The sequence below is a fragment of the Stegostoma tigrinum genome, chromosome 4 (assembly GCF_030684315.1).
Source record: "Stegostoma tigrinum isolate sSteTig4 chromosome 4, sSteTig4.hap1, whole genome shotgun sequence".
In the NCBI taxonomy this organism is placed as follows: Eukaryota; Metazoa; Chordata; class Chondrichthyes; order Orectolobiformes; family Stegostomatidae; genus Stegostoma; species Stegostoma tigrinum.
Window position 1 is genome coordinate 126,163,172 of NC_081357.1, and position 121,896 is coordinate 126,285,067.

General features: G+C 41.3%; 1 protein-coding gene across 2 annotated transcripts; it reads left to right on the forward strand.

Moving 5' to 3' along the window:
* Positions 1-32,892: 32,892 nt before the first annotated feature.
* Positions 32,893-120,640, forward strand: LOC125452929 (protein LYRIC-like). Of its 2 annotated transcripts, none has more exons than XM_059645649.1 (12): positions 32,893-34,021; positions 61,768-61,866; positions 66,021-66,105; positions 72,011-72,184; positions 83,499-83,744; positions 86,321-86,395; positions 92,030-92,128; positions 96,389-96,501; positions 99,355-99,471; positions 102,645-102,758; positions 104,063-104,213; positions 117,234-120,640. In XM_059645649.1, exons 1-12 carry the CDS (start codon positions 33,686-33,688, stop codon positions 117,299-117,301), a joined length of 1,677 nt encoding a protein of 558 aa, XP_059501632.1. In that variant the 5' UTR covers positions 32,893-33,685; the 3' UTR covers positions 117,302-120,640. The 2 variants fall into 2 exon arrangements, with proteins under 2 accessions (XP_059501632.1, XP_059501631.1); XM_059645648.1 differs by having other exon boundaries at positions 32,897-34,021; positions 96,386-96,501.
* Positions 120,641-121,896: the final 1,256 nt, after the last annotated feature.

Here is a 121,896-nt window from a genome sequence, read left to right on the forward strand (position 1 = left end):
GGGCTGACCTGACACAATGATAGAGATGTCAGACACCCACAGTTTCTCTTGGCCTTACAGTGATGAGCTCAATATCTCCATAAAACCATTAAAAAAAACACAGGAATAGGACATTTGGTCCGTCAAATCTGTTCTGCCATTAAATAGGATCATGGCTGATCTTGAGAGGTGTTATGTTCAAGGGAATGCTGTGTGCCAGGACATATTGTCAGAAATTATCTCTTCACGTGAAAGAAAAACTATTGAGGACATACTGTTGCAACTGCATCAGGGACACATGGGTTTGGAGCAGACAAAATGACTGGTGATACTGTCAATTGGCAGGAGTAAGTAGTGACATTGAAAAGCGCTCCATCTGCTCCATCCCAGGATTCTAAAACATCATAAGCTGTTTACTATAAACGTGGAGCTCACTTCATCTCAGTCACCACCTGTGTTTCCAAATTTCCAATGATCAGACAGGGAAAGAACGTTGCAAGCGCATCTACATTGGACACATCAAGTACCGTATTCATTACGCCCAGTGCATCCGAAGGAAACATTTAACACAAGAGACTGTAGTACATGTGCAGACCTGTCAGGAATGTGTGTGTGTTATTGGCGCATGAACCATGTGACATGTTCATCATGTTACTCCAACTCAAACAGTTTGACTAAATGGTTTTAACTGTCAAATGAATTGTAGGAGTATAAAACAAGGCTTTGTGTTGTCATGTTACACATCAGGGCTACAGCTCTAAATATGGGGTTATAATCACTTGCAGAAGACAAGTGGGAACAACATTGTCAAGCCATCAACTATTCAAATTCTCTGAGATGCAGGACGCCCTTCTTAAGAACAAGGGAGGATGAAGATAGTGCATGGCCAGCTTGCCGGTGTGGAACTGCCTCAATCTAAAGGACCTTCAAAAGGTAAATGTCAGACACTTCACACTGAGGTAGACGAACAGGATGGTGGATGAACATAGTAGGGCTGCAGTCAGTTTACCATCTTCCACACTTCAGGACTGTTTCTATGGATGGCAGAGAAATGCAGAAGGATAACACCAGAGGCGTTGACTGCTCCTTTCCTCGAGCTGCTGCTTGGCGTGCTGTGTTCTTCCAGTCTCCTGTTTTTCTACCTTGGATTCCAGCATCTGCTGTATTTTTGTCTCTAGCCTCACAATGAGATTTGTAAAGTGCACAGTGAGCCCAGGTCTTATGGGGTCGCAACATGTAACAAAGTGACACTGAGAAGGAACAGAGTCCGTGCTGAAACAGCACAGGATAGAACACCAAAACAACAATCACAATTCGGACAACCCATTTGCAAACCAAGAACAACCAAGACTACATTCCAAACTTGCAGGAAGCTACATCATAACAAGATCTGAAAGAGGTGTCAAACCTTGAAAACAATGTATGGGTTCTTGGTAACTTTGCAATGCTTACACCTGTACAACTAAATTTGTGATTAACGCCAGTTTGTGTGTTTTCAGTTGTAATTTACAATGGAAAAAGTGGGATACTATATTAAGCTATTTCAAGTGATGTCCCATTAAAAAGGCAATTTGCCAAGTATCTGGACATGACCACAAATCTCACGCTGTGCTCTGTAACATTCTTTAAAACTTTGTAGTTGTACCCACGTCCACTATTTCCTCAGGATGTTTATTCCACATGTGAACCACCCTCTGTGCAAAAGCTTTGCCTCTCATGTAGTTTTTAAATCTGTCTCCTCAAAACGCACCCCCTCATCATGAACTCGCCCATTCGGGGAAAAAGACAACCACCATTAACTCTATCTATATCTCTCAGTATTCTATAAACTTCTATAAGGTCACCTCTCAATCTCCTACTCTCCAATGAAAAAGGTCCCAGCCTTTCTTTCTATCTCAAACCTTCTGTAGCCACCAACATTCTGGTAAATCTTTTCTGAACCCTCTCCATTTTCATAATATCCTTCCTATAACTGGGTGAGCAGAACTGGACACATTGTTTTATGCTCCTTCATAATTTCATTTCATAGCAGCCCTTTGTGTTATGATTTATTATTATTTCTGGGGGAATGCAGTGCGGAGGGTGTCAGGTAAAGCCCTGGGGGTATGTGTCTTGGGGAGAAGTAGTTAGGGGCATGTGAGATAAATAGGAGCTTCGGCACCAAGTCCTTTGGAACCCACCTGGAAACAGACTTCCCATCATAGGAACATCCTTCTACCATCACCTTCTATTTCCTGCCTCTCAGCCAATCTTGGATACAACAGACCACCTTGCCTTGGACCCCATGAGCTCTAACTTTCTTGACCAGTCTACTACGAGGGGCCTTATTGAAAGTTTTACTGAAGTCCATGTAGACCACATCAAATGTATTACCCTCATCAACACACCTGGTTACGTCTCAAAAATTTTGATTTGCCAAACATGATCTACTCTTAATAAAGGCTGACTGTTCCTGATTAATCTATATTTCTCCGAGCACCGATATATTCTGATCTTCATAATTCTTTCTTATAACTTCCCAACCACTGAGGTTAGTCTAAGATAATAAAGTGTGAAGCTGGATGAACACAGAGGCCAAGCAGCATCTCAGGAGCACAGATGCTGCTTGGCCTGCTGTGTTCATCAGCTTCACACTTTATTATCACTGAGGTTAGTCTGACTGGCATATAATTTCCTAGCCTATTCTTTCCTTTTTTTTATTAATGCAACAACATTAGGAGCCCTCTAGTCCTCTGGCACCTCACCAGTGATGGGTCTGAAAATTAATGCCAGAACAATGATAGTTCCTCCCTTTCTAATGCCATTAGAGACACAATCCCAGGATTCCTTGGCCTTCAATGGACGAAGAACACCCCATCCCCGCCCCTGTGCCCTGCCCCCAGACAAACGTGACCCACTCCTTGAATGGTTGTGCCAGAAACCCCTCAACGATGAGTGACCAGACCCCAGGCTGATATCTGGACAGTTCCCTCACTTTCTCTCTGTGGGTTCGCCATCTGATTACACCAGACCCACCAGCCTGACTGTGGGCCATTCCCTGGACTGTGGAGAGACAGACCTCCTGGCCTTGACCAACTCCCACCACCCCAACACTGCCCGCCCCAAGCCCTGGAGAGGTCCAAAGCCCCTGGACTGATATTGCAGTGTCTGCAGCTCGTATCACTCTGGACCCGACTTAGGGCTAGTCCCCTTCTGAAGTTTGAGATGTAGCTGCTTGCTTGAAGCTCATAACCTGTCTCTGGTACACCGTGCAAATGTAAAGCTGATTTAGCTCAGTGCGCACTCCCCTTTGATTGAGGCCTGCTGCTGATAACTATGACAAGCTGCCTGGCCATGTGACCACACTGGAAGGCAAGTCAGGACAGAAATACTGCGAGTCTTTAAGGTGCGGCTGAGAGTGGGAGTGGTGGCGAACTGCCATAAGGTGAAGCAAGATGAGACAGGGAGGGTGCTTGCGTCGAAGCAGGCCCATATTGAGTGAGAGCTAAGTGGGTGAGCAAGCAGCCCTGAGATGCAGGTGAGATCAAACCATGAGCTGGGTGCCTATCCCTACATATAAACTGCCCTTGCAGCAGCATTGCAAAGAGATTTTTGCCAATGTGCTCCAAAGCACAACATTCAAGAGAACAACTCCATTCTGCTGATGGCTTTGGAGGGGACCGGGCACAACTGAGACTCTCTGAAAAGGTACCGGCGTCAGGAAGGTACTGAGCAAAGGGATGTAAAGACAGAAACATAGAGAGAACCTTGAACGGGATACACCTTAGAAAAATAGGAAGTAAAATAGAAAGAAAAACAATGCTAAGTAAATACGGTGATTATCATATTGAGGAGCAGGCCGATACATTTATGAACTCGGACCAGAAGGAAACTAGTGAGAGCACATTTTATTCATCCAATCGATCGACTCCTCATTCTATTGACATCCATCGCTTCAATTAAGTATTTTTAAGGCAACAAATTACCTGGTGCACAAAGCCCCGGACAAACCGTCACTGCAGCATGCTGGCCTCGACGGCAGCTCGTCCCACACCTTGCTGTCAGCCCACTCGCGTGCTCGCAACCCCTGGTGTGTCTGACCGCTGTTTGCACGGCACATCCCAGAAGCTGCGGCAGTCACAGGCTGCTCTGGACTGTGATGGAGCTGAGAGTTTAAGAGCTGCAGGGAGCCCCCGGGCTGAGTGTTCCAGCTCTGAACTCTCAGCCCTGCCATCCAACAGCAATTATCACAGCTGCTAACGTCACTCCCTGAGTGGGCATAGGGGTATTGGGGATGTGCCATGGTGAGGTTGGTATGTGTCAGATGGCAAACCGTTTCAAGAATATATACTAAGTGGGCATTAACTCTTATCATGTCCTCACCCCCACAGTCAATACTCAGATGGTCTAGCTGGACATACATTTTTTAATTCATTTGTGGGATGTGGGTATCATTGGCTGGCCAGCATTTATGGACTGTCCCTAGTTGCTCTTGAAGAGACTTCATAGTGCTTGGTACAAATGAGTGCCTTGCTAGGCTATATCAAAGGGCCATTGAAAGTCAACCCCATTCCCATTGTGTGGGTCTGAAGTCGCATGTAGGCCAGACCAGGTAAGGATCGCAGATTTCCTTCGTTGAAAGACATTAGTGAACCAGATGGGTTTTCCCATCAATTAACAATGGTTTCACGGCCATAAGAAAATTCTTAATTCCAGGTATTTTTATTGAATTCAAATTTTACTGTGTGCTGTGGTGGGACTTAAACCCAGTTTGGTACATATTATCCGCTACATGTATATTATACATATTATCATTCCATTTTGAGCAACAAATCAAGATTCTCGCATTGCATTGCTCCATTTTCATTCAACATAAGCAAAGAAAGGATTATCAGAAGCTGTACAATTTCTACTTGGAAGCAAGTGAGAATTACTTTAGCCAGCAACCAATTGTCTAACCATTCTGAGAATCAATGCAATCTTATTCAAAGACTGAGGAGAATGAAAGATCTGTGATGAGCAAGCAGGTAGGAAGCCATCAAAGTTGAGCCTTGAGAAGACAATTTGAGTTAGAATCCTAAGTAAAATACTTTGGTCGTAATAAAGTTTTCTAAAATATGCAACCAACCCAGCTGATTCCAGCATAGCTCAAAAAATTCACTTTTTTAAAAAAAATGACTATTTCAGCATTTGATATAAGCTTTTGTGTTTTGTCATAAAATTGGTTGAGGACATGATGTCCTGTGTCATTGCTTAGAGGCAGAAATACCAAATTGGATAAAATTACTTAGTATTTTACAAACTACCAGCACCAAATGTGCAGAGTGAATTCCTCCAAGACTACTCCAGCTCCGAAGTATAAATTCCACATAAATTTAATGGAAACACTGCTTGCAGTAATGGACTTAGAGAGGTTTACAACATAGATCGAGGCTATTTGGGCCACTCTGTTCATACTGGCCACCAAAAATCTGACTGCCATTTTTCAGCTTTTGTTCCATAGCCCCGTAGACGAAAGTAACACAAATGAACATCTGTTTTCATATTTCAAGATTTTTAACCAAACCATCCTTTCAGACAGTAAATTCCTTACTCCTGTGGGCAAAAGATTTTTTTCCTCAGTTGTCCTGTTAGCGTTTTACTTGTGATCAGAGATAATGGGAGCTGCAGATGCTGGAAAATCCAAGATAACAAAGTGTGGAGCTGGATGAGCACAGCAGGCCAAGCAGCATTAGAGGAGCACAAAAGCTGACGTTTCGGGCCGAGACACTTCATCAGAAAAAGGTGATGAAGGGTCTAGGCCTGAGACATCAGCTTTTGTGCTCCTAAGATGCTGCTTGGCCTGCTGTGTTCATCCAGCTTCACACTTTGTTCGCCTTTTACTTGTGATGTTTACATACGTGTGTTTGATGCTGAAATCCGGAAGTTGTGTTTAATGATTCCCTAAACCAAAGGTTTTCCCGTTGAAATTCTCACAGACAGAAATCAGTTGGAAAAAGCTGAACTAAAGTCAATTTAAACTTTTTAAAGCTTTTATTGTTAATCCTTGAAAAACTTTACCTTGTTACATAAAGAATAACAAGCTTTTTGATTGAGAAATATGTTCATTATTAATGCCAAATAATTCCATTGAGCATGGAAAACTATTTCTATATTTATGAAATGTGAAATGTAGTCCATTGCAGGAAGTGCTAAGAGAGAGTGATAACAGGACACTTCAAAAATATTTACGATATTACACAAAGTCAACATGCATTTATGAAACGGAAATCATGGTGGCTCACAGCACCAGGGACCTGGTTTCAATATAATAAAATGTGAGGCTGGATGAACACAGCAGGCCAAGCAGCATCTCAGGAGCACAAAAGCTGACGTTTCGGGCCTAGACCCTTCATCAGAGAGGGGGATGGGGGGAGGGAACTGGAATAAATAGGGAGAGAGGGGGAGGCGGACCGAAGATGGAGAGTAAAGAAGATAGGTGGAGAGAGTGTAGGTGGGGAGGTAGGGAGGGGATAGGTCAGTCCAGGGAAGACGGACAGGTCAAGGAGGTGGGATGAGGTTAGTAGGTAGCGGGGGGTGCGGCTTGGGGTGGGAGGAAGGGATGGGTGAGAGGAAGAACCGGTTAGGGAGGCAGAGACCGGTTGGACTGGTTTTGGGATGCAGTGGGTGGGGGGGAAGAGCTGGGCTGGTTGTGTGGTGCAGTGGGGGGAGGGGATGAACTGGGCTGGTTGAGGGATGCAGTAGGGGAAGGGGAGATTTTGAAACTGGTGAAGTCCACATTGATACCATATGGCTGCAGGGTTCCCAGGCGGAATATGAGTTGCTGTTCCTGCAACCTTCGGGTGGCATCATTGTGGCAGTGCAGGAGGCCCATGATGGACATGTCATCAAGAGAATGGGAGGGGGAGTGGAAATGGTTTGCGACTGGGAGGTGCAGTTGTTTTTTGCGAACTGAGTGGAGGTGTTCTGCAAAGCGGTCCCCAAGCCTCCGCTTGGTTTCCCCAATGTAGAGGAAGCCGCACCGGGTACAGTGGATGCAGTATACCACATTGGTAGATGTGCAGGTGAACCTCTGCTTGATGTGGAATGTCATCTTGGGGCCTGGGATGGGGGTGAGGGAGGAGGTGTGGGGACAAGTGTAGCATTTCCTGCGGTTGCAGGGGAAGGTGCCGGGTGTGATGGGGTTGGAGGGCAGTGTGGAGCGAACAAGGGAGTTGCGGAGAGAGTGGTCTCTCCGGAAAGCAGACAGGGGAGGGGATGGAAAAATGTCTTGGGTGGTGGGGTCGGATTGTAAATGGCGGAAGTGTCGGAGGATAATGCGTTGTATCCGGAGGTTGGTAGGGTGGTGTGTGAGAACGAGGGGGATCCTCTTGGGGCGGTTGTGGCGGGGGCGGGGTGTGAGGGATGTGTCGCGGGAAATGCGGGAGACGCGGTCAAGGGCGTTCTTGATCACCGTGGGGGGAAAGTTGCGGTCCTTAAAGAACTTGGACATCTGGGATGTGCGGGAGTGGAATGTCTTGTCGTGGGAGCAGATGCGGCGGAGGCGGAGGAATTGGGAATAGGGGATGGAATTTTTGCAGGAGGGTGGGTGGGAGGAGGTGTATTCTAGGTAGCTGTGGGAGTCGGTGGGCTTGAAGTGGACATCAGTTACAAGCTGGTTGCCTGAGATGGAGACTGAGAGGTCCAGGAAGGTGAGGGATGTGCTGGAGATGGCCCAGGTGAACTGAAGGTTGGGGTGGAAGGTGTTGGTGAAGTGGATGAACTGTTCGAGCTCCTCTGGGGAGCAAGAGGCGGCGCCGATACAGTCATCAATGTACCGGAGGAAGAGGTGGGGTTTGGGGCCTGTGTAGGTGCGGAAGAGGGACTGTTCCACGTAACCTACAAAGAGGCAGGCATAGCTGGGGCCCATGCGGGTGCCCATGGTCACCCCCTTAGTCTGTAGGATGTGGGAGGAGTCAAAAGAGAAGTTGTTGAGTGTGAGGACGAGTTCAGCTAGGCGGATGAGAGTGTCGGTGGAGGGGGACTGGTCGGGCCTGCGGGACAGGAAGAAGCGGAGGGCCTTGAGGCCATCTCCATGCGGAATGCAGGTGTACAGGGACTGGACGTCCACGGTGAATATGAGGTGTTGGGGGCCAGGGAATTGGAAGTCCTGGAGGAGGTGGAGGGCGTGGGTGGTGTCACGGACGTAGGTGGGGAGTTCCTGGACCAAAGGGGAAAACCTGGTTTCAATTCCAGCTTCAGGCAACTGCCTGTGTGGTGTTTGTACATTCTCCCTGCATCTGCGTGGGCATCCTCTGGATGCTCTGGTTTCCTGCCACAGCCCAAAGATGTTCAGGCTAGGGCCATGGGAAATACAGGGTTACAGGGATAGCATAGGGAGGTGAGTCTACTTGGGATGCTCTTTGGAGAGCTGGTGTGGATATGTTGGACTGAATGGCCTGTTTCCACTCTGTAGGGCTTCTATGATTCTATGATAATCATGTTGAGGTAGAGGATCAACTAAGATCATGATGAATGGCAGAGCAGGCTTGATAGGCCACGTGGCTTAACTCTGCTCCTATTGACTTGCTTTCTATATTCTCTGCCCTAAAAAAATTCCATGGAATTTGAATCCTTTCCAAATAATGAACTTTCTTTCTGGTATTCAGCTTCTACCTTAATCCTAAGTCAATGTTACAATTTCTATTTGTCTTTCCGTAAAATTATTAAAATATGAATGATAAAACCAGTTTGTTTGTTGTTTATCAGAGTTCTTCAATATAATTAAATTCTGAGCCGGCTTGATAATGTTATTGTTGATTGTAACAAGAGATCTCATTTAGTTCATACCAGAATGAAATTAATGACATCAAAGTGGGAACACAAACCACAGAGACCCTAAGTCTTTGTAAACAGCTTCCTTTGAGGTCAGCAGTGACCGCCATGCCTTAACTGCTGATCTCAAACCCAAACCATCTTGTTACATGAGACACATACACAAATGTCTAATGTCCTATATAATACAGAACACGGCCAAGTTTAAACAATGTGGAAGAACACAAGAGATATCAAAACAATAATAGTATTTTATCATACTCTGTAGAAATGCTTCAAAGCATTTCATGAATGGCAGTGATTGTTGTGATGAAAATGTCAGCAATTATCTTATTATTCCTCAGTGCCAGGGATTATAAAAGCCCGTAGACTAGTAGAAAAAACAAGTATAACAAAAGCAACAACAGTTTGTATTTGTATAGGGCCTTTCATATCGTGTGGTCAAAAATAAAAGTACCATATATTTAAGGGGAATTTAGGACAGATGCCAAAAATAGAAATTGCTGGAAATGTTCAGCAGGTCTGACCGCATTTGTGGACAGAAATCAGAGTTAACATTTCAGATCGAGTGACCCGTCCTCACAAACTGCTTCAGTGAGTCACTGAGGCAGTTCTGAGGCAGGGTCACTCAGTCTGAAATGTTAACTCTGATTTCTGTCCACAAATGCGGTCAGACCTGCTGAACATTTCCAGCAATTTCCATCTTTGTCTCTGATTTACAGCATCTACAGTCCTTTCAGTTTTTATTTAGAGCAGAACACCCAAAGATTTAGTGAAAGAAGTAAGTTTTAAGTTGCCCATTAGGGGGAAAAAGATATGGAGATGTTTAGAGAGGGAAATCCTCTCAGTTTTCCAAGGTAATGGAAGTGAAAACACAACAAAGAAAATAAAGGGAAGTTTGTAGTAACTCAATTTCTTTAGAGGTTTTAAAAGCAAATTAGAATCATGATTGAACATATTCAAAATGACTAGGGTTTCCAATCATACTGTTTCACAGTTAGTTTAAGGAAGTTTCTTTGTTAGATTGACCTGGGTTCATATGCACATGCAACATGAACTCATTCTTAACAGTGCTCAAAGAGGAAATGCAAGTCAGTTTGTAACACACTTTCAATTATCATAAATATATACCACAAGTGAAATTGCGTGAGTGAACGAACTCAAGTGTGTTTGTACAAAACGAGTTGGTGGCCACCCAGTAAGGAACGGATTCAGATTGCCTAAATTTATTTCGCGCTGGACCCTAGCTTGCAGCTGAGATTGGAAACAGACTCATTCCATCCGTTTGAGTTGGTAAAAACCCACATCCCAGAGACGAAAGAGTTATGTGCTAACTCAGAGCAACACCCAAGCCCTCAGGTTTTAATTTTAATAACAGAATGAATAAGATGTAACATGTCTTCACAGGATATGTTGCGAAATACTGAATTCACATTCTTATTCAAATGGTACATTATCGCCTGATTTAACATGCGTTTCCTGGGTTAGGCATTGCTTGGGGACTGGGATTTTATTCACCAGATTAACTAACAAAGAGCCAAATTTATTAATTAAAATGTTTTGAGTACAATGTCTAGCTTCCAGCAAATCGAGGCAATCAAACCCTTCCCTGTAGTTTATTTTCAGTTGTCGATATATTTTTGATTAACCCATTACATAAACACTTCATGTTGAATGAAACTTAGTTCATTAAATCTGTCTAATTCCATCTCTAACTCTGAGAAATATCCAATTGTATTTAAAGTGACCTTATTTGAGTTTTCTGAAATGTAAATACATATCAGCAATAACTAATATTTATTGTTAATGATAACAATATTGATCAAACAGAACCATGCATTTCAGTTGAGTGATAATGGGAACTGCAGATGCTGGAGAATCCAAGACAATAAAATGTGAGGCTGGATGAACACAGCAGGCCCAGCAGCATCTCAGGAGTGTTTTCCCGGATGCTTTGAACTCTGTAACACTATACATTTCCACTGATCCACCAATGAAACATTCCCTGACTGATCCATAAACTCGAGGTCTGAATATGTCAATTCTCCTCCTGGTCAATGTCCACCTCCAGGCACATTGGGACAAGAGTGCCTTTCTCCTCCTTCAGGAGTGCAGGCCTAGCCGCAGACCTAGAGCGTCGGACTAGCGTGTGGGTCCGGGCTGGGGGAGTCAGCCAAGGACCTGCTCCTTGCTCACTGGGACACCCTGTGCTGAGTTGGAGCCATGTCCAGCTTATCTTCATGTTGCTGCTGTTACTGTTGGAGGCCTCCTCCTTCTCCCACCACTCTCCAGGCTTTAATAAAAAGAAATAAACAAATGAGAGAACAAGAGCAAAGGTAGAAAGAAGAGAAAAAACAGCAAAAGCTGACGAGTCGTAGACTCAGACCTCTACGCCACCACAATCTTGAATGATTAAATAATCCACTTAGCCTACATACCCCTGAACACTATGGGCAATTTAGCATGGCCAATCCACCTAGCCTGCACATCTTTGGACGGTGGGAGGAAACCAGAGCACCCAAAGGAAATCCACACAGACACAGGGAGAACATGTAAACTTCACACAGACAGTCCGAGGCTGGAATTAAACCCAAGCCCCTGGTGCTGTGAAGCAGCATGGCTAAATATAAGCCACAGTGCCAGCCTATCTCTGCTCCCATTTAAAACCTTTCTGAACACCCAACTTTCTGACTCAACTATCAGCCTTCTTTCCTGTATGATTTGTTCGGCATTTACTATGACAATGCCTTGGCATGCTTTTCTGCACTAAAAACACGATATCTTGTCATTGCTGATTGAGAGACAAGACAAAAAAAATTGTTTACAGAAGACTGTAATTTATAATGAAGGATTATGAGTCAAGATTCAGCTGCTTAGCATTGACTCCGTGTTACCCTCGTTTTAATTCAATCAAGAACTCAGGTATGGTTAAATAGCGCCATCTTCTGTTTGTTTGTAGAGTTATCATACTAGGGCTGCGAGCTCAGTCTTTCAGCATTTATGGAAGCAATTTTCAACAAAGCTCAGCTGTCACAAGAACCGAGCTGAAATATATCAAAGCGAAAATATAGCCTATTCGATTTCTCATCATCTCAAATGCTGTAATCACTGTGCCTCCCAGTCACTGTAAGTAAACCTGCTGTACTGTAGAAACAGTAATCACCCCCTGGATAATTTTCTCTCCCTCCTTTAGGCAGTCCACGGAAATTTGAACTTTTTATCCACTAGTGTAACTGATATATGGATGGTACAGCATAGCGTAGCAGAATGGATGAGCATTATCTGAAGATCGCACTCTTACTAATTCTCAAATGATGAGTATTTCATTGGCAGGGATTAAAACAAGAAGGAAGAGATAGATGGGGTCAATTAAGTTGATCCTCAGGGTTCTTGATTATCTCAAAGTTCAGTTAGTCAGTCAAACATCCTCTGGCCAAACCTGCACTTACATACGCAGTCCTATAAATAACACACCTTCTGTAGACATATACAACAGCCACCTAGTATTGAAGCCCTTGATAATTTTATATTGATGGAGTCAATGAGACTACTCAAAATCATACTCAGAAATACTTAGGTGACTGGGCCACTAAACTGTAGACCCAGCATGATTAAATTTAAAGTAATTTGCATAGGAGTGAGGAATCAAAAGAAAGTACAATGTGTCGACCAGGAAACTGACCTGGGAATAGGGCAGTCATTTAGTTTGAATATCTGGTTTGCAATGCAGTGTGTTACCAATATCATGGGTTCAATTCCTGCACCAGGTGAGGTTACCATGGAGAACTCATCTTCTCATCCTCACCCTTCAGCTCAGGCTAAACCACCACCATTTGTCAGTTCTCTCTTGAATGGGAATGTAGCCATCTCGGACTTTACCTTTACTTATGTCTGTTTAAATTTGTCTCTGCAGGTGTTAACACATTGTCTAATGTCAGAAAATAAGGAAACAGGATACTGACTTGAATTAGGAAAAGAACAGAATTTAAATCATAAGAAACTGTGGTACTGAATGCATTTCTTGTCAACTAATTATAGGAAAAATATTATTGCTCTCCAGAGAAGGACGTAATTAAATAATTCAATAAATAAGAATGGTTGTTTTGTTTTATTTAGATCAGTGGAATCTTTCAGCAGATTAATTGGGATTTTTCTAATAACCTATTTTCTTAAACAACATGTTCAGAGTTGTTATTTTACACTACAGGAGTAAGTGGGACTCGAACCCAGAGGCAGGGACACTAACATGCCAAAAGAGGACCCCTTTAATTGGGATCCTTAAGATGATGAAAGAAATTGAAGATTGAATTTCTATCGTGCTTCTCAAACCCATCCAGTGTAACTTCAGCGAAAATCTGTTGCCATCCAAGAAAATGTTGGCTGAGTATGAGTATGAGGAATTCTGCCAAAATTCCTATCATGTACCCCTACCAATATGATGTCAGGTGGGACTTTTCATAGTGTAAACAGAGTTATATAATGTGAGAATGTTGCTAGAACTCTTGCTGATTTTTCATTATTTTACTTTTATTCTTATATCAGTTTTGGTTTCAGATTGTGAACAACAAATGAGCTCAATATGGCCTTTGGGCTGTGAGTAGCAGCTTGTGTTTTTAAAAAGGAGACAAACAACGCTGTGTTTTTTTTGTGAGGCCAGACCTGAAAGTTAATTGCAGGTTGGTCCTTGATCAAAGTTCTCCACAGACCTTTCAAGACTTGAGAAAGCAATTTGACTAACCAGGTAGCAGATATTTGGCCATTAACAAGATCAGTACCAAGGAATTGGTAGCAAATCAAAGAGAGAACAAGATGGCCAAGCAGAGGGAGGTTGGAGAGTTTGAACAGTTGTGCATTGGACTGTGTTTCTGAGAGAAGGAGTTTGTCTGCTGATGCTACAACATGAAGATTTGAAAGCTCCCTGCCTAACCTCCCATTATTAGCCATTGGAAGTACAGAGAATAAAATCTAAGTTATAAGTATTACTGAAACTTCCAGAGTGGATTGAAAAGGTGGCCTGATCGATATCTTCGGTCAATTAACCATAAAACCATCATATATGCCCGTGGAACAACGCATTGTGAAAACTGCTTCAGAAATCTGGTCAGTTTTTTTTTATTGCTTATCCCTTAACAGTGTTTGTTAGGCTGTCTGACCTTTGTGTGAATGGCTCTGAAAACAGTGGTTATTGGGTTCAAATCATAGACATCAATCACATTCCTTTGTTGTTTAATTTTATTCTGCTAAAGTTACTATATTATTCATAAATATATTGTTTAAGCTATGAATCTGTTGTCCAGAATTGATTATTCACTGAGTCTGGGATTGGTTATTCAAGAAGCCTAGTTAGAAACGATTGGGGTCAATTTTGAGGGACTTTGAACTTTTACTGTGTTGTGAATATAGAGATAGGAAGGCTAATTTGATTCAGCTGACTGGCCCCATGTCGTAACAATTTTAATGCAGTATCAACTTTATAAACAATTTAAAGGTATGACAAACTGTGTTTTTAGAAAGAGAAATGATTGGCTAATATGGTGAGATGACCCGGCAATTGAAAAGAGGATTAGCTTTGGACTTACAGCTGTTCCTTATTCTGCAAATGTTTCATGTTCTTCTGACAGAAAGAACCAGATGATTTGTTGAAGCCAACAGATCAAAGAACCTGAGAAGTGGGACAGAGATGAAACATCAAAATAGATCACTGAGCTGGAACTGAATGGAGAAATTGAGGAGATTGTGTGTTGAACACAGCAGTTCAAGAAGGCAGCTCACCAAAAACCTTCTCAAGGGCAACTAGGGATAGGTAATAAATGCCAGCCCAGGCAGCAATGCCCAGATCCCAAGAATTTATCTTTTAAAACAATCTTTGTAGCTCATCAACCATAGAGTTGGGAAAAAAGATTATGAGCCGAGTTTGAATAAATGCTGTGATTTCATGGAGTTTGGTTTCCCTCCATGAGCTCTGGTGAGTTATCTTACGCCATTCTCCGCCTCTCACCTTATTATATATGGACCCCCATGTTTCTACAGCACAGTGCTCACAAAATCACGTGCTCACAAACAGTGGAAGAGTTTACACTGCCCCCAGGGACCATATTTAGAGCCCAGATATGTGTCATGTTAAATGTTGTCAGCCCACAGATGTAGTGGGAGAGAAATGAAAGGAAAAGATTCTGAGGGCAGATTGGTGGTGCATGAGATACTTCATTGGAAATAAAAATTCACATTTTGAAATGTATTGACATTGACTAACAGAGGCTGAGGGATGATCGTATAGAGACTTAGAAAATCATGAGGGCCATGGATAGGGTGAATAGCCAAGGTCTTTTTCCCAGGGTATGGGAATCCAAAACTAGAGGGCATAGGTTTAAGGTGAGAGGGGAAGGATTTAAAAGGGACCTAAGGGGCAACCTTTTCACACAGAGGGTGGTGTGTGTATGGAATGAGCTGCCAGAGGAAGTGGTGGAGGCTGGTACAAATACGACATTTCTGTGCTGGATATCTCTATGAGTCTATGTAGATCACAGGCTTCTGATCAACTGTCACTGTAACCGTTGCTTCAAAATGGCCTCAAAGCATCAAAAGTGAAGAAATAAGAAACAAAAAGCTGTATTTGTTTCTGGGACTAAACAGGGATGGCTTCCCCTTCAACCAACAAGTAATTTTGTTACCCAACTCAAATCTACTTGAAGCGAGTGACAGTTTTAGTCCTGTGTGGCCTGTTGGACCCAACTTTACATCACCCTAACATAGTGAAAGCAATGTTTCTCCTACTCAATGCCCTCATCTTCCTCTTCACTGTAGTCCTACCTCTTCGGCACTCATCATCCCCCCCCCCCTTTGCATTTTCGCTTGTGCAGAGGAAGGCAAGTCTTCCCCAGAATGATCCAGTCAACGGAATCTCTTCTTGAGGAGGCTTATCTTCTCCTCCATGATGACCCTGGTGGAAGAAGGGCCAGCATTGTTCCTTGCCCAAGCCCCAGTGAGTTGGCTGTGTTACAGAGTCATCGAGCACTGTTACAGAGAGTAGGCCTTGTTTTCCAGTGACCACCCTGTTCAGGCATTGGGTCCTTGAAATGAAGCAGAAACCTGAGTTATCAAGGAATAAGTCGGCTTGGCAGTTTCCAGGGTACCCCTAAGCCAGGGTACCAACAATGACAGGTAGCTTGCACATTAACTGAAGGGTACTTTTTACTATTGAACAAGGAACAGAAAACAGAAGTTGCTAGAAAAGCTCAGCAGGTCCGGCAGCATCCACGAAGAAAAACATCTATTTTCTGTTGATGATGTCAGCCACTCTATGATTTGGTGTTCGGAAAATAATGTGAGTCCAGTCAAATAAAGCCTACAACTGACTTCCCCAACTTGTCTGCCATAGAGGAAGGCTCATCGGACACGAAATGTTAACTTTGATTTCTCTTCACAGATGCTGCCAGACCTGCTGAACTTTTCCAGCAACTTGTGTCTTTGCCTGCCACAAAAGTGGCTGCAATAACATGCCTTGACCTTTAGTGAACAAACCTTCCCTGGACTGACCATGGTCTACCTCCTACTTGGAAGTATAGCACCATGTGACAAATGACCAGAGCCTTGACTGATCTGTGTGTATCTCCCTGACTGTTTTATTGCTGATCCCCAGACTGGTTCCACCAGACCTGTGGGATTGTGCATGGCTCTCTCCCTAGGCTAGAATTATATAGAACACCTGACCCTGTGTCCAAACCCTGAGCTGAGATCTGACAATGTCCTTGACTGAATACAGCAGTGTCTGTGGACTGACAACAGACCCCTTTGACTCTGAGACGTCACCATTAGGACAAAGTATATTCAGTGTATTTGCCAGGTAAGCTGCTCAAACATGGTGTGCCATTGATTTTGCACAGTGCCATGCAACAACATGTCCATCCCCTTTGACTGCTCACTGCTGACAAATGATGACAAGCTGTCTAGCCTGCGCTAGCGATAAATGGCAAGACAAGACAGAACGACTGACAGTTCTGAATAATGCATGAATTCACAAAAAGACAAGGTACTGATGATACGTGCTGCCAGGTAGGCACAAACTGAGTGAGCACAAAAAACGGAGAGCTGCCAGGTACCCTGCTCCAGTGCTTGAGATGTGTGCTTGCACCAACTTTGTAATGAAATGAGTGATAATGGGAACTGCAGATTCTGGAGAATCCAAGAAAATAAAATGTGAGGCTGGATGAACACAGCAGGCCCAGCAGCATCTCAGGAGCACAAAAGCTGACGTTTCGGGCCTAGACTCTTCATCAGAGAGGGGGATGGGGGGAGGGAACTGGAATAAATAGGGAGAGAGGGGGAGGCGGACCGAAGATGGAGAGAAAAGAAGATAGGTGGAGAGGAGAGTATAGGTGGGGAGGTAGGGAGGGGATAGGTCAGTCCAGGGAGGACGGACAGGTCAAGGAGGTGGGATGAGGTTGGTAGGTAGATGGGGGTGCGGCTTGGGGTGGGAGGAAGGGATGGGTGAGAGGAACAACAGGTTAGGGAGGCAGAGACAGGTTGGTCTGGTTTTGGGATGCAGTGGGTGGAGGGGAAGAGCTGAGCTGGTTGTGTGGTGCAGTGGGGGGAGGGGACGAACTGGGCTGGTTTTAGGATGCGGTTGGGGAAGGGGAGATTTTGAAGCTGGTGAAGTCCACATTGACACCATTGGGCTGCAGGGTTCATCAGCATTGACTAAGTCAATGCTGATGAACCCTGCAGCCCAATAGTATCAATGTGGACTTCACCAGCTTCAAAATCTCCCCTTCCCCAACCGCATCCCAAAACCAGCCCAGTTCGTTCCCTCCCCCCACTGCACCACACAACCAGCTCAGCTCTTCCCCTCCACCAACTGCATCCCAAAACCAGTCCAACCTGTCTCTGCCTCCCTAACCTGTTGTTCCTCTCACCCATCCCTTCCTCCCACCCCAAGCCGCACCCCCATCTACCTACCAACCTCATCCCACCTCCTTGACCTGTCCGTCCTCCCTGGACTGACCTATCCCCTCTCTACCTCCCCACCTATACTCTCCTCTCTACCTATCTTCTTTTCTCTCCATCTTCGGTCCGCCTCCCCCTCTCTCCCTATTTATTCCAGAACCCTCACCCCATCCCCCTCTCTGATGAAGGGTCTAGGCCCGAAACGTCAGCTTTTGTGCTCCTGAGATGCTGCAGGGCCTGCTGTGTTCATCCAGCCTCACATTTTATTATCTTGTAATGACAAGAGAACTCCAGTGTGCAATATTGAGTGATAAACTCTATCACAAGTGAGTCTGAGATGTGCCATGATGGTGAGGAGAGGCTGGTGTATATTCAATGCCAGCCTCTTCTGTTTTGACCCACTGGTGGTCCATTTTCTTCCATTGTACATAAACAGGCCCTTCACACAGTTTAGTTGAAGACAGATAGGTGGCAGTGAATTATATACCCCAGCACAAGCCCCGTACTGCTGGCAGTCATACATACCACAAGTAACAGAAGGAAAAATGCTACATAGGTGTAACAGGAAATGTTCTTTGGGCCTGGATTCAAGGAATATTGTTGGTGCATGTAGAGTTAGAAACCATGGTACATTTAAAGTTTAAAGTCTGACCTTGGACTGCTTAATGCTGGCAACACATTCCTGAAATGAAAAATGCTTTATTGTTCAGCTATAAGCACAAAATATTACACTATAAACATTGCAAGTATAGAAAGATATCAATGCTATCATGTACTTTCATGATGAAAAAAGCGAATAAAATCTCTGTACCAGGCATGTAGCACTCAACTGTCTAGTTGTAGCACCAGAATGATGTGGATTGTTTTATGAACGAAGACAGAAGTGGCAATAACAAAAGGGCTTCTGATTTTATGGAAAGTGGTTTTATCCGATGGAATCACTGAGCATCTGCAGCAGCCTGGCTGCAGTGACAGAGTGTTTGTCATGATCCTTATAAACTATACAGGAAGGCACAATTCATCTGCATCTCTACTGGCATCAAAGTTGCCATTTTTCTCCTTTATAGCGTTTGGAATGCTGAAATGGAATTACCAGTCTTATTACATCTTTGCGCATTTTCTAGGATCTTGTCAAGCACTTGCCTTGACTACATCCTGACAGTTGTTCAGATTTGCATAATACATGATTGCAAGGGCACCCTCCTCTTTAAATGCCTTATTGAACCTGCTCATTATTGGTCAGTATTTATTGGAGTATTTCTTCTCATTGGTCAACCTGACCACAATGGCAATTGTCCTGTGCACACACTAGGGTTGTTTTGATGGCTCAGTGGCAGAATTCTTGCCGACCACACGAGAGGGCTGTGTTCAATTCCTGGCCAATACATAGTAGCCCTTTCCTTCCACTTTTGCCACAGGCTGATTACACGTCTGAACCCAAATTCTGCAACATTATCATGTCTGTCAAATTTTATTTTTGTGGTGGAGTTGGATGCAATAGTTTTATTTAAGAGGCACCTTGGCCACTACAAGAATAGGCAGGGAATAGAGGGATACAGATTGCACAGAGACATAAGATTTTTAGGTTAGAAAGGCACCATGTGTTGACGCATTATTGGTGGTCAAAGGGTCTCTTCCTATGCTGAACTGTTCTTTGTCCTTTGTCCTTTGTCTACGGTGTCTGCAATTTGCTGAAGCCTTGTGTTTTTATCAAAATAACAAACTATTTTTGTACATAGCCAACAAGAAGATTACCAGCAAGGAGGAAGGAAAGCACCCACAATTGTCAAAAAGCACTTAGACAATCTGCTTTTCAACTTACCAGTTTACAACAAGTGTATGATAAGGTGAACATGTTCAAACACAGGAATAATGGCAGAGGTGGGGTACAGTTATCTCGGTTGGCTTGACTGCTAACATGTGGATTAGAAGAGTGGGAAAACTTTGCAGAGGCCTCTACATTCATGTCATGATCTCTTCTTGTGACTCCTCCGGGCATAGACATCATTTCCTCCCCTACACAGATCCGACAAAGCAAGAAGCTGACGAAAAGTCCCAGTGCACCTTACAGGTGCATTTTCCATTGGTTAGGCATACTCACCCCCTGGTGAGATCTTGTATATAGTCAAAAATGGTGGCACTGAGTGAAGATCATGGCACAACTGGGCAGCAGAAAAAGAGGAAATAACGAGTCCTACTGCACTGTGCGCAGAATCAGGGCCTCTAAAGCCAGAAGAAAGGAGTCTTGAGTTAATGGAAACTGCAGACGCTGGATAGTCCAAGATAACAAAGTGTGGAGCTGGATGAACACAGCAGGCCAAGCAGCATCTTAGGAACACAAAAGCTGTCATTTCGGGCCTTTTCTGATGAAGGGTCTAGGCCCGAAACGTCAGTTTTTGTGCTCCTAAGATGCTGCTTGGCCTGCTGTGTTCCTCCAGCTCCACACTTTGTTATCTAGAAAGGAGTCTTTGCCTGGAACAGCAGAAGGTGATGTGCCTTCACATGCCAGAGTTACCAAGGCAGTGGAGGCCTTGGGTGGAGGATGAAGGTGTTCAGCCAGTTTATATGTACCACCATGGCCTAGAGTTATAAGCACATGAGCTCCTCTGTTGGAGAGTGGCCCATCTGTTTGAAAACTATAGCAGTAGCATTCAGAACAAATTAAGGAAGTACACATTGATGCCAGCTTGAGATGCTGGTAGCACTGGTGGCACAGTGATCTTTGAAGCAGATGCTAGTTGTCCTGCAGCTGGTATTTTCTTCCTGGTTGGACTGCTTGTCACCGAGCAGGAATGCCACTCATGGATCACCCTCAGGCTCCTTGATTCCTCTTACTATAGGAGCCTCTGTGCTGCAGGCCCATGTGAAAGAGGATACCATAAGAATGATACAATGCAGCAGCATCAGGAGTCGACACAACAGGCATCTCCATGATGAGTATGACCAGCACATGCATGTTTGCCTCACATTGAGAGGGTTAGTGTGCTGCTATCTCCCCTTGGATATCAAAAAGTGTGCACAACATAGGCTTGGCTATGTGCAGAGGCCAGAGCACTCAGTGGGTCATTGTGGTATTTTCTCATTGTCTCTGGCAATTGTTTTCATTCATTTCACAATATCTATATGACGAGTAGAGAGTAGAGAACCTACCTCTGACGTCTCCCCTATATCCACCTCCACTCACTTTAAAACTATGCCTCCTCGTAAAAGCTACCTCCACCCTCAGAAAAAGTCTCTGTCTGTCTACTCTATCTATGCATCTGATCATTTTGTACACTTCTATCAAGTCAACTCTCATCCTTTTTCATTCTAAAGAGAAAAGCCCTAGCTCTCTCAATCTTTCCTCATAAGACCTTCCCTCCATTCCAGGCAACATCCTGGTAAATGTCCTCTGCACCTTTTCCAACACTTTCACATATTTCCTGTAATGAAGTGGCCAGAACTTGACACAATACTCCAGAGGTTTTGTATAGCTGGAGCTCGTGAATTCAATCCCTCTATTAATAAAAGCCAACACAGCATATGCCTTCTTAACAACCCTACTCACCTGGGTGGCAGCTTTCGGGGGGCTGTGAACGTGAACGACAAGATCCCTTGCTCCTCCACACTGCCAAGAATCTTTCCGTTAACCCTATATTCTGTTTTCAAGTTTTTCCTTCCAAAATGAAACACCTCACACTTTACAGGGTTAACCTCCATCTGCCACTTCTCAGCCCAGCTCTGCATCCAATCAATGTCCCTTTGTAACCTAGAACAGCCCTCCACACTGTCCAGAACTCAACTCACCATCATATTGTTCGCAAATTTACCAATCCCCACTTTCCACTCCTACATCCAAGTCATTTACAAAATTCAAAAATAGAAGAGGACACAGAACAGATCCTTGTGATCCACCACTCATGACTGAGCAGCTTGTTGAATATACTTATGGAGAACACAACATAGAGACCACCACAATGACCAAGATTCTTGTACAAGGGCATTGAATATTGCCAGCTGACTGGTCTGAGCACCAAAAGCAGGAGTTTCAAGAAGCCCAATGACTTGTTCAATGGTGGTCATAGTGAACAAATGTCATGGTTGTAGGTCCTCAGTACGTTTGTCTGGGATCTTGTTACGGGGTAAGTAGTCATGTCTTCAAAAGTCACCCCTCCTCATCTCGGACCCATCCATCATCTTTGGAGGTTGGAGGCTGAACCGTAAAAGGATAAAGGGGTCATGGCAGCTGTCAAGAAAGGGAGGACATACACACACGCACACACAAAGCTTTTGCTGATAGAGAGGAAGGCCTTATGCTTGGCTGGACTTTGAGTGACTTGGTGGATCTAAGGATATCATACTGACCTGCCGTATCCTGGAGAAATTCACTGCCCTCTGTTTTTGTGTGCCACCTCCATTGTGAGATAATATGCTGTCCAATTCTGACAGACATAGTGTTATTAAAATACAATGGTTGATGTAAGATGCTATTAGAATAGAATGGATGGCTGGCTATGTGACCATTGGATTTTAGAGGGCTGAGTGGTAGCTTAGTGTGTATAAGACTCTAAATAATCCTCACAATGTCAACATGGTAAGGATATTTTCTCTTGTGGGTCGATTCAGGCCTGGGAGCACTGTTCTGAAACTAAGGGTGCTCTTCTTAGATCAAGATCAGCAATTCCCAGCAACACTACCACTCAGAGAATCTACAATGCATTGACCCCTGATTCTGGAAGTCACTGCCAATCCTGGACCTTGGAGATCTGCACAGCACCAGGAAAAGTGAAAGGGAATGTAAAAGGTGAGGAGATTCTTTTTTCTCGCAAATGGTTGTGTGACTTTGGAGCTCTACCTCAGAAGGTGGGATGATTAAATATTTTTAAGAAGTGGGTAGATAAATTCTTGATAGGTAAGGGAATCAAATTTTATGAGGCGTAGATGCAAATATGGTATTTGACACACAAATAGATCAGAATTAGAATTAAAATTAGAATTAGACTTAGCTCCTATTGCCATGTTCTCACTCATATAAGCACAGTGAAAAGTTTACAAGCTGCCATTTATGGTGCCATTATTGGAACAAATGTACCCAGGCACAGAATCATAGTATAAAGCAGAAAAATAAAGAAAGCAAGTTAAGAAGGTAAACATTACAGTCCTTCTCACTAAAGTGCAGAAGATAAAGAAATACAGTTAAGTATTCAACATCAACACTTAACTGTATTTCTTTATCTTCTGCACTTTAGTGAGAAGGACTGTACTGTTTACCTTCTTAACTTGCTTTCTTTATTTTTCTGCTTTATACTATGATTCTGTGGTGCCTGGCCATGCTGGGCTTGCGTTGTTCACAAGGCTTTACCTCACCGCCATTGCCCTGGGGCTGCCTCTTCCCACTCTCACTGTCTCGAGGCTGCCTGTTCCCACAGTCACATACTCGGGGCTGCCTGTTCCCACACTCACTGCCTCGGGGCTGCCTGTTCCCACACTCACTGCCTCGGGGCTGCCTGTTCCCACACTCACTGCCTCGGGGCTGCCTGTTCCCGCTCTCACTGCCTCGGGGCTGCCTGTTCCCGCACTCACTGCCTCGGGGCTGCCTGTTCCCGCACTCACCGACTCGGGGCTGCCTGTTCCCATACTCACTGCCTCGGGGCTGCCTGTTCCCACACTCACCGCCTCGGGGCTGCCTGTTCCCGCTCTCACTGCCTCGGGGCTGCCTGTTCCCGCTCTCACTGCCTCGGGTCTGCCTGTTCCCGCTCCAACTGCCTCGGGGCTGCCTGTTCCCACACTCACTGCCTCGGGGCTGCCTGTTCCCACACTCACCGACTCGGGACTGCCTGTTCCCATACTCCTGCGTCAGGGCTGCCTGTTCCCTCACTCAACGCCTCAGGGATGCCTGTTCCCACTCTCACCACCTCAGGGATGCCTGTTCTCACTCTCACTGCCGCTGGGATTTTATTGAATGATGGAGCAGACTCAAGGGACTGAATAGTCTGCTCTCCTCTGATTTGTATGTCTGGAGCTATTCATTTGGAGGAAGCAAAAACTTTGAAACCCACAGTGACTTTGACATCTACAGGCAGGTAGTAGCAACCAGTATCGCAAGATCTGATTGATACATGTCTGTTACAATCTGTCTGGAAAGTTGCCCTGTCCTGTCTTGGACTCCTCCAGGTAGCTCTGTCTTCAGTGGTAAACCCAATGCAGAAAGTTTAGCCTCCATTACCTTCTGTTTCCTCTTCTGTGTTCTCCTACTGCTCAGGATTCCACCCTTCCCGTGGAGCGTACTGTTATACATTGCCACTGATCTCAAAATCCGAGGGTCATGTCCCCACTTGTTGCTGCATGGTCAGGCATGGACAGGTTGCCACCCTACTGCCCTTTGGCAGCCTTGCCTGCTGCTCTTCTACCCTTAATGCTGGCAAGTCCTGACTTCCTGCATTGTTCTGGCACTGATTACCCACTTTCCCTGACACCCATGCAGTGCCAAAGACAAAAATAAAACTGCTGGAGAAAGTGAGTAGGGTGGGCAGCAACTGAGGGGAGGAACAGAGGTCAGTGACCCTTCATCAGACCGGAATGACAATAACAGGGATGATGGTGAACAAGAAGAAAGAATTACAACAGAAATCCTTTTGGAGAGAGGTGAGCAAAACTTCTTCAAGGTGAGCACATCTGGAAGAGAAGTGGCAATAATTAACCATTAAGTAAAACAAAGAACTATGGATGCTGGAAAATTGAAACACAAACAGAAATTGCTGGAGAAAATCAGCAGGTCCGGCAGAACTGTGGAGTGAAAGCAGAATAAAGTTTTCAGCTTCAGCACGCCTTCTTCAGTGTTAAGGGTATGTGTTTCCCAAAGATTAAATCTCCATTGTACTGGTGATATTTTTAAAGGGCTGTGGTAATTCTGCTATGAATAGTTCCTTACTTTGTATCTATAAATGCTCTACCCTAACAGCATGTGCAAAGCATGCACCCTGCAAAATTTTCAATATCCGTCTTTATCAGCTTTTATTTAAATTAACCAGGTCAGACATGGTACTGTGCAACGCATCTCAGCGGCAAGTAGGATTTGAACTGGATCTCCTGGTTACCAGGGGCAGGGTTTATTGAGTTCGCAATGAGCTTTTTAACAAATGTAATTGCCCTTAATTGAGGAGCAGATGGCTTGCTGCCCTGGTAAACATTCTCTGCACCGGAACAGTGTCACAAAACTGAAATGCCAACTGATGCCAGTATATTTTGCCTTCATCTGCCTCCGTTTCCTCAACTCAGCATGGGATGAATATTCAGCGCCATTTCTCCCCAACATCACTACTGCTTACTTCAATCACCATAACACTGTTGGTCTTACACTCCTCCCTCAGCTACCTTATGTTACCTCTAGATTTAGGTTTTCAAACACTTTCCTGGCTGGGCTGGTATCTTGTAAAGCAGAAATCATTCAAAACTCTGCTGCCCATTCCCTAACTCACACTGTGTCCAATAAACCAATCATTCCCTGAATGACTTCACTGAGCAATACTCACACCCGGCCTGGCAACTTCACAATTTAAAAAAAAGAATCCTTTCTATTTTCAAATTTCTCTACATTTTTGATCATCGCGCCTGTAATCTTCTACTGCCTTACCAAACTCTCTGACTTATGCTCATGCAGACCTCCATTTTAATCGCTTCATAATTGGTAAGTATGTCTTCGACTCTTTAAATGCTGAGCTGTCAAATTCCACCCCCAAGTCTCCCTAACTCTCTGTCCTCCTTTCGGACAATCCTTAATATCTTTGTTCAAGGTTTAAGCCTTTCGGACAACCCTTAATATCTTTGTTCAAGGTTTAAGCCAGCTGTCATCATATCTTGTTATCCAATTCCAATATGTGTCTATGGAGAACATTTGGACATGTTACTAGATTAAAAGTACTATTAATTCAAATTGTTTTTGTCATTACCATGTTAGAACATCTTAAAATACCTCAAGAGGCCAATTTTATGATATCACGGCTGGCAAACCCCTGTTTTGTTAATGCGATTATGAGGCTGGTTAGCTTCAGCAGCGAGATATCTCTCAACCCCACCAATGAGAAAGCCTTTCAGACCACGTGCCAAGCAATATGACCCATTGTGTTTCTTGGTCAGTCAATCCTGGGGAGGGTGATTTCGCAGTTGAAGCTGCTGGTCAATCACAGGCAGGCAGTTACTGTGAGCCGCTGTGCAACTTCAGGTTTCCCCCAGTGACTGGCTGTATATAGCGCAGCGAAAGATATGGAGCAGCATGAAGCTAAATGGCATTTTTCGGGCAGGGGATCGTGAGTCGGTGGTCATGGTGGATGGGGTAGTGTTGGAGGAACCAGCTTTCAGCATCCACACTCCTAACCTTCCTCAATTCGACCCCAGTACCCCAAAATTTGGGCAAATCTATGCTGCCACCTTCAACGCAGCAGCACCTGCCACTGTTGTAGCAGTCAGAAAGGTTCACCATTTTCTCACCTGCTCATTAATGTGCTTGCTAATTGAACACTTAAGGACCTTAGTCCGCTGTAGGTAGGGAAGGTTGCCATTAGCCTTCCTGCCCAGTACTTAATTCCCCAAGTGGCAGAAAAGGGGCAGTTATCTCACAGGTGATTATTTGCCCAGAGATAACGGGAACCGCAGATGCTGGAGAATCCGAGATAACAAGGTGTGGAGCTGGATGAACACAGCAGGCCAAGCAGCATCTTAGGAGCAGGAAAGCTGACGTTTCGGGCCTAGACCCTTCATCAGAAAAGGGGGATGGGGAGAGGGTTCTGAAGTAAATAGGGAGAGAGGGGGAGGCGGGCCGAAGATGGATAGAGGTGAAGATAGGTGGAGAGGAGACAGTCAAGTTAAAGGGGCGGGGATGGAGCCTGTAGAGGTGAGTGTAGGTGGGGAGGTAGGGAATGGAGGTGCGGCTTAAGGTGGGAAGAGGAGATAGGCGAGAGGAAGAACAGGTTAGGGAGGCAGGGACGAGCTGGGCTGGTTTTGGGATGTAGTGGGGGGAGAGGAGATTTTAAAGCTTGTGAAATGCACATTGATACAATTGGGCTGTCGGGTTCCCAAGCGGAATATGAGTTGCTGTTCCTGCAACCTTCGGTTGGCATCATTATGTCACTGCAGGAGGTCCAGGATGGACATGTCATCTAAGGAATGGGAGGGGGAGTTGAAATGGTTTGCGACTGGGAGGTGCAGTTGTTTGTTGCGAACCGAGCGGAGGTGTTCTGCAAAGCGGTCCCCAAGCCTCCACTTAGTTTCCCCAATGTAGAGGAAGCCACACCAGGCACAGTGGTTACAGTATACCACATTGGCAGATGTGCAGGTGAACATCTGCTTGATGTGGAAAGTCACCTTGAGGGCTGAGATGGGGGTGAGGGAGGAGGTGTGGGGGAAAGTGTAGCACTTCCTGCAGTTGCAGGGGAAGGTGCCGGGTGTGGTGGGGTTAGAGGGGAGTGTGGAGCGGACAAGGGAGTCCCTGAGAGAGTGGTCTTTCCGGAAGGTAGACAAGGGTGGGGATGGAAAAATGTTTTTGGTGGTGGGGTCGGATTGTAGATGTCAGAAGTGTTGGAGGATGATGTGTTGTATCCGGAGGTTGGTGGGGTGGTTTGTGAGGACGAGGGGGATTCTTATTTGGCGGTTATTGCGGGGACGGGGTGTGAGGGATGAGTTACGGGAAACGCGGGAGACACGGTCAAGGGTGTTCTTGGCCACTGGGGTGGGGGGGGAGGGGGATGTTGCAGTCCTCGAATAACAAGGACATCTGGGATGTACGGGAATGGAATGCCTCATCCTGGAAGCAGATGCGGCGGAGGCAAAGGAATTGTGAATAGGGGATGAAATTTTTGCAGGAAGTTGGGTGGGAGGAGGTGTATTCTTGGTGGCTGTGGGAGTCAGTGGGCTTGAAATGGACATCGGTTTCTAGGTGGTTGCCTGAGATGGAGACTGAGAGGTCCAGGAAGGGGAGGAATGTGTTGGAAATGGTCCAGGTGAACTTGAGATTGGGGTGGAAGCTGTTGGTGAAGTGGATGAACTGTTCGAGCCCCTCTTGGGAGCATGAGGCAGTGCCGATACAGTCCTCGATGTAACGGAGGAAGAGGTGGGCTTCAGAGCCAGTGTAGGTGCAAAGGAGGGGCTGTTCCACGTAACCGACAAAGAGGCAGGCATAGCTTGGGCCCATCATGGCCACCCCCTTTGTCTGTAGAAAGTAGGAGGAATCGAAAGAGAAGTTGTTGAGGGTGAGGACGAGTTCAGCTAGGCCGATGAGGGTGTCGGTGGAGGGGGACTGGTCGGGCCTGCAGCGGAGGGCCTTTAGGCCATCTGCATGGGGAATGCAGGTGTATAGGGACTGGACGTCCATGGTGAAAATGTGTTGGGGACTGGGGAATTGGAAGTTTGGAGGAGGTGGAGGGCGTGGGTGGTGTCACAGATGTAGGTAGGGAGTTCCTGGGCCAAGGGGGAGAAAATGGAGTCCAGATAAGTGGAGATGAGTTCAGTGGGCAGGAGCAGGTCAAGATGGAGACAGTAGGTCGACCAGGGCAGGCTGGTTTGCGGATTTTGGGAAGGAGATAGAAGCAGGCAGTGTGGGAACGATGAGGTTGGAGGCTGTGTGTGGGAAGTCACCTGAGATGATGAGGTTGTGGATGGTTTGGGAGATGATGGTTTTGTGCTCGGAAGTGGGGTCGTGATCCAGGGGGCAGTAGAAGGAGGTGTCGGTGAGTTGGCGTCTGGTCTCAGCAATGTAAAGGTCAGTGCGCCATACTACAACTGTGCCCCCCCCTTGCCTGCGGGTTTGATGGTGAGGTTGGGATTGGAGCAGAGGGGTACACGTTCGGCCGGGGAGAGGTTGGAGTGGGTGAGGGGGTGGAGAGGTTGAGGCGGTTGATGCCTCGACAGCAGGAGGTCCCTGCCACCTACCCCATCTCTTCTAGACATCACTGGCAAGGTCACATTTGGTATAGCATCTATCAGGAATTAAGGCTTGTGATCTCAGTAGCTTCAGGTTCATAGTCCCTGGTCATTCTGCAATAAGAACATTGCCAGTGTGTCTCAGGGGAATAATGTTGACCAATCTACCATTTCTTCCATAATGCACTTGAACTCTTCAAGTCAAAATCTTTAGATGCAGCGTGAAGTGTATGAGCTGAGTTGAATTAACACATCCTAAACATTAGCTCTTTGTTGACCTTAAAATGAAAAACTCACTTAAAATTTTGTTCAATTAACAACTAATTTTCTGCTGCAATAGGCAATAAAATTGCTCCCGCCAATAGTTGAAGCAAAATATACACAATTGGACATTCTCATCAGGGTTTCTGAAGAACACTGATATTTCACTCCAAATGTTAACTCTGTTCCTCTCTCCACAGATACTACTGGACCAGCTGAGTTTTTCCAGTACTATTTCATTTTTTAAGAATTCTGGTTGCTTCTGTTTTAGGGAAATTCTAGTGATCAATAGAAGAATTTAACTTCACATATATATGCGCGTCATAATATGAAGGAAGTTTCAATGAGCCACCTTTTTTTTTGCCTAAAGTTAACAATTAAAAGATGTCACTACCATAGATTTGTCAACATTTCAGAAATTTCAAATTACAAGTTGGCAAATCCCAGGTACGTACTCAAGCACTCCCATTTCCCTATGGTTTTACTGGGCCACTATACATGCATTCATAAATCTTGAGATCCTATTTAGCTGGCAATATGTGCAATCTTCATCCAATAAAACTCAATTTGTCGAATAAGTCAAAATGAATAATGGCCAAAGTTTATTTTGCTTATATCTTTCCAGCTTCACGGCAAATAAAGTGATGAAACAAACTCAGTGACGAATATTCTGAAAACAGAAATTTGATCCCTACAGTGCAGGAATACATTCTGCAACCTCACTTTAGCAATACTATTTTTAGATACTAATGTAATCTGTTGATACCAATTTCAGCTTTTCCCTGTTTTGAACAGAAACAATGGAATAACAAAATACTTAATACAAAATGGATCCAACATTCTTAAAATACTTTTGAAGGAATAACTGCAAAGATAACTCATTCCTGCTTGGTAATTTCTGCCACCGTGATAGATAACATGAAAATAACGTGACACCTATTTAACTAGTTCCACAGTGTGTGAAGCCACCTGTGAGACGCATGACTCAGTCAGAAGATGTGTCTAGTCAACACAATGATATTTTCAGAAACAAGCTCAAAGTTTTAAAAAGTGATTGACAATAATTTTCATTTATATAATGCGTTTAACATAGGAAAACATTCTCCTACATTGGCAGAAACATAATCAGATAACGAGAATAAGGAGATATCAGGAGCCATGATTTATAGCTTAGTTAATTTCTTTTTGTAACTCACCCATGGGACACAGTGTCACTGGCAGGTCAATATTTATTGCCTGTCCCTAACTGTATTTGAACTGAGCAGCTTGCTAGGCTGCTTAGCAGGCAGTTAAGAGTCAATCACATTGCTGTGGGTCTAGAGTCACTTATAGGCCAGGCCAGGTTAATTATGTCAGTTTAATTCCTGAAAGGGCATTAATGAACCAGATGGGTTTTTCCCATTATCAGCCAAGGATTCATGGTCATCAATAAATTCTTTAAAAATGATTAAATTCAAATTCTAACATCTGCCTTGGCGGGATTATAACCCAGATCCACAGAACATTAGTTACAATGTCACTCGACTTTTACCTCCCCTCAGAATGAAAGGTTTTAAAGAGGGTGTTAAAGAACAGGAAGAAGTAGAGAGACAGAAAAAAAAATTGAGAGAGGGAAGCCTGAAGGATAATGTGTATGCAGACACCCACAACTCGGGATTGTCCAGATTGCTATCTCAATGTGTAGGCAACAGTGTTGACTTGAAACACACGATAAAGCACCCAGCTCAGGTAAATAGAACAGTGACTATTAACAGTTTAATCTAGTTTGAGATTTTTGCAGTTCTGAAGAAGAATCATTGGATTCAAAACATTAACTCAAGCTTCTCTCTCCAGATGCCGCCTGACCTCCAACATTTTCCGTCTTAACTCAGATCTCATTCATCCCCAGTAACACACAATTCCTGCAGAGTGGAAGCAGGCCATTTGGCCCATCAAGTCCACACCAAACCTCTGAAGAGCATCCCATCCAGTCCCACCCCATCCCTGTAACCTTGCATTTCCCATGGCTGATCCACCTAGCCTGCGACATCTCTGGGACACTATGGGCAATTTAGTATGTCCAATCCATTGAACCCGCACATCATTGGACTGTGGGAGGAAACCACAGGACCCAGCAGTTTCTACTCACGCCGACACGGGGAGAATATGCAAACTCCACACAGTCACCCAAGGCTGGAATCAAACCCAGGTGCCTGGCGCTGTGAGGCAGCAGTACTAACCATTGAGCCATCGTACTTGGCTTTTATTATTGTTTCCTGGCAGCTATGTGAAAATATTAAGCAAACAAAACGCAAAACGCTGGAGTGGCTAAAACAAGGTTAAATAGTGATGGTGCACCAATGTTGGAGCATCAATTTACCATGCCTTAAAGTGGAACACAAACTTCATTCCAGATGCAATCTCAGGTGTATATTGTGAACTGTTATATGTGAATTTTCCCATGGAGTGGGAGAGACTCATCTTACTCAATCCTTGCACACCTTCCAATACTACTTTTGCGTCAATGGTGCTTCTGATAACAGTTATGGATATGACTATCAATGGTTTTCTGTGGCGTTTCAGTACAGGGGCTATTAAATCCAATAGCAATCTAGTACCTACCGTCTAGCTAAACTACCAAGAATGTTTCAAATCTTCCTACTTCTGAAGATGAATTCCTTTAACTGTCTAGGAATAAAGATCATGTGACAGCAGTTATTTGGCACCAATCTAAACGTAAATTTGTGGAAATCCTTCTGTAGGCTGTAATGATCCAGTTTGAAGCAAATCTCAGGGAGTATGGCAGAAGACTGCCCTTGCTTCGAGACATATCTGCAATAAAGAACTAAACATCTCAAAATGGCCAAGACCCAGTCCGCCATTTTCAGTTCAGTAATATTAGTAACTGTGAAACCCACAACTTTGTAATTCACGCTCTTGACGATGACGTCTCGATGCATGTAGCTTGAATTGAAGAAAAGGAATTCTTAATGCATTAAAAAATGTATTTTTAAACTGAACAGCCGAAGAATAAAGAAATGGCATAGGTGTGTTAGGACTAAAGGTAATTATTGAAGTAACAATGATCTGGTGTAATGATATTGCATGTGTCATCATTTCCTTTGGCTGACAATTTAGAAAAATACCAAAATGTAGAAGGTGGTGTTTGTAATTTCACTAATAATGTAAAGTAAATTAAATTTCCGTATCTGGACCACAGATGGTGTGAACAACCTACACTATTGCCATGCTCTTTCCAAGTATTCCCGTTCTAGACTTTGTGCAGATGAATTGTTCTTATAGGTATTTTTGTCAGTGCCTCTGAACACACGATTCAAAGCTTAAAGCAATCTACAGCAAGTCGTTTTTCTAAATGTTCTATTTTGCAAATTAAAAAAGACCCTTCAGGAGCAAAGAGACGAAGCCTTCCCACAATGCGAATGAAGTCGTTTTTCTAAATGTTCTATTTTGCAAATTAAAAAAGACCCTTCAGGAGCAAAGAGACGAAGCCTTCCCACAATGCGAATGAAGTTGCAGATGCTTCGATACACCCGTGTATCTGCATGTTGTAACGGCATTTTGAAAACGTAACCTACGAGCCAAAAATAAATTATCCCTCGAAACATATTCAGATTGGCATTTTCGTTTGTTAATGCAAATTTGCGTCTGTTACTTGGGTATTTCCATTAGCATATGATTTATCTGCTTTGCTGGATGTTGCGTTTAATTCCCAAGGCCCCAATGTTCATCCCATATCTTACAGACGAGCAACCTGTACTCTCTGAATGCCATCGATTGCCGCGGTGGTGAAATAGATGAGTTCAGTCGAATGCAATTGTCCAATCGACATTACCATCATGTAAGCGGCTGATGGAAGCAGTTCCCCTCCTCCTCCCCAGACAGTTATTACATTTTATACAAATCGACAAACACAAATTGAAAACCCCTCCCTTCATCACAGTAAAAAAAATGAAATAGAAATTGCTGGAGAAACTTAGTAGGTCTGGTAGCACCTCTGTGGAGGAAACAGAAGTTCACGTTTCGAATCCAGCGATCCTCTTTTTGGAAGTGCATCCTTCTTTGTCTCAAATTTCATTTTTTTTCTCGCAAAAACAGAAATTGCAGGAGAAGCTCAGTCGATCCGGCAGCAACTGCGAAGAAAGAAGGCAGAATTAATTAATGACGCACCTTCATAACCGCATTCTCCTTTGTTTTCAGATTTTAGCTTTGCATAAATATAAACTGCCGGAGAAGTTCGGCATGATCCGGCAGCATCTGTGGCGAGAGAAAGCACAGTTCACGTTTCGAGTCCAGTGAGCCCTTCTTTTCGGAAGTGCATCCCTCTTCGTTTACATTTTATTTTTGCGAAAAGAAATTGTTGAGAAGCTTAGCAGATCCGGCAGCAACTGTGAAGAGAGAGAGAGCGAGCGAGAGACAGACAGAGAGGAAAGCAAGAGTTCACGTTTCCAGTCCCGTGAGACCGTCTTTCCAGAACTGCACTCTCTGCTTTTAATTTTTTTTGCAAAATGTGTTTTTGGACGGTTTGATCTTTCATGGCCACCGTCATGTGTGCAGCAGCACGCACAAGTTGAGGCATTGCAGGAAGAAAAGTTTGGGCAGAACCCGTTTGTTCTGCTTTCCTCTCTCCCGTATCCTTTCTCTTTCTCTCTCTCTCTGCCTGCGGGAAGTGGAGCTTTTTGCATTTGTGTGTGGTAGCTCGCGGGCAGCATCGCCCCGCGCGCGCCCGGCCTGAGGTTCCAATTTGGAACGTTAGGTCGTCCAACGGCCTCCCCGTTCCCCGGGGGAACGTCCCACTCGGCCCCATTGTTCCTTCGCCATGCTCGAGCCGCTCGCGCGCTGGCTGCAGGTGCTGCTGCTGCGGGGCAGCGAGTGGCTGCTCGGAGGCGGTCTCTCTGATCCCGGTCTCGGTGCTTCACCCGCGACCGCTCTGCGCCTGCTGCCGGGCGCCTCCGTCGTGCTGCTGCTGGCGGCTGCCGTCGTCGTCTTCGTTGTTGTTGCTGTTTTCCTCCTCCAGGGTCGAGGCCACGCCGCCGCCAGCCGGGCCCCGCCGGTGGAGGAGCGCTCGCTGCTCGGGGATGCCGCGACGCCTCCCTGGAAGAAGCCGAGGCAGCACGAAGAGGTGAGGAAGAAGAGGAGGAAGGAGAAAGCGAAGGTGAGAAGAAAGGGGGTGGGTTGGGGGCAGTCAAAATAAAAACAAAGAACTAAAGGGCACGGCGGGGTTTGGGTAGGAAACTAAACAACAGTGTGTAGCACGGTGGGAGCTGGTCATTTCCAAAGTAGCACGGTGTGAGTTTTGACCGAACAAGACACTGAACGTGTTGTGTAGTCGGCGCTCACCGTTCCTCTTAAACGTACAAAACATAGCAATTTGGGATCTGTAATAGCAGGGCTCTCTCCTTGTGGGCCTGTGGAATGGACATGGGAAATAAATATAATTCAGCTGTTAACAATAGTGTATCCTTAACAAGAAACCGAAATTGCTCGAAAGGCTCAGCAGGTCTGGCATCATCTGTGGATTTCCCTCCACAAATACTGCCAGACCTACTGAGCTTTTCCAGCAATTTCTGCCTTTATTTCTAGTTTACAGCATCTGCAGCACTTTCGTTTTTTATGAGATAACCTTATATTTATTTCCAAGAGGATGTCCCGTAATTGTCAAGTCCTGTGTATTGAAATATATGGTTTGCTCCTCTGTTTTACGTGCATGCAGGAATATCTTGACTGGTGTGTTGGGCAATTCATTTTGCATATAGCTGTAATAATGGTATAAAAGACATCCTGTCTTTCATGTTGCCAGTGGGGTTTATTCCACAAATAAAAGTTTCTGTTTACAAATGTAGGTATATGTGGGGAGCTGCACTCTTCAATTTTTTTTTAATCAGTACAGAATTAGTATTTACTATGAATAAATGAATGAATGAATGAAAAAAAACAGATGCAGAGGATGCAATTTTGATTTGATTTATTGTCACGTGTGTCTAAGTAGAGTGAAAAGCTTCATTTGCGAGCAGCACAGGCAGATCACAGTAAGCAAGGACGAATGGAATAAGAGTTAAAAGAAATGTTGGACAGTAAAGTATACAGGTTACACCAGACGGGATGAGCGCTAGGCAAGATCAGCATTGTTTAACATTAGACATTCCATTCATTCGTCTAATAATGACAAGGAAGAAACTTTTCTTGAACCTGCTGGATGTGTTCAGTATGCTGTATGTTCTGCCTGATGGAGAGGTTGTGCGAGAGCATGACCAGGGTAGGATGGGGCTGTGATGATGTTGGCAGCCTTTCTGCAGCAGTGAGCCATGTAAATTGAGTCCATGGACAAGAGGTTGGCTTCTGTAATGGTATAGGCTGTGCACGCCACCTTCTGTAGTTTCTTATGGTCCTGGGCAGAGCAGTTACCATATCAGGCTGTTGTGCACCCGGACAGTATGCTTTCTGTGGTACATCTATAAAAGTTGGTGAGGGTCCTTATGGATATGCCAAAGATCCTGGGGAAGAAGAGGCATTGTTGTGCTTCGTTGACCGTTTCATCTTTTTGGGAACTCCAGGACAGATTTTTGGTTATTGTCACTTCGAGAAACTTGATGCTGTCCACCCTGTTAATGTCCAGCCTGTTGATGTAGATAGGTGTGTGTTCTCCAACTTTCTTTCTGAAGTCAGTGATCAGTTCTTTATTTTTATTGATATTGAGAGAGAGTTTGTTATCATTGCAACATGTGACCAAGCCCTCTATCTCCTTTCTGTATTCTGCCTCACCTTTATTTGATATCTGTCCTACCATGGTGCTGTGGTCAGCGAACTTGAAGATGGTGTTTGTTCAGAATTTAACAACACAGTCATGGGTGCACAGGGTGTACAGTAGGGGGCTGAGGATGCATCCCTGGGACAACTCCAGTGTTGAGTGCTAGAACATAGAACAGTACAGGCCCTTCAGCCCATGATGATACAGTAATTGCTCTGCCCAAGGCCATATGAACCTACATAAGGTGGTGTGCAGAGTGTTATCATGGAAGAGGTGCAGTCGCCTGTCTTCGCTGATTGTGGTCTGTGGATCAGGAAGCTGAGGATCCAGTTACATAAAGTAGAGTCAAGACCTATGTCCCTGAATTTTGAGATCAGTCTGGAGGGGATAATGGCATTGACGTCAGAACTGTGGTTGATGAGCAGGAGTCTGATGTAGATGTTCTTGTTGTCGAGATGTTCCAGGGATGAGTGCAAGGCTAAGGAAATGGTGTCCGCTGTGAACCTGTTATGTCAGTAGGCAAATTGAACGGGACGGAGGCAGGCTGGGAGACTGGAGTCAATATGGGCCATGACCAACCTCTTGAAACACTTCATGATTATGGAGGTTGGAGCTACTAGGTGGTAGTCATTAAGGCACATTGCGCGGTGGCATCTTTAGAGAGAAGCAGAGTTAGCATATCGAGTCCAGTATGACTTCTTCAGAACTCCTGAAGATATTCTGAAAAAGAACCATACAGGCTTGAAACGTTAACTCCTGTTTTTGTATCCGAAGAAACAGCCAGACCTGCTGAGTTTATCCAGAATTTTCTGTTTTTCTTTCAGTACTTATCATGATCTTGCACCTCAGCAGCCTTTAGCCATGTTATATAAATATATGTAAATTCTTTTTTGTTTTGCCTTTTGTTTCCTAATCAGCCTGTTCAGAGATGTTATTACATGCTGCTGGAGCAAGTGGGCCTTGAACCCAGGCCTCATTGTCTTGACGTAGGGACACTACCACTAAGCCGCAATTGGGCTGACAACCGGTTTCCTTCCCTAAATGGGACATGGATGAACCCCAATGAGGTTTAAGCTGCAATCAACAATAATTTTTCATGGTCTCTATGACAAGCTTCTGATTAAAGATTCATTCATCAAATACAGATTCCACCAGAGATCCTGATGGGAATCTAACTCCAATGGTGGTGGGCGAGGGAGGCTCAGCATTACTAGTCTCTCTTTTTTTTTCATTCATTTGTGTGATGTGGGCATCTCTGGCTAGCCAGCATTTCTCGCCCATCGCTAGTTGACTTTAAGAAGGTGGTGGTGAACTGCCTTCTTGAACCGCTGCAATCTGACCCACAATACTATTAGGGAGGGAATTTCAGGATCTTGACCCAGCGACAGTGAAGGAACGCTGAAATATTTCCAAGTCAGGAAGGTGAGTGACTTGGAGGGCAACTTGGAGGTGGTGGTGTTCCCATATGTCTGCTGCCCAAATCCTTCTAGTTGGAAGTGGACTTGGGTTTGGAATGTGCTGTCTGAGCATCTTTTGGTGAATTTCTGCAGTGCATCTTGTAGATAGTACCAATTGCTGCTACTGAGTGCCGGTGGTGGAAGGAGTGGATGCTTGTGGATGTAGTGCCAATTAAGTGGGCTGCTTTGACGTGGATGGCATCAAGCTTCTTGAGTGTTGTTGGGGCTGCACTCATCCAGGCAAGTGGGGACTATTCCATCACACTCCTGACTTGTGCCTTGTGGATGGTGGACAGGCTTTGAGGAGTCAGGAGATGAGTTACTTACCACAGTATTTGTAGCTTCTGACCTGCTTTTGTCACCACTGTGTTTATGTGATGAGTCCAGTTGAGTCTGCGGTCAATGAAAACCCCTAGGATGTTAATAGTGGAGGATTCAGTGATGGTAACGCCATTGGGTGTCAACGACAGTGGTTAGATTGTCTCTCATTGGTGACAGCCATAGCCTGCCATTTATGTGGCACGAATGTCACTTGCCACTTGTTAGCCCAATCCTGGATATTGTCCAAATCTTGCTTTATTTGAATGTGGACTGCTTCAGTATTTGAGGAGTTGCGAATGGTGCTGATCATTGTGCAGCCATTGGTGAATGTCCCGACATCTGACCTTATGATGGAGGGGGAAGGTCACTGAAGATGATTGAGCCGAGGACACTACCATGAGGAACTCTTGCAGAGATGTGCTGCAGCTGAGATGATTGACTTCCGACAACCACAACCATCTTGTTACGTGTCAGGTACGACTCCCAGCTACCAGAGATTTTGTCCCCTGATATCTATTGATTCCAGTTTTGCTAGAGTTCCTTGATGCCACACTTGGTCAAATGCAGCCTTGATGTCAAGGGCTATCGCTATCATCTCACCTCTGGAATTCAGCTAATGACATCACCACTAGGCCACTGCCATAATAATACACTTACACGTGTGCAGAAGAGATTAGTCACATTTAGAATGACATTTTCACTTCTCTATTGATACTTTGACAGCCATTAATAATAGTTGACATATTTTAAAACGAGAGACCACATTTTCATTCTGGAACGTGCCTGTTGTGAAGTTAGGTAGAGTACTTGTGAATTGAAAGGCAGGGCATTAGAATTTGGTGTTTGTAAAATGCATTGAGAAAAGCACTGCGTGGTCGCTTTAAGTGTGTTTTTTCTATGTTTAGAGATTCAGAAAGGAGGTTTGTGGGTTTACAGGCGCACAGAGCACCTGAATTGAAACATTTCTATCAAAAAGCTATACTGATAGCAAGGAAAGCAGCGTTTTTACAACGATCTGTCAAGAGAACAGCTTTCAGCTCTAAAAGGAAGAATCACTGGCTCTCTCAGAACTCTCTAAGGCTTAGAGTAAAGCTCCATCTAAATTAAAGGTGCCAAAGGCACAAATAGTTAACACTCCTGACAAAAGAATTTCGACAGAGAAGGTGCTCCTGACAGAAGAATTTGCTGGAAAAGACACAGAACATTCAGGAAGATGTAACCTGGCTGTAATTTCAAGATACTAAATTCTATTTTTTTAAAATTTAGTTTATATGAGTATGACTTATATTTATTAGAACAACATAACATTAGAATCTTCTTTTGTTTAGGAATGATTAGTAATTAGAAGGGATTTATTCGGTTTGTTAATAGTTTCGTTCATTTGTTCACTATTAGATGAATAAGTTATTTGTTGACTATAAAGTGAGTGTCAGGTGTTTATTTCATTTAACCACTCCTTTATTATCAGAGTGGGGACTGTTTTAACACATTATAGAGTGAGGCACGCCTCTCTGGGTGTTTTGGTTTTAGGTATCAGAGGGGGTAGTTGACCTCCATTTTATAATGATGACACGGGTCCAGGATCTGGGCAGATCAGGGCCAGGATTTCAGTGGATATGGATGGATCTGGACAGATTTAAACAGACTTGGGGATTCGTGTCCTAGATCTTTAAATAAAACTTAGGTAAGAAGTGAAAAATCTGTTTAAGTTTAGTTACTTGTTGGTTAAATCAAAAGTGTGGGCATGGCTGTTTCAGTGACTAAGAGTTATCTGGGGGTGGAAGTAGTGACTTTGGGGGTGTTACGAAAGGTGAGCAAGGAAAAGCTGCTGGAATTAGCAGACAGGCTGGTGTTCGAGTTTCCTTTGTCTGAGAAAAGAATATTTAATAACAGTAATAGTTCAACACTTAAATTTGCTGGAAAGACCATCACAATCTTTGGAAATGGCCTGACTTCAATTGCAGGTGAAGCAGTTTGAACAGGCAAGGAACTGTTTGAATTACAGTTACAAGCAGAGGAAGAGAGCAAAAGAAGTTTCTGCGACAGAGATAAGGCAAAAATGGAGACCTTGGCATGTTAGTGCAGATGAGACATGGGTGGAAGTTCACCAGATTGTGTTGTCAATAGAATGCAGACAGGACATATTGCAGGTAGCACACGAATTACTTTTAGGAGATCATCCAGGAGTGAGGAAGGGTTAGGCTAAGGTACAAAAGCATTTCTATTGGCCTGTATTACATAAGGATATGGTTGAATTTTGCTGTACCTGTCATATGTGTCAGATGGTAGGAAAATCACAGTTAGTGACAAAACCAGTGCCTTTGATGGCAATTCCTGCATTTGAAGAACCTTTCACATGGGTTATGATTGATTGTGATAGGTCCCCTCCCTCGACCAAAAGTGGGAAACTGTATTTACTAACCGTAATCGATGTGTCTACCAGGTTTCTGGATGTAATTCCATTATGGATTGCCAAGGCAAAAAAGGTGGTGGTGGAATTGCTTGCTTTCTTCACCCATATTCGGTCAGACCAAGGATCCAATTTAACTGCCAATTTATTTAAGGAGGCCATGTATAATTTAGCCATTTAAACACTTTAAATCTGGTAGGTACCATCCTGAATCCCAGGAATCATCAGACCCTAAAGACAATGCTGAGGGTATTGAATGGGATAAAGGTATCCCATTTATGTTATTTGAGATGCTTCAAATGAATCAACTCAATTTCCTCCATCCGCATTGATATTTGGACACAAAGTAAGAGGGCCTTTAAAATTAACTAATGAACTGTTGATCGGTCTGAATTCCGAGATCTCACAGCTGGACCGTGTATCTGAAGTGAGAGAAAGCTTAAACAGAGAAGCTGAATTAGCTAGACAACATTTGAAAGTGGCACAGCACATACTGAAGCAAGAAGCAGATAAGAAATCTAAAATTTGTACAATTGCCCACGGGGATAAAGTACTGGTGCTATTACCATTGGTAAAAGATCCCTTCAAAGCAAGTTTTTGTGGTCCCTATCAGATTGAGAAGAAGTGAATTCAGGAGAATTATCTGGTAAAGATACCATATACGAAAAAAATATTATTGGGCTTGTCATGTGAATATGCTGAAACTTTATTATGACAGGGAAGGAGATCTGGAGAAATGGGTATTGATTACTGCCACTCAGAATGAGGAATCCAATCCAGATGATGTAGATTTTGATGTGCCTCAGAATAAATTGACTAATGAGGAAGTTGTTAATGAATAGGATAGGTTAGTGAGCTATCTGTCTTAGGAACAGAGAATTGTATTCAAAGACTGAAGACATAAGTAGAAATAGAATGGAGAGGATTAATGCAATGGTACGTGAGAATGACTTCAGGAATGCTGTTCTGATAAAGCAACACTTCTACAGGCTTAATCCTCTCAAAGCAGCACAGGTACAGAAGGAAGTGGAAACGATGTTGCAAGAAAACATTGTAGAGCTGAGTCAAAGCAAGTGATTTTCGCCAATTGTGTTGGCTCCCAAACCTGATGATACTCACTGATTCTGCATGGATTATTGAAAGGTCAATGCCATGGCCAAATCTGACTCCTACATTTCCAAGGCTGGAGGACTGTGTGGAAAAAGTAGGACAAGCCACCTACATCGCAAAGTCGGACTTACTTTGTGGTTACTGGCCAGTACCTTTTGTCGGAGAGAGCAAAAGAAGTTTCTGCTTTTGTAACTTCAAATGGGCTATATCAATTTGCAGTCATGCCCTTTGGAATGAAAAAAACACACCTGGCACTTTTCAAAGACTTATGAACAGAGCTGTGGCAGGAATAACTCTATGTGCCATCTATATGGATGACTTGCTGATCTTTACCCATTTGTCTCAATATCACGTGGAGCATTTGGCAGAACTCTTTGAGAGACTGTTGAAGGCAAAGTTGCTCATAAACTTATCAAAAACAGAATGTGAAGGCAGAAGTGACATTCTTAGAGCACAACATCGGACACGGAGGGATAACACTGAGGAACGTGAAGATGAAGGCAATTGAGGAATTTCCAAGACCATCCTCAAAGAAGAAAGTGCTACGACTTTTTGGATTGAGCGGATTCTAAAGGAAATGTGTGCCAAACATTAGTAGCGTGGTGGCACTGCTGACAGATTTTGTTTAAAAAAGAACTCAAAATTTCGGTTCATAGTACGATGCCAGGAGGCATTTGAAAATTTAAAAGCAGTATTAACCACTGCACCGGTTTCAGCCACACTAAATTCCTTGAAACTATTTAAAGTCACTATCAATGCAAGCCATGTAGGTGTTGGAGTTTTGTCATTCCGCTGGGGATGACTGTGGAATTGAAAGGTCAGTCAGTTTTTTTTCAAAAAGCTCAATATCCGCCAGAAAAATATTTAACTATTGAAAAAGAGTTAGAGTTTGGTACTGCCGAATAACATTTTAATGTCTACATTGCAAAGAATGTACCAGAGAGGGTAGTGTATAATGAACACAATCCTTTTGACGTTTCTGGGAAGATGTAAGGAGAAGAACACCAGATTATTTTATTGGAGTCTACATTACAAACATTTAATTTACATATTGCACACCATGAAAATGTTATTGTGGATGCTTTATTGCAGTTTAAAAGAAAAATGTTTAAAAAAGATAGAAGTGGTAGTGTTCAATGTTGTATATATGTAGAATTAGTATGAGATATATAATTGGATAATACTTGGATAAACTGCAGAGTTGGGCTGAAAGGTGGCAAATGGAGTTCAATGCGGATAAATGTGAGGTGATTCAATTTGAGAAGAATACTAGGAAGGCAGAATACTGGGTCAATGGAAAGATTCTTGGTAGTGTGGATGTGCAGCGGGATCTTGGTGTCCATGTACATAGATCCCTGAAAGTTGCCACCCAGGTTGATTAGTGCTACTAAGAAGGCTTACGGTGTGTTAGGTTTTATTGGTAGAGGGATTGAGCTCCGGAGCCATGATGTCATGCTGCGACTGTACAAAATGCTAGTGCAGCCTCATTTGGAATATTGCGTGCAGTTCTGGTCGCCCCATTACAGGAAGGATGTGGAAGCATTGGAAAAGGTGCAGAGGAGATTTACTGGGATGTTGCCTGGTCATAAGGCCTTCGTCCCAGAAGAAAGGCTGAGGGACTTGGGTCTGTTCTCATTGGAGAGAAGAAGGCTAAGGGGGATTTAATAGAGACGTACAAGATGATCAGAAGATTAGATAGGGTGGACAGTGAGAGAGTCTTTTTTCCTAGGATGATGACGTCAGCTTGTATGAGGGGGCATAGCTACAAATTGAGGGTTGATAGATTTAAGACAGATGTCAGAGGCAGGTTCTTTACTCAGAGTGGTAAGGGCGTGGAACGCCCTGCCTGCCAATGTATTTAACTCGGCCACATTAGGGGCATTTAAACAGTCCTTGGATAAGCAAATGGATGATGATGGGATAGTGTTGTGGGATGGGCTTAGATTAGTTCACAGGTTGGCGCAACATCGAGGGCCCAGGGGCCTGTTCTGTGCTGTATTGTTCTATGTTCTACATTCTAATTCTAGGTTAATGAGGTAGGGATCTAGTAATAATGGTTTTAAGGTTTAGAAAAGAAAAAAAGCCATATTTTCGTAATGATGATTCATTATTTTTCTTAGGCAGTGGGAAGTGTTGTGAAGTTGGGTAGAGAACTTGTGATTTAGAAGGCAGGACATTAGAATTTGGTGTTTGTAAACTGTTGGTGTATGTAAAATGCTAATGGAAGGCAGTGATGGTCCCTTTAATAGATGATGTGTTTTCTTTTGCTTATAGATTCATAGAGGATGTCGTTGAGTTTGTCGGTGCACAGAGCATCTGAATTGAAACCTTTATATCAAAAGGCTGTACCATTAGCAGGCAAAGCAGCATTTTTACCAAGACAGCAGGTTTTTGTATTTAGCCAATTAATTTAGATTGGGCCCTTAGATACCAAAAATCGATTAATTTATATCTGATGAACAGAATAACATAGGACCAATCCTATTTTGAGAAAATGATATATCATCAAGATTATAAAAGCTGAGGACATTTGGAACATTGGAGAGCCAACTGCCATCCGCCAAGAGAACAGCTTTCAGTTCTAAAAGGAAGAATCACTGGCTCTCTGAATTCTCTAAGGCTTAGAGCAAGCACCATATAAATTATAGGTACCTATGGCACTTGGGGTTTATATTCCTGTCAAAAGAATTTGACTGAGAGGGCGTTCTTAACAGAGGAATTTGTTGGAGAAGACACAGAACATTCAAGAAGACATAACCTGGCTGCAATTTCAAGATAACAAATTCTACTTTTTTTCTATTTTGGTTTATACAAGGAGGACCTGTATTTATTGGAATAGCATACCATTAGAATATTGTTTAGTTTGGAATAGTTAGTAGTTAGAAGGGAATTATTTGGTTTGTTAATAATTTAATTAATTTGTTCACTGTCAGAAATAACTTGTTACTTGTTGGTTGTAAAGTGAGTGCCAGGGTTTTTTATTTAACCATTCCTTTATAGCAGATTGGGGGCTGTTTTAACAGATTATAAGGCAAGGCATGCCTCTAGCTGTTTTGGTTTTAGCTGTTGGAAGAGGGAGTTGACTTCCACTTTATAACATGGCAAAGGAGATCAGGATCTGTAGGAATTGTTTACTCTAGAGACCTGGCTCAAGTTGCTGCTGAGGCTAAATGTCAGTGCTAATTTTACCGGGGGCTATATATCTACCTAGTAAATAATTGTGAATTCTCACTCCAAGTGCAACATTGCAGTGTGAGAGATTGTGGTAACTATTTATTTCATTGTACACAACCACAGATCCGGAAGGCTAAGATGCATTTCGTGATGTTGTGCTCCTCTTAAAGTCATGTGGTTAAGTGTGAGAAAAGTTCTCATGCATCTTAGTGTACAAAGGACCAGTTTGTAGAAAACCATCCTATAACTGTAAAGATGGAAGCCAATAACAACAGTAAATTAATCTATATAAATAGCAGTATAAAACTGCAAACTAATTATTTGCTTTTATTAAATTTGGTACTTACTTCTACACCATTAATTGCTACAGTGTCCATCAAAATGAACAGGAAGTTGATGCCTGACTTTATTTTGCTGTGATGAATCAGTACTTTGTACCATGCATGCTACTTGTTACTCGAACTGAAATTCAAACCTAAGCTCACCTGAATTTCAGGGATTGATTTAAATTTGAGCTAACTCTTTCTTTGCAGGGCTTGTTATGCTATTATAACATTTTCATTTTATTCTGCTTATGCAGCTCTGTTTTATATTTTGCTTTACGACCCTGTTGTAAAGTGCCTTGTGACATTGCATAAATGAAAAGCATATCATAAATTGTTGTTTGTGGAGAACAGAATAGTTTTGCTTAAGTGAAGCAGAATAGCAGAGATACAAATCAAAGGTATAAGCCTAGCTTGGTTTACATATCATTTGGAACTGGCTATTCATTAGTTTACGTTAAGGAGTTTTTCTTAACTCTCAACTATGATCATCTTGCAGATTCCTGCATCTAAGCATATGTGCATGTTAGGATTTATAATTACTGCTAGTGTACTACAAGATAGAAGGGTACTTGCTCATAAAACCATCTGAAGTCCTGTAAAAATCATCTGTTGGCAGTGTAAGTAATTGTTCCACAAAAGCACATGTCCACGCCCACAGATCTCATGTCATACTATCTTGGGCTATAAATACCAAGATGAAGCATGTTGAAACATCGAATGTTTTCAATACAGAAAAAGGCCTTTTGGCCTATGTTGTTTGTGCCAGCTGAGAAACAAGCTATTCGGTCTAATCCCACTGTCCAGCATTTGGTCTGTAGGGCTGTAGATCATGGCACTTGAGTATATATCCTAACACCATTTAAATGAGTTTACAGTTTCTGTCCCTAACTATTGTTTTAGGCGGTGAGTTCAAGACCTTTATTGTCTAAATGGTTGAAAAATGGTTTTCTCATCTCCCCTGTAGTGTTTCTACTAACTATGTTATATCCATTCTCCGCAGTTACTGCTCAGGCCCTTCCCTTTTTACTCAGGTCTCTTGCAATTTTGTGCACCTCAATCAAATCTCCCTTCAGCTTTCGTTGGTCAAAGGAGAATAACCCCAGTTTATCTAATGTTGACTCAGTGCCTCACAATGCCATGACCCGAGTTTGATTCCACCCTTGGCTGACTGTGTGTGGAATTTGCACACTCTCCCATGCCTCCATATGTTTTCTCTGGATGCTCTAGTTTCCTGCCACAGTCCAAAGATGTGCAGGTTTAGGTGGATTGGCTGTGCTAAATTGCCCATAGTGTGCAGGGACATGCTGGCTAGATGCATTATTCATGGGAAACGCAGAGTTTACAGGAATAGGGTAGGGGGACGAAGGGATGCTCTTCGAAGGGTCGGTGTGGACTTGATGGGCTGAATGGCCTGCTTTCTCACTGTTGCATTTTTCTGGTCCTGGCAATGTCCTTACAAATCTCCTTTGTACCCTGTCTAGTATAATTGCGTACCTTTTTGTAAAGGTGACCACAATTGCACTCAATACTCGAGTACTAACTAATGATATATATAGTTCCAACATAACTTCCTGCTTCCAGATTAAAAACGGGTAAGATTCCATATGCCTTCTTAACCACCTTATTGACCTGACCCGCTACCTTCAGGAATATCTCATGCATTCACTTGATAGATCCTCACTTCCCTTCCACATCTCTGTATCCTCCCAATTATTATGTTTTCCTTGTTTTACTTCCACAAATGCATCATCTGACCATTCTCTGGGTTGAATTCTATTTGTCACTTTTCTGCTCGCTTAACCAGCCCATTGATACCATCTGACAGTCCACCACTATCCATCTGTAGTGATTGGAATGAGGGCCAGGTGGATCTCGTTGACTGAGATCCTTGATTGGGATTGTTAACTTGGGCCAGACGGGGAGCTCTGACAGACAGATAAAATCAAGAGATTCAGAGCATTACCTCAGACTAGGGGCTGGCTCTGAGCTGACTGGTTGGAGCCCATATACTGTGCACATGTAAATAAAGGGTGACCTGGTGATGGAATACCAGCCTCTGTGCAGTTATTTCACTTTTTCACTATCAACCATATAGCCAGTTTTTTTGTGACATCTGCAAACTTTTTGATCATGTCACCTACATTTACATCTAAATTATTAACATTTATCACACAAAACAGGGGACCCACTACTGAACCCTGTAGAACCCCACAGGGGAAACACCTAGTTCCAAAATCATGAGTCGATAATTACCTTTTGTCTCCTGCTGCTGAGCAAATTTTGTGTTCAAGCCGCAACTCCCCTTGGTCTTGTGGGCCTCTAACTTTTTCAAACCAGCCTGCCATGTGGGACCTTCTCAAAAACCTGTGCTAAAGTCTATGACAACCACGTCAACTGTACAACCCTCATTATTCTGCTTGTTACTTTCTCAATAAGTTCAAACCAGTTATTCAAACTCTTAATGATTTTTCTCTTAATGATCCATGTTGATTTATCTGTGCTTTTCTAATTTTATGCTGTTGGTCAGAATTCGTTCAAATGACTTGTCCTCTAAATATTTTAATCAAATTGTTCAGAAGTATTAAGACACAACTGAAGCAGCTGGGGCTTAAACCTGGACCTTCTGGCTCCGAGGCAAGGGCTTTACCATTCAAGAGCCCTATATAATTTGCACTCTGCTGAGCTTGGATTACCTAGCCTGTAGTAATTTGGCCTGTCCCTTCCACCCTTTTCAAACAAAAGACGGTCTTGTGGCACAATGATTGTTTCTGCTGTTGGTCCAGAAGGTCAGGGTTCAAGCCCTGTCTGCTGCAGAGCTGTGTCGTGACATGTCTGAACAGGTTGATTTAAAACTAACTATAACGTTAGTAGTCCTTCAGTCGCTCATCACACACCTGTATCCAACGAGCATTGGAACATGACACTCAGGTCTTGCGCTGTTTCCTCCCTAATTTCTTTCTAATGTCTGTGGCACCTTTAAGCAAGCTCTGATGATATATCCACTTTCTAGGATGCTAATCGTATTAATACTATATTTCTCTCCTTGTTTATCACAGCCGGTACTTTACACATCATGTCCTTGACTACAGTATCTGTAGCATTCCCCTTTTTGGAGCAGGCAGCATTCGTTAAGACCCTTAATATGTAATTTAATTTTTTTAACAGCCAGAATTAATTGTATTATTGCACCAATTTCCCAGTGTCCGTTACATTCCACCCTACACAATGAATTTTCAAATCAAACTAAAGATAAATTCACTTTGAAACCACTTGTGATTAATTGGTTTCTACTGACTGAGAAAGAAGCCCATCAGCTACTCAGGAGGAGGCATAAATGACATTTGTAAAGGAAAGCCAGCATTCAAAAAGTTCTCTTAGGAAGCAGGTGTACTGTATTAATGAAAAGAACAAATGGTGTTTTAGATTCTCAAGGCAGTTTCTCAGTTTATTGCTCTTACCAATGCTTTGTTTTAGTGGCTTTTGTCCTAATGTGCCAGAAATTGTTTTTCTCAGCTCTTATTTTTACTGCTCTTGTTTCTCACTAAGGTTAGAAAGTGTGAATGCCAAATGATGAAGTGAATTATATCAAACAGGTTGCCTGGGATTTTATAATAGTGTCTCCTTTCTCTGAACAACCCATTTTTCTTTTAAACTTTCTGACATGTTTCATATTGAACTCTTGTAAGTTTTCAGGATGTGTAGACTTTTTTTTTTCTCATGAAGTTAGCAAAATGATTTTTGACAAGTACCAATGCACAGTATTGCACAGAACCATAAACCACTTCCTCATTTAGATGTGGTGGTTTGCCATAATTTGCTGCTATACTTTACTTAAAGTGTACCGTAGGTTCAAAAAGCTGAAGAAATTACATGTTTTAAAGATGAAACGGATTTTTATTTCCGGATTGGACACTCGTATGAAGGAGAAATCCAGGCTCTGCAAGGCAGCTATGAAGAAATAGTTGCACACGTTTCCCATTTTGATCCAGGGTTTGGCGGGACTCTGAATTGGGAGCCAAAGTGGAGGAGGCTGGGTGGAAAGATTGCCTGTCATCTCTGGCAATGTGGCTAAAGATTAAAATATAAAATATTCCTCTTGCTCTCACCCCCTCACTGTCCATGATCTCACTCGGTCCTGTATCCATCCATGTGGCTTCTTATACTCTCTGTGCCAGCCAACATCAATTTATCCATCTCCCTTGACCTTTCGTACCCTCATGTCCTGATAATTTCCATGGCCCTTTATAACTCCTATGCTAACCTTTGCCCTTCCCTTTTAGATAATCTGTGTCTGCTAATGACTTCAGTGTTTATGAAGAACCCACGGTTATTGATAAGAAGAAGTTCAATGCATTGAAGTTCTTTCAACTAACTCCTTATTCAAGCAAACATTTCACTCAGGTGTTTCATCCCTTAACTGCCTAGTCTCTTATATAAACAGACAAGTCCATTGTGCAAGCAGTTGGAGCTGTACATCAAAATGCTCACTTGATAGGCACCCCATTGTGAAAATAATAGTCCTCAGTTTCCACTGGCCACACAATAGTTATTCAAGTGCAGATGGAGTTGCACATGGGGACTGTGTGGAATCCCTATCTTAGCAGACCCCCAAGGAATTGCATGGGAAATTGAAGATTCCACTGCTCAGTTTTACCCTATGTTTGGAACTCTTTGAGAGTATCCATTTCAATCAATGAATTTCAAGAGTTAAGTAAACAATTATTGAGGAGAAGTTAAATTATTAAATGTGTGAAAGTCCTGAGTAAATATTCAACTGACCCAATACTTAACTTATGTACTCCCTCTGCGGCCCTCACAGACATCGTAACAGTCCCCAGACCCTGACACAACACCCCTGATACCCAACACTTACTCTTCTCTGGACCTGACAATCCCCATTTCTGGTACTAGACTTGTTGCCCCTATTCTCCCAGTCCCCTGTGGACCCCACATGCCACCAGACCTGACACACACTCCCCTACTGTGGGCCTGACCAACAGCACTCCTCTCCCTAGCTAGCCCTCCCTTACTCTGGGCCTGACCGACAGCACTCCTCTCCCTAGCTAGCCCTCCCTTACTCCGGGCCTGACCGACAGCACTCCTCTCCCTAGCTAGCCCTCCCTTACTCTGGGCCTGACCGACAGCACTCCTCTCCCTAGCTAGCCCTCCCCTTGCCCTGGACTGGATCAGTTTCCTTTCGAAACCCACCCTAAAACATGCATCACTTACCTGGCCACCTTGCCTCTGGCACCCTACCCCTTTTACCTTGTCCTTTATCCTTCTAGCATTCTACTCAACTGACCATCTGCTCCTACATATCTTACCCACCTGATGTCCTAATCGTTAGCATCATACCTACATGGCACCTACTCCCTGGCAGCCTACCTCTGGCCCCGGGAGTAACTTACCCACCAGGCACCTTACTTGCCTTGCACCCTATCTCACGAACCTGGCACTCTACCCCTACTCATCTGGCATTGTAACCTCACAACTTGTGTAGTTATCATTTCAAGGATTTCTCACTGTGATTGTCTGCGATTCTTGCCTTTACATTTCAGAATGTGGCAGCTGACTGCTGTGAAAAGGGAATGCAGTGTGCATTTCCCCGACGTTTCTGCGCCATGAGAGAACTGTCAAAATGGAACAATCGCTCCACTTTTTTTGAAGGAGCTCTGATTGAAATTACCTCTCAGAAATATGGCATTCTTCCATTTAAAAGAAAAGGGTGGAGTAGCAGCCTGTATGAGATGGTCACTCCTTGAAACATCTGGCTATTAACTTGGAAAATTAATTATGCAGCACAAACTTATGTCCCAGGAACCCTGTTTTTTTGCTAAACTCCACATATTTTTTAGTATGTTCCTTGACAGATTTGGCAGTCCCAATCATCATCCCAGTCAACAGAAAAACGATGAAAGAAATCATCAACTGCGCTATGTAAGGATACGAGTGATAGTGGGTCATGTTGTTATGAATACATATGAACGTCAACTAGCCACAAAACGACATGACCCACTATCACTCGTATCCTTACATACAGATAAGGAAGGACACCACTTTGATTGGGACAACACATCCATCCTAGGACAAGCCAAACAGAGACATGCACGAGAATTCCTAGAAGCATGGCATTCCAACCGGAATTCCATCAACAAACACATTGATTTGGAGCCAATCTACCATCCCCTGAGAAAAAGAACAGGAAATGACATCACCAACCCAAGGAAACCTAACCAGATAAATAGAAAGCGGGACATAACACCAGCGCTTCGTCGGAGGCTCACTGATGATGTTAGCTAGAATGGTGACGAAATGCCTGAAAACGAACCTTCCAGCTCAGCGAGCAAACTCACATTCAGAACCTCAACCTGAGCTACAAATCTTCTCAAAACTCGCATGTAACTCCCTTTCTGTCTTCTTCGATGGTGCCTGACCTACTGAGTTTTCCCAGCACTTTCTGCTTCTACTTTGCTGTTTTCCTAACTGAGAACCATTGCTCCAGTCATCTTCGTCTCTGTCCTCTCTCAAGGTCTTATTGACCCATTATAATGAGTTCAGGTGAAGATGTAAAACACCCGAAAAAAAAGTGGTGCGATCGCTTGGTGGCCTGGAAATTAAGCTTTTTTTAATCCACACTCTCAAATCAGGCCTGGTTAGTCCCATTATTGTTGCTGACTGGATCTTGCTCTGGGTCAAAGAATCAGTCAATTTATCTGCCTCCTAAAACTGTCTGATTCGAGGAGGGCATGTAGGACCCACCCATTGCCCTTTGAAATGTCTCTGTTTGTGGGTTTTTTTTTTGTGAAATGCTGTAACTTTACTCCTCAAGGTAGAGCAAGTGAGGTTTTTGCAGATGTTAGGGGAAAGACCTTGCAAGTCTAATCTGCTGCAGGTAAACTCTGGAGAATACAGAGGCTTACCTGAGGGATCTGGACTGGTTATGAGAGTGGGTAATGAGGTGAGAGGTTAGACGGTATTGCCCACTTTGCCTGTAAGAAGAGCAAAGCAGGAGTGCCCTTTCAGAAGCTTGACACTTTGTATGTTGTTGATGTGCTGTGGGACCTGGCTGTCGGGAACATGAAAGTTAGTACCACAGCCATTGCAGGTAAAGTTGGAAGTAACTGGCATCCTCTGGCATTGGGAGCCTGAGGATGCCAAAGCTGTCAAAGCCTCAATCAGATTGTACAGGGTTTAGGAAGACCACATCTTGATTGTTGGGTACAGTTATAGGCCCTGTTATAAAAAGGATGTTATGAAGCTGGAGAGGGTTTAGAGAAGATATATCAGGATGTTGTTGGGATTGGATGCTTTCAATTATAAGAGGCTGAATAGACAGGGACATTTTTCACTGGAGCATAGAAGGTTGAGGGACCCTTATAGAGGTTTATAAAGTGGCGAGGGGTATAGATAAGATGAATGGAAGCGTATTTTCCCTAGGGCAGAGGAGTTCAAAACTAGGGGGCGTGTTATTAAGGTAAGAGGAGAAAGACTTAAAAGGACATGATGGGCAACTTTTTTTACAGAGGGTGATTTGTGTCTGTAATGAAGAAGTTGTGGATGTGGCTGCAGTTACAGTGTTTAAAAGACATTTAGATAAGTATGGAATTAGAAATATTTGGAGGGATATGTACCAAAAGCAGGCAGTGGGACTAGTTTAATAAAATGTGAGGCTGGATGAACACAGCAGGCCAAGCAGCATCTCAGGAGCACAAAAGCTGACGTTTCGGGCCTAGACCCTTCATCAGAGAGGCTCTGATGCTCTATTGCTCCTGAGATGCTGCTTGGCCTGCTGTGTTCATCCAGCCTCACATTTTATTAACAGTGGGACTAGTTTAGTTTGGGATTATGATTGGACTGACAGGTCTGTTTCTGTGCTCTGACTCTACATCGAAGGTACACTCACAATGCTGTTAAGGTGGGAGTTCCAAGGCCTTGATCCAGTGACGGTGAAGGAAGAGAATTATAGCCCCAAATCTAGATGGTGTGTGGCTTGGACAAGAGCCTGCAGGCAGTGGTGTTTCCATGTCTCTGTATCTCTTGACCATCTAAATGATTGAGATTACACGTTTGAAAGATGCTGTCAAAAGTGAATTGATAAGGCTCCATTGTCAAGGCTACTGAAAGAACTTCCAATTTGTCGTGTTATTAAAGAACAATTATTATCTCTTTAATTCCTCATAAAACATCCAGAAACATGTAAGAGTTGAGTACTGTATTTGAACTTGCTCTTCTCTCATTCATATTCCTGGGCAGCTATTAGAAAAATCTTACCGTCAGTTAATACAAATGAAAAAAATTCTATTTTAATTCATGATTTATTTAAGTTTTTAGTTAAGGGCTTTTGTTTAATTTGCAAACCTTGTTTTGGTATTCAACCAATTATAATTAGTTGTGAGGAACATTTTTTAATTACAGTTGAGTGATATTGACACTAATTATAATTAATATCTCTATTTTTATTATAAAACATTAAGGCATAAATTACAGTAAACTTGCAAATCCGGAAAATAAAATGCTTGCGTCAAGTAGCCTTTTCTTTCTGATGTGCTTTGTTTGTCAAGTAGGCTTTAACGTAAGTTAGCTTGCCATTTCCCAATGTTTCTTCTGGTGTAGATTGGTCCATTATTGTATGGTCTCACACTTTAGGAAAGGAACTCGGGTGTTTTCTTCAGAAGAATGTTGTTCATCTCTACTTTGCTGGAGTTTAAACAAATGTATTTTGCAAGTTATGAGTTTATATATAGCTATTAAGCACTGAAAAATTAAGAAAATAAATTCTGAATTATTTTCTTCCATGTGGCATATCAAAGGCAGTGAGTATTTAGCTGATTTTTTTCGAGGCATATTTCAATGCTGCTACAAAGTTCTAGCTGATAGCAATTCCTATGCAGGATTAGCCAGGATCACTTATTTTAATTCTTGGATCCCTGACCTGATCTGCTGAGGAAAACCAGGTACAAAATCATTATAATAAAATGTGAGGCTGGATGAACACAGCAGGCCAAGCAGCATCTCAGGAGCACAAAAGCTGACGTTTCGGGCCTAGACCCTTCATCTGTGCTCCTGAGATGCTGCTTGGCCTGCTGTGTTCATCCAGCCTCACATTTTATTATCTTGGAATCTCCAGCATCTGCAGTTCCCATTATCTCTGATACAAAATCATTACCTGCCTTTTGTATGGTTTTTCTACTGTTGACAGTGACATAGACACAGATGAATTAAGAAAGAATCTCCTGAACAAAACTCCTCTAAAGATGACACTTTAAAGGTGCAGTTTTATATCTTAAAGAAATGCGAGATGGTGGTACAGGGTACTCACTGGAATCAGAAATGATAATAATGAAGTGTAGCTGGTATTTAGCTCAAGGTGTTAGTGACTTTTTTGGTCCCTGGATAGGATATTGGTTTTGACAACTTCATCAGGAGAAGCTAAAACTAGCAGAAGTTTGTATCTGCGTCACCATTGAGATGTAGTGGGGGTTTTTAACACCCTGGTCCCTTGGTTGATCTGTTGAGATGTTTAAATTTTTAAAAAATCAAACCCAAACCAAATTAAACCATCCTGGCTCGTTTTAATGTAAATGATTCAGACAAGCATAAAGGTCTGATGTGAGAGTGGGTGGATGGAGTCAACCAGTTTTCTCCCAGAAAGTCAGTCATCTGAATATCTTCGTGAGGCTTTGAGCTATAAAGCTGGTAGCTTGAGTTTCCCAATCTTCAACAAAACCCAGTAGCCAAAGGGATCTGAGACTGCTGTACAGATTTCTTGGTTTTTGAAATGGAATTACCCCTGAGCCTTCACCCACACTCTTGGTCCTTTCCCAAAGCTGGAAATCCTTCCCCTTCCATGGATTCCAACATGTTTCATGCTTATGACAACCGATAAATTAAAAGATTGTTCAATATGGGTATTAATATTTTACTGAATTGGATTATCATGTTACTTAAGGAACATGAGTTTTATGGAAGCAAATGAACATCACCTAATAATTTTTCTTTTCCCTTTGTATGTCAGTGGAGTTGGAGGTTAAATGCATGGTTTACATAAACTGACAACTCAGCTTCCGTACTACCAAACAATTCGTATAATAATATTATTCCTTAATTTACATGGGTCACATTTACTTAATGGAATGTTTTTTCATTCATGTTATTTTAAATATATCTTTACTATATATGATCCAGCACCTCATTCAATTCTATCATCCAAGGACATTATCCAATCCAAATTCAGAAGAGCCACTATAAATTAGAATTTTTTTGCACACTCTGAATTATTCAGCAAATGTCATATTTCACTGGCAACCAGTCTAGGATTGTCAGTCGGCTTGCAGTGAGCACATCTGTACATACTGGAAGCTATGAAAATTAGTACAGAAGGCATTGTTCTTTTCACATTGAAAGAGTGTGTACATGCACTGTGCCTGTTTCAACCCATCAAAATAGATGCCCCCCCCCCTTGTTGGTTCATTTTTCAGGACCATGCTGAGCAAATAGTGTTAACCTGCTTGGTTGAACATTTTAACAAAGCCTGGCAGTTAACTGTCAATCAGTGTTAATGGATGGAAACCTCTCAACTAATGAAAGTCGACATGCCAACTAATCAGTACTCTAATCTGCAGTATAAATGTTTCTTTTCCCCTTGAATTCTTGTGAATTGGCCTGATATGTGCAAGCTTTGACAAAATGTGTCTTGTTTTCCTCAATTTGTCTTTATTAATAAAAAATTGTTTTCAAACTAATTGGGTTCCCATGGCTTCTTATCTTACCGAAGAGTAATACTTTAAGCTGTAATTTCTAAACCCTAAACACTAACAACTTGCATTTATGTAGCTGCTATGTAGTGAAATGTCCCAAGATTGCTGTGCAGATGTGCTATGAAGCAACATTTGACACTGAACTATATGAGCAAAATATTGGTCACAGAGGAAGCCTTTAAGATGTAACTTAAAAGGAACAGAAAGAGAGACAGCAGTGTAGAGCTTTGGGGAGGGACTACCAGAGCTTGGTGCCTAGGCAACTGGAAACACTATTAATGAGTGATTCAAGTCATGAATTCTCAAGTGACTGATGACAGGAGAATCTTGAAAGGTTACAAAGCTGGAGGAGATCATGGATATAAAATTGTCTCTTTTTCCCCAACTACTTCAGATAGCCTGTCAGAACTAATGCTTAAGCAGAATTGTATGGAGGGCCCACTACGTGATACAGTGCTTCCTGTGTAGAACATTAACTACAAAAGTGCACGCTTTGGTCTGACAGCTGTTACTGTGAAGGCACATTATTAAGTGCCCTCACTGATAAGTTTGCTTGCAGCATTGTTTCTAACAGGATTATGCCCCATCTTGGATGATGGACCTGTGAGCAAGAGAATTAAATCTATGGCAGTGGTTGACAATATGAGAATGAAGTGGCATGAATATTTTAAGCATGATGCTAATTTTGCACACCCTATTTTCAAGAGGCCAGTTAAATACTGCGTGAATGTTCACTCTGTTTAATGAAACATGCAGGAAGAACATTCAACATTATTTTTTTTTAATTCAAATTCTCTCTTCCCGGACACGTTCACAAACAGTGGTCCCTAATATGCATTTCGACAGTTGATTTCTGAATTGAAGTGCTGTTTGCTCATTCCTGATGGGTCTTTTGAGGTGAAATATTGCATATTTATAAGAAAGGCCAACTGAGGAGTTCTATAGCTATTTCCAGAGTGCACTCTGGAAACAAATAAGGCGCAGACTAATTCTGTGTTGCATTTTTAGTAGAACCCCTGACAGCTACATGAACAACACTCATGCAAAAATTACAAACTATCACAGCCACAGTGTTATACAGAATGGAAATAGACCCTTTGGCTCAACTCAACCACGCCAACCAGATATCCTAAACTGATATAATCCTATTTGGCCCATATCCCTCTAAACCCCTCCTATTTGTGAACCCTCCAGATGCCTTTTAAATGATGTAATTGTATCCGTCTCCACTATGTCCTCTGACAGCTCGTTACATACACACTTCAACCTCTGTGTCAAAAAAAATTGCCCCTCCGGTCCCTTTTAAATCTTTACCACTCACCTTAAATGGCTATCTTAAAATTCATAAATAAATTTCCAAAATACATTGGAGTAAATGAAACAGGAGCAGAAGATCATCTAGCCCCTCGAACCCTCTCTACTGTTCCATAAGATCATGACTGAACCATTTGACTTTTTAAATTCCTCATTCCAACTGACCCTGATTAATGTATCTTAACAAGAATCTATCCACCTCTGTTAAAAGTATTCAATATCCCTGCCGCCGCCATCTTCTGAGACAGTGTTTCAAGGTTGTACAGCACTGTGAGAGAGGAAGAAAACTGCCCAACTCTGACCATAAAGGAGACCCCTGCGTTTAAACTGTGTCCCATAGCTTTGGACTGACCCACAAGTGGGAATATCCTTTCCATGCCCATCTTTTCGGGACCATCTGTGATCCTATATACTTCAATCAAGTCACACCGCCCCCACCCCCACTCTGTAAACTCCAGTGGAAAGAAGTCTGAAGTGTCTCTGATGAAGGGTCTAGGCCCGAAACGTCAGCTTCTGTGCTCCTGAGATGCTGCTTGGCCTGCTGTGTTCATCCGGTTTCACACTTTGTTATCTTGAAGTGTCCAACCTATCCTTTATAAGACAACCTGCTCTACCTACCACCTCATCCCGCCTCCTTGACCTGTCCGTCTTCCCTGGACTGACCTACCCCGTCCCTACCTCCTCACCTATATTCTCCTCTCTACCTATCTTCTTTTCTCTCCATCTTCGGTCCGCCTCCCCCTCTCTCCCTTTTTATTCCAGTTCCCTCGCCCCATCCCCCTCTCTGATGAAGGGTCTAGGCCCGAAACATCAGCTTTTGTGCTCCTGAGATGCTGCTTGGCCTGCTGTGTTCATCCAGCTCCACATTTTGTTATCTTGGATTCTCCAGCATCTGCAGTTCCCATTATTGCATCACATTCCAGGTATCAACATGGTAAGCCACATCTGAACCACCCTGATGCATTTACATCCTTGCTTATGTAAGGAAACCACAACTGCACACAGCATTTAAGATGTGGTCTCACCAACCACTGTATAACTGAAGAATAGTTGCCTTACTTTTGTGTCGACTTCCTCCCACAAGGACACTATCTAGTTAGTCTTCCTGACTATGTACTGTATCTGTATATAAATTTATGTGACTCAAGTGTGAGAATGACCAAATCCCTCTGCACATTAGAATTCTATTGTTCCTCTCCATTTAAGCAGTACTTCAAATTTTCATTCTTCCTGCAAAGTGAACAACTTTACATTTTCTCATATTGTATTCCATCTGTTAATTTTTGCTCACGCGCTCAACCTATCTATATCTGTCTGCAACTTCCTTCTGCCTTCCTCATGGCATACTTTCCTAGCTATCTTGGTGCTCTCTGCAAATCTAGCTACTGTATATTTGCTCTCTTCATCTAAGTCTTTGATGTAAAAAGTTGGTGCTCCAGCACAAACACTTACGGGACTCCAGTCGTCACAGCCTGCCAATGAAATAAAGACCCATTTACACAAAGTCTTTTCTGCACATCAACCAATCTCTATCCATGCACATATTTGCCTCCTACCTCCCCAGAAACATGAGCTTTTATTTTCTGCAATAATCTTTGATGCGGTGCCGTATCAAATGCCTTCTGGAATAACAAGTATGTTTTTTTCTGCAAGCTCCTCTTAGTGCATCAATAGTGCATGTTACTCCTTCAAAGGACTCCATTAAATTGGCTCAACATGGTTTCCTTTTGATTAAACATGCTCACTCTTCACAACTACCATGAGACTTTCTAAGAGCGCAGCTATAATCTCTTTAATAATCAATTTAGCCACCTTTCCTATGACAGATATTGAGGTGACCTGGCTTATAATTTTCCAGTTTTCTTCCTCCTTTCACAGAGTTTGTCCCGTGCATCTGTCTGCATGGCAAGAAGGGAAATGTAACTTCAGCTGTGGTTTCCTAATCTCCGCCTTCTGTGACAGAAGATTAGCTGACAACTCTTATAAACATTTTAAGTGACTGAAAAAATTCCATCTGGAAATTCTAAGCAAAGTTTTAGTCTGCAATGCTTACTTGTGGCGGTCAAGAAAATGACTGCTCTCAGTTTAAAAACCAGATTTTGGACCCAGCTGGAGATATTATAGGGATATGTGAAAGTCCCTAAGGACCATAGTCTGCTGTCTCGTTAGAGGGAGGTGGCTGGTTGTAAATTTACCATGAGCGTCGCCACATCTCATATGAGAGCTGTGATTGGGAAGCCAGAGCCATCATGCTGATCTTCCAGTAATGGAATTGAACCCATGCTATTGGTATAACTCTAAATTTCAAACCAGCTGTCCAACTAACTGAGCTAAACTACCCCAAGCACCATATTTGGTACATGGAACTCAGCTATCAAATGTGCTGTTGATCCAGTTGTATAATCAACTTATATCACACTGTAAAATACAAATTTGTGCGCTTTACGCTTAGAAAGAATAATAGATAAGCAGATTGGAAAGCAGTGTGCTACTTAATTATCGCTGACAAACAAAACAGCTTTTCACATTTTGTATGGTACATTTCTTTGAACTTTTGTGGTGCTTTTGTTTCTCAGGCCTGTTTTTTCTCATTTTCAAGAGTTTGCATGTAAACGTCTTTTCTAAGGCTGTAGTACCTCTAGATTGTGCTGTACTCGTGTGACAGATGCATCAATTAATTTATGTTTCTTTGCTTATCTACATTTATGGCAGGATTAATGTTAACCAAGAAATTATTTGATGTAAATTGTGATTCTGTTTGCTGGGAAGTAGTCCAGTCTGAGAGTAGAGGTGGGGAGAACTAAATTGATCAAGGCCCTACTTGCTTTGTGTTCTCCATAATAAGTGTGTGACTGCGTGCAATTGCCAACTCCTATCTTGGAAATCTCTACTCTGAGAAGACTTTGTAGACAGCCCTCCCAAGGCAGTGAATCTTCTGCTGGATTTTTACCAGCTTTCCCTCTGGTCTTTGAAATCAGCTTGGTGGAAAGCAGGCAAAGCATTCTTTCTACAGTTGGTCTTGATACAACAATGTTATACATGTCATCTGTGTTGATGAGTCAGAGATCGCAAATTTGAATCCAGTGAGAGTTTGAGTTATTTATATCCTGTGGTGCCAAATCATACATTGGAAAAAGAAATTTCAGTGATATTATTTAGAATGCAAATTCTGTATAGCAGTGAATATTTGTTATTTTCTAAATGGCATTGCCCACTCAATTTTTTTAAAAAGTGTCACCTGATTTTATGGAAAATTCTGTGCTTTTCTCACAGATAAGAATTTGTACTAGAAGGCAGGTTGAGATTTTACTCTGATAAAACAAAGAAAACTGTAGATGCTGGAAAGCTGAAGAAATCAGAAATTGCTGGAGAAACTCAGCAGATCTGGTAGCATTTGTGGGGAGAAAGCAGTGTCAACATATTGAATCAGTTCACTGCTTTCTCCCTGTGGATGCTGCCAGACCTGAGTTTCACCAGCAATTTCTGTTTGTTCTTTGAGGTTTCACTATGTGTGGGAGTGAGCAATTTACGTATTCCGCAATCGTGCTGTGTTGGCACTATTCAGTAATAGCAATAACATATCCACAGCCTGTGCAGGCTAGCACAGCCGATTTCTCAATTTTTTGACACTTCTTTTCCGTTCGTGATTTACGTTTACCTTTTAAGCCAAATCATTAAACGTCTTCTTATAAAGTGCTCTGTTCTGTTGTTTGAACAAACTTGTCATCTGCGGAGAGTAGGAAAAGCTTTGCCATCGTTACATGCTAATAACCTCAAAAGAACGAGGAATAAGACTAGGCCACTCTGCAGTTCGAACCACCTCTGCCATTCCATAAGATTATGGCTGATTTAAACTTCTACTCTACATTCCTACATGCCCCCAATAAAATATTATTAAACACAAATTTACTATATTCAATAATAAAACATGATTTCCTTGAAGTAATTTTTCAAATGTGCACTATTTAAGGTATCTCACTTGGGAAAATGTTAGTTGTGGATGAATTAAATAGAAAATACTTCAAACAAAAAAATTTAGTTCTCTGTTAATAAGTCTGATTTTTTGCAAATTGGCATAGAAACATTTTATTAATGTATTGGCTGAAAGAACAGCTACTTATATAGGTATGGAAAAACAACCTCATTGACCCTAAGCGTACAATTACATCATGATTTACAGCAGCTTCAAGATTAACCATGCAGGTCTACTGTGTTTTGATTCAATTTTGTTCATATTCTAATATAAATTATGCTTGAACTTAAGCAGTTTTCTGAGCTTTTCTAAAATAGAAAGCCATGCTAATTTCAAATGGATCAGTTCAAATGGACTGCATCTAAAATAGCTGCTTCAATTTAACTTCGGCTTTTGAAAAATGTAGATTTTCAACATTTATCATGTTTTAACTTTGTACTGTGAAGTACTCTAATTAATTAGTTAAAAACTATTGGATCAGTAATAAAAGCTCAGTAAAACTAAGTTTTTCAGTGGACAGAATGTGAAAGCCTGTACTTGTGGGAAAGAGCAAAATTACAGGCCATCAATGTATGACGGTTATCAATAAATTCTATCGGGGATTTGATAGAAACTTACTTAGGCCAAAAAGTGGGAGAATATGAAATCATTACAGCATCTAATTGAGATGAAAAGATTAAATATATTTAAAGGGAAGGTAGATAAGTGTGTGAAGCAGAAGAGAGTAGAGGACTACACTGGTAGAATTAGATGAGAAAGACTGGAAGGTGTGTGAGTGGAGCTCATGGATTGCATGGGCAAAGTGGCTTGTTTACCTACTGTATGACCCTTGCAATTATGTAAGATTTTGGACCTAATGGGGAATTTACTCTGATATTGCAAGAGTTGGCCAGTTTTTCTTTGGCCAGTAATTCATTTACCAGTAAGCAGTATTTCTAATCATGATTTCAAACAGCAACATTGTTTGTGATTAATTTTTACTTTTAAAATATGTAACTTTTTTTTAAGTGTAAAAGACATTTGAAAAGGTATGTGAATAGGAGAAGTTCAGTGGGATATGGGTCAAATGCTGGCAAATGGGACTATATTTATTTAGCATACGTGTTCGGCAGGGACGAGTTGGACCGAAGGATCTGTTTCTGTGCTGTATGTCTCTAAGACTATATGAGTCTTTCCACTGTGAGATTCTGCTTTTAACAATTAAAGTAAGAGAACTTATTATATTATCTCCAAAGGCAAACTTTTAGTTTGCTGTGTATTTCAGGTTTTGTTCGAATCAATTTGCTAATCCACTTCTGCATTTCTTTCAAGGTGCCACTGAACGGACATCCTCCCCTTTCAAATGACATACAACTAATTGTTGCAGAAGAAACAAAAGAGTCACAAGCTACAGAGAAGAAAGGTCTTAAGGTATGTTGAAGACATCGTCATTCAATTTATCTTTGGGTTGTGCTTTTCCACTATTCATTGAGTATGCTGTAGGACATTGTACCCAAGTAAGAACAGGAGAAGGTGCCAATTCCTATGTTATGAGAAAGGTTTCAGTAGAATGAAAAAGAAAGAGAATATGTAATTGTTAGTCAGTGACAAAAGAGTTATAAATTTTAAAATATCAGTTAAGATGTAATAAATTTCTTTACGCAGTGTGCTGTTATTGCATACGATACTTTGAAATAGAGTATAATTGAGACAGCAACCACTACTGAATTGTCATTGAGGAGAGATTAAGTCCAGTAGGCTTACATTCCTTACAGTTTTAAAGAATGAGAAATGATTTCATTGATATATAAAATCCTTAAGGGTTTCACAAGAGAGATGCTAGGAAGTTGTTTGCCCCTGCTGGAGAGTGTAGATATTCGGAGTTTACATTCTAATTTTGAGGGTTGGCTGGTTAGAACTGAGATGAGGAGGAATTTCTCACTCATTGAATTTTTGGCATTCCCCAACTTCACAGAGCTATACATGCTTAGCTGTTGTGTTTGTTCACGACAGAGATCACGTAATTTTAGGATGCTAATGAAATTAAGGAGCATGAGGATAATATGGGAACATAGAGTTGAAGTAGAAGATCACGTACAATCTGACTGAATGGTGGAGCAAACCCCAGAGATCGAATGGCCCTGCTCTTGCTCCTGTTTCTTATGTATCTTTTAAGGGAAGAATAGATAGCTATCTGAGGTAGCTTCATACCTAGGAGTGTGCAGAAAGAGCAGGTTCACTGTTTTGGATTTAGTTTTAGATTGCTGCGCCAACCAGCACGGTGGGCGTGCATGGTGGCACAGTGGTTAGCACTGCTGCCTCACAGCACCAGGGACCCGGGTTCAATTCCAGCCTCGGGCGACTGTCTGTGTGGAGTTTGCACATTCTCCCCATGTCTGCGTGGGTTTCATCCGGGTGCTCCGGTTTCTTCCCACAGTCCAAAGATGTGCAGGTTAAGTGGATTGGCTATGCTGAATTGTCCATAGTGTTCGGGAGGTGTAGATTAGGTGGGTCATAAGGGATGAGTCTGGGTGGGATGCTCCGAGACTTTGTGTGGACTTGTTGTGCTGAAGGGCCTGTTCCCACACCGTAGGGAGTCTATTCTATAACCACAAAATGATGGTGTAAAGGCACAATGAGACTGTTTGTTTGTTTCTTTTTCCCTCTTTTGTCTGAAGAAACTTTGATTAAATCACATGGTATTTCCTTTCTTCTCGTGTAAGATTGGCTCTGCCAACATCAAAATGTGTTCAAGTAGTACATCACCTGTTTGGGTGAACGTACATTATGTGCGTTTGCAAAGCATTAGCAGAACAGCTGCAAGAATGTTTTACAATTCTTTTAGGTTGTTCAGTTTTTTTAGGGTGTTTGTATTTCACGCTCTATCTCGGAACTGCATCTTGCAGTGATGTAGTAAATAATTTGTGGAGTTGATGATTTAAACTTAACAATTCAGTTGTTTACACCCAGATCAGTTATCCCCTGGCCTAATAAGGCAGACAAGATTAAAAAACATAACAAACTCAGTGAGACTATCTGTGCCACAGTAACTGTCAATAAGATAATGGGCCTTACCTGTAAATCTGTCTCAGATTTGCTTCCCGTACCATGGTTCTTTTGTTGAGCCTTGGTGATTTGAAGCAGGTTTATTGTGCTCAAGATGTTCTCTGTGGCATCATTTGTAAACCACTCCTTCAGTTAAGGCACCTCCCAAAACAACTCCACAAAAGTGCCAATATTAGCACTTATTTTCTTATTATTAAAGTTGTTTCTTATAAATCACGTAAATAATCAACAACACCTTTCGATAACCTGGGTGTACGCTTTTGCTGATAGCTTCCAGTGCTAGTCGAGGCTAAACTTTTCAGGTAGATATATACTGGGACATCCCACCAGCCTCATTAAAAATCTATTACATTTGCTTTGGCAAGTGCACTCGTGGCAAGTTAGTTATGAAACAAATTGTTGCCTGAGAAAGAGGAATATCAAGAAGCACAGGGAACAGTCAAAGGAGTAGGATCAGAAGACAGAACTCATGTCAGGAAAAGCTCCTGAACGGACCAAATGATCCGTTTCTTGTGCTCAAACTTTCAGAGGTACAATGAAAAAATATGTATATCTTGACAGTAGACCAGACAAGGAGAGAATGAGCCGATTTTAATTTTATTTAATTGACATTCTGAATGTGGGACAGGTGGGGGCTGAGGGGGCAGGTCAGTAACCTTGATAGTGGGAGCCAGCTATTGGAGAATCTATAAATTCTCCCGGAATTTAAAATTTTATTTGGTTTGGAAAACATAGTCAAAGCATTGTCAATTTTCCTAGTTCTTCTGTCTTTTCATTGTTTATTTTCCTCTTGAAGAGCATCTTTAAAAATTCTGATATACAAACCCATAATCATGTGGAACGCCCAGGTTGAAAACATGCAATAAGCATTTGATTGATTTTTGCGTAGTTGTTGCTGACTAGCTCTTTCACTACTGGCTCTTTTAAGCTGTCAGATATCATAGCCAGCTGCTCAGTCACAAGTGTAGGATTTCAGAACATTGAATAAATTTGCTTGACAAGTTTGTTTTTATCAGTCAATGAACTGAAGAATTTTTACTGTGCTTGCCTCAAGGTCAAGGGGAATATTCAGACCTAGACTGTCTGAGTCAGTGGCACAGCAAGCCCATCCTTCTGACAGGCGATACCTAATCCGTTCCTTCATACCAATACATTCTTCTGAGGATTGGTTCTGTAAATATCTTAAGGCTGTCTGGCAAAATGACAGAATGCCTACTCAATCTTACATTTATTTTTGACCAGATGCAAACCATCTCTCAGCTATTGCATGGCAAACACTGATCTCCATCCATTCTTAACTCCTAAAGCAGCAGGTAGTCTTGCAGCTGTTGTTTGAATGAGTTATTCAACATGTTAGCTGCTTCAGCTGAGAATCTATTCCACTTCTTTGCCAAGCTTTCAATTGCTGTCTTTAAGTTCAATATTTTAATCATTTTAAATACGTATTATTAGATATGCAGCAGAGTCAAAAGTGGGTGTAAATTGAAGGGTGGAATGTACAGTTAGATATTTCATTGTGAAAACTTGCAGACTAGCTCCAGGAAGACAGCCATGATAATTTACAGCATCTGCATTTTGAAAGCTTGACAATGGGAAATTAGCATTGATCTACTTTTAACTTTGATATTTGGGGGTCTGTACTTAAGCCAAATTCCGCACACACAGAGTGCAGAGATAATCTCCTAGAAATATGTCACAGTAATTTGCACCCCATCTGCCCTCATATTAGTATTTCATTTTCATATGAAAATAACAAGAAGACATATGACGCAAGTTTAATTAAGCAGCCATTTTGTTTAAATGTGCGCAATGCACATGTTTATATTTGAAAATTCTAGCTGGAATTTTGTTTGAGTTCTTGTTGTCCAATACCAAAAATGGCTCCAGAGCTTGTGGAGGTGGATGACGAGATTCTGTGGGGATTTTACTGACAAGACCAATTTAAGAGGCTGTCTCCAGGCCCACTGCCCAGCCTGCCTGTCAAAATTGCTGGCTCTGTCAGAGGATTAGTAACTCAGCAGACCTGGCGGTAACATTGATAGAGGTGATTACAGCTGAGATTGCAAAGAGAAGACAATGTTGTCTCCATTTTAAGGTACCCTCAATGGGGCAAGTTAGTGTTTTTTTTAAATGTACTGCAACCTGGCAGGCAGTCCCCACTTCCTGATTGATGGGCTGAATCTCCAGTAGAGTGTTGCTATGGGGTCCATTCACAAGCACCAAAGTGATCATACCAGGAGTCTGTTTGAATGTCATCTCAATACATTTGGCAGCCCCTCCACACAAATAGGAGGGTTCATCTCAGTACTGAAGAAATACTGGCGTAGACAGGAAGTGGCTCTTAATCAGCTGATTAATTGTTGGCAACTGACCAGCCTTGTAAGTTTTTCCTCCCAGAGCCCAAGCTGTGGTTCTGCCAGTGTTCCTCCCTCCCAGCCTGTCTCCAAAGGGCTGATGAAATCTTTCTTCCCCTCTCTCTCGCTCGCTGTCTGCTGAAAGCTGTTTCTATTCTTTGACAGGTCAAGAAGAAAAGACAGCGCTTAGATGAGAAATCAACAGAGCAAAGTACTTCAGGAAGCAAAGAAAAAAATGAGGAAGATGCTGGTGAGTTTGAACACCACAAGGAAGAGTGATCTTGAAATTGTAAAGTTTCAGTTAAAGGAGGAACATCTTTGGTGGCATGGATTAGTTTCTTTTTCCTTTGCTTTTTGAGGCAATTGATGCAAGAAGTGTTTTGTGCTAAGTTTTGAACAAAGTAGTCATAAGGAAGAGACCACAGGGCACTGCTTAAGTTTGAGGGGGATGTCTTGACAATTTCCAAAGCGCATGATGCCCAACACAAGCTGTGTAGAGATTATTTAAAATTAGCCAAGATTCTTAAATGAGAAAGCAAAATAAGAAGATTATGGGATTAGCCTCTGTTATCAGAGACCTGGAAGAACCTCATGGTAAAAACCGCAGACTTAGGAGTATTTGCAGCACCCTTGATCACTTTACCTGTCAGTGTCTTTGGAAATCACTCTAAGAACGAGTTTGATCATGGAACGAAACAGGAAGGAGGCCTGCTCCAAGTTTTTGTAGGCTTTAGAGCAGGAGATGGAGAGGACAGGAGAGGTATTCCTTCCACCTGAGACTCAGAGACTCACCAGTCAGACACTGCAAAGGCAGGGAGAAGTGAGAACCATGGTAGCCAGAGGTCAGAGTTCTGATGTCTTGTTGTGAATGAAATACATCACTTTTGGACTACATGTGACTCCAGAAGCGCAGAAATGTGCTTGTCTCTTAACTGTCCTCCGTAGTACCCCTGGCAAGCTACTTAGTTGAAGAGCCATTTCAGGGTGGGCAATAAATGCTGGCCCAGCCAGTCATGCCTGCGTCCCATGAACGACTTAAAAAAATCATCCAGAATACTTAGACTCATTGGAACAACTCACTCTGACAGCCAATGGCAACCAGCAGCAGCCCAAAATTGCCAGGGTACAGGCAAGGCTACATATCCTCACTTCAGTGGAGGAGATCATGCAGGCCATTGCAGTGTCCGTGACAAGTTCATGGGTTGACTGAGTCCATGGCTAAAAGAATGGAAGGTGATGATATGCTAATGTCTCATCTTCCATCAAACATTCAACTTTCTACTGATGCCACAGACTATTTTTTGCACCCAATCAAATCATGCACCTCTCTGTTTTCCCACCTTCCTTTCCTCTCGCTATGAGGTTGTACCTTTCCATTTTTGGGCACCCAGGGACTGCCATGTGCATAGTGCTGAAGAAGCAGGATGTGGAAAAGAAAGAAAGCAATAATAATGAAGAATCATAGAATCCTTGTGGTGCAGAAAGGGGCCATTTAGTTCATCATGTCTGCACCGAACCTTTAAAGAGCATCCCACGCAGCCCCACATTCCAGACCTATCCCTGAAACCCCAAATGGGGTTTTCGCCATGGCTAACTCTCCTTACCTACTCATCTCTGGCCATTGTGGAGCAATATTTAGCATGGCCAATCTACCTAACCTGTACATCTTTGAACTGAGACTACCTGGAAGAAATCCATGCAGACAGCCGCCTGAGGCCGGAATCAAACCTGGGTCCCTGCTGCTGTGAGGCCATTGAGCCCCTGCATGGCCCCGGGAGTGACCGTACCGTGCAGTCCATATCACTTTCACATTTGCAGCTGTCACACCAGTCATTACATGTACTTTAGCCTACCTTAGTTTAGTGGAATCTGCACATCACGGCATACATGACACAAGCAAGCTATATCCATGGCAGAGGGAAAGGGCAGCACAGGTGCCAGTTCATTGGAGTGCACAGTTGCATACCATATCTGCTGTAAAGAGTTTAAAAGAGAATGTTGGAGGAATAGCATTCAAATACGTACTGATGGGTTTGCACACAGAAATGTTGTGCACTGGCAAGTGTGCCAGTAAACTTGATGGCACACTCAAACAATGTGGATGAGTTTGGTGCTAGGCTTTGCCCGAGTTTAGAAGCCATTTTTCCAGCTTTGTAATTGTGGCCAGATCATTTTCACACTTAGACACAACTGTGAGGCAGGCTGATGCTTCAGTTTCTATTGCAATTATTGAGAGACTTTGTCTGTTACCATTGGGCTTTATAATAGAAACATCCACATGCTGTTCAGTTGGTTGCATTAATTGAATCCAATCGATTGAGGCAACGGTTTCAAGGTACCTAAAGGTGCTGGATGGAATTTTACTAAGACAGCCAGGGTTCATATTAAGAAGAGAGATTATTTTGTTGGAGGCAGTTCAGAGAAGGTTCACTACAATGGTCTTTGGTATAGAGGGATTGTCTTAGGAGCATAAGTTAAACAAGTTGTGACTATACTCCGGAATTTAGAAGAATGAGAAGTGATCTCATTGAAATGTATAGGATTTGTCAGGGGCTTGACAGGGTACATTCTGAAAAGACATTTCCCCGCATGAGAGTCTCAAAACAGAGGCATATTCTCAGAATAAAGGGTCATTAATTTAAGACTGAGATGAAGAGGAATTTCTTCTCTGAGATGTGAGTCTTTACACCTCCTTACCAGAGAGAGCTTTAGGCAGAGGCCTTGGGTATATTTTAGGCTGAGTTAAATAGATTCTTGAGCAGTAGTGGAACCAAGGGCTGTGGGGAAAGGACAGGAAAGTGGATGTGAGGATTGTTGGATCAGCCATGGAGCTATTGAATGGTGGAGCAGGCTCAAGGGGCAAAACAACCTACCCCGTTCTTATTTTGTATGTTATTATGTTCCTGCCACCGAGGTTGCAAGTGGGAGTGACTTTCCTTTATTGAGCACTGAAACCAATGACCACATTCTGCTGGGCTTGCCTACCCCAAAGACCACTAATTGCTGGAGCTACACCTTCAAGTTGAGGGCTAATTGATGGCCATGTGCCCTCAAGGCAGATAAGTGAAATTTAGGGTCTGGGCTGAGTTGGGATTGGGAATTGAGTGTCACCAAGGATATGCTACATCATTGTCACATGTAGACATTAGTGCCAGAATGGGGGAATCCTCCATGGCAAAAGAATTTTGCAAAAGGTGGGCACCATATGGTTCTAGTTTTGAGTTCATTGAGGTTTAACTGGGGTCTCTATATAATGCAAAAGTTTCCGCAACCACCAGTCAGAGGCAAGCAGAGGTGAAAATAGGACGTTAGTTGGTCATTTACATGGCTAAGTCAGGAGCCAGATAGGTGGACTGTCTGCCTCCATTCATGCCACTGGTGAAATGGAAGGACAGTAGTCATGCCATTCTGTGCCTTCCTTAGCTATTGTACCACATTGCATTCTCCTGTCTGTGTTACAAAAGGGCTGGTAAAAATCAGTTGTTTTTGAGTTAAAATCAAATGATTGGTTTGACCCCAAACTTTGAAGATTCCAAACTCAATGAAACTTCTACAGTGGTAAAAAGTTAAAGAAAGGACCAATGTTTGTAACAAAATGTATTAAAGCGGTAGCCTTCAAGTTCTGAGATTAATATTCCTGTTGAAGCCCAAGTATATATAAATTCAATTGAAATTTATTTGCTGCTTACCTTTTTTTTTGATAATTTCTGCAGTAATGGATGTGAGTTTACTCGCTGAGCTGGAAGGTTCATTTTCAGACGTTTCGTCACCATACTAGGTAACATCATCAGTGAGCCTCCGACGAAGCACTGGTGTTATGTCCCGCTTTCTATTTATCTGGTTAGGTTTCCTTGGGTTGGTGATGTCATTTCCTGTTCTTTTTCTTAGGGGATGGTAGATTGATTTGGAGCCAATGTGTTTGTTGATGGAGTTCCGGTTGGAATGCCATGCTTCTAGGAATTCTCGTGCACGTCTCTGTTTGGCTTGTCCTAGGATGGATGTGTTGTCCCAATCAAAGTGGTGTCCTTCCTTATCTGTATGTAAGGATACGAGTGATAGTGGGTCATGTCGTTATGAATACATATGAACATCAACTAGCCACAAAACGACATGACCCACTATCACTCGTATCCTTACATACAGATAAGGAAGGACACCACTTTGATTGGGACAACACATCCATCCTAGGACAAGCCAAACAGAGACGTGCACGAGAATTCCTAGAAGCATGGCATTCCAACCGGAACTCCATCAACAAACACATTGATTTGGAGCCAATCTACCATCCCCTGAGAAAAAGAACAGGAAATGACATCACCAACGCAGGAAATGACATCACCAACCCAAGGAAACCTAACCAGATAAATAGAAAGCGGGACATGACACCAGGGCTTTGTTGGAGGCTCACTCATGATGTTACCTAGTATGGTGACGAAATGTCTGAAAACGAACCTTCCAGCTCAGCGAGCAAACTCCCATCCAGAACCTCAACCTGAGCTACAAATCTTCTCAAAATTCTGCAGTTTTGTTTTTTGTAGAAGGGAAAACGATCCTCTGAAGGCATAAGATAGTTATATAGAACATTTACTGCACAGTCCAGGCCCTTCGGCCCTTGATGTTGTGCCGACCTGTCATACCGATCTCAAGCCCATCTAACGTACACTATTCCATGTACGTCCATGTGTTTGTCCAATGATGACTTAAATGTACCTAAAGTTGGCGAATCTACTACCATTGCAGGCAAAGCGTTCCATTCCCTTACTACTCTCTGAGTAAAGAAACTACCTCTGACATCTGTCCTATATCTTTCACCCCTCAATTTAAAGCTATGCCCCCTCGTGCTCGCCGTCACCATCCTAGGAAAAAGGCTCTCCCTATCCACCCTATCTAACCCTCTGATTATTTTATACGTCTCAATTAAGTCACCTCTCAACCTTCTCTCTAATGAAAACAGCCTCCAGTCCCTCAGCCTTTCCTCGTATGACCTTCCCTCCATACCAGGCAACATCCTGGTAAATCTCCTCTGCACCCTTTCCAAAGCTTCCACATCCTTCTTATAATGCAGTGACCAGAACTGTACATAATACTCCAAGTGCGGCCACACCAGAGTTTTGTACAGCTTCACTGTAACCTCTTGGTTCCGGAACTCGATCCCTCTATTAATAAAAGCTAAAACACTGTATGCCTTCTTAACAGCCCTGTCAACCTGGGTGGCAACTTTCAAGGATGTGTGTACGTGGACACCGAGATCTCTCTGCTCATCTACACTGCTAAGAATCTTACCATTAGCCCTGTACTTTGCCTTCCAGTTACTCCTACCAAAGTGCATCACCTCACACTTGTCTGCATTAAACTCCATTTGCCACCTCTCAGCCCAGCTCTGCAACTTATCTATGTCTCTCTGCAACCTACAGCATCCTTTGTCACTATCCACAACTCCACCGACCTTAGTGTCGTCTGCAAATTTACTAACCCATCCTTCTACGCCCTCATCCAGGTCATTTATAAAAATGACAAACAGCAGTGGACCCAACACCGACCCTTGCGGTACACCACTAGTAACTGGTCTCCAGGACCAGTCTAAAGTGATTTGCATTTTTTTCAAGTAGACACTGTTTAAAACCAAATTATCATTGTTAGTCAATATGGTCTGAACATTACAAATAAATATGTCTGACCACAATGATAACGTAAAATGCAGAAACTGAGAAAGCTAAAATAAAAAGAAAAGCCAGCAAAAACAAAAGGCACTGAATACGTACTGTAACAGTGACCAAATTTTAGTTGGTTTGGATTTTCTGTCTTTTTTAATCACCGGGAGTGATTGCAACAACAGCTTAAATTTAGTATGTTCACTTTGATCTACTGTTAGCAAGAGTTGTTGAAAATAGTGTCAACTGTTGAGCAGAATTATTACCAGAGGTAGCTACTTGGATCAGATTCCTATTCACCTGTTGGATCAGATTCCTATTCACACTGTTATGGCGATCTTACAGGCAACAAATCTGTCATATTCAAATGGTGTTTATATCTGTAATGCAAGGTTTTTTTGCCTACATGACACGATTCACTCCATGCCAATATTCACTAAATGAATTATTGAGCTGTTCAACATTATAAAGTGTTGTATGAGTCAAATTTTTATTATACTCTAGGCGACTGGGTTATGAAAATCAGTAATCGGGAGAAACGACAGTTGAGAAAAGAGCGCCAAAAGAAAAAATGTGACACAACAAGTTTCTTGGATCCTAATTTTCCTCTTTATTCCGATGGAAGCAAGGCTGCTTCAAGATCAGCTAAGGACAGTCGGGGCTCAGATGATCAAGAAGGTATCACAAAATATTGCCACTGGTCTTTTGTTGGCTATTCAGGTTAAATTTTAAAATTGTATGGTAAACAACTGTAGCATTTCTTCAAAGATATCATGAGATTTCTCTTGCAGTTACTGTTCAGTTATAGCCTGTAAATTGCTCATTTAAATATTTTTGGCTGCTAGGCCTGGGAGCTGGTGCTGGTTTGCATTTCAACCCAATTCGCATTCACAAAAGCATTGTTAATTGTGGTTGTGCAGGAGCTTAATGTCCTGACAATATTCTGAAAATTCCCAAAGATTTTCTTCAAACCATTTCAACTCCTATTTCTTTTTTAAATCTGCAAATTTGACTAATATAAGATCAGTAATCTTTTCAAATACGTTAGGTATTTAGTTCAGAACAAATTATTTATGGCAACGTTGATTTTGTAAGGCTGATGATTGTTAATCTAATTATTGAGTACGTTTGGTGTTTTCCTACTCATCCTTCAGCAGGATATTGGTTATGCTGTATCATCAGGTCTTCAGCGGATATTTTGCTGAATTTACAGTGAGTAATGAGGAAAACTGTACTGAAATTCAGTCCTTTGATAGTATTTAACCTGGTCCTGTAACCTTTCCTTTGAACATTACTTTTACTACTTCTGCTTCTAAATCCATTGCAATGCTGCAAATTCGGCTCACTCCCTTCCTCGCACATGTTTTAATAAGATATAAATTTGCAAGGTGCATATTGAGAAGCTTCATTTCACTCCAACTAAATAGTGGAAAGATGAAAGGGATTGTCTTCACTCGCAACCTCAGACTTGGTACCTTTTTAAGACCTTGTGAATACTCCATCATTAAGTATTTTTAAGGCTGAAATACTTACAGTTTTGATCTCTCAGGAAATTAAATATCATGGGGAGTGCATGAGAAAGTAGAGTTAAGGCAAAAAGTCAGCGATGGACATATTGAATGGCAGAGTAAGGTCAAGGGGCTATGTGGTCTACTTTTCTGATTCACTGTCAGGATGTGGACATCGTTGACTGGCCCAGTATTTATTGCCCATCTACAATTGCCTTTGAGAAGGTGGTGGTGAGCTGCTTTCTTGAACTGCAGCAGTTCGTTTGATGTAGGTACATACACAATGCTGTGAAGGATGGAGTTCCAGGATTTTGACCCAGATACTGATGGAATGAAAATATATTTCCAAGTCAGGATGGTGTGTTAGGCTGTTAGTACTGGTACAATTGCCAATAATGCTTCATCTTTCCTAAAATCACAATGTCAGGCTGAATATATTTGAAAACAATCCGAGCTTCCAATCCCCACATACTCATTATCACAAGCTGTCAACTTCAGCTTCTAACATTATGACCTTCACCCTGAGATCAATCGTGCTTGCTCATGTTGACTTTGAATCCCATTGATGTGAGTCCTCCATCACTTTAAGTATTAAATTTATACATACATGTTTTCAAATTCCTTCATTGTTTTTCCCTCACTATGTCTGCAACTTCCTCCAGGACAAATCCCCTGTCAATCAATGAATTCTATTCCCCTCAATCAGTGCAATTATGGAATCCCTTTCCTTCAACCATCTGTGTGCCAGTTCACCTTTCCTAAGCGCACATTCTCCACCTCTGAATGCCTTTTTAAGGCCTTTCCTAAAACACTCCTCATTGTCCATTTCTTTTAACTCTTAATTTTTATCTTCTTTGCTGGGAAGTGGGTGTTCCTGACAAAGCCACATTTGTTTCCCATCTGTAATTGCCTACCATCTGAGTGTTTTATTAGTCTATTGCAGAGCAAGGTTAAGGATCAACCACAATGTTTGGCAAGGAGCAGACTGAGTACAGAAGGCAAATTTCTTTCCGTAAAGGGCATTGGTGAACTAAATATGATTTTGCAGTTGTTTCATGAATTAGCTTTCATTTCCAGATTTTCCATAGAATCTCTACAATGTGGAAACAGCCCATTCAGCCCAACAAGCCCACACCAACTCTCCAAACAGCATCCCACCCAGACTCACATCTCTACACTATGCCTGTAACTCTGTATATCACATGGCTAATTCACCTAACCTTCACATTTTTGGACTGTGGGAGGAAACCAGCGCACCTGGAGAAAACTGACACGGGGAGAATGTGCAAACTCCACACAGATAGTCACCCAAGGTTAGAATTAAACCTGCATCTCTGGTACTGTAACACAGTAGTGCTAACCACTGAACCACCCTTCCACCCTTAATTTAAATTTCAAGTTTCTGGGACCCAGGTGCATTACTCTTGTCTTCTAGATTATTAGCCCAGAGATATTACGACTACGTCCACATCTCCCTCTGACTCTGTGGAGTACTCTGGGATACTCTTCTGCAGTAAAGTTATTATATAAATACAAATTTGGCAAGTACAGGACACGAATTTCACAAGAAAATACATTTCTGATGGCAAAACGGGAGTATTGGGAGAACCAGAGTTCAACCTTGGAGTTTTGGTAACGTCTATTTGCTGAAATAACCTTGTAGGCCACAGATGCTATAACTAGTACAGCACCAACCAGAAGTAAGATGTAACATTTTTTCTCATAACTAACTCTATTTTTCCTGTTACTAAAACATAACTTCTCAGCAAAAAACACATTGGACTGAACTAAATGCCTTTTGAATGAAAACCAGTAGTTAGAAAGTAATGGTTAGGAATTCGATTGCAAGGGCCTGCATAAAATTTAACGTGAGAATCAGTTAAGCCACTAAATTGGTAGAAATAATGAAAATATATAGGTTTGAAATTAAAAACTAAGGCATGCCTAAGAAATACGTTGTTCTGGATATTTTGCAGAATTATTCAGCTATTTTACAGCTGATGTATTTGACTGTACTTGAAATCTTAAAACTGTGACTGTGTGGACTGATGATACTGTAATAGATAGCTACAGTTGTCATGTCTTGTATTCTGATCTGGATTGAAACTGATTGATTGGAATAGAATCCTCTAGCCTAATACATGCAGTGTTTGCACAGTTCTACAGACAGTTACATTTAGAGGTCAACAGTTTGATATCAATAATAGTGTTGAGCTGGATGTTAGCATGTTTTTGTCAAGCTCTAGAACAGTATAAATTAGCCATAAAAGAATGCATTAATAGATAGTAAAAAGTTATCTTTAAGACAGGGCAAAACCTTTAAGATATACAAATTGATAGTAGGAATCTGAATCAAAGGGAATAAGGGAGGCCCAGCGTTCAGTCAGTACCTGAAAGAGAAAGACAAGCCAGCCTTTCAGTTGAGATTTTTCTTCATCTACAATTAATACTTACCATTTCAACCCATGCAACATGGAATTTTACCCAAAACATTAGTCTGTCTTCTACTTTCAGGAGCTGTCCACCTGCAGAATTTTATATTATGTTTCTCTATTGTAAGCACTTGCAGATAATGCCCTCAAACACCACTGAAGGGTGAATACTTCTGGGAATAAGATTGGTCTGTCCTCTCTGATATGTTTTGGAATAAAACTTGTCCTTACTAGAATTTCCTCTGAGTGGCCCCAGAGTTATATCAACTTTTTGCACTGACTGTACATAACCCAGTTTATTAAAATGATAAAACTAAACCAGAACAAGTTTCAAATCTCATCGTTGGCTTGTGATCCACCTTAATGAATGGAATTGTGAATGAGGTCACTGGTAACCAATAACATTTTGGCTGCATTATGTTAATGGAACATGCCTATCATCGTAAAGGCTTTTTATCAAGATGTTTGATTGAAAGTCTTCACAGAAGAACCTTTCACCGCAGATAAGGTTTAAAATAAAGTAGATGATTTTGGCAGTGCCAATTCCTGTGCTGAAATATAAACAGAAAATATTGGAGAAATTCAGCAGGTCTGCTAGCATCTGTAGAGAGAGTAACAGATGTAGCATTTCAAATCTGATAAGACTTTTCTGAACAGTGCTTCCAAACCTGCTGAATTTCTTCAGCAATTTCTGTTTTTGTTTCAGATTTCCAGCATCTGCAGCACTTTGATTTTACTGTGCTGAAAAATACATACAGCCTCACTGTCATGATGAGGATCTATATTTTGGCTGAGGAAATGGGATTCTGGAGACAGGGTCATTTTTGTGACGCGATCTTGTCCTCAACAGAAAGCGGGCAAAGCTTCTGATTCTGGTGCCGGCAAGATTTTGATTGTTGGGGTTTGGAAATGAAGCCTGTTTAGTGGCATAGTGAAGCAGGAATAGAGGCAGAATTCCACGGAATCAGAGAATGTATTGTAACTTCATGCTCCATTTTAGCTACAGTTTTGGAGATAATTGTCATGTGAAGTACAATGTAAATTATGGATTTATAGTGACGTTATGCTCTGTGTACAGTATCTTTATTTGTGGTTATATTTATTTTAATTTAAAATGCTTTCTGCATTGTAAATAGCATTATTTATTTGTGACACAAAGCACTGGCCAGTGTTGAATCATGTTGTGTTTATATGCCATCGTATTAACGAAATCCTGTCACCAGCAGTTGAACAGTGTCATTGCACAAGCTTATCCTTGCATTGGTAAGCCATGCAAACTATGATAAACTCAATAGTTTTTAAAAAAAAAGGTTCCTTGCACTTGCGGTCTCTCCCCTATAATGCAGCATTCATTATCTGCTGGTATAAACATCCTTGAAACCTCTACAAATATTGCTGGATGTGAATTTTTTGCTTTTTGTGCCTGTTCTTAACCTTGCACAGTTGAACATGTATTCAGCAGCAGGAGGGTCTGGATGTCTACCCCCCCAACCAACCCAGTCAAAGATACCTGTAAGTTAGTTATTGTTTAATTTTTGTTTTGTCCTTTGCTTTGTGTAATGGTGCTTTCTATAGTTGTTTTAAGTTGCAAAAAGCTGTAATGCACATGGTGAAGGAAGTTGACCTCTTGACTTCTGTGTAAACCAGTTGCTCCCAAATATCTTCCACAAATGACAGTGAATACTGAATCAGTTGTTAATTTTAAATCTGAGATTGGTAAGTATTTTGTTAAGCAAAGATATTGAGAGATATGAGTCAAAGGCAAGTAAATGGAGTTAGGCCACAGATCAGCCATGATGTCATTGCAATGTTGGAGCAGGCTTGACAGATTGAATGGCCTGCTAACGTATATTCCGATGTACAGGTGGGCATGCTGTCACTTTTAATACTGAGCTGGAATTCTGTTAGATAATGATGTTAGGCGATATGGGATATAAGTGAGTTGTAAGAAGGTTATGTGAAGTTAGATCAATCATGGTCTCATGTTCCATACCCACCTGCCGATTCTTGGTGCATAACCTTGCCAGTTTTGATAGTATGAGTGCATTTCCAAATATTTTGGGAGTTTCTATCTCCGCAGATCTGAATGGTAGTGAGTTTCAGACTCCCGCCAGTTGCTCAGTGAAAAAGAATTCTCATCAATTTCTCACTAATCCACGTACCAATTGCTTTAAACGTATATCCCATGGCACTGATCTGTCTTGTAAAGGAAGTAGATGCTTTCTGTCCAGTCTATTGAGTTATATCTTTATATACCTCAATTACATCTTTGCTAAGCCTCATTGTTCCTCAGTAAACCATCCAAGCCTATCAAATCTTCCCTCGTTGCTAAAGTTCCCCATTCCTAGCAACATCTTTACAAGTTTCTTTTTGTACCTTCTCTGGTGTAATCATATTTTTCCTGTCATACAATAAGCAGAACTGTCTGTAGTACTCTAGCTGCAGCCTAACTAGCATCTTCTACGCCAGTGCTGCTAAATTTGCTGAGCTTGTCCAGCATGTCCAGTTTTTATTTTCAATCTCAGATCAACATTCCAGCAATAAAACTGAAGATGTGTGTTCCAGAACCTGCTGCTCCCACAATCACATTGTTCCAGTACAGCTATAACACTGGCATTTACCCGACAATGTGGAAATGGCCAAGATTTGTCCTGTCTCATGATGCATGACAAATCCTATTTAGCCAATTATCTCTCCATCAGTCTACTGTTTGTCATTAGTAAAGTGATGGAAGGTGACATCAATGACGTGATCAAGCACTATCATCAAATAGCAATTCAGATGCTAGGAATACTGCAGTGAGTAACTCACCACTTGATTTCCCAAAACTTGTTCACCATCTCCAAGGCACAAGTCAAGAATGCAATGGAAGACTCCACATGTCTTCTTCCTATTTCAGTTTGTCTTTGAATTCTGTTCAGTGATTATCTACTGAAATGCCTTGTAACATGAGCTGTTGTTGCAGCCAGCACTACCTACAGAAATAACCACACCAGGCCAACAGAAGAAATACTGGGTAATTCTAGTGGGGCATGTCACAGTGATGGTCAAACAACAATCTCAACTTTACTTTCTCCCTTAACTTTAATCCCAAATAAATTTCCTTAAGTACTTTTCTTATCCAACGAAAACAAATCCAACTTCCTTAAGCGTTGTTAACATTTTAATAGTTTGATTGCCTCTTTTCCTCTCAAGAAGAATTTTATCTGGCTAGGTGAAGTGAACCACACCCAGTATCACTGCTCTTTTTGATGTAGACTCTGTTCATTTCCTTTCAAATTAGATCTAGTTTCCCTTTACTTTGACATTTGCCAATTGTCTGTAAAATGGTAAGATTAAAAATAGAAAGTAAAAATACTAAATATGTAAGAATCTAAAATATAATTTGAAATACGGAGCAAGTTTGACAGAATGTCTGAAGAGAGTTAATAAGAGATAGTGTTCCAGGGCAGTGACCTTTTTGAGTATTATTGGGTTGCTATGAGTACTTTACTACCTCAGTTACTGAATAATGGTAGATGATTGTATAAAAGTACACACATGCACTGCATTTGTAAATTGTATGATGTATTTATGACAATTTCTACTCTGACCAGTACATATATAGTAAAATTGGGTGTCACTATTAGCCACGCCTCGTGCTTGTCAGCAATTTCTTTTATAAGGTAATGTTGTCAAGGAGCTAGAGAATAAACTCCTTCCCTAAAGGCTAACTAGAAAAGAACTAAGAATCGTATAAAAATTTAATGCAATGCCATGTATGTGAAGGGTTAATGTGCAAGAAGAATGCTACTGTTTGACATAACATCTGGAAATTGAGATTAATACAGACTGACTACATTGTTGAATTGATATATAATATTTTGGATCTTTTTCTCAAGACCTTTAATTCTCCTGGGAGGATGAGCTGGCCAGTTATCATCACTTCACATATCTTTAATTGAAAATGCATTTTTAGATGTTATCATGCTTGAAGGCCTAGTAACTCACTTCTGGTGGAAGGGGAAATGAGGTTTTGTTCCACAGCAAATTTTGACAGCAGTGATGAGTTTGAAGGCTGAGCAGAGATAAGAATAGCTGCATGAGAAAATCATGGTTTACTGTGTTTACATGATTGATAATAGCAGCCAGAGACATCATCCTCTTTGAACTGATATCTAACTTTGTTTCACAGGAAGTTTTAACAGGTACTTATCTTTTGCAGTCAATTTTTAATATTCAAATTTGTTGCTGCTGGCACATCCTAACGGGAGGCATTACGAATGGCAGTGTTGACCATAAATTGTTCTGATTGACCTTGATTCTCTGGATTACCGAGCAATTGTAGATATGGCATAAGATAACCTATGTGCTTTCATTCTGTCTCAGTTGCTGGATGTCAAGAAAAAGGAGCGGAAGAAATATAATCCATGAAATGCTGTTGTATACCTCAGTTAACAGGAAGTGAGGTTACATACTACAGCTATTAACTAAATACGACCAAGTATTGACTGCTGTTATTATGTAAAATCAGTCATGCAGTTGCATGCAGATTTCCATTCACATAAATACAAAATCAGGAGAAAGCCATTCAATCGCTTGAGCCTTTTACTGCCATTTCAATCTCCTGAGGATCTCCAAAAAAATTGGTAAATTGGTGAAATGGACAGATAGTTATATTAATTTTGTAACTCTTCACAGACACTTGGAATATTGCGTGCAGTTCTGGTCGCCCCATTGCAGGAAGGATGTGGAAGCATTGGAAAAGGTGCAGAGGAGATTTACCAGGATGTTGCCTGGTCTGGAGCGAAAGACTTATGAAGAAAGGCTGAGGGACTTGGGTCTGTTCTCATTGGAGAGAAGAAGGCCAAGAGGGGATTTAATAGAGACATTCAAGATGACCAGAGGATTAGATAGGGTGGACAGTGAGAGTCTTGTTCCAAGGATGATGACGTCAGCTTTACGAGGGGGCATAGCTGCAAATTGAGGGGTGACAGATTTAAAACAGATGTCAGAGGCAGGTTCTTCACTCGGAGAGTGGTAAGGGCGTGGAACGCCCCACCTGCCAATGTAGTTAACACAGCCACATTAGGGGGATTTAAACAGTCCTTGGATAAGCATATGGATGATGATGATGATGGGATAGTGTAATGGGATGGGCTTAGATTAGTTCACAGGTTGGCACAACACCGAGGGCCGAAGGGCCTGTTCTGCGCTGTATTGTTCTATGTTCTGTGCTCTATGTTCTATACTGACAAACCTGCTGAGCATTTCCAGTTTTATTTCTGGCCTCTTAACATCTGTAATATTGTGCTTTCTTAATTTTTATTCAACAATATTACAGACATTCGGTAGGTTTCAAAGCCAAAGCAGATGATGCTTGATACAGGAAAGTGTGACGTGATGCACTTTGATAGGAAGAGCATTTTAAATAGGAGTAAAATTCAAAAGAGGATGTAGGAACAGAGAAAACTGGGTCACAGATAATTAAAGGTGACAGGACGGGTGGAGAGAAGTTAATAATGCATACAGTGTCCTTGGTTTTTAATAACAGGGGCACTGAATACAAGAGCGCATAAGGCAATGTTGAACTTGTATGACACACTCGTTAGACCTCGGCTGGCATATTGTGTACAGTTGTAGGCGCCACATTATAGGAAAGATGTGAATACGTTGGAGACATTGCAGAAGCGATTTACAAGAATGGTTCCAGGATGAAAAGAGTTGATTTATCAGGATAGATTGAAGATGTTGGGACTAATCACCTTGGAGTGAAGAAGGCTAAGAGGAAATTTCATGGAATTTTCAAACAAACAGCTGGATAGATTGGGTAGGGAGAGAGATAATGAGAACTGCAGATGAGGGGCCTAGGCCCAAAATGTCAGCTATGTGCTCCTAAGATGTTCTTTGGCCTGCTGTGTTCATCCAGCTCTACACTTTGTTATCTTAGAGTAGGTAGGGGGAAGCTTTTTCCACACATAAAAGGAACAGCAGCAAAAGAGCATAGATTTAAACTGATGTGCAAGCAGTGTAACAATGATGTGAAAATAAAACTTTTTACTCAGTGAGTAGCTAGGATATGGATGTGCACTGTCTGGAAATGTGGTGGAGGCAGTTGAGGCATTCAGGATTGGATAATTGTATTGGATGAATATTAGGATAAAAATAGTGTGCCAGAGGATAAGGGAAGAAACAGGAAATTGTCACTAGGTAATCCATACCTCCAGTCCATTTATCTGCATTTGATCCATGCCCCTTCGACTTTTATTGTAGAGAAATGCTATCAGTTTCAATCTGGAACATCTCAATGGGTCTTTTGGGATAAGAATCATACATTTCCCTGAATTGTGTGAGAAGCATGTAGTGATTGCACTTTGTAATTTTCAACAAAGCGTTTTGGACCTCCGAATTTAATGCTGTCTGAAAACTTGGATCTATAACTATCAATGACTCGTTAAAGGAATAATCATGGCTTGAGACATACAGGAGTGTTTACATATGTATAAAGCTGAGGCCCCGTGTGTATGTTGGGAAACAACACTTCTCACATTCTGCAAATCACCATACATTCCCTTTATCCCTATTCTCTATATCCTACAACTACTTATCACACCATGTTACATTCAGTTTTAATATTAACTAGGGTATCAGATGCTTTCCATATCTGCAAATAAACACCACTCTTGTTTCTTTTCATGTGATGTGAGTATTGCGAGCTTGATGAGGCTAGGGTAATTGTTGCACATTCCTAGTTGCCCTCAGGAAGGACATTCCCTTGTCCTCGATCTGATATCCTCAAAAACGTCAGCTGGGTTAGTCAACCCCTACCCAAACACACGTACGTTCATCAGAACGTTTTTTTAGAACCTGGTGAAAATTGTGTAAGTTGGCTTGAAAAATTAAGTACTCATAACTACACTGCCCTGGTTTTTCTGCTTTTGATAGTAAAAATTCACAATTTTTTGTGCTCCATAACCTGATATGATAAAACGCATTAATCCAAGATGCTTTTATTTAATGGCCAGGAAGCAGAAAATAAGCAGTTGTACAGCACAGAAACACACCCTTTGGTCCAAACAGTCCATGCCAACCATAATCCCAAACTAAACTAGTCCCACTTGCCCAAACTCAACCCATGTAGTTCCAAAAATTTCTTATTCATGTATTTATCTAAATGCCTTTTAAATATTGTAACTGTACCTGCATCCACCACTTACTCTGGAGGTTCATTCCACACACGAACCACTCTGCGTGTTTAAAAAAATTGCTCCTTTTCTCTTTTTTAAATCTTTCTCTCCTCACCTTAAAAATATGCCCCATTATCTTGAAATCCCCCCACGTTAGGAAAAAGATGCCTGCAATTCACCTTATCTATGCTCCTCATGATTTTATAAACCTCTATCACTCACTCTTCTATGCTGCTGTCAAAAAGCCTATCCAGGCTGTCCTTATAACTGAGACCCTCCATTCCTGGCAAGTTCCTGGTAAAGCTTTCTTTTCTGAACCCTCTCCAGCTTCATAATATCCTTCCTACAACAGGGCAACCAGAACTGGACACAGTATTCCTGAAGAGACCTCATCATGTCTTGTGCAACCTCAACATCCCATTCTAGCTCCTATATTCAGAATTGTGAGCAATGAAGGCAAGTGCGCTAAACAACATTGGGCAAATGTGTGTTGTGAGATTTGCACTCGCCGGGAAGATTAGGAGCAAAGGCACAAGCCTGTAACAGATTTGCAGTTTTCTAAGACGCTTAGGCATTTTTCTAAGAATACTTATATTACCCTGCAAAAAGGATTTTCAGGAAATTTTCCTAAAAAGAATTGGTCAAAATAGTGCCCAGAATGATGAAAAATTTGTGGCTGTGTCGTTTCAGGTTAGTCTAGAATGTTTGAACATTGGCCTCAAATTGACTGATTCACATTTTTGATATCCACTGCATAAACAGGATATCTTTCATAATTATACATCTGCCCTTTAAACTAGACAATTTGTTTTATAATTAATTGAAATTGTTTCTAAAATATTGCAAATGATATTTAGCCAACTGTTATTTTATCACTGTTTTCTAGAGACCACTGCATGGAAGGCTTCATCTGATTCATTAGCTGATACAGTTTCCAGCTGGAATGAGGCCACTGACAAAGCCGTCACGTGGCAATTCACGGGGGGAGGAGATGCAAGCTCTGTGGCATGGGGACCCTCAGACAGACCAATGACTACCTCAGGTTGGGGAGTGACAACCAAGGACTTGAGTAGTAGTGGAATTGACTGGGACACTGCAGATTCTGCTGAGCAGGACATCTTCGCTAATATAGGTCAGTATTCTTAGAATTATTTACAAATGCAGTAAAAGCCAAGGAATGAATGAAGCAGTGGATTAAAACAATAACTCAAACACATGGGCTAAACTGATGTGGAAAAAATCCTCCTTGTACTGAGGATTAGGAGCTCAAGTGATTAAGGATGAGTAGTCTCCAAATTGCCCCAAGTTTGACTACAGGCAGAAAAAAACTATCCACAGTGAAACACATGGAAGTGTTGAGAGCGAAAGTCTTTGCCTTCCTCTCTGCCACCCTGTTCACCAACACCTCCAAGTCCCTTTCTGTGAATTGTGTGATTTCCTTCTTAGCCATATAGGAGTATAGAAGCTCAAATACCATTGTGTAAGAGGTAGTCCCTGGCATGTAGCATTTGAGCATTGTGCAGCCGGACTTTAAATATGTTGCCAGATGTGTGAAAATCCACAAAGGTCCAGGCTTTGGCATGTGGCTCAGTGTCTCTGGCTGCAAGAAGCCTGAGAGTCCAATTGCATAATAAATGTGGAGAAGAATGGCAAATTGCCAGAGAAGAGTCACATTGCATAGCAGACTGGACACCATGAATGCCCCGCAACAAAACACTTTAGCTACAAATAGGAAAATTTCATTCACTGATGAGAAACTTACCTAACCCATGTTAAGTGTTTGTGGGATTGCACCTGCCAAAATTGATAAGTCATGACAGGGAAGAACAAGAGATGCCACAGTTATGATCTGGTACCGTCAGACATTCCTGTAACTGACTTAATATTAGATTTGATCTTTGGTACTCAGAACTGGAGGGTGCTTTCTACAGTGTGTATGTTTTATTACAGTTATACAACACAAAAAGCAAAAGGATGAAAATACAAAGTTTAAACTTACATCATTTTAAAATAAGAGAAATGCACCTCTTAACATCCCTACGCCTTTGAGGAGGTCAATGTCTTTTGATAGTGTAAGCTTACCTTGTCTCACTTTATAAGATTTTTCACCTTTTATGTACTTTATATCTGCCTTATGTAATGAAGTCACCCATAAAATAGGACTTTTGTGCCTGTGTGTCAAGCAGCCTGCTAACCACTCATACATTCCGTGACACACTCACTCCCAATTCAACATAGGCTGTCCACTATCTACAACGTACGAGCCTGTAATGTAATGGATTACTGCCCACTTGCCTGGTTGAGTGCGGTTTTGACAACACACAAGAAACTCGACATCATGCAGCCAAAGTACCCTATCCATTCACTTTTCCATCACTGCACACATTGGTACTTGTCGTGCCTCTTTTGACAGCATCTTCCAAACCCGCAACTGCTACCGCTTAACAAAAGAACGGAAACACCATCCTGATCTTTAATTTATTGCTGCTGTTTCACTGTCAACGAGTCACAAAACTGGAAATCCCTTTTCACACCACATGGACTGAATTTTGTGCAGGAGCTGGGAATAAAAGTGAGAGAGGAAGAGATGGAAGAGAAATACTAAGAGAAGCTGGTGACTTGCATTGTTAGATTAATAGCTTATAGTAAGTATTATCAGTAAGATACGTAATCTTTTTATTTGAGATTACGACAGAAAATCTGAAAGAACATAGACAGATTTGGCCAATATTTATAGAATTTGACTTTGCATTTCCACTTAATATATTGAGTTTTCAGGATGTAGGTGTCTTACAAGTGAACATGTTGGGTGATTTCATGTGTACTCTTCCTTATTAATATTACAATATTAAGAGCTTTGTAAACTATTTGTAAAATAAATAAAAGTCACCATCATCTCAGAGAGGAATACAGAGATGCACTGTCGTGTAACCTGGGGGTCACCGCAACTCAGGTGAGGGGAGAGATTGAGAAGGAGAGTCCTTCATGGTAACCTCAGTCAGTCTGAAAATTAAATCCACGTTATTGGCATCCGTCTGCTTCACAAACCAGTTGTTCAACTAACTGATCTAACCAACCTCTGATAATTGTATTTAGAAGATTTTATGTCAAAAAAAACTCATCAGAAAGCTTAAAACAAAACACAGAACCACAGATGCTGAAGATCTGAAACAGAAGAAAAATTTCCGGAGAAACTCATCAGGTCAGGCATTATGTGTGGAAACAGAAATAGAGTTAACATTTTGAATCTGGTGACCTTTCTTCAGAACTGTATACAAAATGCTAACTCTGTTTTCTCTTCACAAATGCTGCCAGACCTGCTGATTTTCTCCAGCAACTTCTATTTTAATCTGCACGCTTGTTTACAAATAAGAATTTGATTGTACCTCTAAATTGCTTAGGTCTATGGTACATTGAAATGCAGAATCATTAAATGTTACAGGTTTTCAAGGGCTGTTTTCCCTGATAAGACATCCTTAACAACAAGTGACACTCGTGATGAGAGCTGGTTGGAAAATGGGAATGTGCCACAGCCTTGATTTAATAAAGAGTTATTTCTGCAAGCAGACAATGCTTGATTGGAGAATGAGCCCTTTTATAAGCACTTCTATTCCAATCACAGTGCAATGAAAAATTCCAAACCTGGTCATTTGAGGATCAGCTGTTTTGTTGTTTTGTCTTGAATTGATCTTGCTGATTTGTGTTTAGGTACATGGGAAAACAAGACAGGTGTTAGAAGCCCTCCTGTGACCTTTGGAGCATTTACTGATCCTCCCGAAGCAAGTAAGTGACCAAGAACACTCCTGTCAATATGCTATATTCATTTCATTGCCTGTAGTGAGCTATATTGAACTGGTTTATAAATAGAGATTGCTGAATTTTCGTCAGTATATTATAGAACACTAATGCAGTTGAGTTTAGATTATGCCATTAATTGAGAAGATAATGAAATTTTGATAACTTTCATAAATAGCATCAACAACAGCTTCCTTATCATGAGTTTCTCGTGCCATGTGATGCTCGACTCCATAGAGGACTTTATTGATCTATCACCACACAGCATATCAGTTGTTTTTAATACAGCAACTCATTGCATTTGAATCTACCGCATTAGACGGTAAACCCCAACTTCCAGTGACAAAAACAGAGTTGCTGCAAAAGATCAGCATGTCTGGCAGCATCTATGCAGGAAAAAACAGAGTTAATATTTTGAGTCTGGTGACTCTTCCTCAATTTCCAAGGCTCCACTTGTGACCTCAAGCCTTTCTGGGGGTAAGCTTGGGTTCAAAAATGGACCCCAATTTTGTGTGCTAAATATTCCAGTATGCAGTTTTGGAAGGAGCAAAGCATCAGTGCTGTTAAAGAAAGCAGTTTAAGTAAACAACTTAAGTTGGGTCCCTCATTAAATTTCATGATTCTGGGCCATGCTGTGGCCTAGAATGTGCAGTCACTCATTTCAAATTGGCTAGAGCTAATTAGACTGGGCATGGGCTTTCGGACATCACTGAAAAAAACTGTCCAGAAGCTGGTATTCCATCACCGAGTTACCTTTTACTTGCATGTGGAGAGTCCTTGACACTGATCCAGCTCCCTTAGAGCTAGCTTTCAGAGTGCACAGGATGTTGGAGGGTCAGGGATGTAGTGATTGTAACATGATCAGCCAAATGGACCTCTCAGAATGGGTTCCCCGATTGGACCAGAATAACAGCCCCAGTCAGGTATCCCTGGTGAACCTCTTCTGAACCGTATCCAGCTTAATAATATCCTTCTTATACAGGGTGACCAGAACTAGACACAGTAGTCCAGAAGAGACCTCACCAGCAGCCTGCGCGACCTTAACATCGCATCCCAACTCCTATACTCAAAGTTCTGAGTAATGAAGGCAATCATGCTAAATACCTTCTTAACCATCCTATCTAAATGAGATGCAAACTTCAATGAATTATGTACTTGAACCCTTGGATCTCTGTTCTACAACACTACCCAAAGCTCTACTTCTAATTCCATAGGTCCTGTCCTTGTTTGTCCTACGATAATGCAGTGTTTTGCATTTATGTAAACTCCATCTGCCACTGTTCAGCTCATTGATCCAATTGATCAAGATCTCTTTGTAATCTTAGATAACCTTCTTGTACCTGTCAGTATGTAATTCATCAAATTAAAGCTCTAATCCCATTATTATTTCCCCCTTACACAATACCTGCATGAATAGGCATAGACCAGGAAAAACACTGATTATGGATGGAGGGGAATAAACTGGGAAATGGTTCAGTGGTTTCTGTGCACAAGGGTTGCTGTTGAGATGATTATTATGGTTCTTGTGCTGATCAAAACAACAGTTTCAGTCATCCTTCTCTAAATGCTTCCATTGGTTTACAAGACATACAGAGTGCTGGTTCACTTGCAAAAATGTCTCTCATTTGCCGAATAAAAGCCACAGATTTCAGCAGCTGCTTTTGGAGATCTTATAGCTTTTCTGCATCTTGCTTGCAGCCCTTAGCTTTGCAGTTAACTGAGAACCAATCATGTGGTTATTAGCTGGCTGAAGGCCTCTGTTATTTGTAGTTGGTCCCTCATCCACAACTCTTTTTGACAATGAAATTTCCATCTGTGCATGACCCCTCAGCTCTGCAAACACTGCTGTAACCCATAGCTATACAAAGCATGTCCACAATGTGTATCAAATTACTTGCTTTCAAATCAGACAATTTGGTTTTTAAAGCAGTTTTTCATTCACGTTTCAGTCCGCAATTGAAAAATGAATAAAAACAAAAATACACAGTCTTTATAAAGAATTGTGAGGTAATTCACTTTGGACTCGGATATAAATGTACATAGTTGAAGATGGCAGAACAAGTGGAGAGTGCAGTTAGTAAAGCATTGTATCCTGGGCCTTATTAATTGTGATATAGAATGTAGAACAAAGAATTCATGCTGTTCAGAAAGAGGCTCATCAAGTCTGCACCAACTCTCTGAAGAGCATCCCACCCTTTGCTCTGTAAACCAACACTAACCCTGGCTAACTCAACTAGCATGCAAGTCCCTGGGCACTACAGACGATTTAGCATGATCAATACACTTAACCTGCGCATCTTTGGACTGTGGGAGGAAACCAGAACACCTGGAAGAAACTCATGCAGACACAGGGAGAACATGCAAACTCCACACAGACGGTCACCTAGCGCTGGAATTAAATCTCGGTCCCTGGCATGCTGAGGCTGCAGTGCTAACCATTGTGCTACTCTGCCATCCCGATTGATGCCTACTTGTGTGAACACTTAGCGTCATTGAGTAATGCAGCATGAAAACAGGCCCTTTGGCCCTAATTGGACCATGCTGACAATGTTGCCCACTTGGCTAGTTCCAATTGTCTGCATTTGGTCCATAATCCCTCTGAACTCTTCCTATTCATGTACCTGACCAAATGTTTTTTAAATATTTCTATTGTACCAGTCTCAACCATGTTCTCTGGCAGTCCATTCCGTACACGGACCACTCTCTGCATGAAGAAATTACCCTTCAGGCCCTTCTTAAATCTTTTCCCTCTCACTTTAAACCTACGCCGTCTAGTTTTCAATTCCCCATCCCTAGGAAAAAGACTATATGCATTCACCTTATCTATGCCCCATTTGTTAGATGCCACCAACGTATTGTTTTGGGGTTGTCACAATACAGAAAGGATGTGAACGTATTGGAGACTGTAGAAGAAGTTCACAAGAATGATTCCAGGATGAGAAACTTCGTTAATAAAATTGGCAAGGTTGAAACTGTTTTCTTTGGAAAGAAGCGGCTAAGATGAAAGCTAATAGAAGTTTCAAAATCATGAAGAAGCTGGATGGGTGGGAGGGAAGAAACTGTTCCTGCTTGTAAAAGGATCGAGAATGAGAGGACTCAGATGTAAAGTGCTTTGCAAAAGAATCAAATGCAAGGTGAGAAAAAACTTTTGCACATAATGCATGGTTCGAGTGTGAAATGCACTGCTTGTTAGTGTGGTGGAGGCACGTTCAATTGAGGGATTCAACAGGGCAATAAAATGTGAGGCTGGATGAACACAGCAGGCCCAACTGTGTTCATCCAGCCTCACATTTTATTATCTTGGATTCTCCAGCATCTGCAGTTCCCATTATCACTGATTCAACAGGGCATTGTTTTTATTTAAATAATTATCCCATATGTAAGGGTATGGCAAAATGTCAGGATAATGGCACCAAGTTCATGATGCTTATTTGGAGAACCTGTGCAGACATGGTGGGCCAAATGCCGCCTTCTGTGCCATGGAATTTCTGTGAAGAATACGTAGCTAACCAGGATGATACCAGGAATGAAAAGTTGTAATTATGAGGAAAAACATAAAATACTGGTACTTTTCCCGTTCGAATAGGGGAAAAAAAATTACTTCCTCTTGTTTGAATAATCAACAATGTGGGGAAGAATGATTTAATCTGTCTGTAAGAAAATAAATAGATTATTCTGGAGATATGGCTTTACACAGAGGTTTATCACAGTGTTGAATGTGTTGTTGCAGAAAGTGGTTGAAGCAAGGAGCAATTCATCCTTTAAAGAAGAAATGAAAACAGAAAATAACAGACTATTTTTCACAGTTAGTTGGAGAGTGTGGGTTAGTTCTCAATTGTTTTAGCAAGGAATTGCACAAGCATAACAGGCCAAGTAACTTTTCATGCTGTAAGCTGATAGGCTGTATGTTCCTTGCCAGGAAAATAAGTCTGCCTAGTGTTTGAGTATCAGATAATCCAAGATTGCTGTGTTTTATTGGATAAAGTCCAGAGATTTTTGTTTTTTGCAATTTTTTCTATACAGGCATTGAACCTGTAACTTGTTTCTGCAGTTTTAATTCTTTGCTGAAGGTTTCAGTTGGATAAGGTATATTTCTGTGGAGAAATGCAACTGTACAAGATTGTACTGTTTCATCTTACAGAGGAATCTGGAAGTCAGAAACTGAGAGCTACGGTTTAAAAATCAGGGGTCGCCCTGATTTCTCGTAGGGTCATGAATGTTTGAAGCACACTCTTCCTGAAAAATTAGTTGAAGCAGAGTCCTTGAATAATATTACAATAGAGATAGTTAGATTCTTATCATGCCAGGGTTTGAAAGGTTATCAGCAGTAGACAGGAATGCAAATTTGAGAATCCAGTCAGATCAGCCATGATCTTTTTGAATAGTGAAAGAGTCTGAGAGACTACCTCTGTTCCTGGATCATATGTTTGTATATTGTTGATTAAGCACACGTGAATTGGATTGCGAGAAGCATTTCATGAGCATACATCTGCAAACTGACAAATGCTCAAGAAATGTGTATCCTTTCATTACTACCCAAGTGGATAGGCATACAGACCCAACTTGATGAGCCTCAGGCACTCTCTTTCTACATGCTTTAGTTTGACTGGACAGTTAAATGACAAAAACTTTTCAGCTGCTCCCAGCAGATATGTAGATAATATTAAGGACTGGGATGGTTCCTTCTTAACTGTGATGACCACTGTGGTGACATCTGTCAGATAAGCCAGTTTACTGTTCTTTCCTATATAAAGCAGATTTCTGACATTCGGTTTGATAAGCTAAGTACCTTTATTACGTTCCCACTGGAAAGGATATATGTATGACTCTTATTGTGATACTGCAAAATTTCACCATATCTGTGCTGACAAATAGTCCAGGCCATTATAGACCAAATCCATTAGACCATTAAGACTCCAAATGTCCCACCCAGAGGCATTCTCTAGGTTATGATTTACACATTCCCTTGCTTCAAATCCCTGCATTCTCCGGGTGCTGGTGTTTTATTTATTGCCATGGATGGTTAAAATGTTAAACACAACATTCTGCAAGTTACTTGGTGCAACCTGGTCTGACGGCCGTTCTTCAGGAGGAACATAAATGAAAAGGAAATGGAAAGATTTGCAATGCACCTTTCTGATAGTGACTTTCAAATGTGTAAGACGTTTGACTGCTTCATGCAGCGGTTTTGTAAAGTAGCCCCTGCTGTGAGTCGTTAGAAAGGAAACCAGTGCCATTTCATGTACCTGTATCAATCAGGCAGTGTTAAACTAGTAGGCGTAGTTCAGCCCCTCAGCTGACACTATGCTTTAATGTCAGTCTTCTGATTCCAACAGTTCCTACCCGTTGATATCATATTTCACGATTGCAAATGATATACTCTGATTGTAAGTAACTGAAATGATAAAATGACAACAAAATTAAAATGTTGATTTTCAGTGGAGATTGTATGGACAAAATTAGGATTACAGTGAAATGCAAGCCCTCAAATTGTTTACTCTTAGTAAATTAATAAACTCATATTACCTTCATGAAATGTATGTAGTAATTAGTTTATAAGTTAACACTTGCGTTTTAAGGATGCTGTGAACTGGTTTGACAAAAATTTTCTTTTTACTTAAGTTATCCAAGACACAACTTCATCTCAAGATAGTCCATCAAGGTGTTATTTGAGTGCCTCATTACCTTCTCATACAATTGATGAAGCATGGCTTGGACTAGGTAACGAAGTCTCATTATTTAAGCATTTCTCTTAGCACTAGTTAATTTTATGATTAATATAGTTCATAAAAGAGATAACAACTTTTCTGTTGACACCGTTATGAGGCAACACAATAAAGTTCCCAGCCGATGCTATGAAGAAAGTTAGAAGAAAATATTTTTATTGATCTGAGAATAATGTTCAAGCTGGCAAATGTAGTGTTGCCAGGTCCACATGTTAATATTCAGACAAGTTAAATACTTTGCTTAGATTGTTGAAGTTTGCCTTTTAAATGGCTGTTCTTGACAAACCTTAAAACAGGGTTATTTACTTATAAAGGGGTGAAGTGATTGAGACGTGTGTCTCACAATCATGGACTATCTACATCTCTCTTGAAGTCTTATTTTCACTTTATTACGGCTTGAGGTCCTGACAAGTCAAAAATATTCAATCACTTTTGCCACCCCTTCCCACTGCACCTTTATTTTATTGCATTTGACGTCAATTATACAAATTCCCTCTTAACTCAATCTTTCCCAAGGACCTCATAATTGAAACCCTTGCCCTCTTTCACTTTTCCCTTTCTAGAAGCCTCAAAGTCTCAACACCCAAGTTCTCACACACAGTATTTTCTGATGTGATCTTTTTAAATTAAAGTGATGCTGAACTCTAGGGTAACTGCAAGGAAAACATCAAGATCTGGCTTATCCCAGTTCCAAGCCTAATATTTGATCCCTCCACCAGACCTTTACTGGAGTAATGGTGAGAAGATAAGACATAGCATGTCATGGGTGACTAATCATTCCGGTTAGCTTTGAGTTGTATCCAAATTGACAATTACTTCCATATCTTTCCACCCCAGGCTTAAACCCGACTGTGATATTTCTGTCTTTAGTGGTAGTAAAATTGGTTTTGGTCAGCTGACATTGAGTTTTTAAATAATATAAATTCACAGCATAGAGGAGCTCACAACTTGGCACAAGCTGCTAGTCACTTTCAAAGGATTCAGCAGGGTGAGTTTCTAGTGAAAAACTTTCTGAAAGGATACTGAACTATTGCATGTGATTAAAATATATTGTTGGCAGGACAGAAGCTTATTTGTTCATATGACTGTGCTAATTTGAATTCTATTTGATGCATACATCCTGTAGCCCTTCCTCTCAGCTAAAGCTGAAAGAACCTCAAATCTGTTGAACGATCACAAAGGATAGGTCTCCTACATTCCTGCCCTCTGGGTCCTCTTACCTGCCTCAGCTGTAGTTACTTTCCCCTGACCACTAATCAAATCAGAGGACCTTATCCTAACGAGTACAACCACCTCACAGTACAAAATATCTAAGCAATTTTTCCAAACCTTGATGTATTGTGCTGTCTGCAACCTCAAATTCAGTTATTCTGAGCCAAAGCTCCTAGAGTTGCAAACACTTCACTGCAGGTATGTTGCCCTAGGTTGTACTGGCATCCAAGAGCTCCCACCAAATGCAACCACAACTCATCACCTATCCTATTATCCTCAATGTATTTTTAATTAACTAATTATTTTATTTGATTATCTGTTTTTCTTTTTATATTTTGTTTCAACCTTACCACAGCTCCTGCAGTATTTGAAATCTTCAGAATAGAATACATCCTAACCATTTGTAAGATTCAAGCCAAAGGAGTAGAGTAAGAACCAAATCCTGCAGGATAAAAGTGTTTTTAAAAAAGCAAAGGAACAATTCTTCTTCACTAACTCCCTTACGCACTTGACTGCCAGCACTTTGGGCAAAGCCCCACTGGGATTCCTGTGTTCATATGCTCTGGGTTGGCTTAGCCCCAGGAACAGAAAAGCCTGATTAAGCTAGTTTCCTTAATTAATTACCTTCAACTGCTCTCCAGTGGAGATCATGCATATCCCTGCTTGTATAACCCTGCCCACAGCTGGACAAGCCACCAGAGGTGTACAATCAGGGGGAGTTTACCTTGGGAGGTCTCCTGGCATCAAACAAGGGCAGGGAATCCTCCTGCTGAATACCAACTACTGCCCTCTGTCAGTTAATGGATCAGTATGGCATTATGATGTAAACCACTTCAGAAGAGCAACTGAGCGAAACCTGGCTCAGAATGTACTCTGGTTGGTGAAATCCAATGTCCATCACCATGAGTGGTTCAATCACACTGTTACTAATTGAGCTAAGTGCTTATGCACATAGATGCTTTAGCAGATTCTGAGAGAAATATAAGATGGAAAATAAGCTAATGTAATATCACTCATACTAATCTGATGGCTACAGATGCCAGGGTTCTTATGAAGACAAAGTCCTGTCTTCATGCTGAGCATACTGTAATAATGCTATGGTTTTAAGAGGTGTATTTTGTCCTGGCTTCTTCTAAGAGAGGGATCGAACGAGAAATATCGAGCAGTCTGTGCTAACATTAATAGCTTGTGAGGCCTTGGGTTTCTTTTAAAATTGGAACAGTAGAAGCAGCCTCGATGGGTGTGGCTAGGCCTATCAGACTAGGGTTTCTATGCTTTTTTTTAAAGACTTTTAGATTCAGCACAAATTGCTGGAGTCTTGAAGTAGAAGTTATTTGCCACGTTTCAAGCTAGAAGCTGAGGTTTCTCTTCATATTGCAGGTATTTGAGAAAATCTGTTTTCTGAATTTGCCTTTTTGCCAAGGTGTGTGTTCATGGGATGCTACTATATTGGAAAAGTTCATTAGTAACAATTATTGAATCTATTGTTCTGTTTAGTTTTCTGATACAGTTATTTCAAGTTCTTCTTGCATTCATTGTATTTTAACTATATTTGAATAAATTGTGTTTTTCTTAACATCGAGTAGTTTGACCAATCAAATTGCACCAGACATTTACCTTTAAAATAGAAAATGTTAGGATCTCGGCTACCTTCTTAATATGTTTTGAGGGTGCCTGGTCTGGCCCATGACAGTACCATCCATTGTGTTGTATGGCTAAATGAAAGATTCAGAACAAATGGCAGCTCAAAACTAGGCATCCACGCAGCGATGTGGCCATCAGTATCAGTGGGATTTTATTCAACCGCAACTGATAAACTTATGACCTAGTGTGTCCTTCATTCTTCCATTATTCTCAAGCCAGCTGATCAACTTTGGTCCAGTTGGAAAGTAAAGATTATGCCAAGAGTCACACTTGAATTCATAAAGCTAAAGTGTCAACCTGTTGAAAATACAGCACAGATTTATATCTATGTAAACCACGAGAAACAGCATGTGAAGAACAGAACTAAGCAATCCCATGGTCAGTGGATGACGTGAAAGCTCTGCTGCTTAGTGTATTCAGTCATGAATGGTAGTGGGCTAACGAGGACAGGACACTCCACCAATACTTCTATCCTCAATGACTGGGGAGGTCAGCTTATAAATCCAAACGACAAAGCTGAAGTATTTGCCACTATCTTCAGTCAGAAATGGATTGATCCGTCTTGGCCTTTTTCTGAAGTAACCAAAATCACAGTTGCCTGTCTGACACTTTAAAGATCAGTGCACCTGAACTCCCAAGTCCTTTTGCAAATGCACTGTATTTACCTTCATTTTATTTGGAAAGTACCCTAATCAGTCCAAACTGGATAACCTCACACTTACATTCATTTCCAACTGTTACAGTTTTCCCCATTCACTTAAAACTGTCAATATCCCTTTGCAATTTTATGCTTTCATCTACACTGTCCACAATGCTGTCTGACTTGTCTGAAATAACTAGTTGTATGGACCCTTTTCTTACACAATCAAAGCAAACTATAAAATTGACATTGAAAAGAGAATAACATGAGGGAACTAATATTATAATGAAGTGCAGTTAGAAAAGTCCAGCTGATGCTTCATTTTGTACGACGCATGTGTTGCTATCAGTATATGACTTTTACTTTGGTAAAGTCACTGAATGTAAATCTAGATTTGGCAGGCTTGTTCACAGTGCTACTCCTTCATTGATAGGTTAATGATTGTGAGGACGCAGTTCACGGAACAAGCTGAACAAATCTAAACACTGAAACATTGAACACTTACTGAGAATAAAAGATACTGTAACAAGTCAGAATAAAGCTTTGGTCATGGAGGCATAGCTGACCTTGGCCGTTCTGACTTGGTCAAACAGCAAACAGGAAATGCCTCAGACCTTTGGAAGTAATATAAAACTGAGTGCTTAATTTTAACATTGGTGGAGCAGTTGCTGCCTGAATTTGTTACTTATGGAGGGTGCCCAATTTATAGGAAAAATTATAATGACTATATTAATACAATCGTCCTTTGCTTTACAGAAGATCCCTTTGCCATTGACCTTAACTCTGATTGGAGCCCACCTACAGAAGAATGGGGCAACTGGACAGGGGAGGAAACTTTAACAGCCCAGGAACTAGGAAAAGAGAAACTAAAGGTAATAATGAAAAAAGGACTAACAAATCATCACTCCAGTGAAATCATTTAGAACTCCGTAATGTCCTAAAATTAAAGTGATGAAGTACCCTATTTGTGTTCCAGCTGTCTATTAATGCTGCAACAGTTGTGAATACTGCACATAAAGCAGTGAACAGCATGTGTCTGAAGTATGCACAGAAAAATACGAATTGGTGTTTCAAAACTATTTCACTTGTGTCATTTCCTTTAAGCATTGTGAATAAGTTTATTTTTAAAACCAAATTTAATATTGGCTGTTGTGAAGGTGTGATTTTTGAAATGTGCAGTGAAAACATCAGTACAGAACTCCCAATAGCTCTCCAAAACCAACCAGATATCTCTGAAGTGTCATTCCTATTGAAATATTGTGGAATATGGCAGCAATTTATGCACAGCAAGATTCCAAAAACACACGCAAGATGAATGACAAGGCAATGTGAGTTGAACATTACGTTGCAAGGATGGGTAGGTCGGGTGAAGTGTTAACTGTCAAAAATCTCAAATCCAACTAGGGCAGGTTGGCTAATTAAACATTCTAATGAAGCTGAAAATCTTTGATTTAAGTATGCTTGTAGGTTCAGTTTTGGCTGCCAGAAATTCTTGAACCTCTGGGAAATGCATCACCTAAAGGAAGGCAAGGATAGGTATGGAGAGAAATGAAGTGATTGCCTCTGGCCCCCAAGCTGCAACTTATACTGTCAGACCCATGCGACACTCCTGTCTCCTGATTTCAGGTCATAATACCAACCCCCCACCACTTAATTGCACTTTTGACCTGTTCCAGAGTGTCCCTGGTATGACTGGATACCAAGTCTATAAATTAAATCAAAACTATGGATTGAAGATTTCAGAACACCTGAGAATCCTGGACTTCCAGTATTTCCATCTCCAGCCATGCAGCCCACTCAGAATACAGCCCTCCATTTTTTTTTTTAAAATGTGGGTTAAGGCATAGACTTTGGTCAGGACAAAGCCAGACAACCTTTACTCTCATCCAAAATATTGCCATGATAATAAAATGTGAGGCTGGATGAACACAGCAGGCCCAGCAGCATCTCAGGAGAACAAAAGCTGATGTTTCAGGCCTAGACCCATGGCGTCTTTTGCAACTACCTGGAAGTGCAGACAGGGCCATGTTTTAACATTTTGTCTGAAAGGTGGCACCTCTAGCAGTGCAATTCTCCCTCAGGGCTGTGCTGAAATGCCAGCCTAGTTCCTGTCACTTCACCTTTTAAAATGAAACAAGGATCCAAATACTGTATTGTGAGATTCTGTAAGTATGGACTTTTCTTCCTGAGATATGTAGCTTGAGTTGTGAAATTCTTTAGCTTGCCAGACCTGACACCACTGAAAGTGCCTTGCCTGGTGGAAATTTCACATAGCAGGAGAGAGGGAATAAATGTTGGATGGAGACAGGTTCGCTACTCCCAGGTATTAAAGGAGGCTGTTCAAAATGTCTGCCTTGGTTCTCTGCAGCTTTGACTGAGTTAATTTTGTAAACATCATACTCTGTAGTCTTCGCCCCCTTTTCAAAAAGTCCTCATTCATTCCTCCTTTCCATACATGCCAGTTCATCGAAACCAAGCCACCTACCCACCTTCATGTCCCTTGTACCCCTGTCAATATACTGCCGCCTTGTGACCCCCTAACCATCACCATGGCCTCTTCAAGTCCTCTGGCAACTTAGAGTCAACTTATTCCAACTCACATGTTCAAGGCTCCTTTGCTCTCATGCCCTCCAGACCAATTTACTCAGGACAACTATAGATTTAAATCAAGTGCCAGGCTGAGGTGAAATAAAATAAAATCCTAAGTACTTGTTATAGAGTTTACTGTATAAAAGAAGCTCCCACTCATGAGTAGCACGACAGTTCAGTGGTTAGCTCAGCTGCCTCTGAGTGCCGGAGACCAAGTTTACTTCCATCCATGGACAACTGTCCTTGTGGAGTTTGTACACTCTCCACGTAACTGCTTGAGTTTTTGCCAGGTGCTCCAGTTTCCTCCCACAGGCAATGCTAAATTGCCCCATAGTGTCTGGGGATGTGTAGGTTGGTTGGGTTAACCATGGTTAATGTAGGGTTACAGGGGTAGGGTGGGGTACCTAGTGGGATATTCTTCAAAGGGTCAGTGCACACTCAATTGGCTGAATGGCCTCTATCTGCACTGTAAGAATTCTGTAAAAAGCTGCTTAATATATCTAAATCCTCTCAAGTACATCCCTTGTAAAAATAAATGTTTGTATTCGTAGCCTCAGATCAGTTTATAGCCTCTTGGAGCTATCAACCAAACTAAGAACTTCCAAAAACCACTGTTTTGGAAAGCAACCAAGCATTTTAAATATAATTATGCTAGCATTTAGGGGTGTGTCAACAGGCAGTTGTTAAAATTGTACAGAGCTGTCAGTTTTTTTTAAACAAAGGGATAGTTATTTCAATATCTTGCGAGCTCGACCATTCTACAAATCCTATCTGACTTTCAAGAGCATTTAATGCCAATAAATATTCGTGAGATGTGCACTGCAGTATTAGGCTCTTCATGCAGAATTGGAGTCTGGTTAAGCTGAACACTGATTACAAATGGCCAAGCTGAGTTCAGGATTCAAACATTTGGAATCATGCCCTGTTCTAAATCCCTCTTCCTACACCGGCGAACATTGAATCTGCCAAAAGTCAGAGATTGTGGATTTGGATCCCACTTGCCATGTTTAAGACACCCCAGAGTGCCCATAATTCACTGACGATCCAGTTTCATTATCTCTAATGCGGCTCAGAGAGCAGTGATTTAAAAAGGAAATTCTGCAACTCATTGTGTTGCCGTTTTGTTTTTTATCTAGGTGTCCAATGGGGAGGAAGAAAAATCTCAGGTTAACCCTGCTGGCGTTGGGAAGTCAAAACGAAAGAAGAAAAAGAAGAAGGTCAAGCAAACAGAGGATTCTGTTGGAAGTGAAGAGGTAAATATAGTTCATAAAACCCTAAAAGAATTATAGCTTTAAATTGATCCACCTTGAAATAACTCGGGAATGAAACAGTATTTTGAGAATTTGAGAACCATCTTGTTCTGTATTATGTTAATTACGAAGAATGGCACTTATTTAGCATATTTAACAGAGCAAACTTTTTCAAGGCACCATGAAGGGAAGGAGGGGGAGGATGCACAGGAGTGGAGTTTTTATCTGTTTTAACACTTCTGGACAAACTTGCAACAAACTCAATTAAGGGAAAGTGCTGACCGGTGTTGTAATTTTCCCCCTTTTAATCTGAGTCAGTATCTTCTGTTTGACAGTGGGGAACTAATAGAATGATTTGCAAAACCAGCTATATAAATAATTTCTTTTGCAACCATGTTAAGGTCCTTTTAATTGGTACCGTGTCACGTAGATTAAATTATAAGAATAAACTACATAGCTGTTAGTTTTCAAATGGGTAAAAACTGATGGAATCTTAATTGATCTATAGTGACTAAACTTTAAAGATATATTTACCAGTAAGACGTTATTGCAAGCAAATAATACATCTAAATACTTATAATTAAAAGAGCTGCTCCAATCCAAGGTGGCCGCTATCACAGTCTATCAAATATTTATATCATGCATTAAACCCCATTTCTTGGGTCACCGGATTTGTTGTATCCCTGCTATCATGTGCTGTCTCTTTGGCTCAAGTATTTTCACATTATTAAAAAAACTCTAAATGGAAGACCCACCATTTGTAGTTTGCGAAAGAAGTTAGGGCAAGCATCAAACTTAAGGACAAAGCATATAACAGAAGTTAGTGGCAGATCAGATGAATACAGACAGTCAAAGAATGACTATAAGGTCAATCAGGAAGAAGAAATTATTGGTATAAGAGGAGCTAGCTCGAAACATAAGAGGATAGCAAGATCTTCTGTGAGTATTTAAAAAGGAAAGTGTAAATGACATAATGCTAGGTAGATTGGCCATGTTAAATTGCCCTTCATGTTCAGAGATGTGCAAGCAAGTGGTTTAGCCATGGGAAATGCAGGGTACAGGGATAGGGTAGAGGGATGGATCTGAATGGGATGCTGTTCAGAGGGTCAGTGAGGACGCTTTGGGCTGAATGGCCTGTTTCCACATGGTCGGGATTCTGTGACTGCTGAGCCTCTCAGAAATGAGAATGGAGAGTTATTAATGGATAATAAGGAAATATTGGGTACATGAACAAATCTATTGCTTTGCCTTCACTGTAGACGAAAACTGTAGAAAGGACACTTTCCAGGAATGGGTGTAAAACAGGAGGTGGAAGAAAGAGAGGAACTTAAGCACAATTGCAATCACTAGGGAAGTGGTACTAATCAAACTGATACTGACACTTTTAGATCCTGATAGACGTCTCCCTATGGTTTTAAGAGGTGACTTTTGTATTAGACTGATGTCAATTTTCCAAAATTCGATATTCAGGAATTATTTCAACTGACTAAAAACTAACAAATGTAACCCCTACATTGAATAAGGGACAGCACCAGAAAGCAGGAAACGTTAGATCTGTTAACTTGGTGTCTGTTGTAGGGAAGGTATTGGGATCAATCATTAAGAATATTATTGTTGCAGACTTAGAAGAACTCAAAGTAATCAGCAAAAGTCACCATGGTTTCATCAGAGGAACCGTTTGACCAAATTATAAGACTTCTTTGAAGAGGAGTTTGCACATTCTACCCTTGTCTGCGTGGGTTTCCTCCAGGTGCTCCGGTTTCCTCCCACAGTCCAAAGATATGCAGACTAGGTGAATTGTCTGTGCTAAATTGCCCGTAGTGTTCAGGGGTGTGTAGATTAAGTGATTGGGATGCTCCAAGGGTTCGTGTGGACTTGTTGGGCTGAAGGGCCTGTTTCCACACTTATAGGGATTCTATGATAAGTGATGTGTTGTTAATAAAGGGGAGCCAGTAGACATACGGTACTTGGATTTCCAGAAGTCGTAAGATGCCACAGCAAAAGTCATTGCAGAAACTAAAAGGTGCAGGGGGTATCATATTAGCATGGATAGAAGTTTTACTGCCTAACAGAAAATAGAGTGGAGCCCCAAGGGGATCTGTAATGAAGACTCTGCTTCTTACAGTTTGCATCAGTTACTGAGATGAGAGGAGCAAGTACAAGTATCTAAGTTCGCTAATAGCTCAAAGATAGGTAGGAAAGTATGTTGTGAAGAAAATGTATATAATTTACAGATGGATACAGATAGATTAAGTGAGTGGCTGAAAATCTGACAGGAAAATATGTGTTTGTTCATTTCAGCAGGAAGAATGTAAATAGCAAAGTGTCACTAAGAGAACAACTTCAGAAATTCAATGTGCTGAGGAATTTGGTGTTCTGGTACAAGTCACAAAAAATTAGTATGTAGATACAGCAGTTAATCAAGAATGCAAATGGGATGCTATCCTTTATGACAAGAGAAGTTGAAAGTTAAAGTAAGGATTTTATGTTTTAATTATACAGGATATTGGTGAAACCATATCTCAAATATTGTGCAGTTTTGTCCTCCTTATTTAACGATGATGTAGATGCCTTGGAGGGAGTTCAGTTCAATTTTACTATATTGATGCCTGGAATAAGTGAGTTATTATATGGGGAAAGGTTGGACAGGTTGGGCTATTTGCAGTGGAGTGTAGAAGAGTGAGGGGTGAACCGATAGATGTGCATGTGATCCTGAATAGTTTTAACAAGATGGAACTGTAAAGAAGATTTGCTGTTCACTGTTTTAAGATTAGGAGCTGACCTATTAAGACTGAGATGATTATTTTTCTCTCTCTCTCTGAGGTTTTTGAGACTTTGGACCTTTCTGCCTCAGAAGGTGGTGGAAGAAGGTTCGTGAATGTTTTTCAGGCAGACATGGATAGATTCTTTTTAGGCAAGGGAATGGAAAGTTTTTGGAGGAGGGAGGGTTGTAGACGGTAAAATGGATTTTGAAACATGAATAGATAAGGCACAATCTTGTTGAATAGCAGAGCATGCTCGAGGGGCCGAGTATCCTGGTGCTGCTCCTAATTCCTGTATTTGATTAAATGTTTTAATGCATGATTGAAAAGTATTAAAGAGTATCTGTAGTTATCTTTAATGGATGACATAAAATGTAAAAAACTACAAAAATGATGTTGACTTTTTAATTCTAGGTAACATTGGAAAAACCCAGCACTAAATCACAAACTGAAATTGGAAAAATCCATCCAATTATTACTAACTCTTCTGAAGTCCATTTTATTTTAACGGGTTCTGAAATAAATAAGGTATGGTAAACTTTTATGATTGGGAATCTTTCACATCATGGCCGAAGAACCTAAAAATAGATCCACCCTGACTGTTCTAGTGTAATTTGCTGTTTGTCGGCAGAGTTTTCACAATCTGTTAAAGACGCTGTTTTTCGCTTGTTGTTCTGCCGGATTGATATCCAGTATTGGATGAGAAGAAATCACCTTTACTAAGATATTGGAAAGCCTGAAGCTTCTGTTAAACTCTCCACTACAAAAGACCTTCCTGAGTCACCTATTCTATCCCTGTTCCTAGTCATTGCCTAAAAGATTAATCAAATTGCAAACAATTCTGATGTACTCTAGGGCTGGACGGCAGCATAGTTGTAACATCACTGGTCTAGTCCAGCAACCTGGTTAATACTTTGAGAATGTTGGTTCAAGTACCACCATGGCAGCAGGTGAAATTTATATTTAAAAAGTCTAGATTGTAAAGCTATGTTTGGTAATAGTAGTCAAGAAATAATCATCAATCGTTGTAAAAGCCCATCTAGTTCATGATGCCCTTTAGGGAAGGAAATCTGACATCCTTAGCTAGCCTGCCCGACATGTGACTCTTTACTTGTCTAAGACGACTTAGTAAGCCACTCAGTTCAAGGGTAAAATTTGATCTTCAGTGGTCTAGTCAGTGATTCCCAAATCTTCTGAAAGAATAAAGAAAAAGAAATTGACCCTGAGTTGAGCCTCAAACCCCATATTTTCTTTGCTACTATTTCCATCCAGCCTCAGTTCATCAGGTCCTACGGCCAGCCTTTTAACCTTCCGCTTTCCATGCACTTCAATCCATCCAAAATGCTTCTGCCCGTAGTCTAACTCTCACCAAGTTACACTCAATCATCAGCTTAGTATTTGCTCAGCTGCATTGGCTTCCAGTCCCACAAGTCCATCAATATAAAAAAATCATTCTTCTGTTCAAATCTCAGCATTGACTTGCCTCTCCCTAACTCTGCTTCCTGCAAACCATATAATACATCATACTGTACCCCTCTGAACAAAGATCTGTCTCCGCTACAATTTTTTGCTCTTTTACAATACAGTTTTCACCACCTCAACTTTGGCAGGGTTGCTTTTAGTTGTTTAGTTCCTAATTTCTGGCATTTTTCCCCTCATCCTTTCCATTTCAGGTACTCACTGAAGCATGCCTGTTTGAATAATAACTGTCTTAATATATTGCTTTTATGTGACATTTTGCTGGATAACAGTCCTGTGAAGTGCCTTGGCACCTCTTACTGCACAAGTTGTTGATGGAGAATGTATCATGTTGTTTTCTTTTTACATGGAAGCTCAAAGATGATTCTGAAAAGAAGATTCTGAAGGATGAGGATTCAAAGGGAATGGTAACAGAAAGATCGGAAATTGGAATAGAACAGCGTTTAACAGAAATTGCTTTTTCTGATCCGTGGAATACAGGGGGCAATACACCATCCAGTAAAAGTAAGCTGTGTCAACAGCCTTTCTTCTAGGATCTCTTTGAAACTTACAAGGTTCTGAAAGGGCTTGACAGCATAGATACTGAGAGATTATTTCTGCTGGCTCAGGAATCTAGTACACATTGGATACAGTCTCAAGATAAGGGGTTAATCATTTAGGATTGAAATGAGAAATTTCTTGCCTCAGAGAGTTTGGTAAAACGGCTCCATTCTTTTGCAGCAGTGCCACATATTGGTATCACATCAGCCAGTGCCACTGCCTTTACACAATGTGTATTCAATGTACTTTCACATTCATAGGGAATAAGTCCGATATTGCTCACTATGCCAATGCCACTTATATGCAGGAGAATTTAGGTATAAGGAGGAAGAAAAAGAAAAAATATGCCAGAGTGGAAATCACCTGGGAAGATCTACCCTTCATGATTTTTTAAAGCTCTATAAGGTCACCCCTCAGCCTCCTGTACTCCAATGAAAAACTTCCCAACATAGACTATTTCCCAAGGCAGAAATGGCTAGCACGAGGGGTCATAGTTTTAAGCTGGTTGGTGTAAAGTATAGAGGGGATGTCAGAGGCAGGTTCTTTACGCAGAGAGTTGTGAGAGCATGGAATGCGTTGCCAGCAGCAGTTGTGGAAGCAAGGTCATTGGGGTCATTTAAGAGACTGCTGGACATGTATATGGTCACAGAAATTTGAGGGTGCATACATGAGGATCAATGGTCGGCACAACATTGTGGGCTGAAGGGCCTGTTCTGTGCTGTACTGTTCTATGTTCTATGTTCTATCACTTGAACCTGTTGGAGACCATAATAAAGCAATATTGACAGGGATCTAGAGCAGGCCATCTACTGATGGTGCTGAATTTTCCCATTTTGAGTAAAAGTGTTCTTGTTGAGTAAGATTCATAATGTCCTGTTAGCTATGGCTCACAGTGAATTTTCTCACATAATAGTCCACAGTTCACTCCATTATTTATATATTTGATCTCTATGGCACACAGTACCTGGAATCATGTGACAGAGAAGTTTGTGACTTGACTGAAACACACAAGACCCTGAGGGATCTTGACAGGGTGAATCTACAAAGAATGTTTCCTGTTTTGGGAGAATTAGACCTAGGGCTCACTGTTTAAAAATCAGGATCACTCATTTAAAATGGAGATTATGCATCTTTTCTCCCCTGCTATGAAGATCACGAGTCTTTGGAACTCTTATACTGAAAAGGTGATGGAAGCAGAGTCCTTGAATATTTTTAAGGCAAATGTAGATAGACTTTTGTTGAGCAAGGCAGTATAAGGTTATCCGTGATAAATGGGAATGTGGATTTGATGTTACAGTTTATTCAATGGTGCTCTTACAATGGCAGAGCAGGCCCAAGGGGCTGATTGGCCTACTCCTGCTCCTTGTTCTTACGTTACTGAGAGCGTATAGGTGGCATGGGTGACACTTAGTAAATAAACATGTAAATAATCTTGCAGTTTTGTAACGACATATTTGCTTGCACTTCTAAAAATTGACTGCACTGTTGCTGTCAAATACGGTGAATTCATACCCATGAGAGAGATGAACATCTCCACAGACATCGTAAGGATTGAATAAATTGCAATGGCCCTGCATTGCTCATCTGTCAGAAGCTACTAACTCTTTGACTGTAGAGAGTTTAGCTGTTGCACTTTAATGATTACAGCACTAAGATATTAACACAATATTCAGGGATTGTGCTAGAGCTCTGCCTGCACACAACCTTGTGAGTTCCACAAGCATCTCTGAGGGAATGGTTCGTTCTGTGTCACCTTTTCAAGGGAACGCATTATCATTCAGGGCTGGTTGATGTGCAGTCATTAATTCACATGTCAAGTACCCCTGTTTGCGTATTGGCATCTTGAGAAAGGTGGCCTCACGCATGTTCGTTGCTTCTACTGATGACAAGCTTTGAGTGCTAAACAGCACAGCATGTAATATAGTCTTTGTATCTCTAGCTGAGGTGCTCAAAAGCAAGGTAATGCAATGCTGGAATGCCATTAGCATCCAGGAAGACTCGGCGTGATTGAGTGCTAAGGGAGCAAGCAAACAGACTGGAGATGAGTGCGTGAGCTGGGTGTATGGTCTTGATGCACCATTACAATGATAGTTGCCCATGCAGCCTGACATACAGAAGCATCCTGTAAGTGGACTAGAGATGTAGCATAATAGTTCTTAAAAGGTGGCAATTTTTAATGTCATTGTTCATGGACAAGGGATGCTTGTAGTTGGTGCTTATGGAGTTTGCTCTGAAGCCCAGTCTGACAGAGGTTGTTTGAAGTTATTCACGAGCTGAATCCACAAAGTGCTCACTCAAGTTTCCATGTCAAGTTTTCTTGATACCTAGCTTGTTTGGTAAAATAAGATACTGGATATTGATGAAGCACACTTGTCTGTTAACAAGGCTTTTGGCATGCTGCTACCTCTTGAGAAACTCAATGTATTGCTAGTCAAAAGCATGAAAGGAGGAGCATGATGCTCCTGGCTTTAAAATTGGCCTGTCTGGAGTTTGCATCCAATTCTGCCACAAATCCTGTCATAACTCATGTCACTCAGACACTGTATGATTTTGTCGAGGGTGACCGAGGTTCTAGAATACATTATCAGTAAAGAAAAACGCCTAAAATGCATTTAAGGGTAATTTGAATAGTCCATTTATTGTTCTAAATTGGTTGGCATGCATTCTAAATGCTGACAGAGTAGCCTGATACAACAGGGCTGACCGTGCACATCAGCTGATTTTCAACATACCTATCCTGTCATTTTAGATGCTTTGGGAGCTATTTCATGACTCGAAAACAGACATAACACTGTTGAACTTCCAGGTCCATAAATAAGATTTTAGTTCCTTCAAGGGATCTGGTCGGACAGGGGCTGACAGCAAACCCTCGGTCCCTACAGTGTAAGATTATCAAAAAGAAACCAGTGTCTGTGTACTTTCTTCCCCTGTTACAGTTAAAGCAGCATGCACTTGAAGCAAGAAACCAGAAGATCGACAGAAATTGATCTTTGAATTACAGCTGATTAATTGGGAGAAACTGCCAGTTTATATTGATTCTGTCACCACAGACAGTTTGGCCAAAATGTTAACTATTTCTGATTCTGACAGCACCTTCAGGCAGGTCTTGGTGAGAATGGGTGAGGGTGACTTACCCATTAATGATGATTATGCTCTATTAATATTAATATTAATAATGCTCTATTAATGATGTATGTTTTTACTTGACATCACGGGTCATTGGGTTTTCACGTCCCAAGGGTGCTTTTAAACTGTCCTTGAACTAGATGACTTGAAATCAGACTGATATTGGTCGATTAAATTCTTGCTTGCTTCAAAATGATTTGATAATTTTGCTATACAATCTGGTTCAAGGGAAAGGCAAGTTTAAATGGTAGAGAATCAAATTCACTTTCTCAGGTCAGGTGTGATGCAAATTAGATTATTACAATTTTTAATTCAAAAACAGCGCACTGAACAACCTGTGTCTATCTAACTTGTAAGAACCAGAATAACAATGAATAATGTTATTACTATCATTTAATTAGCTTATAGTTTATCACATAATGATATTGTGATATTTTTCAGGTATTCTGGAAGCTTCATTTGCTAACTCTCAAACTCCCTTTCTCAGACAGTGTTACCCAAGCAGTAAAATAGGCAATGGAAAGAGCTGACGATTTTGAGAAGGTGGGGTTTGAGTAAGATCATTGAACTGGAGCTTGAAGAGGATCAAATTTAAAAGCTGAAGTTAAAATTCAGAGAAGAAAGATTCACATCCAGAGCAACAATGCAATAAGAGAAGTTGGGGTCTTGGGGTTCAGGAAAGTTTTAAGATCAGAAACTGTAGACCAGAAATTAACAATGAACCAAAGGTCCTCTTTATATGTTGTAAAATGCTATGACTCTGCGTAGAAGAGACAAATAAAACTGACTAAATTATGATAATGACAATTATCGACAAGGGGCAACAATGGACATATAGACACAGATTTTCAACGATCAGAACAGCTCATAGAATTGTTACTTCATGGATTACAGTGCATGTTAACAAATGACCACACGAGCTAATCTAGCTAATACTGGTGATGGTGAAAATAAGTATGTCCTCTTTACCTGTAACTGAATCCTTTATCCCGTAATTTTTCCCACCATCAGTTTTAAATTTTCGATTATCTTTGTGATAGGCGTAGTACAATTTTAACAATTTAAAAGGAAGCATATATTAGATAATCAAATTAACAACACTATGTGCTTCTAAACACCTTCAATGCAGTAAAACTGCAGTTCTTAGCCTCTTCTTAGCAACATTGATAAAGAAAATTATAAATTGAGCCACAAGGAGGTATTGGGGAAAACATGTAGGACCAGATTTTTACTGAGTCAGTTTGACTTGGGACCCCTTTAAAAATGGCAGTGATTCCAGGATTATTAACCTTTGTCCTGGCCTTTCTAATTTTTTGACAAGTTTTTCAAATGCACGGACTTAGGTAAGCCCTCGTCCTGCACTCCCAATTTGGGTGGCCTTTGTGGAAATAAACATGCACTACATCTTTCCAATTTTAAAAGCTCTGGTTCAGCCCTTTAAAGGGTCATGATTCATGGCCCCTCAGAGGTGTCTTGAACCTCAATCAAAATATTCTTCCATGTAGAAGGGCAAGTCAAAGGTGCTGCACATGTTCCACTACCAAGGTACAGCCTCCTAAACACCCCCAGGCCCTGGTATGCTTCGCTTTCCATTCCCCATATCCTCTCATGTTCCCCAGGCCACACTATGGGACATCCATGTCCATTAACCCACTGTATAATTTCCCTAACAATGAACACTAGTGATAGTTGGATGAATGCAAATTAACCTTTTAAAAACGTGATTAATTCACAACTTTTCACTGGTTATTAGTTTAAAGAAAACTCCTCACTACCACAAGGCATTAAAAGTGTCAATCATTCTGACTTTTTAAAGTTTCAAAATTGAAACCGCTCAAGGAATTTGAAATCACTTAATGTTCTGAAATTGATAGAGATATGGCAGCCAGACTGTTCATTAATTTGGTTTGTAGCTACAACAAAACAGAACACCTATGCTCGGTTTGCAATAAATAACTGCACCTCCCAGTCGCGAATCATTTCAACTCCCCCTCCCTTTCCTCAGATGACATGTCCATCCTGGGCCTCCTGCAGTGCCACAATGATGACACCCGAAGGTTGCAGGAACAGCAACTCATATTCCGCTTGGGAATCCTGCAGCCCAAAGGTATCATTGTGGTTTTCACAAGCTTCAAAATCTCCCCTCCCCCTACCGCATCCCAAAACCAGCCCAGCTCCCCCCCGCCTCCCTAACCTGTTCTTCCTCTCACCTATCCCCTCCTCCCACCTCAAGCCGCTCCTCCATTTCCTATCTACTGACCTCATCCCACCCCCTTGATCTGTCCATCCTCCCTAGACTGACTTATCTCTTCCCTACCTCCCCACCTACACTCACCTTTACTGGCTCCATCCCTGCTTCTTTAACTTGTTTGTCTCCTCTCCACCTATCTTCTCTATCCATCTTTGATCCACCTCCCCCCTCTCCCTATTTATTTCAGAACCCTCTTCCCCTCCCCCATTTCTGATGAAGGGTCTAGGCCCGAAACGTCAGCTTTCCTGCTCATAAGATGCTGCTTTGCCTTCTGTGTTCATCCAGCTCCACACCTTGTTATCAACAATCTGATGTTGTCTGGGTTTTCAACCAACAATAGATAATGAGGTAATAAAATGTGAGGGTGGATGAACACAGCAGGCCCAGCAGCATCTCAGGAGCATAAAAGCTGACGTTTCGGAGGGTCTAGGTCCAAAACGTCAGCCTTTGTGCTCCTGAGATGCTGCTGGGCCTGCTGTGTTCATCCAGCCTCACATTTTATTATCCTGGATTCTCCAGCATCTGCAGTTCCCATTATCACTGATACAATAGATAATGAGAGTCAAGACAGCTATTAGACTATTGAAACAGTTCGAAGTATTTCTTTGCTTTCTGTCCCAATTTAGAAATGCTCCCCTCCTCTCTTTGACTATCAAGTGCCAGCAAAGAGATGAGTGAACATTTCCCTCCCTGGTGTGATGCTGACAATGGTAAGAAATTTGGGAGAAAGAGTAAGAATTAAAAAATAGAATCTCGATGTCAAGAAAATATGTCCTGATTTTTCCCTCAAGCATTAAATGGCAACTTCAGAATCTCACTATCGGGCAGCAAATTCTTTACTACTTGCATCTCATTTTTAGCCAAACTCATCACTTATACATCACTTACAACTTCCTTCCTTTTCCCTGAGAAACTAGACTGCACAAATTCCCTAGAAGAAAGTCAGACCAGGCACCTCTAGAGGCTTCAGCTCACCAGTTGCTTATCCCAGTCATCATCCGACTCTGTCTTCATGAGAGTCTCCCTGCATTCTTCATGAACACCATCCTCCATCCTTTCATTCACACATGTTGGCACTGACAGACCATGAGCATCAACACATCACCCCTGCCTGCGCGTGATCCAACTTCCACAACATATCAATTCTTCAGGACTTCAGCTTTGGAGTTTATAGACACCATGCCTTGCAGGCTTCTGCCAGGTTGCTTTGTGTGCTGGGACACACATTTCATATAGCTACAATGGATGCGTCTTATGGCTGTTAGAGTCATTTCTTAGCATTCGCTCAGTACATGTTTATTCGGAGGCTGCCAGCCTCTGTAGCTTCCGTTGCTTTTTAGTGCAGACGGACAGGCAGACAGCATGTCACATTTGAGCTCACTGAACTGCTGAGCAGGTGGACGTGTCACTGTGTGACACTGTATGTTTATGTTACAATTATGGCACATGCCAGCAACCTAGGTGGCAAACTACACATGTTTCAACCGAGTGGTACTGTCTAAGAATCAAAGAGGAGCAGTCCTTAGACGAGTCAAGGGGGACTACAGTCAGTCAAGGAATGCTGCTGCTGTCAGTCAAGATGCCCATTGATTCCTGTCAGGGGTAGGCTGCTGTCATGCAGGTGCTTGCCTCTACCAGAGTCCAGGGAGTTGTGTCTTTGCAGTCTCGGGTTCGGCCACAGGCCTCCAGGTCAAGTGGAACCAGTCTGCAGATTCCAGGTGCATCAACTGTGATACTATTGAGACATCAATCCAGAGCTGTGTCGTGGTCAGTCAGAGGTGTTCTACCAAGTTAGTGTGGGGAGTGGGCAGTGGTCAACCCTGGTGATTTGCTCAATTCTAGTCAGGGGCAAGTCCAAAGGAAAATAGGAAACTCAAGTCGATGGGTTACGTCAAATCAGCAGACTGTGTTGCCAGGAGAATAATGGTAATGAAAGGGGGCAATTCAAGGTGGAAGAATGGCATATTACAGAACATAGGGGGAGATGGGGAGCTCTGGTAAGAGGGACTTTCACATGTTACTGTCACTACATGGAGCAAGTATAAGGCCGAAAAGACCATGGCAATTTGCAGAGCCATGGACTATGGGATTAAATTGAGAACATTAATGACTAAATAAGGGCCAAATGGAAAGATGGCAGGCTGAAAGGTCATCAAGAAAACAGTTCTACTAGTGCTAGGCTAGGCCAGTGTTCCCGCGCTGCTATATTGGCGTGGTGAGTTGGTTACATGTTCCAGTTCTAACAGTCTAGAGTGCACTGTGAATGTGAAAATCTACCATTTTGCGTTGTGCTGATACCACTTTCGGTCATCTATATATGTTTTAGTGACAATTATGGAAAAGCATAGTCAGTGAGACAAGATGCTAACGTCAAATGGTGCTGGGGCCAGGCAACTCTTAAGACTTCAGTCAGTATATCATACTTGAATGCTGTCTGGTGAGGCAAAAATTTGGGAGGAATCGTAAGGATATCCTACTGATGCTTCCATCAATGGTTGTCAATGTTTTAGAGTGCACATAGACTGCTATATTGCCCTCAAATGCTTCAGGATCCTGTAGTTCAAGTCAAGGTGTATAACGTTTGCCTGGAAGGCCCCAGCACAGTTAGTCAAGAGCAGACTGCAATAACAGTCCAAGCCTTTGGACACAGTCATTCAGCCATTTGAAGCAGTCAAGGCCAGGATAAGGAACTTCATGTTGGGCATTCCAAAACCCATCTTGAGATTCTGTTCTACTGGAGGCTGTTATCCTCCTGTAATGTGATAGCCAGATATTAAAAGAGATGAAAGTAGATGGCACAGCTGTCACTTATTTACAATTTATATAGATAATTTGGAGTTGGGGACCACATGTAGAGTGTCAAAGTTTGCAGATGACACAGATAAGTGGCAGAGCAAAATGTGCCAAGGACTGTGAAGCTTTGCAGAGGAACATAGATACATTGAGTGAGTGGGCAAAGGTCTGGCAGATGGAATACAATGTAAATAAATGTGAAGTCATACATTTTGGTAGGAGTAATAGTAAAAAGGATTATTACTTGAATGGTAAAAAGTTGCAGCATGCTGCTATGCAGAGGGACCTGGGTCGTCTTGTGCAAGAATCACAGAAGGTTGGTCTGCAGGTACAACAGGTAATTAGGAGGCAAATGGAATTTTGTCCTTCATTGCTAAAGGGATTGATTTTAAAAGCAGAGAGGTTATGTTGCAGCTATAGAAGGTGCTGGTGAGTCCACACCTGGAGTACTGTGTGCAGTTTTGGTCTCCTTACTTGAGAAAGGATGTCCTGGCACTGGAGGGGGTGCAGAGGAGGTTCCCTAGGTTGATTCCAGAGTCAAGGGGGTTGGCTTATGAGGAGAGACTGAGTAGATTGGGATTATATTCATTGGAATTCAGAAGATTGAAGGGGGAATCTTATAGAAACATAAAATTATGAAGGGAATAGATAAGATAGAAGTAGAGAAGATGTTTCCACTGGCAGGTGAAGCTAGGACATGAGGGTATAGCCTCAAGATTAGAGGGAGCAGATTTAGGACTGAATTGAGAAAGAACTTCACCCAGAGGGTTCTTAATCTATGGAATTCCTTGCCCAGTGAAGTAGTTGACGCTGCTTCAGTAAACATTTTTAAAGCTAAGGTATATATTTTTTTGAACAATAAAAGAATTAAGGGGTACGGTGAGAGCCGGGTAAGTGGATCGGAGTCCACGAAAAGATCAGCCATGATCTTGTTGAATGGCAGAGCAGGCTCGAAGGGCCAGACGACCTACTCCTGCTCCTAGTTCTTATGTTCTTTTGGTGAAGGTGGGAAGATGACCAAAATGAGTAGGCAATACAGAGGACATGCAAAGGGTTTGCGTGGGTTATGGCAAGGAAGGAGGGAGTGGTAAAGCTTGAATCCTTGGTAGGAAGTGGGTATACTGGCAGAGATAATTAGCATGAGGATATGGAGAGAAGATGGCACTTACGCTGGCAGAATGGAAAAGATTGCTGACCTTCACTCCATGCTGTACGTTCCTCCAGATTGCAGAGGCTGTACTGATCTAGGAGGGTAACCTTGGACCAGGCTGGCATGGTCTGGCCTTGCAGCTACCTTTGCTAGTCCTGGAGGAAGTTGAAGTCCTGCCTGATCTATTCAGAAGGACGTCCAGTATCCTGCCGTCAGTGTGGAATTCCAATTTCTCCCGTCTGACATTCGGTGCAGGGCGGTTCTGGACTGGCAATGCTTGCCCGGTTACCCCTTTTGAAGGCGGTCAGGCCGCAGGTGGAATTCCAGGATATCTGCTGAGTAGTGAGTTTTTCTGAGAATGGTGCATAAGATGGTGCTAGCATTGGACAAGAGGGATACCGTGGGGCAACGTAATTAGTTAACGAGGTGAATTTGGTGAGATCCGTTGAGAAAACTTGCTGGGACTTGTAGCAGAAAACTCAATGCAACTTGCACTTTAGCAGTGAAAAATGTCAGATTCAGCTGCATGGAACAAATTCATTCAGTAGCTCATGGTGCTTCAGGTATGAAGACCTGTTTATGAGTGTTATTTTAAAGGTTCATGCATTACTCATAGGTTGGCCGCTGGTGTTTAATGCCAAGACGTTTGGTCTTTTTCTGACTGAAAACTCAACTCTGATTGCAATGAAGATGTAACTGTTGCTATTAAGTCAAGGGTGGTCTCCCAGGCCAGCCTCTGGAGCAAGGAAATTCCTAAGCCTTAATCTTTTAATCTTAGAGCTCTTAACGTGAAATACTGAAGTGACAGTATTATTTTAGATTTTTTTTTCCCCAGTGAGAGGAGCTGTAAAGTAATTGTGCAGCACTGATTATTGCTGAGAACACAGATTACCAAAAAAAATTAAGATTAACAAACTTGTTAAAGATTAAGCTACAGTCTTGAAAAACTTGTAAAACTATTCTGCTTTAGTGTGTTTCAGTAGAGCCGTTTAAATGTGCTTAGGATTTCCTGTTTTCAATTCTTATATTTTTCCGGTTTTGGTGGCTATTTTAACCATTTTCATTTACTGCAAATTTAATTCTTAATCAGCTGTAAAGAACGCTTTTGATTTAGACTGTGGACTAAAAATTGGGAAAAAATACTACTTTAAACCAAGAAAATTGAAAAATGGTGTTTGCAGTTTTAAAGGCAAACTACTGGAACACGTTGTGAGTTGTGTATACAGTATTGCTGTATTTTAGCAGTGTAGAAGAATTCCAGACAAAGTAGCATTGGTTGTTGTGTGTTTGGAAAAACTTAGCATAAGGTTTTGGAGTAGATCTGTAGCTGGGGTTGTGGTTTTTGAGGTTGGTTCGCTCGCCAAGCTGCTTTGTTGTTCTGCAGACGTTTCTTGGTAGCGTCCTCAGTGCAGCCTCTGATGAAGCTTCGGTGTGTTTTCCCACCTGGTTTTTAAAGCTCTGAGGTCCATTGTGATGGATTGCCTCACTTCCGGGTTTTGTCCGTAGTGGAATGTACATGGAGTTGAGTTCAATGTGTTTATTAATAGCATGCTTCATGGATTGCCACGCTTCTAGGAATTCTCGTGCTTGTCTCTGCCTAGCCTGTCCCAGGATCTTGGTGTTGTCCCAGTCAATGTCGTGGTTCTCCTTGTCCATGTGGACTGAGATGAGTGAGTATTGGTCGTGTCTTTTTGTAGCCAGTTGGTGTTCATGTTCTCTTGTTGTTAGTTTCCTTCCTGTTTGTCCGATGTAGTGTTTCTCACAGTCTCTGCAGGGGATCTTGTAGATGACATTGGTCCTGTCCATGGCGGGGAGTGGGTCTTTAGTTTGGGTGAGCACTTGTCGTAGGGTTGATGTGGGGCTGTGTGCCACCCTGATACCCAGCGGTTATAGAAATCTTGTGGTGAGTTCTGACATGTTCCTGATGTAGGGTAGTGTGATGAGTATGTCGGGATGTGTAGAATCTTTCTGATGCTGTTCATGTAGGCATCTCCTGACCCAGTTCTTTGGATATTCATTATCCTTGAACACTTGGAAGAGGTATTCCTTCTCTTCTTGGCATAGTTCCGTGTTGCTGCAGTGTGTTGTTGCCTCTTTAAATAGTGTTCGCACTACAGTGGAAACCTGGAAGTGAGGCCATCCATTGCAATAGACCCCAGAGTTTAAAAATCAGGCAGAAAAGCCACCGATGCTTCATCAGAAGCTGCACTGAGGATGTTACCAAACATGGTATCAAAATGTCTGCAGAATAACAAACCAGCTCGGCAAGCCAAGCAATCTCAAAACTTAGCATAGTAACAACTTTCAAATTGGTTTGTGGGCTGTTGACTAAAGCTTTGTGTGTGAACAATACAGCAGCAACATTCAGCCTATGAAGAAATTATTCCTCTCTCTCTCTGTATATAGAAAAGTAAAAGAAATCACTCACAGCTAGCTATTCTTTCTCACCTTTTCCTCTGTGACCTGCTGTCTCTGCAATCCCCAGGATTTGTGGGTGGAAACTACCTACAGTAGCAATGAAAGGAGGAATCCTCAACCAGTAAATGAAAGACCAAGAAATAGTATATCCTGAATGTCATGTCATCAGCAAAAAATCAAAAGGAGTTGAGAGGAACCAAAAAAAAAGGAATCGCATTGACATCCAGACTGATGCGAGAATTATGCTGCTGTGTCATTTTTCCTTCCCCATCAGCTTAATTAATGTCATCCCATCTCTTTGTGTTTCAGTTTGTATGAGTGTAGGAATTTTTAAAAATGAGTAGCGTTTAAGTTAGAATTCTAAGTTAGCAATTAATGTTTCTTTTTTGCCATTAGTTAAAAGCAATTCATTTGTAATAATTAGATACTTGTAAATGGGATAAAAATACTAGTGTACATACCTTTTAACCTGGATCAGTTAAGTAGATTTGGGCAGTTTGGTGATTTTGTTAGGTTTTCACAATTGTGACAATTCTGGCAATTGTAGGCCTTGATTTCTAAGTCACTATCCCAGTAAGTCATGACACAGTGCTTTCATCATATTATTAACAAAAAAACCACCATAATAAAGGGTAAAGTGCCATATGCTTTATGGATCAGTCTTACTTCTGAGAAAGCAACTTTTAAGTAAGGAAAGCCTGGGACCAAGTTTAATTGTCCACTGCCTGTTGGAAACTTTCTGCATGACCCCTCAATTTTTGGCCTTCTGCCAAGCTATCTGTGAGAATCTATATTCTTTCATTTAGATGAGAGACCATTATTTAGATCAGTAGGTGTCATAGAGTCAAACTGTACGGAAACAATCCTTCGGTCCAACCAGTCCGTTGACAAACGTACCTTATTGATTTTTTTTCTTGTCTCCCTGCTTATAGCGATGTTTTGAGATCAGAGCAGGTCATGGGGCTAGACAGATAAGGTTTGTAAGTGAATGAATTTTGTACTGATTCAGTTTTTATTCCTCTGATCTTTCCAATCACAATTTAGATTGTGTATTAAAAATAAATTCATAATACCACTTGCAACAATTTTTGTCCTTCAGACCAATTTCAAAAATTGAGTGGGGGATCTTCATTGGGCTTTAACACGCTGTCCCCAAAACTAGGACTCATAAACTATCTGCAGGTAGATGAAAAATGATCATGTGAACAGTATTTAATTTCATTTACTTCTTTTGGATTTATTATAGATAATGGCTTCACTTTAGATTGTGCCAAAACAGAAAAGAAGAAAATGAAAGCGAGAAGAGAAACCTGATGCTGCCTTTTCATTTGTGTAAATGGTTCAGGTTTTTACCTCTGATATTGTCACCAGTTACTGCTAAATTAGCTACAAGCGTTCGGCAGCAGGAAACATTGCACTAAGTTCATAAAATGAACAAAGGGACAAAACAGTAGGAAACTCTGGTCTAGTCATGGAAACCACAGAGGTAAGGCAAAGGAGTAGTTAAAAGCCAAGTTCTTATTGTTACTGAGAGGTGAAAATCAGCTGTAAAAGGGATGTATCTCTTACGTTCCCTGTAAATTTTACTTGTTAGCACAACAGGGAATGCAAAAGTTGCTTTGCCAGTTCTAAGCAGCCTCAAATGTATGTCAATATAGAAACAGGCAAGACATTTTATTTAACATGTTGTATATTTACTTGTAATTTGTTTAAAACTGTCCGTGCTCATTTCGTCTCCACAGGAATAGATATATTGTGTCTTATTGTGTCAGAGTCTGTACTTTAAAACTAATCATGGCTGCATGTCTGTGTCTTCAGTAATTACTATTGGTTACTTGCAGTTAGGATATTAAGAGATTGTTTCCCTCGACAGTGTTGAGGCATAAATTTGGAATCAGCTGTTGTTTGTCTACTGTCAGCTCATAGCAATATTACAGTACTTCAGGTATTACTCAGTAACTTTACTTGTCCAGATTAAGTATTTAATTACTATAATTTTGCATCCTTCAGGATGAAAATTGACAAAACCTGTTTTTGCAAAATATGCGGGACAGCCATAGAACCCCAACCTACTCAACATGTTTTGTACCTTTTTGTCAGTGGTGCCAATAATTTTGCTTTGTTTTTTGATAAATCCATACTTTCACATTTGAGTGTTCTATTATCAGTCGGACTGATTTATTTCTGATTCCTGGAAAGGGAATTAATATCCAAATTTAGAATAGTTATTAAAGAATAAGATTATCTCATTCCAATCAGCAGGGTAATCTTTAATGGCATAATAAAAGCAAAATATTCCAGATGCTGGAAACCTGAAATAAAAAGAAAGTGCTGGGTAAATTCAGCAGGTCTGGCAGCATCTGTGGAGAGGATTGGCAGTACAGTTATTAATCTAAGTAGAATGGAAGGTAGATATTTCCAAGAAATGGGCTCATTTTAAACCATTTTGCAGTAAACAGAGTCAGGGTTAATGTACAAATATGAAAGTTTAAGAATTAACTGAATTGGGGCCTTCTGAAGAGTGCTTAACTTTGTTACCTTGAAATAGAGCCTTATAAATTTCACAAAATGTAAGTGTCAGTCATAGGCAGTCATCTTACAATATAATGACCTGCTGTTGCCTTCTGAGATCTAGCCTTTTTTCCATGAAATTTTTAAACTAAATTTATTTTCATGTTTCGTCCAATATTGTTAGACTAAATGAACCATTGAGCAGTAAAATGGCAAACTGTGCAATCTCAGGTGAGATTTGACCACTTACAATATAATGATAATTGTTTGAATTAAAGAAATGAATTGTTGTGTTGGAATCTGACAACAGTAAAACCTGACTTAGCGCTTACAAAACATGAATATCTCAACAAGTAATCCAACAACATTGAATATACACTGGCAAGAACGCACGCCAGAAAGGTGTGTGCTTACAGAAAGTAAATCAGCACCTGTGACTTTTCTCGGTGTACATCTTGTGATTTATTTTTTAGATGTAATTCTGCGTAAAATTGGGTGGTTTTCCAATTTCATTTGGAAGAAAATTCAGTTGAAGGGTAATTTGAAATCAAAGCAACATAGTATTTTATGTAAATAGCCTAACAGACAACTGATACCTCCTAAACCAGTATCCTTAAATAAAAACATTTACTATTTGCAAAGAGCTATACTATCCGTATTTATGAAAGTGTTTGCTACAGTTGCTAACCCATTACATTTTTTTTAAACAATCAGTGGTAAACAATTATAAACTCATGCAAGATTCTGATTATCTGCATGACCGATGGATTTTTTTTTCCAGCTGTACAAAGGACAACTTTTTAAACTGGTCATGTGGTGGCCAAATCAGCCTTAATGATGACTTGACAATTTTATAGGAGTAGGTTTAACAGTTCTCACTAATGTTCATGTTAGACAATATTTCTTTGTTTTTATAATTGTTGGAGTGTTTTATTTCCTACCCTTCCCCAATGGCAGCAGTTTATATGGAATTATGATGTACTTCTGTGATATATTTTTCAAGATAAGATTTGACTTCTTGTCTGCCATGAACTTTAATGCCTGTTGTGCTTTAGCTAATTAGTTTACTTTTATTTCATAAACATCCTGATGCAATGATAATTTGCTACATCAATTAATGTAAAATTTAATTTTGAAATATTTTGTAGCAAATAGTAACTATTTAGTTAGGTCAAGAGGTGTTTTATTCAAACCCATATGTAACTAAAATCTAGTTTATGCAACTTTTTTCTGTTCTGATGACTGATTTAGTCAACAGAACTAATGCTAAGCAAACCAGTATATAACACATTCACTTAAAGTTTGGGAAACTTTAAGACATGCAACACAGAAGATTTAATGGCAGGTTTATGCTGCATAGAATGTGTTTAACAAGGGAGCTACGTTTTTATGATAACTGAATTACTTTTAATTTTCAAATTTGAATTCTGGGTTACTGAAGCTTACTGATTTCCTACTTGTAAAATGCTGAACAGTTATTCAGTTAAGATAGTCCATAAATCAATTACTGCGTTTTTGATAATATGGACAATTTTTCTGCATTACGTCTGCATTATTGTATAATATGTTTGCACTTTATTGTAGCATTTGTGCGATATTTTTTAGTTTGCGTTCTATAACATGTTCTGTGTTTCAACAAGTATTTATCATGAGGTAAATACGCTACACAATGGGGAATAGTGGAACACACAGTTTATCCTTTTCATAAGATAGACCTGCACTTCATGAAGGTCTTAAAAAAGGATAATAAAAATACTTTCATGATAGTAAACCTTGTGTGTGATGTAATCTTTGTGTTATGTTAATTTATGTAGAATAATTTGTTTTAAAAATCTTTTATAATACTTTTGGAGGTATTTCTCATAATGAACATATAGCTGTGAAAATGGAGTTTGTACAGTGGTATTGTAATTTGCGATATAGTGAATACGTTGAAGGTGTACTCAGCACATGCTGGTAATTATATGATCATTTTTATTGTGTAAAGAAAATGACGTTTTACTTGACAGCTAATGGTAAAAGCAGTATTTCAGTATACATTTTGTTAGACCTACATAAACTGTTTACATAAACATTTGAACATTTTCATTAAATGTCAGTTGCCATACTCGGGCAATATTAAACAACCAACTGAGCAATTCATTGTGCTTTCCTAGTATATTTTTCATCATTGAGCACCAGAATTTCAATGCTTGATCAGTGCTAATATCTCATCCAGGATGATCATAGGCATACTACAGCTGGGTTGTCAACCAGGTTATTGACTATTGCTTGAGGAATTATCTTGTGCAAGTTTGATGATGAAGTGATCAGGTGCAATTATATGCTACTTCTATACCTTGCCTATAACCATTGCCCATTTTTTTTTTGAAAAAAAGACACTTAGGCAAAGTGCAGAGGGCTTTGGCGATGTTGGAACCATCCTTCTATGTAAACCTTTGCCTCAGGGATAAATGGAAAGAATATTAACAGACTGGAATTTACTCTGTGCATTACTATTGGCAAACTGTTTAAGAGCCCTCCTTGTGTTGTTTTGTCACTACCACAAAAGTTCTCATAAGATACATATACAAGAAATAAATGTGATATTGGTCAACAAACGTTGTACTGTTTTACAAAAGTATCTTTGCCTTCTCAAAAAGTACACATTTTATTTGGAACTTTAAACGCTTTAAAGCCAAAAGGTAAATTGGAAGATCTTTTTACTTTTTGTTATTTTTAAGTTGATTAGAAGTATGTTAATATCTGAGGACCTGCCCTATTAATTTGCAGATATACATATAACTGTGAGCTGTCATGTCATTCATTATCATTCCTGAGGCCAACAGTTTATGCATCCACGACCTTAAATAAATGGAAAATCATGTGATTGTAAAGAAAATGATGTGTTTTTATTGTTAGGCTACTTTTCTGACATCCTGTACAGGATGAACAGGAGTTTCCAAAAGCTAAACATTGGAGTCATTGATTTTAGTTTCCACTACAGACTTTGTTCCTTAGCTACTGAATTTTTTTCCCCCCGGCAACCAACTGATGCTGAACTAGACCATTCATAATGTCAGTCTTGTATTCAATCACAAAGTGAAGTTCTGACCACATTTCTGCATCATCAGCTAAGACCATTTATTGCCTGCCTCCATAATAATGTCTGACTTTGTCTTCATTCCTGCATAAGCTTATCTGCTGCTGTTCACTAATGTCTGTTCCCTCCAGACGTGACTTGCAGTGCTGTCCTCCTCACTTCCCACTTTTTATCCTTAGCAAATTTGAAGTAATTCACTGACCAAATAAAACTAACTGGCCCTGTGCTATCTGACCTATAGCAAATCTTGGCATGATGGACCCAAATAGCCTCCTTCTGTCTGTAACAATTCTGTGGTACATTGGCTCCCAGACAA

Bases quoted from the DNA above. Each gene is read 5' to 3' on its own strand.
- LOC125452929 (XM_059645648.1), top strand. From the start codon at position 33,686: ATGCTCGAGCCGCTCGCGCGCTGGCTGCAGGTGCTGCTGCTGCGGGGC. The intron at 61,867-66,020 runs GTATGTTGAAGA...ATTCTTTGACAG, and splicing joins CAGAGAAGAAAGGTCTTAAG to GTCAAGAAGAAAAGACAGCG. The intron at 102,759-104,062 runs GTATGGTAAACT...TTTACATGGAAG, and splicing joins CGGGTTCTGAAATAAATAAG to CTCAAAGATGATTCTGAAAA.